The 144,179-nt window shown below is 43.2% G+C and overlaps 1 protein-coding gene across 1 annotated transcript; it reads right to left on the bottom strand.

Moving 5' to 3' along the window:
• Window positions 1-41,696: 41,696 nt before the first annotated feature.
• GPR20 (G protein-coupled receptor 20) lies at window positions 41,697-138,449 on the bottom strand. The gene is made up of 3 exons (XM_089689533.1): window positions 138,351-138,449; window positions 48,621-48,775; window positions 41,697-43,208 (listed from the first exon to the last, which is right to left on the bottom strand). The coding sequence occupies exon 3, from the start codon at window positions 43,186-43,188 to the stop codon at window positions 42,121-42,123; it is 1,068 nt and encodes a 355-aa protein (XP_089545659.1). The 5' UTR covers window positions 43,189-43,208; window positions 48,621-48,775; window positions 138,351-138,449; the 3' UTR covers window positions 41,697-42,120.
• Window positions 138,450-144,179: the final 5,730 nt, after the last annotated feature.

Raw genomic sequence — 144,179 nt, 5'->3', positions numbered from 1 at the left:
GGAGGAAATATTATGAGCTTATCTTTATTATCACCCCCTCGTCTCTGCCTGAATCACACACCTACTGAGCGACATATCAGATTGGATGTCGCTCCACTTCCTTAAACTGAACCTCTCCAAAACCGAGTTTCTTGTCTTCCCCCAGCCCGGACACCACCCCCCATTGACTTCTCCATCACATCCAACAACGCTACCATCAAACCCGCCCCGCAGGCCAGAGTACTTGGTGTCATTCTGGACTCCAACCTATCCTTCCAGCCCCAAGTCCAATCTTTAACAAACTCGTGCAGACTCCACCTCCGCAACATCACCAAAATCCGCACGTTCCTAACCCCAGAAACCACTAAACAGCTCATCCACTCCCTCATCATATCACGACTCGACTACTGCAACTCCCTCCTCACTGGCCTGCCTCGCCGCTGGCTATCCCCGCTTCAGTCGATCCTGAATATGGCTGCCAGACTCATTCACCTTTCCAACAGCTCCATCTCCGCCACCCCCTCTGCCAATCCCTCCACTGGCTTCCGATTGCGCAACGGATCAAATTCAAAATCCTAACATTGACGTACAAAGCCGTCCACCATACTGCCCCGAACTACATCACTGACCTAATATCCAAGTACCACCCAACACGCACACTCCGCTCCTCACAAGACCTCCTTCTCTCTAGTTCCCTGGTCTCCTCCCATGCCCGCCTCCAGGACTTCTCCAGGGTGTCACCCATCCTCTGGAACTCCCTGCCCCAACCCATCAGATTATCACCTACTCTCCTCTCCTTTAGGCGCACCCTGAAAACCCATCTCTTCAGGGAAGCCTACCCCACCCCCTGCTAACTTGACCGACCTCCTCCACTCTGCCTACCACTCCATCCCCCACAGCTATCTCCTCCTGTACCACTATCCCCTCCCTCCTAGATTGTAAGCTCCAAAGAGCAGGGCCCTCAATCCCCTCATGTTTTGCATTGTATTGGTATTGTTCTGTCACATGTTCTGTCCCCCTTTGTAATGTACAACGCTGAGCGAACTATTGGCGCTTTATAAATACTATATAATAATAATAATGAGCTCAGTTTTGAATTGGTTGAATTTGAGGAAGTGATGGGACATCCAGTCTGATATGTCTGTTAGTAAATTAGTGATGTGTGCAGAAACTGATGGACTGAGCTGGGGGGTAAAGAAACAGATTTGGTTGTCATCAGCATAGAAATGGTATTGGAAGCCATAGGGGCTATTAATTGACCCAGGGAGGCAGTGTAGATCAAGAATAGGAGACATCCAAAAACTGAACCTTGGGGGACAGAGAATGGAAGAGGAGAAGACTAAGTAGAATTGTAAGTGACATTGACTGCCGATTCACACATGTGCATTCCGGATTGCAAGGTCTGGTTTACGTCCAGGTTGCAATGTTCTTGTTCAACGGTTCAGGGCCAGATTAGGACCAGTTTTTGTGACAGCTGCGGATTGAACTCTTCACAGGTTCAGGGGTGGTTTGGATGCAGTTTTGCAAGGCTTTTTGGGTTTTGCTGAGGTGGAAAAGAGGGGGTGGGGGTGGAGTAAACTGTGCTGAAATCTTGATCCTGAACTGATGACATGTGCAATTCAGAAGCGGTTCCCATAGAAGTCAATAGCCTGAAGTCAATAGCCTGTAATGTGCACCTGAACCGGACCACACTGTTAAGAAATTGGACTGGATTCTTTTTTAATCCACACTGCCAATTCACCTTACATAGGTGAACAGGTACCATAGGTAGCAATGTTATTTCATATGGATAGGATACGGTTCAAACAAAGCTTGTATGTGAACCGGCACTGAAGGTGTGGTGGGATAGGTAGGGTGAGAAGAGTACTGTCATGAAGACCAAAAGAGTAGAGTTTTCTTGAGGAGGAGGGAGTGGTCCTCTGTCAAAGGAAGCAGAGAGGTCCAGCAGTAGGAGTACAGAGTAGTGTCCTTTGGTTTTAGCTGTTAGTAGATCGTTTGTGAGTTTCAGGAGAGCAGTTGACATGGAGTGTTGAGGATGAAATCCAGTCTGAAAGGGATTAAGAAGGTTGTTCTCAGTAAGATGGTCGCACAGTCATAGAAGTATTTCAAAAGCCATAGTATAAACCACCTTCTGAGATTCATCTGGCTGGGTTGTCTCCTACCTCACAGTAGCTGCGGAGTCCTTCAGCCTCGCAAGAGCTCCAGCAACAACTCATATCCATCCCTGCAGTCCCCATCAGGACTACCCTTCCCTTCACCATCATCTACCCACAGGATCCGTTTGAAGAGCACCATATCATGAATCCCCTCCAGGGATACCAATCTCCATTAATATTCACTGCTGTCCTATACATACTTTTTGTCCACCAGAGTAAGGGACATTCTTCCCTCTGGCCACTAATGTAAAGAGCATTCTCCCCACTGACCACCAATGTAAGGAACATTCTTCCTACTGACCACCAATGTAAGGAGCATTCTTCCCACTGACCACCAATGTAAGGAGCATTCGTCCCACTGATCACCAATGTAAGGAGCATTCTTCCCACTGACCACCAATGTAAGGGACATTCTTCCCACTGATCACCAATGTAAGGGACATTCTTCCCACTGACCACCAATGTTAGGAGCATTCTTCCCACTGACCACCAATGTAAGGAGCATTCTTCCCACTGATCACCAATGTAAGGAGCATTCTTCCCACTGGCCACCAATGTAAGGAGCATTCTTCCCACTGACCACCAATGTACGGAGCATTCTTCCCACTGGCCACCAATGTAAGGAGCATTCTTCCCACTGATCACCAATGTAAGGGACATTCTTCCCACTGACCACCAATGTAAGGGGCATTCTTCCCACTGACCACCAATGTAAGGGGCATTCTTCCCACTGACCACCAATGTAAGGAGCATTCATCTCACTGATCACCAATGTAAGGGACATTCTTCCCACTGACCACCAATGTAAGGGACATTCTTCCCACTGACCACCAATGTAAGGAGCATTCATCTCACTGATCACCAATGTAAGGAGCATTCTTCCCACTGACCACCAATGTAAGGGGCATTCTTCCCACTGACCACCAATGTAAGGGGCATTCTTCCCACTGACCACCAATGTAAGGGACATTCTTCCCACTGACCACCAATGTAAGGGACATTCTTCCCACTGACCACCAATGTAAGGAGCATTCATCTCACTGATCACCAATGTAAGGGACATTCTTCCCACTGACCTCCAATGTAAGGGACATTCTTCCCACTGACCTCCAATGTAAGGGACATTCTTCCCACTGATCACCAATGTAAGGGACATTCTTCCCACTGATCACCATTGCAAGCAGCATTCTTGCAACTGACCACCAGTGTAAGTGTCATTCTTTCCTCTGGCCACCAGTGTAAAGCCAACCATTCATAGATCAAATTTCAGGTTCAGCAGGGACTGGCTGAGTTTCAATTTATTCATGGGCACTGTGGTTGTACAGAAGCTGATCTACTGATTGACTTCTGTTCAACCGCCCTGTCAATTTTCCCTGCTCGAAAATTGACAGGGTGGTCAAGTTTACAGCTAGAGGACTACAGCCTGCAACTCTGATCAGTGTATTCTGGTGGCAGGGTAATCTCCAATGTCAAAATACAGTAGCTTAGCGGGAGGATTCCCCAATCCACATCAAGTGTGTGGATGGATGAACGAGTCAGTATTTTCATTCAACCTGCTGGTTGGATGAAAAACAACTGACTCATCTATGGGCTGCCTAAGGAGCATTCATCCCACTGACCTCTGATTAATTGGTTTAGGCAGAAGTTCCTTGATACCTGAAAATACTTTAGGGGTTCCTCTGGGGGAAATAGGTTGAGAAAGGCTGGTCTACAAAGTAATATGCAATACTGGGTGATCACAGCAGGAATGCATAGCAGAATAACTGATCTACTACAAGAAGTATTACAACAGTAGATATACTGTAAGTGTCAGCACATTTGCAACCCTCAATAAACCCAAAACTTGAAAACCACAAAACAATAACTACTAGTCATCTATTATACATACGTGAGAGGATAGGATGGAGACCAAAGCAGTGATGGAGATAACACCAACAGATCATGTAATATGTAAGAACGACTAGGAAATGTTGAAGGTTTTAGTCAACCAGGAGTTTCAATTCCTTTTATAGCAAGCAGGAGATCCTGTGTGTGTATACTAGCCTAGAACATTGCTCAAGACCCATTAGGTTGCCTAGGGGCGCTTGGAGGACCACTACTTTTCAAGCTTGAAACAGAAGTTCATGCATGGGTGCGAGTGAAACTGGGGGTAATGTTATATTTTGTAGGAGTCCCAGTTGGCAAATCTGCGGGGTGAGCGGAACCAGGCACCCCATCAGGTCATATATTTGAGGATTTGAACCCCAAATGTGTTTAGAGTAGCGCAACCTCATATCAGATGGACGAAAGAGGTTCATGGTGCATGACATTTGGGGCAGTTTGAAGAAAATCTGTCTTGTCTACTAAGTAATAAATACTGCTGGTGAATAACAAAAACGCTCTGATCTGGTGCTTCCTTTTGCATAGGAATACCTTGAATCCTACACTCACCGGCCACTTTATTAGGTACACCTGTTCAATTGCTTGGTAACACATATTGCTAATCAGCCAATCACATGGCAGCAACTGAATGCATTTAGATATCTAGACGGGGTGAAGACGACTTGCTGAAGTTCAAACCGAGCATCAGAATGGGGATTCAGGGGCTTTGAACGTGACATGGTTGTTGGTGCCAGACGGGCTGGTCTGAGTATTTCAAAAACTGCTGATCTACTGGGATTTTGACGCACAGCCATCTCCTAGGGTTTACAGAGAATGGTCCGAAAAAGAGAAAATATTCAGTGAGCAGCAGTTGTGTGGAGGAAAATGCCTTGTTGATGTCAGAGGTCAGAGGAGAATGGGCAGACTGGTTGCTGCAGCATTCAGATGGTGGGGTCAGAATTTGGTGTAAACAACACGAAAGCATGGATCCATCCTGCCTTGTATCAATGGTTCAGACTGGTGGTGTAATGGTGTGGGGGGAGATTTTCTTGCCACTAGCAAGGTGTACCTAATAAAGTGGCCAGTAAGTGTAAGTCCAGGTTTGTTTCTCTGTGAATAGTTTGCTTGGGCCAAGCTGTCCCCAACAATTTCAATTACTAATACATGCTCCCGCTGCCAGTAGAATCAGCTACATACAGTATACAGTGCTGTGGTATAGGGACTTCCAGTCCCATTTCCAGAACAATATTGAATCAGGTTGAGTACTACTCAGCCATTCACATTTTATGACTAATTACAAAGCCTTCCTCTGTCTAAGCTGGAGATCGTGGCGACCTCTTGACCTCAGCCTATCGGGGGAAGCCTTGTCTTCATTCCTAAAATCCAAAACTTGCTGTGAATGACTGAGCAGCACTCAACTCAGCTCAATTTTGCTCCAGGAACGGGATGGAATATTGTTCATATTTTTCCCAGAACTCAGCACTAGTCAGGTCCATAAATATTGGGACATCGACACAATTCTAACATTTTTGGCTCTATACACCACCACAATGGATTTGAAATGAAACAAACAAGATGTACTTTAACTGCAGACTGTCAGCTTTAATTTGAGAGTATTTACATCCAAATCAGGTGAACGGTGTAGGAATTACAACAGTTTGCATATGTGCCTCCCACTTGTTAAGAGACCAAAAGTAATGGGACAATTGGCTTCTCAGCTGTTCCATGGCCAGGTGTGTGTTATTCCCTCATTATCCCAATTACAATGAGCAGATAAAAGGTCCAGAGTTCATTTCAAGTGTGCTATTTGCATTTGGAATCTGTTGCTGTCAACTCTCAAGATGAGATCCAAAGAGCTGTCACTATCAGTGAAGCAAGCCATCATTAGGCTGAAAAAACAAAACAAACCCATCAGAGAGATAGCAAAAACATTAGGCGTGGCCAAAACAACTGTTTGGAACATTCTTAAAAAGAAGGAACGCACCGGTGAGCTCAGCAACACCAAAAGACCACAGAAAACAACTGTGGTGGATGACCGAAGAATTCTTTCCCTGGTGAAGAAAACACCCTTCACAACAGTTGGCCAGATCAAGAACACTCTCCAGGAGGTAGGTGTGTGTGTGTCAAAGTCACCAATCAAGAGAAGACTTCACCAGAGTGAATACAGAGGGTTCACCACAAGATGTAAACCATTGGTGAGCCTCAAAAACAGGAAGGCCAGATTAGAGTTTGCCAAACGACATGTAAAAAAGCCTTCACAGTTCTGGAACAACATCCTATGGACAGATGAGACCGAGATCAACTTGTACCAGAGTGATGGGAAGAGAAGAGTATGGAGAAGGAAAGGAACTGCTCATGATCCTAAGCATACCACCTCATCAGTGAAGCATGGTGGTGGTAGTGTCATGGCGTGGGCATGTATGGCTGCCGATGGAACTGCTTCTCTTGTATTTATTGATGATGTGACTGCTGACAAAAGCAGCCGGATGAATTGTGAAGTGTTTCGGGAATATTATCTGCTCATATTCAGCCAAATGCTTCACAACTCATTGGACGCCGCTTCACAGTGCAGATGGACAATGACCCAAAGCAGACTGCAAAAGCAACCAAAGAGTTTTTTAAGGGAAAGAAGTGGAATGTTATGCAATGGCCAAGTCAATCACCTGACCTGAATCCGATTGAGCATTTCACTTGCTGAAGACAAAACTGAAGGGAAAATGCCCAAGAACAAGCAGGAACTGAAGACAGTTGCAGTAGAGGCCTGGCAGAGCATCACCAGGGATGAAACCCAGCGTCTGGTGATGTCTATGCGTTCCAGACTTCAGGCTGTAATTGACTGCAAAGGATTTGCAACCAAGTATTAAAAAGTGAAAGTTTGATTTATGATTTTTATTCTGTCCCATTACTTTTGGTCCCTTAACAAGTGGGAGGCACATATGCAAACTGTTGTAATTCCTACACCGTTCACCTGATTTGGATGTAAATACCCTCAAATTAAAGCTGACAATCTGTAGTTAAAGCACATCTTGTTTGTTTCATTTCAAATCCATTGTGGTGGTGTATAGAGCCAAAAAGGTTAGAATTGTATCCATGTCCCAATATTTATGGACCTGACTGTACAGTGGGGATCGAAAGTTTGGGCACCCCAGCTAAAAATTTGTATTAATGTGCATAAAGAAGCCAAGGAAAGATGGAGAAATCTCCAAAAGGCATCAAATTACAGATTAGACATTCTTATAATATGTCAACAAAAGTTAGATTTTATTTCCATCATTTACACTTTCAAAATAACAGAAAACAAAAAAATGGCGTCTGCAAAAGTTTGGGCACCCTGAAGAATTTATAGCATGCACTGCCCCCTTTGCCAAGCTGAGACCTGCCAATGTCATGGATTGTTCTCAATCATTGTCTGGGAAGACCAGGTGATGTCACTCTCAAAGGTTTTAAATGCCCAGACTCATCTGACCTTGCCCCAACAATCAGCACCATGGGTTCTTCTATGCAGTTGTCTAGAAAACTGAAACTGAAAATAGTTGACGCTCACAAAGCTGGAGAAGGCTATAAGAAGATAGCAAAGCGTTTTCAGATGTTAATATCCTCTGTTCGGAATGTAATTAAGAAATGGCAGTCATCAGGAACAGTGGAAGTTAAAGCAAGATCTGGAAGAGCAAGAAAAATATCAGACAGAACAGCTCGCAGGATTGTGAGAAAAACAATTCAAAACCCACGTTTGACTGCACGATCCCTCCAGAAAGATCTGGCAGACACTGGAGTTGTGGTACACTATTCCACTATAAAGAGATACTTGTACAAATATGGTCTTCATGGAAGAGTCATCAGAAGAAAACCTCTTCTACGTCCTCACCACAAAAATCATCGTTTGAACTTTGCAAATGAACATATAGACAAGCCTGATGCATTTTGGAAACAAGTTCTGTGGACCGATGAGGTTAAAATTGAACTTTTTGGCCGGAATGAGCAAAGGTATGTTTGGAGAAGAAGGGGCACAGAATTTAATGAAAAGAACCTCTGTCCAACTGTTAAGCATGGGGTTGGATCAATCATGCTTTGGGGTTGTGTTGCAGCCAGTGGCACAGGGAACATCTCACGAGTAGAAGGAAAAATGGATTCAATAAAATTTCAGCAAATTTTGGATGGTAACTTGATGCCATCTGTGAAAAAGCTGAAGTTAAAGAGAGGATGGCTTCTACAAATGGATAATGATCCTAAACACACCTCGAAATCCACGGGGGGATTACATCAAGAGGCGTAAACTGAAGGTTTTGCCATGGCCTTCACAATCTCCTGACCTCAACATAATTGAAAATCTATGGATAGACTTTAAAAGAGCAGTGCGTGACAGACAGCCCAGAAATCTCAAAGAACTGGAAGACTTTTGTAAGGAAGAATGGGCAAAGATACCTCAAACAAGAATTGAAAGACTCTTGGCTGGCTACAAAAAGCGTTTACAAGCTGTGACACTTGCCAAAGGGGGCAGTACAAGATATAAATTCTGCAGGGTGCCCAAAATTTTGCAGACGCCATTTTTTTGTTTTCTGTTATTTTGAAAGTGTAAATGATGGAAATAAAATCTAACTTTTGTTGACATATTATAAGAATGTCTAATCTGTAATTTGATGCCTTTTGGAGATTTCTCCATCTTTCCTTGGCTTCTTTATGCACATTAATACAAATTTTTAGCTGAGGTGCCCAAACTTTCGATCCCCACTGTATATACTCTGTGTAGCTGATCCTACATACAGTTTGCACAGTACTGACAGCGGGTGCATGAATCAAAAATTAAATAGCTCATTTGGGCCAAGCTGGCCAAAACAAACTATTTCAAAGTGAAATAAAAACCTGGAGTTAGGCTTTAACATGGGTCTCCAAGCAGTCTTCCAATTCGCATGTATGCGTCTTTACTTACCACTTCTAGGTCAGCAGTTCCTTTTCCCAATGGGATTCAGTGTACCTGCCAGAAATAGCAGAACAGTAACGCTACCCTGCAAGTTTTTATTTCCTTATGGTTACTTGCAGGTCAATTACTTTCATCAAAATACTTGACCATTCTAAACCTGGAGACATACAATGAAATGTAACTTGATAACCATCTAAAGCAGAACTCCAGTTTTAGAGAGAAAATGAAAAATAAAAGGCCCATGATGCCCAGGCTCTGGCACCAGCACTGTCCCCCCTCCCCTGTAGACTCCCTACTTGTCAAACCAAAATTCAGTGAGCCCAGACTGCCATGGAAACACCCCCCTGGGCTGCATCCTCATGCCGGTTTCGGATCATGGGAGAAAGATGCAAAAGACAGCAGCCACATCAACCAACGAGCCTATTCTCTGCAGCATTCAGGACCACCAGCCACCAGAAATGAGCAGGAGATGGAAGAGGGAACGGACTGGTCAGAAGACAGATAGATAAAGGTGTGGATCCTATTATAAAATGATAAAACAAAAAAAGGTAGCGCTAACAAATTAAATGTTCAAATTAATTAGTGGTAAAATTAAACAGTGAAAATGATATTGTGACAAAAAATAGTCTTTGAAAATGTATTTTTCTCTTTTTCCATCAACAGTGAACAGTGTCCATCACCACAAAAACAGATTTGTGCAAATCCACCACCAACAGAAATGAATAAACTCACCAGAGCAAATTGCCAGTTAAATTATGAACCAGCAATGGCACTTTTTTGCTCTGGGAGCAATACTCTGCAGGCAGACTCAGCGGTGACCAGCTTTTCAAAATATTCCTCTCTCAGTTGTAGATGTAATATTCTATAGGTCAGGGAGACCCAAATATCCAGACAATTTATCTTCCTTGTGAGCAATACTCTGCAGATCTGTAACTCAGCAGTGAGAACTTCCAAAACGAATTCCAAGAACTTCGTTCACAGGCTCAGAAAAGAAAGAAAAACAAAACAAACGATCGTGTGATACCGTACGACACGTTTATTCGTAAAAACTCATCATAATCCACTCACATGGGACAGTGTCATGGCCGACACTAGCAACAAACACATTTCGTTAAAATCACAGAAAGCTGAGACACCAGCCTCTTACGGAACGTAGTGACGTTAGTCCGAAGCTCCACCCTACGCGTTTCGTCTTTCGAAGTCTTCACGGAGCGGGAGGATGAATGTCACTACATACACAACACAGCAATTTATACCCGCTTACCAGCGCGTGAACGCATTTTCGGATCAATACTTAAAAAATTATTATTTAACGAAAACCATAAATACATAACCTACATAAAACAACGAAAGTAACCTCGTAGTTGGGAATCATAATATCACCCCAAAAAACAAGTGGTGTACCATACACTCTATCTTCCCAACTATGACGAAATGCATAGGGTGGAGCTTCAGACTAACATCACTACGTTCTGTAAGAGGCTGGCGTCTCGGCTTTCTATGATTTTAACTAAATGTGTTTGTTGCTAGTGTCGGCCATGACACTGTCCCATGTGAGTGGATTATGATGAGTTTTTACGAATAAACGTGTTGTACGGTATCACACTATCGTTTGTTTTTCTTTCTTTTCTGAGCCTGTGCACGAAGTTCTTGGAATTCGTTTTGGAAGTTCTCGCTGCTGAGTTACAGATCTGCAGAGTGTTTCTCCCAAGGAAGATAAATTAAGTGTCAGGATATTTGGGTCTCCCTGACCTGTAGAATATTACATCTACAAGCTGAGAAAGGAATATTTTGAAAAGCTGGTCACCGCTGAGTCTGCCTGCAGAGTATTACTCCCAGAGCAAAAAAATGCAATTGCTGGTTTATAATTTAACTGGCAATTTGCTCTGGTGAGTTTATTCATTTCCGTTGGTGGTGGATTTGCACAAATCTGTTTTTGTGGTGATGGACACTGTTCACTGTTGATGGAAAAAGAGAAAAAGAAAATTTCAAAGACTATTTTTTGTCACAATATAATTTTTCACTGTTTAATTTTACCACTAATTTGAACATTTAATTTGTTAGCGCTACCTTTTTTTGTTTTATGATTGTAACCTTTATTTTAAAGGTAAGGTTTAGCAGCTTACAGTGGGGATCGAAAGTTTGGGCACCCCAGCTAAAAATTTGTATTAATGTGCATAAAGAAGCCAAGGAAAGATGGAAAAATCTCCAAAAGGCATCAAATTACAGATTAGACATTCTTATAATATGTCAACAAAAGTTAGATTTTATTTCCATCATTTACACTTTCAAAATAACAGAAAACAAAAAAATGGCGTCTGCAAAAGTTTGGGCACCCTGCAGAATTTATAGCATGCACTGCCCCCTTTGCCAAGCTGAGACCTGCCAGTGTCATGGATTGTTCCAATCATCGTCTGGGAAGACCAGGTGATGTCAGTCTCAAAGGTTTTAAATGCCCAGACTCATCTGACCTTGCCCCAACAATCAGCACCATGGGTTCTTCTAAGCAGTTGTCTAGAAAACTGAAACTGAAAATAGTTGACGCTCACAAAGCTGGAGAAGGCAATAAGAAGAAAGCAAAGCGTTTTCAGATGTCAATTTCCTCTGTTCGGAATGTAATTAAGAAATGGCAGTCATCAGGAACAGTGGAAGTTAAAGCAAGATCTGGAAGACCAAGAAAAATATCAGACAGAACAGCTCGCAGGATTGTGAGAAAAACAATTCAAAACCCACGTTTGACTGCATGATCCCTCCAGAAAGATCTGGCAGACACTGGAGTTGTGGTACACTATTCCACTATAAAGAGATACTTGTACAAATATGGTCTTCATGGAAGAGTCATCAGAAGAAAACCTCTTCTACGTCCTCACCACAAAAATCATCGTTTGAACTTTGCAAATGAACATATAGACAAGCCTGATGCATTTTGGAAACAAGTTCTGTGGACCGATGAGGTTAAAATTGAACTTTTTGGCCGGAATGAGCAAAGGTACGTTTGGAGAAGAAGGGGCACAGAATTTAATGAAAAGGACCTCTGTCCAACTGTTAAGCATGGGGTTGGATCAATCATGCTTTGGGGTTGTGTTGCAGCCAGTGGCACAGGGAACATCTCCCGAGTAGAAGGAAAAATGGATTCAATAAAATTTCAGCAAATTTTGGATGGTAACTTGATGCCATCTGTGAAAAAGCTGAAGTTAAAGAGAGGATGGCTTCTACAAATGGATAATGATCCTAAACACACCTCGAAATCCACGGGGGATTACATCAAGAGGCGTAAACTGAAGGTTTTGCCATGGCCTTCACAATCTCCTGACCTCAACATAATTGAAAATCTATGGATAGACCTTAAAAGAGCAGTGCGTGACAGACAGCCCAGAAATCTCAAAGAACTGGAAGACTTTTGTAAGGAAGAATGGGCAAAGATACCTCAAACAAGAATTGAAAGACTCTTGGCTGGCTACAAACAGCGTTTACAAGCCGTGATACTTGGCAAAGGGGGCAGTACAAGATATTAACTCTGCAGGGTGCCCAAACTTTTGCAGACGCCATTTTTTTGTTTTCTGTTATTTTGAAAGTGTAAATGATGGAAATAAAATCTAACTTTTGTTGACATATTATAAGAATGTCTAATCTGTAATTTGATGCCTTTTGGAGATTTTTCCATCTTTCCTTGGCTTCTTTATGCACATTAATACAAATTTTTAGCTGGGGTGCCCAAACTTTCGATTCCCACTGTATGTTAATTGATTATATGAGAACACTTTTTTGGCGCTATTTCCACTTATAATTTTTTTCACTATTATAAAATGAGTAAATGTTTTTTTGGTTGTGGGAAGGTGGATAGAGCACCGGACGTGGTTGTGAATTAATATGTATCTACCCAACGTTATTTATTTCAGTTTTGGAAAGGGTAGGGAAATGTAAAATATCTGTCAGTTTTTTTTGGGGGGGTCCCCACCTTGGCAAGATCTCTCCAAAGTGAGGGGAAATCCCCCTCCTAGACGATTGTCACAAGAACAACTGTCCCCTATGGAGGATTTCCCTGAATCTCCTCTTCTAGTGAGAACCATAAAAGTTAGGATACACTACCATTTTCTGTCCCAATTACAATGGTCACCAGGACAAATGGAGAGGGCAAATCTCCAAAGCGGGGACATAGCACTGAAAACCTCTGAATACATAGCCAGCACACCATGGGTTGTACCTCAATCCTTTTTCATACTCAAAATTTTGTACTTATGGCTATGCCCAAGATTGAAGTGCAAAAAAATCATGATTTCACTGTTTCAGGGACATGTAGGATCCCTTTCTCAAGGTGACAGCCTCCATTGGGAACATAAAAACACTTCTTTGAATTAATGATGGTCACCAAAAATCAGATCCATAATCAATCCATTCCTCATCATATCTTTCACACCTTGTACGAGGGTGCCCGGCTTACTGTGATGCCAAATAATATAAGTGGAAAACATTTTGAGGACACAGAGGACCCTTTCCAAGGTGTCACCTTCACGTCCCTAAGATGTTGATGGCATTGTGCTTTTTTTTTTTTTTTGAGCTTTTGTACCTGTGACCTTAGTAATATATTGAGGTTTGATCTATGGTGTGCCGCTTATTTTTCCACACAAATTGTATTACACTCACCAGCCACTTTATTAGGGACACCTTGCTAGAGCCAAGAAAATCTCCCCCACACCACTATACCACCACCACCAGCCTGAACCATTGATACAAGGCAGGATGGATCCATGCTTTCATGTTTTGTATGCCAAATTCAGACTCTACCATCTGAATGTTGCATCTGAACCAGTCTGCCCATTCTTCTCTGACATCAACAAGGCATTTTTGTCTACACAACTGTCGCTCTCCGGATATTTTCTCATTATCTGTAAACCCTACAGATGGCTGTGCGTGACAATCCCAGTAGATCAGCAGTTTTTTAAATACTCAGACCAGCCCGTCTGGCACCAACAACCATGCCACATTCAAAGTCACTTAAATCCCTTTTCTTCCCTATTCTGATGCTCGGTTTGAATTGCAGCAAGTCGTCTTCACCACGTCTAGATGCCTAAATGCATTCAGTTGCTGCCATGTGATTGGCTGATTAGCAATTTGTGTTACCAAGCAATTGAACAGGTGGACCTAATAAAGTGGCCTGTGAGTGTATGCCCTTATAGCAAGACGGGCATCTTCCTGCAAGGCAAGAAGGGTATGTTGCAGGATGTATTTTTTATTGAACAATAAAAACCTGACAGGCATTTTACTCATTCCTAATCTAAAAAAATAGAGACACTTTGCAGGGAGTGTCCAACACACCCCTTATCAAAGGAGCCATGGAGAGAACCTTACTTCCAATAGGCACCCCTTGATAGAGGAGCCATGGAGAGAACCTTACTTCCAATAGGCACCCCTTGATAGAGGAGCCATGGAGGGGTCCCTACTTGAAATAGACACCCCTTGTTACAGGAGCCATGGAGAGTTCCCTACATGCAATAGGCACCCCTTGATAGAGGAGCCATGGAAGGTCCCTACTTGCAATAGACACCTCTTGTTACAGGAGCCATGGAGGGATCCCTACTTCCAATAGACACCCCTTGTTGTAGGAGCAGTGGAGAGATCCCTACTTCTAATAGACACCTCTTGATAGAGGAACCATTAGGGAGATCCCTATTTCCTATAGACATCGCTTGATAGAGGAGTCATGGAGAGATCCCTACTTCCAATATTCACCCCTTCATAGAGGAGCCATGGAGAAATCACTGCTTCCAATAGGCACCCCTTGATTGAGGAGCCATGGAGAGATTTGTACTTCTAATAGATACCCCTTGTTAGAGGAGCCATGGGGAGATCCCTTCTTCCAAGAGACACTCCTTGGTAGAGAAGCCATGGAGAGATCACTACTTCCAACAGACGCCACACCATGGGCAGATCCCTACTTCCAATAATCACCCTTTGGTAGAGGAGCCATAGGGTTCCAACAGAAACCACTTGATAGGGATGTGGCCTCCTTGCAGCTGACTTTTTCCCCATTACTGACTTCCATGCCTTGTTCTGCGCTGTCTGTGTAGAGGCGGCCATCTTGGTAGAGTCAGAATTTTAATTCCTCATGTAGCACCTCCCCCCAGCGACTGCTGATCTGACGAATGGTAGGGGGAAATTGAAGAAAAAATAAACACAGATTCAATGCATGTAATCGACGCAGGAAGATCCTTGGACTGCTGGGCTTCAGGTACAGCTTCCCCTTCAGCAAGGAGAACAGTGAGCAATGCTGTAGTGACCTCACCAAGTCTAACTCCAAATCTGAGTTTTGTGACATCACCAAATATAATTCCAGTAGAGTGACTTTGCCTAGGGCTAGACTAAGATGGAGTCATCACTGCAAGCAGGAAGAAGCATTTCTGCAGTCCAATATTCAGACTGCAAACTGTAACTTTGTAGCAAGTCACAAGAAGCTGCAGCAGGGGGCTGATCTGTGTGAGATATTTGTGAACACAGGCCAGTACCAGGGGCGGAGTGACCATTTGGAAACTCTGGCACTGCCCGAGGGCCCGGGGTCAGTAGGGGGCCCCATGAGATGCTCCTGGTACCTTTTCCATAGGCTTTTTTGAGTTTGGGCAAGGACACAGAGGCCCCATGATCCCCTATTGCCCAGGGGCCCCATGAGTTGTCAGTCCGCCCCTGGCCAGTACTGAACCAGGATTCACATGCTTGTGTCGGCATCTCAGTCCAGGATGTAGAAGGTGCCCCAAGATGATGCCAGAACAAAGATGGCTCCATTCTTCTGGAGAGGAGAGCAGATGAAGGTATTGTCAAGGGGAGTACTGTGATCTCTGTGAGAGGTAATCATGTACTGAACATAATCTATGTGACAAAAGGTCCACTTTAAATGCACTGCTCTGTTTGCACAAATACACCCAAATATTTCCTCCCTGGCCATCTGCTGCGGACAATCCAGAAGTGTTATGTACATGCACCCTGGTAGCCAGCCCGACCTTCACTCCCACTAATCTGTTTTTGTTCTTGAGCTGCGAATTAGGAAGCAAACACTTCAATGTGTTATTCAGACTTACAATGAGCTCAGCCTATAAGAAACCATAAGGGATGGCGGCTGGCCAGGACCTTCCCGTAACACTGAATGGATGTTTACCTAATAAAGAGAACCTGTCACCCATCGGAGTCCTTTTACAGTTGAAGTTTAATCCGTGTATATTTCCCCCTCCCTTACTTCTTCCCTTATGAACACATTGATAACGTTTTGTTTTTTTTGCAAACAAAACCTTTCCACTTTCATTACCTACCTTATTTTAGATCCAGAGATGTCATCACTGGGTCTCTGTGTTGCTCTATGCAATGTAGTCAAATCATGGCTGGTGGAAGGAGCTGGCAGAGGGCTGTACATAGCTTCCTGAAGCCATCGCAGCCTCAGTACTCCTCACAGGTGCCCTTAGTCCTGATGCAAGCAGTGGGAGGAGGTATGCAAATATCAGATTGCCTTAATGGGTGGATGAGTGGGTGTTCCTGGGCAGGCTGTATGTGCTGAGACGCCATGACTGAAAGAACTGAAATCCAATGAATGAAAGGGGCGGGGCCTGGGATGTTCAGGCTGGGGAGGAAAGACTGCATGATGCTGGATGTCCTCCAGCCAGGAAATGATAGTATCTATCTATACTCCAAAGACATTCTGGTAGGTGAATTGGCTCCTGTCTAAATTGGCCCTTGTATGTGTGTGTATGAATGTGAGTTAGGGACAGGCCCAGACTGGCCATAGGGCACACCAGGCATTTGCCCGGTGGGCCGGGGCTGCCTGCATAGGAGGGGTGGGCGGGCGGCACAAAGAGGACTATGCATTTCTTGGTTCTGCTCGGCCGCCCCTGCTATCCATCTCCTGCATACCGTGGCCTCCTGCATGCTCCTCCCATGGCCACCCCCCCCTCATCTCCTGCACCACTGCAGGGGATCTGTCAGCATATTCTGTCCCCAGTGCTGACAGTTCCCCGCCCACCACAGATGGGGGAGGGGAGAGAGAAAGCTGCCCCTCCTCCTCCCACCCTCTCCGCCTGTGTCTGCCCCACCCACACTCCCCTCCAGGCTTGTGTCTTCTTTCTTTCCTTCTTTCTTTCTCTCTCCCTCCTGTTTCTCTAAATTTTTTCTCTTTCTTTCTCTCCTTTATTTCTGTCGTATACTTCTATCTTTCTTTCTCTCTGTCTCTTGTTTTTCTTTCTTTCTTTCTTTCTTTCTTTTTCTTTCTTTCTTTCTTTCTTTCTTTCTTTCTTTCTTTCTTTCTTTCTTTCTTTCTTTCTTTCTTTCTTTCTTTCCTTCTTTCCTTCTTTCCTTCTTTCTTTCCTTCTTTCTTTCTTCCTTTCTTTCTTTCCCTCCTTCCTAACTTCTTTCTTTTCTTTCTTTCTTTCTTTCTTTCTTTCTTTCTTTCTTTCTTTCTTTCTTTCTTTCCCTCCTTCCTAACTTCTTTCTTTTCTTTTCTTTCTTTCTTTCTTTCTTTCTTTCCCTCCTTCCTAACTTCTTTCTTTCTTTTTTTCTTTCTTTTTTTCTTTCTTTCTTTCTTTCTTTCTTTCCCTCCTTCCTAACTTCTTTCTTTCTTTCTTTCTTTCTTTCTTTCTTTCTTTCTTTCTTTCCTTCTTTCCTTCTTTCTTTCTTTCTTTCCTTCTTTCTTTCTTTCCTTCTTTCTTTCCCTCCTTCCTAACTTCTTTATTTTCTTTCTTTCTCTTTCTTTCTTTCTTTCTTTCTTTCTTTCTTTCTTTCTTTCTTTCTTTCTTTCTTTCTTTCTTTCTTTCTTTCCTTCTTTCTTTCTTTCCCTCCTTCCTAACTTCTTTATTTTCTTTCTTTCTCTTTCTTTCTTTCTTTCTCTTTCTTTCTTTCTTTCTTTCTTTCTTTCTTTCTTTCTTTCTTTCTTTCTTTCTTTCCCTCCTTCCTAACTTCTTTCTTTTCTTTCTTTCTTTCTTTCTTTCTTTCTTTCTTTCTTTCTTTCTTTCTTTCTTTCTTTCTTTCTTTCTTTCTTTCTTTCTCTCTCTCTCTTTTCTTTCTTTCTTTCTTTCTTTCTTTCTTTCTTTCTTTCTTTCTTTCTCTCTCTCTCTCTTTTCTTTCTTTCTTTCTTTCTTTCTTTCCTTCTGACACTAATGGCGGAACTACCAGGGTCACAAAGGTCACTCCTGCGACCGGGCCCTGGCGTTCCACCACCGGGCTCCAAGGAAAGGGCACCCAGGCTTTGGGCTGCTCAGTACAAAATGCCTGGGCCTATTTTTTGTCCCAGTCCGGGCCTGGTTAGGGACCTTAGATTGTACGCCCCTTGAGGGACTGATGTGAATGTACAATATATATGTAAAGCGCTGCATAAATTGACGGCGCTATATAAGTACCTGTAATAAATATAGTCAGACATTCATCAATATTTCATAAAAAAACTGGGCTTTATATAAACGGCAAGGTCTAATTTACACTTGGCAGTTGGGCCATGTTTCTAACACCCCCCCCCCTCCCAAGCTGCTAAAGGTAGTCATGTGGGGGAAAAATGATCCACCATCCCTTTCAGTGGGCATCCTGTGTGTGATCTATTCATGTTAATGGGGCCACGCTACGACCATCTTACAACTGCGTGGTTGCAATTCAGTGGCATGAGCTATTAGAGGCTAAAACAGGTGGTGAGGGGGGGTGACATAAAGGTGGTGAGGGGGGATGCCCTCTACAAAGTGATCCACTGCATAATGCTCTTTAGAGGGTTAACACAAGTTTAAATGAGCCCTAAAAGTCCTGTGTGACTACATCACCATCTAGTGGTCAATTTAATAATAGTCCTCCAATGTTGCCCAGTGGGGATTAATTTGCTCTGTTTTTTCTTTAATTTGACAATTGATTTATTTCAGGTACTTATATATCGCCGTCAATTTATGCCGCACTTTACATATATATTGTACATTCACATCAGTCCCTAACCCTCAAGGGGTGTACAATCTAAGGTCCCTAACTCACATTCATACACACACATACTAGGGACAATTTAGACAGGAGCCAATTCACCTACCAGCATGTCTTTGGAGTGTGGGAGGAAACTGGAGTACCTGGAGGAAGCCCACGCAGGCATAGGGAGAACATGCAAACTCCAGGCAGGTGGTGCCATGGTTGGGATTCGAACCAACGACCCGAGTACTGCCAGACGGAAGTGCTAACCACTTAGCCACAGTGCTGCCCACATCAGACTCCTATTTGTTCATCCAGGTTTGTTAGCAGCCCCCCCTGAAATTGTTGTCTGTGGACAGGTCCCAGGTTTTCAGATCTGACCGGTCATCTTCTATACACCCTCCTGTTGTGTCTGAATTGTTTTCTTGTTGCTTCATTCTCTTCGGGCTTTTAAAGCTGAACTCCAGGACAAGTAAATAGTGTATGGATACATCCCTCATCTGTATTCTTCCAGAATCTTGGCGTGCTTTAGGTATTTCTTCCAGATCTGGGCAGTCATCCAGTGGGAGACTTTAACTTCCTGTAATAAAGACCGCTCACTGCTGTTCTCTCTCCTTGTGCAGGGTGACTGGTCTTGTCTCCGCCCCCTCCTGTAGATCTCCACATCTCTGCTCTCTGCACAGGCCATGTACAGTCCAGTGATGTCACATCCACTTTGACAAGGTAACATCTGGATTTGCAATGGCACAAAGTAGATTCATATCCACTGCGGAATATATTTAAATTGAAGTTGTGTTTTGCCTGGAGTTCAGTTTTAGGTTAATTGCCCGGTCACGTCGGTGAGATTTGCAAATTGAAATCGCATCTAATGATTGTGAATGTCGGTGTCTTAACATTTGCGATTTGCTGCATTTCTAAAGTAGTTCTTGCGTGACTTTTTCAGCAGTTTTGTTGGGATTTCAAATACGTAGAATATAATGGAAATCGCACTGCAAATCGCAAGAAATCCTTGAAAATCTTTACAATAAAGTCTTCAGAAATCACGCTGAAATTGCACACAAATTGCGCAATTTTAAATCGCAGCGGTGTGACCGGTGACTAAAATTCATTAACCCCCCGGTTCACATCTGTGCGGGTGGTGCCGCTGCGGATCCGCACAAAAATCCGTGCAGCTGCACCACCTGCACAGAAGAATGCGGACCTGCGGCTGGGTGCCATTAGTTCTAATGGCACGCCGCCCGCACTGGAAATTGTACTGGGAACCTTGGCTGCGTTTTCCAAAGAAGTGCAGGGACTTCTTCCCTGCGTGTCCCGGGGCACGGGAGTCCATTCAAATGAATGGACTCGCAAAACGCGGACCGCCGGAACGCAGAGATGTTAACCTAGCCTAATTGACAATCAGTGCTTGAATGGGAAATTGATTTTTTCAAGCAGCTGAAGACACAAGATACAATAGAAGATACAGGATCCCCTGAGACTCCATCACATACAGAGTGCTGAAACGCAGCCGCCCATCCTGGAGTCGCTGGAAAAACATCTTACAGGGAAACCTGCATACAGGCTGTCATTGCTGATGTCCTTCTGAAAATACACGTGGCCTCCGAATCATCCTGATAGTCACCGGTCACACCCAGGGGCGGACTGACCGTTTGGGATCTTGGGCAGTGCCCGAGGGCTCGGGGTCAGTAGGGGGCCCCATGAGATGCCCCTGGTACCTTTCATAGGCTTTTTTGGGTGTGGTTTGAGTGTGGACGAGGACACAGGGGCCCCATGATCCCCTATTGCCCAGGGCCCCATGAGTTGTCAGTCTGCCCCTGGTCACACTGCTGCGATTTGAAATCGACCGATTTGTGTGCAATTTCAGCACGATGTCTGAAAACTTTATTGTTACTTGTGAAGATTTTCAACGATTTCTTGCGATTTTCAGTGCTATTTCCATTCTATTCTATGTATGTGAAATCGCAACAAAACTGCAGAAAAGGTCATGCAAGAACTACTTTAGAAATTGCGCTGCAGCAAATCGCACGTGTTAAGACGCTGACATTTACATTCATTAGATGCGATTTCAATATGCAAATCGCACCTGAACTTGCACAGGTGTTACTGGGCACGTAGTCACCGGGCACACCGCTACGGTTTAAAAACACGCAATTTGTGTGCAATTTCTGAAGACTTTATTGCTACTTGTGAAGATTTTCAAGGATTTCTTGCGATTTTCAGTGCTATTTCCATTCAAATTTATGTATGTGAAATCGCAACAAAACTGCAGAAAAAGTCATGCAAGAACTACTTTAGAAATCGCACCGCAGCAAATTGTACGTGTTAAGACACTGACCTTCATATTCATTAGATGCGATTTCAGGTGTCATTTCAATTTGCAAATCGCACCTGAAATTACATCAGTGTGACCGGCCACTTAGAGAAAAACTCCAGACAATAAATAGCATAAGGATAATAGCGCGCTGAAAGATTAATTGCTTCCCCGCCACTGTATAGTAGAAACACTGCTACACGGCGGTACGGGTGCGCAAAATCACGTACATGTGTGTGATTTTGCATTTCCGGGTAGGAGGCGCGTACCCTACCCACGCCGCCGTTCGCAGCTTCGGATGTCAATCAGCGGGTCCCGGCCGGTGATTACCCGCTGGCGCCCGGTGATTGCCGACAATCATCGGTGGAGAGGAACACTGTTTCGTTTACATAGTCTTCCTCCCTGTCAGCTCAGGCACACTGCACAGTACAGCCATCCAGATCAGTGTGCTTACACAGTGTGCACCCCCCCCAACGCCCCCTAGTAAAACACTCCCAGCACACAGTTAACCCTTTGATCACACCAGATGTTAACCCCTTCCTGCCCAGTGCCATTAGTACAGTGCCAGTGCTGTTTTTTAGCATTGATCACTGTATTGGTGTCACTGGGGATGTCAGTGACACCAAGTTAGTTCCCCCCCCAGTGTCCGAATGCCCGCCGCAGTCCCACTAAAAGTTGCTGATCCCCACCATTACTAGTAGGGAAAAAAAATCCCAGTATCTATACCGCCATTTGTAAACGCTAGAACTTTCAAGTAAACCAATTAATTTACACATATTGGGATTTTGTTTTAGCAAAGACATGGAGCAGAATACATTTTGGCCTATATTTATGATGAAATTTGATTTTTTTTTAAATTTTTTTTACTGGACATGTTTAATAGCAAAAAGTCCAAAATATTGGGTTTTTTTCTCAAAATTGTGGGTCTTTTTTTGTTTATAGCGCAAAAAATAAAAAACCGCAGAGGGGATCAAATACCACCAAAAGAAAGCTCAATTTGTGGGAAATAAAGGACGTAAATTTAATCTGGGTGTGGCGTTGAATGACAGCGCAATTGTCAGTTAAAGTAACGCAGAGCTTTAATGCAAAAAATGGCCTGGTCAGGAAGGGGGGGGGGGGGGATCCTCAGGAGGGCGAGGGGTTAAATTAATAAAAGTCGTTTTTGTTTGCAGTATTCAGTTTCTAGCCCCCACAGTACTTGCATTCTGCCACTAGATGTCCTCAGTCTGAAGGCCATCAGCTGGAGATGCTTTCTGCTGGGGGATCCAATGACCTGTTTCTGGCCAGCCTGGACCTGGACCTCATACAGGTCAGACTTTTATTTTTGTTTTTGGTAGACTGAAGTGGGATTACAACAACTCTCAGGTTTTTTTGTGCATGCCTGTGCCCCCCCCTCCCCCCCCCCGTTAGGCTGCATTCACACGTTTGAGCAATTTTGGAGTAGGATTGCCACCTGAACACATATTAATGACACCGGTTCTGTGATGGTAATTAAACTCACATAGCGCCTTATCTGTAATAAATTAGCCCCAGAACTGGTGTCATTAATATGTGTTCGGGTTTAAAGGGATAAGGTGGCAACCCTACTCCAAAAACGCTCAAGCCTAAAAAATCAATTGTTCTCTATGGTGCCTGTTCGTGCGATCAGGAGTGAACAGGCACCATAGAGAACAATTTATTTTTTAACTTTGAGGTTTTTTGGAGCTTCGACCTGCAAAATGCTCCAGTGTGAATGCAGCTTTAGGGAGACACAAACTATTTGTCCTGTTTACTGTTATCACTGAAAGAAAACCTTGAATTTCAGGTTATCTAGTGGGGAAATCTGCCATTGGGGGACACTCATTCTGGTGACAACTAGGGATTCTGTCAATTGGAAGGATTCCCTCTTCTTTCCTGCTTTGGTTGGTCTGTGTCGACAGTTGGCTTTGGTAGGCAGATGCAGCTGGAGTTTAGCATCCGGTTTGTGATGCTTCTGAGATCATTGAAAATTCACTGAGAGGTGCAGCTGACCTCCAGATTTGCATCTGGCCTGCTTCCAGCTGCTTTTGCGTTCCCATAGATTTGTATGGGATTAAATACAGATCTGGTGTGATAACATCCACAGATTCCCCCCTACACAGGTCCTAATACTGCCATTGAGTGCAGTCCTGTGATTTGCTACTCTACATAGGTCTTATTACTGCATAGGGTGCGGTCCTGTGGTTGGTTCCTCTACACAGGTCCTAATATTGCCATAGAGTGAGGTTCATTGGTTGGCCCCTCTACACAGGTCCTAATATTGCCATAGCATGAGGTTTTGTGGTTGGTCCCTCTACACAGGTCCTCATACTGCCATAGGGGGCAGGTCCTGTGGTTGGTCCATCTACATAGGTCCTAATACTGGCATATAGTGCAGTCCTGTTATTGGTTCCTCTACATAGGTCCTAATACTGCCATAGTGTGCAGTCCTGTGATTGGCCCAACTGCACAGGTCCTAATATTTCCATAGAGTGAGATCCTGTAGTTGATCCCTCTACATAGGTCCTAATACTGCTATAGGGTGTGGTCCTGTGGTTGGTGATTCTCCACAGGTCTTAATAACTGCCATTGAGTGCAGTGCTGTGATTAACTTCTCTACATAGGTCCTAATATTGCCATAGAGTGAGGTTCTGTGGTTGGTCCCTCTAAACAGGTCCTCATACTGCCATACAGTGCAGTCCTGTGGTTGATCCTGTTACACAGATCCTCATACTGCCATAGAATGTGTTCCTATGGTTGGTCCCTCTACACAGGTCCTCATACTGCCACAGAGTGTGGTCTCATGGTTGACCCCTCTACACAGATCCTAATGCTGCCATATGGTTCAGTCCTGTGATTGGCTCCTCTGCACAGGCCCTCATATTGCCATAGGGTGCAGTCCTGTGGTTGGTCCTTCTAAACAAATCTTAATATTGCCATAGAGCGAGGTTCTGTGGTTGGACCCTCTACACAGGTCCTCATACTGCCATAGAGTGTGGTCTTATGGTTGGCCCCTCTACACAGCTCCTAATACTGCCATATGGTGCAGTCCTGTGGTTGGCTCCTCTACACAGGCCCTCAAATTGCCTTAGAGTGCGGTCCTGTGGTTAGCCCCTCCACATAGGTCCTAGTACTGCCATAGAATGCATTCCGATCGTTGGCCCCTCCACACAGGTCCTCCTTTTGTCATAGAGTACAGTCCTGTGGTTGGCTCCTCTACATAGGTCCTAATACTGCCATAGAATGTGTTCCTATGGTTGGCCTCTCCAGACAGGTCCTCATATTGACATACAGTACAGTCCTGTGGTTGGCCCCTCCACAGAGGTTCTATACTGACAGAGAGCGTGTTCCTGTGTTTGGCCCCTCCACATAGGTACAAACCTTGGTTCTCCAGTATATCACCCCCACACCAGGCACCCTCCTTCCTCCAGGAATAGCCGCAATCCACTCAATTTAATCTCTATCCCCATGGTCCTAAAAACCACCCTCCCTTTTTCATGTGCTCTCTAGAATGCCCGCTCTGTCTGTAATAAGCTCACCTCCGTCCATTACCTTTTTGTCTCCACTCCTAACCTACTAGCAATTACATAAACCTGGCTTCAAGCATCAGATTCTGCTTCTCCCGCAGCACTTTCCTATGGAGGCCTCATCTGGACCCACTCACCCAGACCCAGTGGTTGGAAAGGAGGTGGAGTTGGTTTGCTTCTATCCCCACTGAGCACCTTTGAAATCCTCCCTACACCTCCCTCTCTATCCTTCTCTTCTTTCGAGACTCACTGCATTCGGTTGTTTTCTCCCATTTCTCGGAGGATTACAGTGATCTATTGACCTCCTGGACCGGTGTCGTGCTTTCTTGATGACTTCTCCACCTGGCTACCCTACTTTCTCTCCTCAGAAATTCCCACTATCATTCTCGGAGACTTTAACATCCCCATTAATGTGAACAACCCGGCTACATCCCAACTCTTCCACATAACCTCATCATTTGCCCTAACACAATGGACACAGTCCTCCATTCATTCTGATGGGAATACCCTAGACCTTGTTTTTTCCCATCTTTGCACTCCCCACAACCTCACAAACACCCCCTTTCCTCTCTCTGATCACAATCTCATCACCTTCACAGTGTCCTCGTCTTCAAACACTTATCCCTCCAAGCAGCAAACAATTACCCGCAGAAACCTTCACAACTTGAACCCTTCTCTTCTCTACTCTGCAACTGAACGCCTCTATGACAGAATCTCTCCCCTGTCCTGCCCTGACCTGGCCACTGCTGTCTATAACAGTTCACTTTCATCCACATTAGACTCACTTTCTCCTCTAACTACACGAAGTATCAGGCCCCGACCATTACAATCGTGGCAGACTGACGACACCAGAAGTCTTAAGAGATATAGCCGTGCACTGGAGGGTCTGTGGCGTAAAACCAAATCTCAGCAAGCATTCACTCGATATAAATCTGTTTTCTTAACACACAATTCCTCCCTCCATGCTGCCAAACAAGCCTACTTTGTCACTCTTATTAATACCTTTTCATCCTGTCCTCGTCATCTCTTCTCTACTTTTAACTCTCTACTTCCTCCACTTCCACCCAGTAACCAGTAACTCACTCACTGCTTACGAGATTGCCAATCATTTCAAAAACCAGATTGATGCAATTCGTGGGGACATCACCACTGCACAGACATCCATCCCACTTAGCATACCTTGCACTAAACCTCCCTCAACACTTTCCTCTTTTGACCTTGCTACTACCGAAGAGGTCACTAAGGTTTTCTCAGAAGCCCATCTCACCACCTGCCCCCTGGATCCTGTCCCCTCTCAACTACTACGGTCACCCTCTTCTTCTGTCCTATGCTCACTCACATCTTCAATCTCTCCCTCTCTAATGGTGCCTTCCCCACCCTTCTAGAGCTTGCACAAATCACTCTCATACTTAAAAAGCCCTCCCTGGACCCCACCAACCTGAACAACTTAAGACCCATCTCCCTGTTCCCGTTTATCTCGAAACTTTTAGAACGCTTAGTTTACAATCGCCTGACCTCCCACCTCACTGACAACAACCTTCTTGACCCTTTACAGTCTGGCTTTCGCTCATTCTGCTCTACTGAAACTGGCCTACTAAAACTCACTAATGATTTACTAACTGCTAAAACCAATGGCCACTACTCCGTACTCTTACTACTTGACCTGTCTGTGGCTTTTGATACTGTTTACCATCCCCTTCTTCTCAAAAAAACTCCACTCTCTTGGCCTCCGAGACTGCTCTCTCCTGGTTCTCCTCCTACCTATCACAGTGCTCCTTCAGTGTTACCTATAACTCTGTCTCCTCCTCTCCATTTCCTCTTTCTGTAGGGGTACCTCAAGGTTCTGTCCTTGGACTCCTTCTCTTCTCCATCTACACCTCCTCCCTTGGTCATTTGATAAACTACCATGACTTCAAGCACCATCTCTATGCTGATGACACACAAATCTATCTGTCTACTCCTCACCTCACCCCTTCAGTCTCCTCCAAAACGGAACTCTTAGTATTCCCCCCAGCCTGTGCCCCCTCCCCTGACTTCTTCATCAAGATCAATACTACAACTATCAGTCCCTCTCCTCATGCCAGGGTGCTAGGTGTAATCCTAGACTCCCATCTGTCCTTTTAGCCCCAAATCCAATCTCTTTCCAAATCTTGTAGACTTCACCTCCTCAACGTCTCCAAGATACACCCGTTCCTAACCTCGGAAACCACTAAGCAACTTATTCACTCCCTTGTTATATCTCGCCTTGACTATTGTAACTCCCTCCTCATTGGCCGACCTCATCGCAGGCTATCCCCTCTTCAGTCTATCATGAATGCTGCTGCCAGACTCATCTACCTTGCCAACCGTTCTGTGTCCTCCAGCCCTCTCTGCCAATCCCTCCACTGGCCTCCATTCAGTGTCCTCCACCCCTCTCTGCCAATCCCTTCACTGGCCTCCACTCAGTGTCCTCCACCCCTCTCTGCCAATCCCTTCACTGGCCTCCACTCAGTGTCCTCCACCCCTCTCTGCCAATCCCTTCACTGGCCTCCACTCAGTGTCCTCCACCCCTCTCTGCCAATCCCTCCACTGGCATCCCATTGCCCAACAAATAAAATTCAAAACATTAACAATAACATATAAAGCCATGTATAACTCCACCCCATATTACATCACCAATCGTGTCCCCAAATATCACCAAAACCTCCTGCTCTCTAGCTCCCTTGTCTCCTCCTCCCATGCTCGTCTCCAGGACTTCTCCAGAGCTTCCCCTATCCTCTGGAACTCTATACCCCAATCTATCCATCTATCACCTACTCTGCCCACTTTTAGGCGATCTCTGAAAACCTATCTCTTCAGGAAAGCCTATCCTCCCTTCAGCTAATAAGTGAATCTTCTATTCCCCATCCCCCACAGTTATTACCTTTTGTACCACTAGCCCCTCCCTCTTAGATTGTAAGCTCCCAGGATCAGTCCCTCCTATCCCTCTTGTATTGAACTGTATTGTTGCTGTATTGTCTCCCGTTATATTGTTAAGCGCTGAGCAAGTTGTTGGCTCCATATAAATCCTGTATAATACTAATAATAATACTGCCATAGAATGCGTTCTTATGGTTGGCCCTTCCACACAGGTCCTCATATTGCCATACAGTACAGTCCTGTGGTTGGCCTCTTTACATAGGCTAGAGGGGCAAAAAAATAGAATTTAACCTCCTCGGCGGTATGATTCTTTCCGATTTTTTGTGCTGAAAGAGGTACCATTTTTTTGCATGGAAATATGTAGTTTTTTTATTGTAGGCTGTAATTTTTAGGAATAACTCACTGAAATCTGTCTGAACAAGAGTCTAGTAAACATCCCGGGTAGGATAAAATTTTAAACACGAAATCATAAATTATAATTTAATAAATAATCATAAAAAATAATAATATAATAATAATAAATTTAATTCAATAATGTAATCAAACCAAAAACACTGAAATGTGAAATATAGCGCCAAGTTCGCACATCGCTGAGCAAAGTCGCAGAATCGTTTTCAGTGTCTGATGAGGAATTTCCCCACAAATCATTATCACTCAATTCTGCAAGTGGTTCTGATTTACTATCGCTGTTCTCTAGCCGGTCTAAAACCGCTTTTGACGTAAAGGGGCGCTTTTTGGACGTCATGGACGTTTCTCAGTTTCCAGGCAGAAAGAACAGTAAAAATGCAGGCAGGGCGCCGGACAAAGCACTCGGGACAAAATGTATGTGAAATGCATTGAAACAGCAATGTTTTACTATGTGATAATCATTTTTTTAAAAAATTACATTTTTTAAAAATTTCAAATTTGCCGCCAGTTCCAGCGCCCGTACGTCCCGACGTCACAGGGACCGGAACACGGAAGCCAGATGCCGGCATCGGCCGGAGGAGATGGCCGGGGACGCTGCAGGGGACACATCGCGGGAGCGAAGGACAAGGTAAGTGCTGCAGGGACTCCCTGAGCAACGCCGCATGGTAAGCCCAAGTGTAGCTCGGGGTTACCGCTTTTGGTACTCAAATTTTACCCCGAACTACACTCGGGAATACCGTTAGGAAGGTTAAGAAAGCACTTGTGTGGTTTAGCCAGTCATTTTCTGCATATTAGATCTTTGTGGTCAGTGTTACCAGGTCTGTGTTTTTTGCCTGCAAACTGTGTGCTAAAAAGTGTCCCTCTTTATCATTTCAAAAAAATGGGAGGTATGTTACTGCTCTCACGCCGACATTCACGATGACACCTCACATGTGTGGCACAATTTCCATTTGCATGCATGTGCGCACCCTACATGCGCATTTGCATTCGGGTATGTCTGCGGAGCAGTGCTTTTACATTTTTTTAAATGATCTTAATTAGTTTAATTATTTTCATCATTTTGAATTACTTTTTATCATTTTTTTTTTAATTAAACTTTATTGCTATTACAAGGGGACTAACAAGCCACCTCTGTGATAGAATTGGGCAGGTGATGATTCTCTTTTCGGAAACATCAAGGGCTGTCCACTGCAGCTAATAAAGCACACATTGGGTTGATTAGCTGCTTCCCCAGCTACAGTAGCTGGAGGGGGGGGTGACAGCTCTGAGCCCATAAGTGACAAAATCCTAGATCTCACATTGAGTGATCTACAACATCTGTAACCAAAATATTATTTTTTTGGAAGGCTGATCTGATTGAACATAATTTTTAATTTTCACCAGTAATGATGGGACCAGGGGCGGATTGACCATTTGGAAACTCGGGCACTGCCCGAGGGCCCGGGGTCAGTAGGGGGCCCCATGAGATGCCAATGGTACCTTTTTCATAGGCTTTTTTGAGTTTGGGCAAGGATACAGGGGCCCCATGATCCCCTATTGCCCGTGGGCCCCATGAGCTGTCAGTCCACCCCTGGATGGGACTGTGTAAATCCCCCTCCCTTCCCAATAAAAGGTTGGGAGACCCTCAGACACATGGACTGTACAAGGTGAAGGTGATAATTGATTAATTTCCTCCTTGCTCATTCTGTCAGTAATCTCTGAGCTCCTCCTACCCTGTCCTCCCAGTAATCTCTAAGCTCCTCCTACCCTGTCCTCCCAGTAATCTCTAAGCTCCTCCTACCCTGTCCTCCCAGTAATCTCTGAGCTCCTCCTACCCTGTCCTCCCAGTAATCTCTGAGCTCCTCCTACCCTGTCCTCGCAGTAATCTCTGAGCTCCTCCTACCCTGTCCTCCCAGTAATCTCTGAGCTCCTCCTACCCTGTCCTCCCAGTAATCTCTGAGCTCCTCCTACCCTGTCCTCCCAGTAATCTCTGAGCTCCTCCTACCCTGTCCTACCAGTAATCTCTGAGCTCCTCCTACCCTGTCCTCCCAGTAATCTCTGAGCTCCTCCTACCCTGTCCTCCCAGTAATCTCTGAGCTCCTCCTACCCTGTCCTCCCAGTAATCTCTGAGCTCCTCCTACCCTGTCCTCCCAGTAATCTCTGAGCTCCTCCTACCCTGTCCTCCCAGTAATCTCTGAGCTCCTCCTACCCTGTCCTCCCATTTCACTGGGTGTTTGACATCCGGGGCCATATGACATCTGTGGCAAATATTAGCCATTTATCTAAAACTCCACTTAAACTCGTGGAGAAAAAAGGAAAAACTTTTCCTCCCGCAAGGCAATGTTATAATGTGCAGGTGTGCATCGCATGCTAGCAGATTGTGTGAAACTTGCCATTTATGAAGCCCTCCATCGGCACGCTGTCACCGCTGACAGGGCTTCCATCCTCACCTGGTCTTCCATCAGGGTTCTTGGGCTCCCGTCCTTTGAATGGATGAGCTGCGATGACGTCATTCCCGTGCATGCACGGGGACGTCACTGTTTTTCAGCACTGGTATGCCATTCCTTCAGAGTGCATGCACTGGTGACGTCACTGGTGGCTTCACAAGTAAATGTCTCCTAAACGATGTACCTACAAGCAAGCCTTGTGATAGGTTTACCTGTAGGTAAAAGATAAACAGAAGCATTTGCAAAAAAAAATGTATATATACAGTACTATGTTATAGCTACACAAGTTACTTTCTATTTCTAATTAATTAAAATCACAACATTTCAATCTGTGGCTGTTATGCTTTTAAAAGGCTGCCATGGAATGTAAAAGTTGTTTCTTTGTAATTTGGACGACTGTGCATCGCTTGGATACAGGACATCCTCAGATATTCTTGTTTCTTGTTTGTGTGATTGGCTCTGTGCTTTCTCCAGATCCTGCAACCAGCTGGAAATCAAATTAGAAGCATCCCCCGCAACAAGTGCTCCATTTTTAGGGTCCTCACACACGGGCATTCCGTTTTTTTCATCAGTTCAGTCACGTTTTTTTCAAAGAAATAATGATCAGTTTACATCTGTTTTTCATCAGTTTACATTATTTTCTTCATCAGTTTACATTTGTTTTTCATCAGTTTACATCCGTTTTTCATCAGTTTACATTATTTTCTTCATCAGTTTACATTTGTTTTTCATCAGTTTACATCCGTTTTTCATCAGTTTACATTAGATCATCATCAGTTTACAAACAGATGATCATCCGTTTACATCCGCTAGTCCATAGAAATACATTTACTACATCAGTTTACATCCGTTTTTCATCAGTTTACATCCGTTTTTCATCAGTTTTCATCAGTTTTTCATCAGTTTACATTCGTTTTTTCATCAGTTTACATCTGTTTTTAATCAGTTTACATTCATTTTTTTCATCAGTTTACATTAGTTTTTTCATCAGTTTATATCTCTTTTTCAGCAGTTTACATTAGTTTTTTTCATCAATTTACATCCGTTTTTTAGCAGTTTACATTAGTTTTTTTCATCAGGTTGCATTCATTTTTTTCATCAGTTTACATCCGTTTTTCAGCAGTTTACATTCGTTTTTTCATCAGTTTACATCCGTTTTTTAGCAGTTTACATGAGTTTTTTCATCAGTTTACATTAATTTTTTTTCATCAGTTTACATCTGTTTTCCATCAGTTTCCATCCGTTTTTAATCAGTTTACATTCGTCTATTTCATTCGTTTACATTAGTTTTTTTCATCAGTTTACATTATTTTCTTCATCAGTTTACATTTGTTTTTCATCAGTTTACATCTGTTTTTCATCAGTTTACATTATTTTCTTCATCAGTTTACATCCGATTTTTATCAGTTTACATCCGTTTTTCATCAGTTTACATTAGATCATCATCAGTTTACAAACAGATGATCATCCGTTTACATCCGCTAGTCCATAGAAATACATTTACTACATCAGTTTACATCCGTTTTTCATCAGTTTACATCCGTTTTTCATCAGTTTACATCCGTTTTTCATCAGTTTTCATCCGTTTTTCATCAGTTTACATTCGTTTTTTCATCAGTTTACATCTGTTTTTAATCAGTTTACATTCGTTTTTTTCATCAGTTTACATTAGTTTTTTCATCAGTTTATATCTTTTTTTCAGCAGTTTACATTAGTTTTTTCATCAATTTACATCCGTTTTTTAGCAGTTTACATTAGTTTTTTTCATCAGGTTGCATTCATTTTTTTCATCAGTTTACATCCGTTTTTCAGCAGTTTACATTCGTTTTTTCATCAGTTTACATCCGTTTTTTAGCAGTTTACATGAGTTTTTTCATCAGTTTACATTCATTTTTTTCATCAGTTTACATCTGTTTTCCATCAGTTTACATCCGTTTTTAATCAGTTTACATTAGTTTTTTTCATTAGTTTACATTAGTCTTTTTCATCAGTTTACATCCGTTTTTCAGCAGTTTACTTTATTTTTTCATCAGTTTACATCCGTTTTTCAGCAGTTTACAATCGTTTTTTTATCAGTTTACATTCATTTTTTCATCAGTTTACATCCGTTTTTCATCAGTTTACATCTATTTTTCATCAGTTTACATTAGTTTTTTCATCAGTTGTGTTTTCGTCCATTTTTTTTTTACAGAAGAAAAATAGGGGTTTCTTTCGTTCAAAAAAACAGGAAGTTAATGGATGCGGACATTAACTGCTTATATACCGCCCTATAGCAGATATACTGCTACAGGGCAGCACCTGTGCACAGAATCACGTATATATACACGTCATTTTGCATTTCCGGGTAGGGGGCGTTTGCGGCCACGGATGTCAATCACCGGGTCCCGCTCGGTAATTACCCGCCAGTGCCTGGTGATTACCGACAATCACCAACGGGCAGGAAGATTGTTTTGTTTACAAACAATCTTCCTCCCTGTCAGCTCGAGCACACTGCACAGTACAGCCATCCCGATCAGTGTGATTACAGTGAAGCACACACCCCCTGCCCCCTAGTAAAACACTCCCAGCACACAGTTAACCCTTTGATCGCCCCTCATGTTAACCCCTTCCTACCCAGTGCCATTAGTACAGTGTCAGTACTTTTTTTTGTAGCACTGATCACTGTATTGGTGTCACTGGGGTGTCCTTGAAACCAAGTTAGTTCCCCCCCAGTGTCAGAATGCTGCAGTCCCGCTATAAGTTGCTGATCGCCACCATTACTAGTAGAGAAAAAAAATCCCATTATCTATACCGCCATTTGTAAACGCTATAACTTTCACGTAAACCAGTTCATTTACACTATTGGGATTTTTATTTTAGCAAAGACATGGAGCAGAATACATTTTGGTGTAAATTTATGACAAAATTAGATTTTTTAAATTTTTTTTATCAGATATGTTTAATAGCAAAAATTCCAAAATATTGTTTTTTTCTCAAAATTGTTGGTCTTTTTTTGCTTATAGCGCAAAAAATAAAAAACGCACAGGCGATCAAAAACCACTGAAAGAAGCTCTATTCATGGAGAAAAAAAGGACGTAAATTTCATTTGGGTGCAGCGCTGCATGACCGCGCAATTGTCAGTTAAAGTAACGCAGTGCCGTAATGCAAAAAATGGCCTGGTCAGGAAGGGAGGTAAATCCTCCGGAGAGCAAGTGGTTAATGGATCTAAACAGATGATCATCCGTTTACATCCGCTAGTCCATAGAAATACATTTACTACCAGTGACAATGAGTTCAGTTTCTTTAGGGTTGGGTTAAACAGGCGTAACTGACCACCAATGACTGTGCAATTGTTTTTATTTTTTTCAATAATAAAAAAGCAAACAATCCACAAAATTATAATTTATTGTCCAACAACAAATGATGGTGACTAACCCAGTAGGCAGTATTACTGTTCTGTACAGGTAAGGTCACTATGGATTTCAAACAGCCACAAAAGCTGTTCCCAAACTTTTTGAGTTCTTGTGTAGACTTGAGATATCCATACTGGTTGGCTCTGGCCAACGTTTCCTGAAGATACTTTTTATGATGGACATTGTTGGTGACAGAATGGTAGACATTGCATTCTAAAGTTCAAATGACCTCCTTCGAGGCCTGGGAACAACATGAAATTCCCATGAAGAGTTTTGTTCCTTTGGGTGTCATTTTTTTAAGTTTTTTTTTTTTTTTGGATGAACTTGCAGAAAGAAAGTAAATATAATACCCAAAACAGGTTCTAGGACTTAGCACAGACTAAAAAGAGAAAAAAAAAGATTTTTGTTGGCATGTGGATATCAAACACTAACACATAAATTATTATTATTATTATACAGTATTTATAAAGCGCCAATAGTTCGCTCAGCGCTGTACATTACAAAGGGGGACAGAACATGTGACAGAACAATACCAATACAATGCAAAACATGAGGGGATTGAGGGCCCTGCTCTTTCGAGCTTACAATCTAGGAGGGAGGGGATGGTGGCACAGGAGGAGATAGCTGTGGGGGATGGAGTGGTAGGAAGAGTGGAGGAGGTCGGCAGGTTAGCAGGGGGTGGGGTAGGCTTCCCTGAAGAGGTGGGTTTTCAGGGTGCGCCTAAAGGAGAGGAGAGTAGGTGATAGTCTGATGGGTTGGGGCAGGGAGTTCCAGAGGATGGGTGACGCCCTGGAGAAGTCCTGGAGGCGGGCATGGGAGGAGGAGACCAGGGAACTAGAGAGAAGGAGGTCTTGTGAGGAGCGGAGTGTGTGTGTTGGGTGGTACTTTGATATTAGGTCAGTGATGTAGTTCGGGGCAGTATGGTGGACGGCTTTGTACGTCAGCGTTAGGATTTTGAATTTGATCCGTTGTGCAATCAGAAGCCAGTGGAGGGATTGGCAGAGGGGGGTGGCGGAGATGGAGCGGTTGGAAAGGTGAATGAGTCTGGCAGCCGTATTCAGGATGGACTGAAGCGGGGATAGCCAGCGGCGAGGCAGGCCAGTGAGGAGGGAGTTGCAGTAGTCGAGTCGTGATATGATGAGGGAGTGGATGAGCTGTTTAGTGGTTTCTGGGGTTAGGAACGTGCGGATTTTGGCGATGTTGCGGAGGTGGAGTCTGCATGAGTTAGTTAAAGATTGGACTTGGGGCTGGAAGGATAGGCTGGAGTCCAGAATGACACCAAGTACTCTGGCCTGCGGGGCGGGTTTGATGGCGGCGTTGTTGGACATGATGGAGAAGTCAATGGGGGGTGGTGTCCGGGCTGGGGGGGAAGACAAGAAACTCGGTTTTGGAGAGGTTCAGTTTAAGGAAGTGGAGCGACATCCAGTCTGATATGTCGCTCAACAGGTGTGTGATTCGGGCGGAGACCGAGGGGGTGAGGTGGGGGGTTGAGAGATAGATTTGTGTTACAAATTTTTATTTTTCACATATTCTCTTGACATGGAGTCTTCATGCTCACGGGACCTTTTGATAGCTCTCGTAACGTTAGCTGTGTATAGTCACGTTAAAAACGCGAGTTTTTCAGATTTTTTTTCGCATTTTTGCATTAGCGTTTAGTGGCGATTTCCCACGTTTAGCGGCTTTTTTCACGTTTGCATTTTTTAGCATTTTTTTTCACCCCAAAAATATTTTTTTTAGTCAAACAAATCTCCAAAAATGCCGGTTTTACCATGTTTTGCCACGTTTTTCTGCATTTTTCAGCGTTAGAGCGTTTTTACAGCTAAAAAACTTCTCTAGACACCCACTGGGTTTTTTTTCCAGCCAAAAAAGCGTTGATTCCAGTCTATGTGTGCATGGATACATAGGATAACATGATGGAGGGGGTTACTGGCCATAGAAAAAAAGTCAAAAGCCAAAAACAGCCGCTATAAAAACATCAAGTGTGCATGAAGACTCAAAAGGCATTGGGGAGATTTACTAAAACTGGAGCACTCAGAATCCGGTGCAGATGTGCATGGTAGCCAATCAGGTTCTAATGCCAGCTTGTTCAATGAAACTTTGGCAATAACCCCTGGTTCACACCGCCGCAATTTCAGGTGCGATTTGAAATCGTACCTGAAAATCGGATCTAATGAATGTGAATGTGAGTGACTTAACATAAGCGATTTGCTGCAGCGCAATTTCAAAAGTAGTTCTTGTACAGTTGCAAGAAAAAGTATGTGAACCCCTTGGGATTACGTGGAGTTTTGCATGAATTGGGCATAAAATGTGCTCTGAACGTCATCTAAGTCACAACAATAGAAGAACACAGTCTGCTGAACATAATACTACACAAACATTAGATGTTGCCATGGTTTAATTGCACATAACATGTAAACATTCACAGTGCAGGGAGGAAAAAGTATGTGAACCTTTGGACTTAATAACTGGTTGACCCTCCTTTGGCAGCAATAACCTCAACCAAACGTTTCCTGTAGTTGCAGATCAGACCTGCACAACGATCTGGAGTCATTTTGGACCACTCCTCTTCACAAAACTGTTTCAGTGTAGCAATATTCTTGGGATGTCTGGTGTGAATCGCTCTCTTAAGGTCATGCCACAGCATTTCAATCGGGTTGAGGTCAGGACTCTGACTGGGCCACTCCAGAAGGCGTATTCTGTGCTGTTGCAGCCATTGTTTTGTTGAATTACTTGTATGCTTTGGGTCATTGTCCTGTTGCATCACCCATCCTCTGCGGAGCTTCAGTTGGCGGACAGATGGTCGTACGTTTTCCTGCAAAATGTCTTGATAAACTCTGGAATTCATTTTCCCATCAATGACAACAATCCGTCCAGGCCCTGAGGCAGCAAAGCAGCCCCAAACCATGATGCTCCCTCCGCCATGTTTTACAGTGGGGATGAGGTTTTGATGTTGGTGTGCTGTGCCTTTTTTTCTCCACACATAGTGTTGTGTGTTCTTCCCAAACAACTCAATCTTGGTTTCATCTGTCCACAGTATATTTTGCCAGTAGTGCTGTGGAACATCCAGGTGCTCATTTGCAAACTTCAAATGTGCTGCAATATTCTTTTTGGACAGCAATGGCTTCCTCCGTGGTGTCCTCCCATGTACTCCATTCTTGTTTAATGTTTTCCTTATTGTAGATGTGTCAACAAAAATGTTAGCATGTGCCAGAGATTTCTGTAGGTCTTTAGCTGACACTCTGGGATTCTTCTTTACCTCATGCAGCATTCTGCGCTGTGCTCTTGCAGTCATTTTTACAGGACGACCACGCCTAGGGAGAGTAGCAACAGTGCTAAACTTTCTCCATTTGTAGACAGTCTGTCTTACCGTGGACACATGAACATCAAGGCTTTTGGAGATACTTTTGTAACCCTTTCCAGCTTCATGCAAGTCAACAATTCTTGATCGTAGGTCTTCTGAGAGCTCTTTTCTGCGAGGCATGGTTCACATCAGACAGTGCTTCTTAAAAACAAGTAAACCCAAAACAGGTGTGTGTTTTTTAAGGGCAGGACAGCTGTCAGCAACACATCCAATATCATCACACTGATTGGAGTCAAGGTTGGCTCACTCCTGGCTCCAATTAGCTCTGGGAGAAGTCATTAAGCTAGGGCCTCACATACTTTTTCCTCCCTGCACTGTGAATGTTATGTGCAATTAAACCATGGCAACATCTAATATTTGTGTAGTATTATGTTCAGCAGACTGTGTTCTTCTATTGTTGTGACGTAGATGACGTTCAGAGCACATTTTATGCCCAATTCATGCAAAACTCCACGTAATTCCAAGGGGTTCACATACTTTTTCTTGCAACTGTATTTCTATTTCTTCAGTTTGTTGCGATTTCACATATAGACTACAATTCAAATCGCACTGCAAAATGCAATGGAAAACGCAAGAAATAGTTGAAAATGAGGTGAAATCGCAAACAAAATGCGCGGTTTTAAATCTCATCCAGTGTGAACCAAGCCTTAAACCTGGAAGCTGATTGGCTCCCATGCGCAGCTGCACCAGATTTTGCGCTCTCCAGTTTTAGTAAATAACCCCCACAGAGTCCCAAATTTACATACCTGGACGATACATTCCATCTAAATACTAAATCCCAACCAGGGCCGGACTGACCATTTGGGAACTCGGGCACTGCCCGAGGGCCCGGGGTCAGTAGGGGGCCCCATGAGATGCCCCTGGTACCTTTCATAGGTTTTTTTGGGTGTGGTTTGAGTGTGGGCAAGGACACAGGGGCCCCATGATCCCCTATTGCCCGGGAGCCCCATGAGTTGTCAGTCCGCCCCTGATCCCAACCATTGCCTGTATTTATTTCTTGGGTTTAGCATTTCCTTGACAATCACAGCTTCCTTGGTTTCAGACCATAAAAGGGCACATTATAACCTGTTAAAGAAACAAACATCTTGTAAGCACTGGAACTGATATGATATGCTTTTTTTTATATTATATTATTCTTATCACTTAAATGCATGTGCATCCTTGAAAAAATGTTGAATGAAAAGTGGCATATGAAAGAAAACCTGTGATACACAGTTGTATTGTGATGGGTCTTTTCATGGACTTAACCTGAACTTTCTGAATGACAAAAAAATCTGTAACAAAAAACAGATATCTCCCTGTTTATCCTTTGAATGTTGGTTTTTACAATATTAGCTAAGGGGATATTGGCATTAAGAAAGTGAAACATTTACTTTGACACCTGTTATGATACCCTGTGGCAGATGATGTGAGCTCCCCCGGGCACAGAATCTAAGTACCAGTTGTTCTTCACCAGAGCTCCTGACGATGGAAATTGGCCAGAAACTCTAGTGGTCCTCTTCACTGCAATTGGTACCAGGTTGCAGCCCTTGGAATTGTCCTACCGAGGGTACAGGAGGGTTAGAGAGTGGAGACAGGAGACCAGAGCATAGTTGGTATCAAGCAGGGGTCTTGGCAGGCATACAGAAGTCAGACAGTTTGTGTCAGCAACAAGTAGACGGTAAACTAGACTGGGGATGAAGGAGTAGGCAAGTTTAGGTACGGGTCTTTGCAAGAGACAAGTAGTGAGAAGTCAGACAGTCTGGGTCGGCAAAGAAGAAGGTGAAGGACAAAGCAGAAGATGAGAGAATAGTCAAAAAACCTAGATCAACAACAATAGGAAACAGGCTTCAACACTGTAGCTCTTGCTCATGGGTAGCTGGTTTGAAGACACAGCACCAACTTATTTAAAAGGTAGTGCCTAAATACCCTCCAGGCCATTCCTGAAGAAAGTCAAACATTTACCTTGACACCTGTTATGATGCCCTCTGGCAGATGATGTGAGCTCTCCCGGACACAGAATCTAAGTACCAGTTGGTCTTCACCAGAGTTCCTGATGATGGAAATTGGCCAGAAACCCTAGTGGTCCTCTTCACTGTAATTGGTACCACGTTGCAGCCCTTGGAATTGTCCTACCAGGAGGTACAGGAGGGCTAGGGAGTGGAGACAGGAGACCAGAGCATAGTTGGGATCATAGCTCTTGCTCATGGGTAGCTGGTTTGAAGACACAGCACCAACTTCTTCAAAAGGTAGTGCCTAAATACCATCCAGGCCATTCCTGGCACTTTTATGACTGAACCAGGACTGAACTGGACTGGGGACAGAGAGAGCTGGAACAAGGTTGGAAGTGAGCAATGTCTGGACCGCGCTGGACCACCTCCTGTTACGCTCTGTTAACGTTTTCTTGTTATAGGACTTTGGTATTTCACAACTAACAGTCCCTGGATGGAGGCTCAAACGTCCCCCAAGTTGGTCTTCACTCACAGCAAGCTTAAGTAGCTTCTGACAATGCAAAGGCTCCTGTGTTTTGTCTACTCAGGGATGTCACTGTAGCAATGGGTCAGTGAAGGTTCTAATGTTACTCAATGTTCTCAGCGCAATGGACTATAGGCAGCTAGTGGGTGGGTGCAGCATGGTGTGGTGGCAGTGAACACACCGAGTCCAGTTGCAATTAACAAAACTTGTATTGAAGGAATGGCTCAAAGATACATACAGTCAAGGTAGGAAGGTACCCAGCTGGGAACACTCACAGTTCTGTGCAATGATGTAGAGTTCAGCTGGTTCTCTGTCTCTGAGGGTGGAATGTGGCCTGGCCAGTCTGAGCCCAATGGGGAGTATTCCTAGGAAGGATAGTGTCCCTGTCCTGTCCATACTAATCTGCAACCTTTTCCTACCACTATTCACTTTCCTTGGCAGACAGCTAAGCTGTCCCTGTGCTGTCCAAATGCATGCCAAGCCCCGGGGGCAGAGTTTTAAACAGACTCTGCATGACCCATGATGGCCACCAGATGACAACGCTTTCCCAGTGACCCAGGAAACCATAGAAGACTAAGTTCCCCGACTTCCTCTCCCTCTGCAATGCCGCAATGGTTTGAGCACCACCTGCAGTGGAGAAAAGAGATTTCACCTGCCTACAAGCTGGGTTAGTCATTAGCAACAGCAACATTTTCCATAACTTCTCACATCTCATGAGGGAAGAACCCCCAAAAATCAGACCCTTCCAGGAGCCAGGACCCATTCTAGAAGGTTGCTCCAGGTATTAAAAAGTTTTTCTTTCCCAACCCATGGTCCTAACTCCTTGGTAATTGGTCATTTGCCAAAAACATAAGCATCACCACTATACGTTTTAACTTTTTACATAGCTCCCTTGAATACCGTAACCATGGCTGGCAGACATTATAAGAGGATCCCCCCCTCCCATAGCACAAAGATCAGCAAAAACAGCAAACCATCCTTACAGACAGACTAGACCATGGGACAAACAAACTGTTAGCATGACGTTTGGAAACGAATTACTATACAAACACCTGTCAACAGATTTATTTTTTCTTGCTAAAGTAACATATGTAAACCCATTGACACTTCAATTTCCCCTGCATAATATTATGACCCCTCACCTACAACACTGTATAATATGCCCCATGACTATGTTATATAACAAGGTATCCTAGTGCATTATTGGTCCACCAGAATGTGCATATATAGCCAAAACTTTTCTTTTTAGGATTACAACACCTGTCAGTTTATTTTTTAAGGTCCATTGGAGAAAATACCAGTCACTTCCTTTCCTGGAAATGCAACAAAGTCAAGGGAACTCCCCTCTTAGACAGTTATCATCAGAGCAGTGGACAGGAGCAGGAAGATTTACTTTCATCTCTTGTTCTAATGATGACTAGAACATTTTGGGTTTATTATTACTGATTATGTTGGTGGCAATGGTCACCAAGACAAATAGAGACGGTGTATCTACCCAGCAGAGTCACAGACTGGAAGAAAAACAGAGGGGGGCCCAACACTTCCACGCTCATTTTTATCCACATTCATTTTAATGGTGTTCCCTGTAGTCTAACTCCCACAGGTAAGTGCAGAAATTTGCATTTTTATGCCTTCTTTTGGCCGTGCCTCCTCCTCAGGTGACTAAGCAGGTGTCCATTAGGAAAAAAAAAATGTAGCTTCCGCACTACAAACCAGTATTTCCCAATGTACAACAGTATATCAGCTAGAATGGATTTTCTTAACCTTTTTACCACAAAGGAACCCTTGAAATAATTTTCAGGTCTCAGAAAAAAGAGAAAACAATTGCCCCCTTCCATTGGTGGCAAGTTTGAAGAATGTTCCCCCTGCAGTGGTGGTCAGAATGCCCCCCTTACATACAGCTTTAGGTTCATGCAGCTGGCTCTACCAAGTAGCATTGACCCCCAGAATTATGCAGATACCATCAAATGAGAGGTTGATCAGCTACAGTTCAAGGAACCCCTAGCAACATCTGGAGGAACCTTGGTTGGGAATGGCTGATCTAAAATATATTATTTTTCCTAAATCCAGACAATGATTCATAAAATGCATCACTAGATCTTTCAGTAAGGACAAATAATTTATTGCAGTTTTGTTTTAAATGTTTAGGGGTGCATATATCATAATTAATCACCAATATGAAAAAAAAAAAAGAAGACAAAAAATCTTGAAAGAACTACATTTCACCTTTTACACCTGTATGTACAAACAGAATATTCATAGGAATGCATCTTTTGAACTTTTTTGGAACTGAAAATTCTTTTTTAAAACTGAAAACTCAGCCATTTCTACAGTGCGCCTTCTGTCTAACCTTTCATAGACTACAGTTTTAAATGTTAGAGTTCAAATTACCTCCTACTAGGCCTGGGAACACTTTGGATTCCCTACAACCAGTTTTGTGGCCAAAGCTAAGGAACATCTGTTCTAGCCTGGTCAGTGCTCAGGCCACCACTATGTCCAACAATGAATGAAGGTGACCATCCCACTAGATAATATTACTGTTTTGTAAAGGTAAGGTCACTATGGCATTTGAAATAGCCGAGAAAGCTGTTCCCGAACTTTTGGAGTTCTTGTGTAGACTGAAGATATCCGTACTGATTGGCTCTGGCCGTTGTTTCCTGAAGATACTTCTCATGGTGGATTGGAAGTTGTTGGTGACAAAACAATAGACGATGGGGTCCATACAACTATTAAGGCTACTCAAGGTTACTGTGATGTGGTACACAATGAGGATGACATCCTGAGACACCTCACCGCCGGCACAGAAGGCCACTTGACTAACATGGATGGGGGTGAAACAAACTGTGAAGATGATCAGCACCGTTATGAGGAGCTGTACCGCCTTCATCCGTCTCTCTCGGCTTTGGTTCATTAGCGTTGACCTGGACAAAGCCCACATGATCCGCAGGGTGTAGAAAGTGATAATTATCAGAGGAACAAAGTACTCAAAGGCGGTCAGCGTGAAAAGCTGAAAAAGACAACAGTGTTTGTGTTTTATCGTTGTGGTCAGTATGGTGAAAGTAACAACCACAGCAAATATCCAAATAATAATGCAGATGCATTTGGCATAGTTGGGGTTTCTCCACCTGCGTGAGGCTTCGACTTGCACAATGGCCATGTAGCGATCAACGCAGATGCAAGTCAGGAAAAGAATACTACAGTACATGTTTACAAAGTACGTGAAGCTGTGAACAAAGTAGCAGGTTTCACAGGCCTCTACATTACTGTAGTACATGACGATTCGTGTTGGTAGAGAGAGGCCCACCAAGAGGTCTGTCACCACCAGGTTGATGGTGTAAATAACAGAGGTGGTCTTCGCTTTGGTTCGAAAACAGAATACATAGATGGCCAAACTGTTCAATGTTATGCCCGCCAGGAAGATAAATGTGTTGATAATTAGCAACGCCACCCAAAGGCTATAGAACCTTTGATGCAAGGCTTCATCTGGGTTTGCTTGTTGAGGAGTTTGGGATTGTTTGTCGATTGCTCCAGATTCATTCAGCCCAACTTCATTGGTTGAGTTGGAGCTTCGAAGTCTGATGAAGCACTCCATGTTTTCTTCCCTGAACCAACCTACAAGAAGTGACAGAAAAAGTGTTACAAACAGATTGTATAATATGAAGGTCTGAGGTTGTATGGAGGGTGTTGTACTGTCTCTAGGGATTTAGGTTTACCAGGAATAAATAAAGTTCCCCTCCGTCGGTCAAGATTTTAGGTCTTGCATATAATATTCCTGGTTGCATATGGGTTGATTTACTAAAGGCAAATAGTCTGTGCACTGCAAGTGCAGTTGCTTTAGATCTGAAGGGAAGCTGTGAAATGAGGGGAAGCTCTGCTGATTTCTATCATCCAATCAATTGCAACCAGAAATGCTATTTGTTTTATTTTCCTTGCATGCGATTGGGTATTCTTTGCAAAGTGAAGCTTTACGTCATTTACTAAGCTCTAGAGCAACTGCAGTTGAAGTGCACAGTAGATTTGCCTTTAGCAAATCAACCCCACTGCTCTTCTCTAATGCTTAACCCATATGGAAGAAAAATATATTTGAAATGCTACAATTTTGGCCATATGCAATATATTTGAAAATATATTTTTATATATATATATATATATATATATATATATATATATATATATATATATATACATATACTGCATGTTGAAATGAGTTTTTTATATATTACAAAATATATGAAAAATATTTAAAAAATATATTTTTTAAAAATATATTCTTCAGATTTTTTTAACATATAAAAAAGTAATTTTAACATATATTTTTACATATATTTGTAAATGCATTCCAAAAATGTAGTTTTGTATTTTTAAAGACATGCAGTATGTTTTAAATGTATTTTTGTAATATATTTTTCATATATTTTGTAATAAAAACATATTTCAACATGCAGTATATATATGTATATATATATATATATATATATATATATACAGTCATGGCCGAAATTGTTGGCACCCTTGATATTTTTCCTGAAAATCAAGTATTTCACACAAAAAAGGTATTGCATTAACACATGTTTTGCTATACACATGTTTATTCCCTTTGTATGTATTGGAACAAATATAAAACAGAGGCAGAAAAGCAAATATGACATAATGTCACACAAAACCCCAAAAATGGGCTGGACAAAAGTATTGGCACCCTTAACTTAATATTTGGTTGCACACCCTTTGGAAAACATAACTGAAATCAGTCGCTTCCTATAACCATCAATAAGCTTCTGACACCTCTCACCCGGAATTTTGGACCACTCTTCCTTTGCAAACAGCTCCAGGTCTCTCTTATTGGAAGGACACCTTTTCCCAACAGCAATTTTAAGATCTCTCCACAGGTGTTCAATGGGATTTAGATCTGGGCTCATTGCTGGCCACTTCAGAACTCTCCAGCGCTTCTTTGCCATCCATTTCTGAGTGCTTTTTGACGTATGTTTGGGGTCATTGTCCTGCTGGAAGACCCAGGATCTTGGACGCAAACCCAGCTTTCTGACACTGGGCCCTACAGTGCGACCCAAAATCCTTTGGTAATCCTCAGATTTCATGATGCCTTGCACACAGTCAAGGCACCCAGTGCCAGAGGCAGCAAAACAACCCCAAAACATCATTGAACCTCCACCATATTTTACCGTAGGTACTGTGTTTTGTTCTTTGTAGGCCTCATTCCGTTTTCGGTAAACAGTAGAATGATGTGCTTTACCGAAAAGCTCTATCTTGGTCTCATCTGTCCACAAGACGTTTTCCCAGAAGGCTTTTGGCTTACTCAAGTACATTTTGGCAAACTGTAGTCTTGCTTTTTTATGTCTCTGTGTCAGCAGTGGGGTCCTCCTGGGTCTCCTGCCATAGCGTTTCATTTCATTTAAATGTCGACGGATAGTTCGCGCTGACACTGATGCTCCCTGAGCCTGCAGGACAGCTTGAATGTCTTTGGAACATGTTTGGGGCTGCTTATCCACCATCCGGACTATTCTGCGTTGCAATCTTTCATCAATTTTCCTCATCCGTCCACGACCAGGGAGATTAGCTACAGTGCCATGGGTTGCAAACTTCTTGATAATGTTGCGCACTGTGGACAAAGGCAAATCTAGTTCTCTGGAGATGGACTTGTAACCTTGAGATTGTTGATATTTTGCCACAATTTTGGTTCTCAGGTCCTCAGACAGTTCTCGTCTCCTCTTTCTGTTGTCCATGCTTAGTGTGGCACAGACAGACACACAATGCAAAGGTTAAGTGAACGTCTCTCCTTTTTATCTGCTTTCAGGTGTGATTTCTATATTGCCCACACCTGTTACTTGCCCCAGGTGAGTTTACAGGAGCATCACATGCTTGTAACATTCTTATTTATCCGCAGTTGTGAAAGGGTGCCAATACTTTTGTCCAGCCCATTTTTGGAGGTTTGTGTGACATTATGTCGAATTTGCTTTCTTTCCTCCCTTTTTTTGTTTTGTCCCAATACACACAAAGGGAATAAACATGTGTATAGCAAAACATGTGTTAATGCAATACGTTTCGTGAGAAATACATGATTTCCTGGAGAAATATCAAGGGTGCCAACAATTTCGGCCATGACTGTATATATATACTGTATATATATATATATACAGTTGTGTTCAAAATAATCGCAGTCAGACATCACTAACCGGATCAATCACTGTTTTTGGTAGAGATGATATGTCAAATAATTTACTAGCAGGTGTAGTAGAGTAATAGAAATCCAACAGACCCAACAGTCATGACATGCATGCTGCTGATTCTGTGTCATTGAATCACTCATTGAAAGGGACATGTTCAAAATAATAGCAGTGTGGAGTTCTATTAGTGAGGTCATTCATTCTTTGAAAAACAGGTGGCAATTATTGCCCTTATTTAAGGAAGGAAGGCAGCAAATGTTGTACATGCTGGTTACAGTACATTTCTCTCTGAAATTCTGAGGAAAATGGGTCGTTCCAGACATTGTTCAGAAGAACAGCGTACCTTGATTGAAAAGTTGATTGGAGAGGGGAAAACATAAAGAAGTGCAGAAAATGATCGGCTGCTCAGCTAAAATGATCATAAATGCTTTAAAATGGCAACCGAAACCTGAAAGACGTGGAAGAAAGCGAAAAACTACCATTGGAATGGATAGAAGAATAGCCAAAATGGCGCGGACTCAGCCAACAATCAGCTCCAGGAAGATGAAAGAAGGTGTGACGTTCCCTGTGAGGACTGTTACAATTAGAAGACGCCTATGTGAAGCCAAGTTGTCTGCAAGAAGTCCCCGCAAAGTCCCACTGTTGGAAAAAAGACATGTGCTGAAGAGGTTACAATTTCCCAAAGAGCACATTGACTGGCCTAAAGAGAAATGGCCCAACATTTTGTGGACTGATGAAAGTAAGATTGTTCTTTTTGGGTCTAGTGGGCGGAGACAGTTTGTCAGACGACCCCCAAACACTGAATTCAGCCACAGTACACTGTGAAGACAGTGAAGCATGGTGGTGCAAGCATCATGATATGGGGATGTTTCTCATACTACGGTGTTGGGCCTATTTATCGCATACCAGGGATCATGGATCAGATTGAATACATCAGAATACTTGAAGAGGTCATGCTGCCTTATGCTGAAGAGGAAATGCCCTTGAAATGGGTGTTCCAACAAGACAACGACCCCAAACACACCAGTAAACGTGCACCATCTTGGTTCCAGACCAACAAGAGTGACGTTATGGAGTGGCCAGCCCAATCCCCGGATCTTATCCAATAGAAAACTTGTGGGGTGACATCAAAAATGCCGTTTCTGAGGCAAAACCAAGAAATAGAGAAGAACTGTGGAATGTGGTCCAATCATCCTGGGCTGGAATACCTGATCACAGGGGCCAGAAGTTGGGTGACTCCATGCAACACAGATGTACAGCAGTTCTCAGAAACAGTGCGACTACAACCAAATATTCATGAAGTCATTCAAAGGAAAGCAAAATCTTCCAACATTTCTCAGTTTATATAGTGAATGTTTGAGTTTGTAAAGAAGAATACAAACACTGCGATTTTTTTGAACCGTCTAATATTCACTTTTCTTCAATTTTTTTAGAGGAACAACACAAATTTGATGTATTTTTCTTCATGTTGTGATTTGGAATAGAATGTGTCGTGTTCCCAATGCATTTGTGTGGATGGATATAAAAGCTATTAGAAGGATTTTCAGCTTTATTCACTTTTTTCAACACACTGCTATTATTTTGAACACAACTGTATATATATGTGTGTAAGCGCTGAGCAAACTGTTGGCGCGCTATAAATCCTGTATAATAATAATATATAATTATATATATATATATATATATATATATATATATATATATATATAAAAATATATTGAATACGGCCAAAATTGTAGCATTTCAAATATATGTCAATATATTTGAGAAGAATATTTTAAAAATATATTTCAAATATAGTTTTCTTCCATGTGGGAAGACAGTCAGGATACAGGAGACATATTTGCAGCATCAAATTCTATATTTGAGGTAGACCTCATTGGGTAGCCCCTGGCCCCAACATTCTAAAAATGCAAGTTTAAAAATAAGTAGAAATTGGAAAAAAAGGTGGAAAAAAATCCTACCTTACACTTATATGTCCAGCCACTACCGGTCAGCAAGGGTGATATCACTGGGCACCCTCCCAGGATCCCAGGAAAGCTGAGGATCCCAAATCCCACAAAACTGTTTTTTTAAGTTTTAGTGGGATCTGGACTAAAACAAAAAGGCATAATACTAAAATATTGGAAGCGGCTAGAAACTGGGGGTGTAAAGTAAGTTTTATTTTTCTTTATTTGCTCTGATTTTCTAATATTGTTTTCCCTCTAACCTACGGTTTTTTCATCTCTACAGTAGGTGGGGTCCATCTAAGAAGAAGACCTTTCACAAGGGAAATAATAGCTTGGGGTCAGTTCAGTTCTGGGTCAATTGTATTCTTTTTTAATGTGTTTTTAAGTGATCTTTAAATCTCTGCTATTTTCTATCATTTCTTTGTTTTAAAAATATATAAATATAGGTTGTACCCATGACACCGGTGCTACGGAGCCTTTTCCAAAGAAAAGGCACAGCAGAAGCTCTTTACTTTCAGGCTTTCTCTATTATTGAAACTCCCTCTCCCTCTCTCTGAACAAGGGATGGAGGGAGAGGAGTCAATGTTCTGGCTCATTCTATAAATTGCAGCTTAAGCTATTGAGCTCTGTAAACAGTTTTTTTTTTTCAGCCAAGCTGATAAGCATAGACATTTAAAAAGGTCATAGAGGTCTACCAGCTACCGGTAGTTGGAAATACAAAAAAAAAAAATGCAGTAATTCATATACAATATTCCATAATAACTTTACTAAAGAAAACAGGGAAAATATTAAATTTAATTAAACCCTTTACAAAATCACGATATGTTCTCTGTAAATAGAAAAATAAATACATAATCAGAAAAGCTAATTTTGAAATAGTCTCCTTACAAACATACCTTTCAGGAGGAAGACAGCTGACACCGTCAGAGACAGTGGATCACGGAACCATTGACCAGTAGCTATGGTTGGGACTGAACATTGGTAATGGCCACCATGGAACCTTCATGAGGTCAGCTGATCAGTCGGTGACCCAAACATCCGTTGCCTCAACCTGGAGACAGAAAAGAACCTCTAGTTATCTCTGACTATACACACTGCAGTGAAATTGACTTTCCTAAAGCTCAGATTTAGTTTTGCGGTTTATGAGTGTCCAGCCTGTGTATCTGAACCCTAGGTGGGGGGTCTTGAAATTTAATTTTTGAAATTCCAAAACCAAAGCAAAGGGTTCCAGGAGTGCTGGATCCCCTGGTGTGATCTGATGTCCTAATTAGGAAGCCTGGCTGTTCTCGGGTATTCCAAAGTTCTTAAAGCAGAACTCTAGTCAAAATTAATACAAATAAATAAATAACCTTTTTAAAAATAAGTAGCAAAAGTAGCATTTTTTGCAATACTCAGCTTAAGTCTGGAGCTGTTCACTACACTTTTTCAAGATGTCTTCACTCTTTTGGGCCGAGTGACAGTTGATATCCTTCAACCCACTTCCTCTGAGAACAGGTCATCATGGACCTGATTCTAGTCTGTTACTGGACAGTGAAAGAACAAGCAGCGCAGTGATGAACTCATCTCTCTGTCACTATGATTTCTCCTCCTGTCAGCATGCCCCTTATCAGCACATGAACTGATTGGCTCCTTTGGCTTCCTAGAAGGGCATTGACTACCTAGACGTTATTTGGATAGGGTTGGCAGAGCGTGTGCACAGGTTCCTGCAAAGCTATGGGGCGTGTCTAACATCCAGTGTATCCTGCCACCTTTACACAGTGGGGGGCAATTGCCTACCTAAGGGTTTTTTGGTTAGGCTTGGGAGAGACCATGCATGGCCTACGGCTTCTTGGAAAAAGAATGAGCCGTGTTTTAGAATGCATGGGCAATTTTATTGCAGAAGGTGGAATAAACCTTTAAAAAAATGAATCCAGCCATCAGATCCTCAAACCTCTGAGCTGCAATGTATTACACTTTTGTTTTTTTAAAGTGTTACTAAACCCTGCACCATGCATTCACTATATCCGCTCTCCCCAGACCCTGCATTCACTATATCCGCTCTCCCCGGACCCTGCATTCACTATATCCGCTCTCCCCAGACCCTGCATTCACTATATCCGGTCTCCCCGGACCCTGCATTCACTATATCCGCTCTCCCCGGACCCTGCATTCACTATATCCGCTCTCCCCAGACCCTGCATTCACTATATCCGGTCTCCCCGGACCCTGCATTCACTATATCCGCTCTCCCCGGACCCCGCATTCACTATATCCGCTCTCCCCGGACCCCGCATTCACTATATCCGGTCTCCCCAGACCCTGCATTCACTATATCCGCTCTCCCCGGACCCTGCATTCACTATATCCGGTCTCCCCGGACCCTGCATTCACTATATCCGCTCTCCCCGGACCCCGCATTCACTATATCCGCTCTCCTCGGACCCTGCATTCACTATATCCGGTCTCCCCGGACCCTGCATTCACTATATCCGGTCTCCCCGGACCCCGCATTCACTATATCTGGTCTCCCCAGACTCGGCATTCACTATATCCGCTCTCCCCGGAACCCGCATTCACTATATCCGGTCTCCCCAGGCTCTGCATTCACTATATCCGGTCTCCCCAGGCCCTGCATTCACCATATCCGCTCTCCCCGGACCCTGCATTCACTATATCTGGTCTCCCCGGACCCTGCATTCACTATATCCGGTCTCCCCGGACCCTGCATTCACTATATCTACTCTCCCCAGACCCTGCATTCACTATATCCGGTCTCCCCGGACCCCGCATTCACTATATCTGGTCTCCCCGGACCCCGCATTCACTATATCTGATCTCCCTGGACCCCGCATTCACTATATCCGGTCTCCCCGGACCCCGCATTCACTATATCCAGTCTCCCCGGACCCCGCATTCACTATATCCGCTCTCCCCGGACCCCGCATTCACTATATCTGCTCTCCCCGGACCCTGCATTCACTATATCCGCTCTCCCTGGACCCTGCATTCACTATATCTGCTCTCCTTGGACCCCACATTCACTATATCCACTCCCCCGGACCCTGCATTCACTATATCCGGTCTCCCTGGACCCTGCATTCACTATATCTGGTCTCTCCGGACCCTGCATTCACTATATCTGGTCTCCCCGGACCCTGCATTCACTATATCCGGTCCCCCACAGTATTATTATTTATTTCAGGTACTTATATATCGCTGTCAATTTACGCAGCACTTTACATATATATTGTACATTCACATCAGTCCCTAACCCTCAAGGGGCGTACAATCTAAGGTCCCTAACTCACATTCATACATACACATACTAGGGACAATTTAGACAGGAGCCAATTAGCCTACCAGTATGTCTTTGGAGTGTGGGAGGAAACCTGAGTTCCTCGAGGAAACCCACGCAAGCACAAGGAGAACATGCAAACTGCAGGCAGGTGGTGCCGTGGTTGGGGGTTTGAACCAACGACCCTAATACTGCCAGGTGGAAGTGCTAACCATTTAGCCGCTGTGCTGCCCCACAGTACACAGATTATTTTAGTAAATATAAACTGCTAAATAACTTTTCTCATCAGCAGTTATATCAGTCTTGTGACTTTGATCAGTGTCTGGGCAAGCACCCGTTAAGGCTTGTAGGAGGAGTTTTCATTCTCCTCTCACTGCCCTATGAGATTGCATAACCCCTGACCCTCTGATTGGCTCTGTGCTGATCATATGCACCCTCCCAAGTAAAAAAAAGAAAAAAAAACCCTCTCTAGCAATATACACCAAACTGAGCATGTGCAGAGTGACTCCACATGTTATGTCTTATCAGGAGATAAGAAGGGGGCACTGGAAGAAGGGGAGGATCAGAGAAGACAGGACCAAACAGCATTTTTACACAATGCGGAGGATTAACCCCTTAGGTTCCACAGTGAGTATAACAAGCATGCTTTACTGCGTCTACAGACTGATTGTACTGTTGTGGGTTTGGAATCACTCTAAACCAGTGGTTCTCAACCTTCCTAATGCCGTGACCCTTTAATACAGTTCCTCATGTTGTGGTGACCCCCAACCATAAAATTATTTACCCAGTAATTATAATTTATTTATTTATTTATCGAGTTTATATAGCGCCAAAGGGTTTGCTCAGCGCTGTACAATAGAGGGGGGGACAATACATGAAACAGTACAGTAACATCAAACAGTACACAAGGGGTAAGAGGGCCCTACTCTTTCGAGCTTACAATCTAGGAGGGAGGGGATAATTCACGAATACTGCTGCTTTCAACACTGTAGCTGCTTTCTACACAGTAGCTGCTTTCAACACAGTAGCTGCTTTCAACACTGTAGCTGCTTTCTACACAGTAGCTGCTTTCAACACAGTAGCTGCTTTCAACACTGTAGCTGCTTTCAACACTGTAGCTGCTTTCTACACAGTAGCTGCTCTTTACACATCGGAAATATGTGTTTTCCGATGGTCTTAGGCGACCCCTGTGAAAGGGTCTTTCGACCCCCAAAGGGGTCGCGACCCACAGGTTGCGAACCACTGCTCTAAGCCTCTTTGAGGTGTCATAGAAAGTGTTAATAATCCCTGAACTCCTGAAGGTCTTTTTCTCAAATTTTCAGCATGTTTCCAGGAGATGGTTAAACAATCTGAGTTTCCTCATGCAGATCTTTCGCCGTTCACCTAATAAGGACGCACAAAGGAGGGAGAAGCTGCAGAGCCCTTGAGTCTGCTAGGAGGAGATTCTCAGGGTCTTAGACGATTACACGGACTGTAAATTAAAAGACAAGTGTCGCTGATTCCGGGAAGACCCTGTACGAATCATACACTGCGAAATGAAGAGCGGTAAACCTTCTGGGGACACAAAACAGAACCGTTCAGACTTATTACCACTAAAGTCCAACTCTACACAGAATGTTCTTGTTTTTAGTTATCAAAAGAGAAAGCAGTCACAACCTCTGTCAAGTTTTTATTCCTGGAACATATATGATTGGGGTGCTGGATTTGACTCATCAATATTTCATCATTGAAGAAGGTCCCTCACATTCATATGCGGTGCAGTGGTTCTGGTGGCACTGCTCTCAGCACAAGCAGAGTACCCCTTAACCAGGAAACCTAGAGTGTGGAATCCAAATATACACTATATTGCCAAAAGTATTGGCCAGCCCTCCAGATCACTGGATTCAGGTGTTCCAATCCCATCCATACAATCAAGCCCCTAGGCATGCAGACTGCTTCTACAAACATTTGTGAAAGAATGGGTCGCTCTCAGGAGCTCAGTGACTCCAAGCGTGGTCCCGTGATAGGTTGTCACCTGTGCAATAAGTCCATCCGTGACATTTCCTGGCTACTAAATATTCCACGCTCAACTGTTAGTGGGATTATAACAAAGTGGAAGCAACTGGGAACAACAGCAACTCAGCCACCAAATGGTAGGCCACGTCACATGACAGAGCGGGGTCAGCGCATGCTGAAGCGCACAGTGCACAGATGTCGCCAACTGTCTGCAGAGTCAATAGCTAAAGACCTCCAAACTTCATGTGGCCTTCAGATTAGCACAACATTGTGTAGAGAGCTTCATGGAATGGGTTTCCATGGCAATGTTTGGAGGTCTTTAGCTATTGACTCTGCAGACAGTTGGCGACATCAGAGTCCAAAAATTATTTGTATACTGGTGTTATTTCATGCAAGAAGATATAAAACAGCCAACACATTTCAGGGCTTCTCTCCCCCTCTTCAAGGCTCAAATATTGTTGAATATTATTTATTGTTTCTGTAGTTGAACTGGATGGACTTTTGTATGTAGTTAGGAGAAGTCAAAAACTGCATGCTCGTTCAAAGGGCACTTTCCACGTTTTTACTCTTCAAATGATTAATTCTGGTGACTGTGTGGTCTTTGAATCCTCCTAACTACATACAATATTTGAGCCCTGAAGAAGCGGGCAGAGCCCCTGAAACGTGTTGGTTGTTTTATTTCTTCTTGTATGAATTGACCACCAATGATAAAAAATTTTATGGAGTTCTTTGTCTGGTGATCCTATTAGACTTTAGATACCTCGAATTCCACACTTAGCAGATTTCCCCTCACTTCCTAGTGACACATGGAAAGAAATGTAAGGGTATGGGTGTCACTGGAACAGGAAGACACAAAGAGCAATATAAACCAGACAGACGTTCCAAACTGCCCCCGCCACTACTCAATAAAGGGGCTTTTGTCGCAGTCTGTGACATATTTTTGCTTTTTGCTTCCTCTCCTTGTATCCTTTGCGCAAGACACATGTAGAAGGCTCTGGAAGCAGACAGAATGCACCCAGGGCCAATCATCTGTCCCTAATTATACGCAACAACCTGATGAGCAGATACATGCTTACAGCTGTGGCGTCTGTCAGCCTGTCATTGACTCATCCAGGCTTCCTAGCTGCAGTTGGTCTTCTGGGTGCAGATATCCACAATATACTGGCCACACCACGGCCAGTTTGCCTAGGTGAGTGAGGCTTTGCAGTTCATTTTCTTTAGAGAGGGGACAAAGAATAGAAAAGCCAGTTATTGCCAGTACATTATAGAGGCACACCCTTGCTCTCTGTGTGGAAGCAGTGGTCTCTCTGCAGAGGTCCTACACACCCCCTGTTGAATCAGACCTATAGCTGTAAGGGACCACCTGGCGGTACCTCTAGCACTCCACTGGTCAGGTGCTTCCAGAGCGCGGAGCCTAAGTCCCGGAGCACTTGTTCACCAGGGCCCCTGATTGTGGGGATGGACTTGGAGCACCCCGAGACCAGGTCGCGACTACTGGGTACACTCACCAGTGGTAGAGGCGTCCGCCAGGGGTTCCCGCAGGGTAAGAGCCTGATATGAGGGGGTCGGGTGATCCCGACGGGATGGATGGATGGAGGGATGGATGGCTGAGCAGGTGCGGGGTCAAACGAGCCGAGTCGGGAGCCGTGGGGTCTGCGAGGTACAAAGCAGCGGGCAGAGAATAGTCGGGTCACACGCCAGGTCAGTAACAGTAGATCAGATCAACAGGGGGCATCCAGGAGAGAGGTCAGGCAAGCCAAGGGTCAGGGCAGGAGAGTACAGCACAGTCAGGAGCAATCCGGGTCAGCAACTATCAGAATACAGGTATACACAGATCAGGAACAAGAAGATATCGTATGTACTCTCCAGCGCCTCAGGATATGCACAGCCAAAAGGGAAGCCAAGGGTACCAGGACAGCGACAACCAAAGGAAATGCTTCAGGGGTGCAGCCCTCCTCAGACGGGGAAATCAGCCATTGGATAGAGAGAAAACAGGTGGCGCACACACCTAGTGCATTATCCAAGGTTTATTGTAGGAATTAAATCATAAAAACATACTCACAGACGAAGCATGTATCTAAAAAGCATAGAAAAATGACAATGGCCACAACGGCGGGCAAGGTGTTCTCACTGTCAGTGCGGTCAAATGGCTGACACGTTTCGGGGACGAATCCCTTTCCTCAGAGCTGATGACCAACCTTGAGGCATCAACAGCGAGGCTCTTACTTCACTTTCCATTCATCATATATCAGCATCAGAGGTTGGTCATCAGCTCTGCGCGCCCGTGGACCCTGGTGCGCATGCGCGAGTTCGTCGCCGTGGCCGGCCTGGACCTAGTGCCCGTATCCCCGTGCAGGGCGGCGCACTGCGCCTGCGCCGGGACCAGCGCCGCGGCGATCCCTGACAATAGCTCTGCACTCACAAACCTCATGCTCCCTGCTGATTGGAGAGTTCTAGCTCTGACTCAGCAGGAGGTGTTTCAGACTTCTGCAGAGAGACCACTGCTTCCACACAGAGAGCAAGGTTTCTTCTCGACACCTCGTCCCGTAGTAATGTAGGAGCCAACGGGAGACACCACAGCAGCTGGCAGGTGGAGCAAATATTAAATCCATTCAGCGGTTGGAGAGTAGAAATGTGGCAGCTTTTTAACCTCCCTGGCGGTCTGATTATTTCAGATTTTTGGTGCTGAAAGCGGTACCATTATTTTGCATGGAAATATGTAGTTTTTTGATTGTAGGCTGTAATATTTAGGAATAACTCACTGAAATCTGTCTGAACAAGAGTCTAGTAAACATCCCGGGTATGATAAAATTTGAAACACGAAATCATAAATTATAATTTAATAAATAATCATAAAAATAATAATATAATAATAATACATTTAATTCAATAATATAATCAAACCAAAAACACTGAAATGTGAAATATAGCGCCAAGTTCACACATCGCTGAGTTCAGTCGCAGAACCGTTTTCAGTGTCTGATGAGGAATTTCCCCCACTAATCATTATCACTCAATTCTGCAAGTGGTTCTGATTTACTATCGCTGTTCTCTAGCCGGTCTAAAACCGCTTTTGACCTAAAGGGACGCTTTTTGGACGCCATCTACTTTTCTAAGTTTCCAGGCAGAAAGAACAGTAAAAATGCAGGCAGGGAGCCGGACAAAGCACTCGGGACAAAATGTATGTGAAATGGTTTGAAACAGCAATGTTTTACTATGTAAAACTTGTTTTGAAAAAAATGAAATTTTTTAAAAATTTTCAAATTTCCCACCGCTGGCGGCGCCCGTACATCCCGACGTCACGGGGACCGGAACACAGAAGCCGAATGCCAGCATCGACCGGAGAAGATGGCCGGGGACGCTGCAGGGGACACATCGCGGGAGCGAAGGACAAGGTAAGTGCTGCAGGGACTCCTTATGCAGCGCCGCATGGTAAGCCCGAGTGTAGCTCTTGGTTACCGCTTTTGGTACTGAAACTTTACCCCGAGCTACACTCGGGAATACCGCCAGGGAGGTTAATACATGGGCTACCGGAAAGATGAGGTGACTGATACAGGTGGGCTAGTCTGTAAAAGTGATCCTGCAATGATAGAGTCACATAAAACAGAAGAACTCTCTGATTTTTGCAGTTTATTTGTTTGCTTGATAGTTTTTGCATCTCACAATCATGAATTTAATTCACTTGTCGCTCCTTTAAAACAGCTTCAAGATGAACCTCAGAAGAGGAATGATCCTTTAAGTCTGCAGAATCTTTTCTGAGAAACTTGGCGAGTTTCGTTATTAGAAGAGTTGATGAAGATTCTATTTATGATTCGGTGAAGCGGCATGGACGTCACTCAGTGCCGAAAGTGTTTGCAAAGTTAAATCTCACCCAAAATGGTATGATGAACAGTTTTCTTACAGTGATGAGGCTCTCTGATTACGGGTGAGTCACACATGAAGGTCAGAGAGTGAGTCATCAAGGACTACTGTCACCTATTCTACAAAAGACATTCTGTATCATTATGGAAAGGTGCCAACTGACAAAAGATGTTCCTTGTCCAATCTGGTTCATTCAAGATCTTACTGTATGTCTGTTGGCTACAACTGACCTGTACAGACACTCCCAGGCCGGCTATACTGGACGAATGCTATTGGTCAAGGCCAGCATCTGTACAGTCCATAGGAGAAGTCCATATACAGTGCCTTGAAAATTTATTCACACCCCTTGAAATGTTTCTCTTGTTACAGATAAAAACGTCAATGTATTTTATTGGGATTTGATGTGAAAGACCAAAACAAAGTGGCACATAATTGTGGAAGGAATGTAATCAATGGTTTCCCACAATTTTTACAAATAAATCTGTGAAAAGTGTGGCGGCATTTGTATTCAGCCCCCCGGAGTCAGTACTTTGTAGGACCCCCTTTGGCTGCAATTCCAGCTGCAAGTCTTTTTTGGGATATCTCTCCCAGCTTTGCACATCTAGAGAGGGACATTTCTGCCCATTCTTCTTTGCAGAATCGCTCAAGCTCTGTCAGATTGGATGGAGAGCGTCTGGGAACAGCAATTTTCAAGTCTTGCCACAGATTCTCCATTGGATTTAGGTCTGGACTGTGACTGGGCCATTCTAACACATGAATATGCTTTGATGTAAACCATTCCATTGTAGCTCTGGCTGGATGTTTCGGGTCGTTGTCCTGCTGGAAGGGGAACCTCCGCCCCAGTCACAAGTCTTTTGCAGACTAACAGGTTTTCTTCTAAGATTGTCCTGTATTTGGCTCCATCCATCTTCCCATCAACTCTGACCAGCTTCCCTGTCCCTGATGACGAAAAGCATCCCCCATAACATGATGCTGCCACCACCATGTTTCACGGTGGGGATGGTGTGTTCAGGGTGATGTGCAGTGTTACTTTTCCACCATACATAGCATTTTGCTTTTAGAACAGAAAGTTGAATTTTGGTCTGTTCTGACCAGAGCCTCTTCTTCCACATGTTTGCTGTGTCCCCCACATGGCTTCTCACAAACTGCAAACAGGACTTCTTCTGGCTTTACTTCAACAATGGCTTTCTTCTTGCCACTCTTCCATAAAGGCCAGATTTGTGGAGTGCACGACTAATAGTTGTCCTGTGGACAGATTCTCCCGCCTGAGCTGTGGATTTCTGCAGCTCCTCCAGAGTTCCCATGGACCTCTTGGCTGCTTCTCTGATGCCCGGCCTGTCGGTTTAGGTGGACGCCATGTCTTGGTAGGTTTGCAGTTGTGCCATACTCTTTCCATTTTCGGATGATGGATTGAACAGTGCTCCGTGAGATATTCAAAGCTTGGGATTTTTTTTCATAAGCTAACCCTGCTTTAAACTTTTCCACAACTTTATCCCTGACCTGTCTGGTGTGTTCCTTGGCCTTCATGATGCTGTTTGTTCACTAATGTTCTCTAACAAACCTCTGAGGGCTTCACAGAACAGCTGTATTTATACTGAGATTAAATTACATGCAGGTGGAATCTATTTACTAATGAGGTGACTTCTGAAGGCAATTGGTTCCACTAGATTTTAGTTAGGGGTATCAGAGTAAAGGGGGCTGAATACAAATGCACGCCACACTTTTCAGATATTTATTTGTAAAACATTTTGAAAACCATTTATTTTTTTCCTTCCACTTCACATTTATGTGCCACTTTGTGTTGGTCTATCACATCGAATCCCAATAAAATACATTTACGTTTTTGGTTGTAACATGACAAAATGTGGAAAATTTCAAGGGGTATGAATACTTATTCAAGGCACTGTATGCATAGGAAGGTGTTTGCATTTATAGTTAAAAACTGTTTATAAAATTAAAAATAAAATAACTAAAATAAAATGTAATCAGAACTGACAGCTTAATAAAGTAAACAAAATCAGTAATGACCACAACTCCCCCCCCCCCTCCCAATTCAAATACTGGGATATTGCTGGACACTTGTACCCGTTAATTCCCAGTAGTGATAACCTATATATCAATCCATAAGGACCCACCATGGGGTTATAATTACTGTCTACTTCTAGGTATGTTTTATCCCTAAGACCTTTCCTGAGATTTTTCCATTTTTGTTGCCACTCTCTGGACTCATTTTATTTTATGAATATCTCAATGAAAGTCTCCTAAAGTGGACACAGTATTCTAAATGAGATCTAATTAAATCAGGACCTCCTTCCTCCTGCTGATGACCCCTCTAGTGATAATAAAGATCTTTATTGAAGAACTAGGACCTCAGTCCTCATTCAGGTTCCTTCTAATGATACTAAAGATCTATATAGAGAAATCAGGACCTCCTTCCTCCTGCTGATGACCCCTCTAGTGATAATAAAGATCTTTATTGAAGAACCAGGACCTCAGTCCTCCTTCAGGTTCCTTCTAATGATACTAAAGATCTATATAGAGAAATCAGGATCTCCTTCTTCCTGCTGGTGACCCCCCTAGTGATATAAAGCTCTATATAGAGGAATCAGGACCTCCTTCCTCCTGCTGGAGATCCCTCTAGTGATATAAAGATCTATATAGAGGAATCAGGACCTCCTTCCTCCTGCCGGTGACCCCTCTAGTGATATAAAGATCTATATAGAGGAATCAGGACCTCCTACCTCCTGCCGGTGACCCCTCTAGTGATATAAAGATCTATATAGAGGAATCAGGACCTCCTTCCTCCTGCCGGTGATCCCTCTAGTGAGATAAAGATCTATATAGAGGAATCAGGACCTCCTTCCTCCTGCCGGTGACCCCTCTAGTGATATAAAGATCTATATAGAGGAATCAGGACCTCCTTCCTCCTGAGGGTGACCCCTCTAGTGATATAAAGATCTATATAGAGGAATCAGGACCTCCTTCCTCCTGAGGGTGACCCCTCTAGTGATATAAAGATCTATATAGAGGAATCAGGACCTCCTTCCTCCTGCCGGTGACCCCTCTAGTGATATAAAGATCTATATAGAGGAATCAGGACCTCCCTCCTCCTGCCGGTGACCCCTCTAGTAATATAAAGATCTATATAGAGAAATTATTTATTTATTACAGGTACTTATATAGCACTGTCAATTTACAGCTTTACATATATATTGTACATTCATATCAGTCCCTAACCCTCAAGGGGTGTACAATCTAAGGTCCCTAACTCACATTCATACATACACATACTAGGGACAATTTAGAGAGAAGCCAATTAACCTACCAGCATGTCTTTGGCATGTGGGAGGAAACCGGAGTACCCAGAGGAAACCCACACAGGCACAAGGAGAACATGCAAACTCCAGGCAGGTGGTGCCATGGTTGGGATTTGAAACAAACGACCCAAGTACTGCCAGGTAGAAGTGCTAACCATTTAGCCACTGTGCTGCCCAATAGGACCTCCTTCCTCCTGCCAGTGATCCCTCTAGTGATATAAAGATCTATATAGAGGAATCGGGACCTCCTTCCTCCTGCCGGTGACCCCTCTAGTGATATAAAGATCTATATAGAGGAATCGGGACCTCCTTCCTCCTGCCGGTGACCCCTCTAGTGATATAAAGATCTATATAGAGGAATCGGGACCTCCTTCCTCCTGCCGGTGACCCCTCTAGTGATATAAAGATCTATATACAGGAATCGGGACCTCCTTCCTCCTGCTGGTGACCCCTGTAGTGATATAAAGATCTATATAGAGGAATCGGGTCCTCCTTCCTCCTGCTGGTGACCCCTCTAGTGATATAAAGATCTATATAGAGGAATCGGGACCTCCTTCCTCCTGCTGGTGACCCCTCTAGTGATATAAAGATCTATATAGAGGAATCGGGACCTCCTTCCTCCTGCTGGTGACCCCTCTAGTGATATAAAGATCTATATAGAGGAATCGGGACCTCCTTCCTCCTGCTGGTGACCCCTCTAGTGATATAAAGATCTATATAGAGGAATCAGAACCTCCTTTCTCCTGCTGGTGACCCCTCTAGTGATCCTGTTGCGAAGGTACTTGTTTAGGCATTTTCTGTTGTAAAATGACAACGCTCTGTTCCTGTCTCCCAGTTGTACTCCTGTGTTGTCATCCTTTCACACGGGCTTCTGATGGAGTCAACAAGTGACCATTTCACCGTTCATTACACAAGCATGGGTCACTTTTGTCACCATCAGGAAATGAGCACCCCTGAGAAATGCTGTGCCGCCATCATTGGAATGCATGCTGCAAGGAGGCTATAGGAGATCAGCAGCACTGATGTAACAAAGGATGAATAAAAAGATCTAGTATATTATGAGAACTTTTTATTGCAGGTTTAGTGGTCATCTGATACTATTTCCACAAATAAATCTTCCTTTATAAAGAGAAATTCCTGCAAAACTGCCCTGGAACATCCTCTCTGCATATTATAGTCTTGCATGCGGCAGTCAGTGTATATGAATCAATACAGTCACACACAATACATTGTATATACTCGGGGATTTGCTTACACAATGATAGGAGTTCGGTTTACGTAGATCTGAGAAGCAGAATCAGCGTGATTAGAAACAAATGACAGTTAAGTGTAATCCTTTGTCATCCGCCAAGTAAACACGAGCATACGGGAGGCACGCGGAATGTAAATTCTGGGACGAAGACGAGAAAAACTCAGGTGGAAAATTCTAATTTACGATGTCTTTTTAATTATTTCGAGAGAAGCAACTGCAAGAGAAGACGGTAACAAGAACGTACAAATTATACTACGCCATGGCAACGGCCACCAAGAGGTCTGAGATAAGTTTCAGCACAACTGACTTTTTCTCTCCTGTTTTTTTTTTACTGAATATTTAAACCTGAACTCCAGTCTTCCCTTCAGTCTTGCCCAGTTGTACCGGCTCCTCTTCTAGGCTGAAATGGCTTCCTCTGATGTCACTGCACACTGTGAGCTTCACACAATGTTCATTAGAAGCTGCAGAAAGTCACATAGAGCTCCGCCTCACTTCATGACTGTTTCTGAGAGGTCCACTTGGCTCCTGGCATCTGAATTCCTCTGAGAATGTGAATGTCCTTTATAGAGGGAATATTATCCCGTGTCCCACAACAGGTCTGGGTCTGTACAATGGTGGATTCTGATTACATTCTCTATGAAAATATTGGAGTGAAGTCTCCAAATCATTAAAATTCACCTCAGCTGAGATGAAATAATATAATCTTCATGCCTCTGATCCCTGTTGGCCTTATCAGCAATAAAAATCTGGATTACTCTCATGGCCACAGTCATTTCACAGCAGGATCTGTCATTTCCTATTTAGTATGAAGCGTCCAAGTGAATTTCTATGGGAGGCTTAGATTGAGGGTTATCTCATGTTACATTGTGTGTCCCCCATTTAATGTCCCTCAGGAGGACTCTTGGCAAAGTGCAGCCTCCAGAGAACACACAGGCAGTGAGCCTCAGATTTAAAATTGATACTGCAGACAGTTTTCTCTGTTGCTGATTATGACCACATAGTATCTTTCCTTTCAAGATAGATGGGGAGTAATTGGTTGCAACACAAATATGGCAACACAAATATGGCAATATGTTTTCCACTGAGAAAATAAAGCAAAGGGCACACAAAAGCAGGTTCACCTAAAGCCCAACTCAAGCCAAGACTTTTATAAAGCCGTGGACCAGTGTTTTTTAACCAGGATTCTGTAGAAACCTAAGGTTCCTCCTGAGGTTGCATAGGTTCCCCCTGAGGTTGAGGTAGAATCTTAGGGTTCCTCTTGAGGTTGCATAGAATTCTAGAATTCCTCCTGAGGTTGAGGTAGAATGCTAGGGTTCCTCCTATGGTTGTGTAGAATCCTAGTATTCTTCCTGAGGTTGAGGTAGAATCTAAGGGTTCTTCCTGAGGTTGTAGAATCCTTAGGTACCACCTGAGGTTGTGTAGAATCCTAGTATTACTCCTGAGGTTCAGGTAGAATCCTAGGGTTCCTCCTGAGGTTCAGTAGAATCCTAAAGTTCCCCCTGAGGTTGAGGTAGAATCCTAGGGTTTCTCCTGAGGTTGTGTAGAATCCTAGGGTTCCTCCTGAGGTTGTGTAGAATCCTAGTATTCCTCCTGAGGTTGACGTAAAATCCTAGGGTTCCTCTTGAGGTGCGTAGAATTCTAGGGTTCCTCTTGAGGTTGCATAGAATCCTAGTGTTCTTCCTGAGATTGAGGTAGACTCCTAGGGTTTCTCCTGAGGTTGTGTAGAATCCTACGGTTCTTCCTGAGGTTATGTAGAATCCTAGTATTCCTCCTGAGGTTGAGGTAGAATCCTAGGGTCCTCTTTAGGTTGCGTAGAATCCTAGGGTTCCTCTTGAGGTTGCATAGAATCCTAGTGTTCCTCCTGAGATTGAGGTAGAATTCTAGGGTTTCCCCTGAGGTTGTGTAGAATCCTAGTATTCCTCCTGAGGTTGAGGTAAAATCCTAGGGTTCCTCTTGAGGTGCGTAGAATCCTAGGGTTCCTCTTGAAGTTGTGTAGAATTCTAGTGTTCCTCCTGAGATTGAGGTAGAATCCTAGGGTTTCTCCTGAGGTTGTGTAGAATCCTACGGTTCTTCCTGAGGTTGTGTAAAATCCTACGGTTCTTCCTGAGGTTGTGTAGAATCCTAGTATTCCTCCTGAGGTTGAGGTAGAATTCTAGGGTTCCTCTTTTAGGTTGCGTAGAATCCTAGGGTTTCTCTTGAGGTTGCGTAGAATCCTAGTGTTCCTCCTGAGATTGAGGTAGAATCCTAGGGTTTCTCCTGAGGTTGTGTAGAATCCTATGGCTCTTCCTGAGGTTGTGTAGAATCCTAGTATTCCTCCTGAGGTTGAGGTAGAATCCTAGGGTTCCTCCTAAGGTTGAGATAGAATCCTAGGGTTCCTCCTAAGGTTGAGGTAGGGGTTCATTGAGCAATGAGCAATTGCGGATTAATCTCCCATGCAGGAGGGCTTAGGCAGGTCCTTGCCAACTCCACCTGCCCACAGCCTCCTAGAGCACATCGCATGTCCCAGGAGGCTGCAGGACCAGCCCCACAGTACCACACAATCTCACACATGTGTTGTAGAAGGCCACCTGTGTTTCCACAGGTAGTCACATATCCAAAATGAATAACTGCAACGATAATAAGAACCGGTTGCAGGAAGACAATGCTGGACTCCAGACACTGGTAAGTACCTGATTTTTAATAGTCAGCAGCTACAGTAATTATTAATGCAAAAAGGAAAAAAAAATAAATTCATCTATAAAGTTTTCTTTAAATTATTGGTCATACTAATGTACCACGAGCTTTAGGTGTAGTCCTTTTTAGCAGGCGTACCTGAAAACTTAATTTTTTTTTCTCAAATAGTTTTTATTCAAAGTTTGGCAGTTCTACAAAAGATGCAACAAGAAAAAAACAAAGCATAATAAACATTCCCATAGTAGTTTGAAAAAAGCAGCATCCACATCACTTATAAACACTTAGGCTCGGGTCACATTCGGCTATACACAGTGCTACCCAAACTCCTCTACAGCCATAGGAGAGAAGGGGCGGCAAAAAGTTTTATTACCTGCTAATCAAAGATTTCTTGCAAGGGAATAGTATCACTACTACAGCTACTACAGGTACTGGAAACAGCTCACATAAAACACTCCTACATCCATTGTTTTCTATGGCCATGGATCTCGGTCAGTATTGCATTCCAGTTTACATATAACCTACATCTTCATCTGTAATGTTAGCACTGTAAAATCTGCATGGACACCAGTGATCGGGGAGCTAAGCCAGTGATCGGGGAGCTAAGCCAGTAATCGGGGAGCTAAGCCAGTGATCGGTGAGCTAAGCCAGTGATCGGTGAGCTAAGCCAGTGATTGGGAAGCTAAGCCAGGACCAAAGCCAAGGTCCCAAAGCCTGTTAAATTTGTAGGGGGAGCCCCTTTGCATCAAAATCTGTCGTTCTCCAAGCAAAGTAGAGTTGACCTGTGTCCACCAGTCCTCAAGCAAAGGTGAAAGTCATTTTAATGTAACGAGCCAAAAATAATAATCTACTGATGGAGGTCGGAACTGGCGGAGTGTAATCTTCATCTAAAAATCCTAAAGCTTAAGGGTCATAGTGCGGATCTGTTTGGAATGCCCGATTAACGGTATCAATAACAAAGTGCCAGTAGCGTACCAATTTGGGGCATTTCCACAGCATGTGAAGAAGATCTGCTGGGGATCCTTCACATGTAGGGCAATCTGGGCTCTCCCTTTGATGCCACTGGTACAGCTTTTGAGGTGTTCTATAGACCCTGCGTAGGGCAAAGAGTCAGGACAAACGTTGTGTAGGGGACAGGGGCGGACTGACCATTTGGAAACTCGGGCACTGCCGAGGGCCGGGGTCAGTAGGGGGCCCCATGAGATTCCCCTGGTACCTTTTTCATAGGCTTTTTTTGAGTTTGGGCAAGGACACGGGGACCCATGATCCCCTATTGACCGAGGGCCCCATGAGTTGTCAGTCCGCCCCTGGTAGGGGACATATATATTATTAAGACCTGCTCTAATACAGTTGAAGGTTACAAAAGGAGCCATCCATTAGTACTCTTTAACCCCTTCCGTACTGTGCTATAGCCAAATGATGGATCCAGTTCTGGGAGGCATCATATGACATCCTCCCAGAATGCGCACCCCCAGCGGTGCACATCTGGTGCTGTTTGTGATCGCTGTGTCCTTTGGACACAGTTGATCACATGACATGCTAAAAGACCAATCACAGCAGCCTTTTACCACGTGATCAGCTGTGTCCAATCACAGCTGACCACCATGTACATACACTTGCCGGCTATCGGCAGTACTTTCCTCACGCTGTCACAGCGTGAGGAAAGTACTGCTGATAACAGGTAACTGTCAAAGGAGACATCTGCTCTGATAATAAGCAGTGCCCAACAGTGCTGCCCAGCAGTGCCCAAATGTGCTGCCAGTCTGTGCCTGTCAGTGCCACCAGTCAGTGCTGCCAGTCAGTGCCCTTCAGTGCTTCCTATTAGTGCCCATCAGTGCCACCTATCAGTGCCCATCAGTGCCGCCTCATCAATGTCCACCAGTGCCCCCTTATCAGTGGCACCTCATCAGTGCAGCCTATCAGTGCATTTCAGTGCTGCCTATGAGTGCCGCCTCATCAGTGCTCATCAGTGCTGCCTATCAGTGCAGCCTCATCAACGCACATCACTGAAGGAGAACTGTCAACCGAGACATCTGCACTGATAATCAGCAGTGCCCAGAAGTGCTGCCCATTAGTGCCCAACAGTGCTGCCCAGCAGCGCCCAACAGTGCTGTCCAGTGGTGCCCAACAGTGCTGCCAGTCTGTGCCTCTCAGTGCTGCCAGTCAGTGCCCTACAGTACTACCTATTAGTGCTCATCAGTGCCACCTATCAGTGCCCATCAGTGCCACATATCAGTGCAGAATCATCAGTGCCTCCTCATCAATGTCCACCAGTGCCCCCTCATCAGTGCAGCCTATCAGTGCTGTTCAGTGCTGCCTATCAGTGCCACCTCATCAGTGCCCATCAGTGCTACCTATCAGTGCAGCCTCATCAACGCACATCACTGAATGAGAAAAATTGCCTATTTTTCGTTTATAGTGCAAACAATAAAATGCCCAGTGGTAATTAAATACAACCAATAGAAAGCTCTATTTATGTGAACAAAAGATACAAATTTCACATGGGTGCAGTGTTGCATGACGGCGCAATTGTCACTCAAAGTGCAACAGTACTGAAAGCTGAAAATTGGCCTGGGCAGGAAGGGGGTAAAAGCGCCCGGTAAGCAAGTGGTTAAAGGGAGGAGTTGAGGCCTTTCCTGTCTATAGTAGTAGCTTTCTGGCCTTTAATAGGGTAGTAATCAGTGAAAAGAGTGGGTTGCTTAGCTTGCGCTGACAGGGCTTGCCAAAGCTGGAGGTACTGGAAAAACCTGTGGGAAGGGATACCAAATTCCCACTGTGTCTCTTGGAAGGATTTCAACTGAAAATTGATTCCTTGGGGGTTGGGAAAAGCTGCCTTGTAGAGTGGGGTAGGGATAGAACCCCTGTTAGGTTTTTACTGTGATCCCATGATCTAGATTGACCCTCATTTCCTTTTGGGACAGGAAGGAAGAAGCAATCTCTACAGTGGGGACACAATCCCTTTCTTCAGTAAAATCCTTTGGATTGGAAGCTCTTATAAGCAGAACCCTCCTAACTTTACAATACTACATAGTTACATAGTTAGTCTGGCTGAAAAAAGACAAAAGTCCATCCAGTTCAACCATAATATTGAATTGGATTGTATCTGTACTGTCTCCCTTTATATGTTACATTCTGTAAAATAATAATAATAATAATAATAACATGGGGAAGAGTTACAACCTCTATCTGCTCTTATTCTTTATCCGGCAATCTCAGAATCGGGAGGTGAGGTGTAATCTGCCCAACAGGGTCACTAACAGCAATAAAAACTTGATAAAAAGTATTCTTATCAAGTCAATTCAAAATAAAACAAAAAAAAAGTTTTTATCCAGAGATGGTCATAACATATCCCCCTTTTCCCCTTCAAAAGCAGCTTCCATTTGCTCTCTGGAACCACACTGGTAATTTTACAGTAGCTCAAATATGCTACTAAAATAAGGGAATCAATGGATCACTAAAGAGATGGAACAGTTTGCTCCCTATGGTGTAAGCTACACAAGTAGCATGTAGTGACTGATCCCAGACTAACCCCCAACTCTGTGCACATTGCACTTATATAGTATATGCCAGTGGTCTCCAAACTGCAGCCTGGGGCCGGAAACGTCCCTTTGCTCACTTTCATCCGGTCCTTGGGGCACTATTTAATTTACCGACACCAATAATGAGGCACAGTTCCTCTCAATGACACCAATGATGGGCCACAGTTCCAACCAATTACACCAATGGTGGGGCACAATTCCTCCCAATGATACCAATGATCAAGCGCAGTTCCTCCCAATGAAACCAACAATGGGGCCCAATGACGCCAATGATGGGGCACAATTACTCCCAATGAAGCCAGTGATGGGGCACAATTCCTCTCAATTACATCAATGATGGGGCACTATTCCTCCCAATGAAACCAATGATGGGACACTATTCCTACCAATGACACCAATGATGGGGCACTATTCCTCCCATTGACACCAACAATGGGGCCCAATTACACCAGTGATGGGGCACAATTCCTCCCATTTACATCAACGATGGGGTACAATTCATCCCAATTACATCAATGATGGGGCACTATTCCTCCCAATGACACCAATGATGGGACACTATTCCTACCAATGACACCAATGATGGGGCACTATTCCTCCCAATGATACCAACAATGGGGCCCAATTACACCAGTGATGGGGCACAATTCCTCCCAATTCCATCAATGATGGGGCACAATTCCTCCCAATTACATCAATGATGGGGCACAATTCCTCCCAATTACATCAATGATGGGGCGCTATTCTTCCCAATGACACCAATGATGGGACACTATTCCTACCAATGACACCAATGATGGGGCACAATTCCTCCCAATGACACCAACAATGGGGCCCAATTACACCAGCAATGGGGCACAATTCCTCCCAATTACATCAACGATGGGGCACAATTCCTCCCAATTACATCAATGATGGGATACTATTCTTCCCAATGACGGGACACTATTCTTACCAATGACACCAATGATGGGGCACAATTCCTCCCAATTACCTCAACGATGGGGCACAATTTCTCCCAATTACATAAATGATGGGAAACTATTCTTCCCAATGACGGGACACTATGTTTACCAATGACACCAATGATGGGGCACTATTCCTTCCAATGACACCAACAATGGGGCCCAATTGCATCAATGATGGGCACAATTCCTCCCAATGACACCAAGGATGGGGCATTGTTTACTCCAACTGATGCTGGGACATTTTCTACTCCCGATGGTCACAGTGCAGCCCCTTTAAAGTCTTAAGAACAATAAACTACCCCTTTGTTTAAAAAGTTGGGAGACCCCTGGTTTATGCCAATGGAAGCCATGAAGTGCACAGAGCTGGAGGTTTGTCCGGGATCAGTCACTGCTGCATGGTACTTGTGTAGTTTGCCTTAGTCGCTTCCAAGGGGAGATTACTGTTCCATCTGTTCAGTGTTTCATGGCTACTCTTAGTCAGGGGCAGACTGACAACTCAAGGGGCCCCTGGGCAATAGGGGATCATGGGGCCCCTGGGCAATAGGGGATCATGGGGCCCCTGTGTCCTTGCCCAAACTCAAAAAATCCTATGAAAAAGGTACCAGGGGCTTCTCATGGGGCCCCCTACTGACCCCGGGCCCTCGGGCAGTGCCCGAGTTTCTAAATGGTCAGTCCGCCCCTGCTCTTAGTAGATTTTAGTAGTACAATTGAGCTACTAAACATGGCCGGTGCAGCTTGAGCCTCAAGCAGCCAGCAGAGGGAATGGTTTGGAAGGCAGCACACTAGTCACCATAGCGGAGCAGTTGCTGTATTCTCTGACAGTCATTCCCTAATAAAATCTTTAGTAGAGAAAGCCCGCACTTAGATAAACAAGACTTCTGCTGGAAGTGGGGACTGGAGGACCTGCCGCAGCGGTAAATCACATTTGATTTGTACCAGGCTGTCCCTGCCAAAAATAAATGGTTATTTTTATTGGATGAGGCCAGATGGAAAGCTTTAAATTGTTTCTCATGTCGGGAAGCAAAAATATAGCACAGCAAGCGTCCGCAAAGGAAATCAGAGAAAATATGAAGAGGGAAATAATCGTATGAGATGTATGGATCAGCTGAGCACGTTCTCCTGGAGAAAAAGTGGTTTTCAGGGTGACAGACGTCTGGCAGAAATGTAAAGGATGTTGTCACCTTAATATGGACAAAGTTTATATTTTATTAAAATTGTATTTTCAGTCCCGTCATGAGACTCGGGTGCCATCACTCAGGGCTTCTTCCCTGTGTTGTTCCTTCTTAAGGGGAAACTGGAACCAATGTCAGATCTTTTTTTTTAGATATGGATGGAAACTTCCCAAGTGTATTGTAAATAAAGTATAGTTAAAGAGCACGTCAAATCAAAACCTTTTCTTTTAGTTTTCGATGGAGTAGGGAAGGGTTAGATCCCTTGACGGGCTTTTACTGCTAGACAGGGCTCTAATAGAGAGATTTCTCTGCACTTCCTGTCCCGCTCTTTTAACTGTATGTATGTATTTTCTATCTCATATCTATATTTCTTTTTCTTCTCTACTCTATCTATCTATCTATCTATCTATCTATCTATAATCTATCTATCTATCTATCTCATATCTATCTATCTATCTATCTATCTATCTATCTATCTATCTATAATCTATCTATCTATCCATCTATAATCTATCTATTTATCTATCTATCTATCTATCTATCTATCTATCTATCTATCCATCTATAATCTATTTATCTATCTATCTATCTATAATCTATCTATCTATCTATCTATCTATCTATCCATTTATCTATCTATCTATCTATCTATCTATCTATCTATAATCTATCTATCTATAATTTATCTATCTATCTATCTATCTATCTATCTATCTATCCATCTATAATCTATCTATCTATCTATCTATCTATCTATAATCTATCTATCTATAATTTATCTATCTATCTATCTATCTATCTATCTATCCATCTATAATCTATTTATCTATCTATCTATCCATCTATAATCTATCTATTTATCTATCTATTTATCTATCTATCTATCTATCTATCCATCTATAATCTATTTATCTATCTATCTATCTATCTATCTATAATCTATCTATCTATCTATCTATCTATAATCTATCTATCTATCTATCCATTTATCTATCTATCTATCTATCTATCTATCTATCTATAATCTATCTATCTATAATCTATCTATCTATCTATCTATCTATCTATCTATCTATCTATCTATAATCTATCTATCTATCTATCTATCTATCTATCTATCTATCTATCTATCCATCTATTATCTATCTATCTATCTATCTATCTATCTATCTATCTATCTATCTATCTATCTATCTATCTATCTATCTATCTATCTATCTATCTATCCATCTATCCATCTATCCATCTATACATCTATCTATCTATCTATCTATCTATCTATCTATCTATCTATCTATCTATCTATCTATCTCATGTGTTTCAGTTGCTTTTTTTCTGCATCCAAAATGCACAGAAAGTAGGTGATATGGTTGTCAATGTCATAGTTCGCATCAGTGCTCGCAGTTCCATTGCGTTCCGGATGCAGGAAAAAAAGCAGAACAGGCTGCATTTTTCCTGCGCAGAACTGTATTGGAAAGCATCAAAAATGCACATGTCCCTATTTAAGCTAAAGAAAGGTAGAGGGGAAAGAATGAACTGGAAAACATAAAAAATGCACCGAAACCAGGAGCGGACTGACAACTCATGGGGCCCCCGGGCAATAGGGGATCATGGGGCCCCTGTGTCCTTGCCCAAACTCAAAAAACCTATGAAAAAGGTACCCGGGGCATCTCATGGGGCCCCCTACTTACCCCGGGCCCCCGGGCAATGCACGAGTTTCCAAATGGTCAGTCCGCCCTTGCTATCTATCTATCTATCTATCTATCTATCTATCCCATATCTATCTATCTATCTATCTATCTATCTATCTATCTATCTATCTATCTATCTATCTATCGTAAAGTGGTTGTAACCCTCAGAAATATGAACAAAGCTCATACATCTAAAGTGTGTACTTGTCTCAATTAAGAGCACTAAGTGTAATTTCTGTCCACTGCCCTGTTCCTCTGCTATCAGCATGAATCACTTGTTTTCCTGACAAGAGCAAATGGTGACAGGGGAGGGACCTCCAGCTGATTGACAGCTTCAGCTCTATTCCTGTGTGCTGTGTGAAGGGTGTTCTGCCCCTTCCATCCAATCAGCTCCCAGAGCTCTCCTCACTGAGCTCTGCAGTGTGTAATTTCAGTTCCCAGCCCAGTCCCAAAATGTTGGGACTTTTGGGTACACATAGACTGCGGAAACAACTTATGGCCTTGTTCCCAAGGAGTGATTACATGTATGGCACAGGGTTGCACAGGTGTTGCATGCAGCCTGGTACTAGCGTCCCATTTGTTGTCTGGGATGCTATGTCTCAATATGACATGCAGGTGCGTGCGGGTGCAAATCGCTGAACTCTGCCTGTGTGTGTTCAGGAACCCGCAACCACACGGTTGTCACAGTGGCTGTGTCCATACAACCACAGATCCCAATCAGGGGCGGACTGACCATTTGGAAACTCGGGCACTGCCCGAGGGCCCGGGGTCAGTAGGGGCTCCCTGAGATGCCCCTGGTACCTTCTTCATAGGCTTTTATTAGTTTGGGCAAGGACACAGGGGCCCCACGAACCCCTATTGCCCTGAGTTGTCAGTCCGCCCCTGATCCCAATAGACAACAAATGGGATACCGGCTCTGGGAAGCATGCAACACCTGTGCAGGGGAGGACTGACCAGTCATGGGGCCCCTGGGCAATAGGGGATCATGGAGCCCCTGTGTCCTCGCCCACACCCAAACCACACCCAAGAAAGCCTATGAAAGGTATCAGGGGCATCTCATGGGGCCCCCTACTGACCCCGGGCCCTCGGGCAGTGCCCGAGTTCCCAAATGGTCAGTCAGCCCCTGCACCTGTGGTATCCCCATGCCGGCAAAACATGGGCCCGTGTGAACGCAGCGTATATGTAAAAGGATGAGCTTTTTTATACATAAGCATCAATCGTCATAAACACAATGACTGATATAAACCATGCGGTCATAATGTATCCTAGTTCACAACACATGTATACATATGGCCAATGACATTATTATAATACAGTATATAGTACCAACAGTTTGCTCAGCGCTTTACAACATTTTAGATTGTAAGCTCTAAGGCTCAGGGCCCTCTGATCTCTCCTGTATTCATTTGTATTGTAATTGTACTGTCTGCCCTCACGTTGTAAAGCACTGCGCAAACTGTTGGCGCAATAAAAATCCTGAATAATAATAATAAATGAGGGCAGACAGTACATTTACAATACAATTCAATGCAGGAGAAATCAAAGGGCCCCGCTTCTTAGAGCTTACAATATAAAAGGAAGGGTCGAATGATAATTGTAAGGCATGAGCTGATGGAGAAAGTGGAAATACAGTTGTTAGGTGGGGGCAGGGTGGGCTTCTCTGAAGAGAAGGGTTTTCAGGGATCGCCCTTAAGTGGACAGAGTAGGAGAGAGATTGGGGAAGGGAGTTCCATAAGATGGGAGATGCTTGGGAGAAGTCCTGGAGGCAAAATATATCCAGTGGTAAGGAGAAGGGTCAGGGAGGTAATATGTGAGTGTAATTTTTATGACGGGACATGCACCAGTGCTCTGGAGGTTTTTTTGGCAAGTACAGTTTTCTTTTGACCTAAAATAATCCACCAGGCGGGACAAGATTTTGTGTCAGTAATAGATACCCCCCCCCCCCCAGGGGTGGACTGACAACTCATGGGGCCCCCGGGCAATAGGGGATCATGGGGCCCCTGTGTCCTTGCCCATACTCAAAAAAGCCTATGAAAAATGTACCAGGGGCATCTCATGGGGCCCCCTACTGACCCCGGGCCCTCGGGCAGTGCCCGAGTTTCCAAATGGTCAGTCCGCCCCTGCCCCCCCTGCAACAATAGATTCCACCCAGCAAAAATAGATCCACCAAGCAATAATAGACCCCCCGCAACAATAGATTCCACCCAGAACCAATAGATCACCCAAGCAATAATAGACCCTAGCAACAATAGACCCTACCAGCAATAATAGATCACCCTGCAAATATAGATCCCCCAAGCAATAATAGACCCCCCAGCAACAATAGACCCCTCAGCAGCAAAGACCCCCGCAACAATAGATTCCCCAAGCAATAATAGACCCCCATATCAACAATAGATTCCTCCCAGCAACAATAAGCCCACTGCAACAAAATGTCGCCCAGCAACAATAGATCCACCTCAACAACAAGAGCCCCCTGCCAGAAATAACAGATCTCTTAGCAGACAACATCAATAGGCCTTCCAGCAGCCAACATTAAAAGACCCCCTACTCAACAGTAGATCCCTCCTAGCATTATAATATCCACAGCAAGAATAGATCCCCCTGCAACAATAAGCCCGCCACAATAAAATGTCGCCCAGCATCAATAGATCCACCTCAGCAACAACAGTCCCCTGCCTGCAACAACAGATCTCCTGTTCTTCATATCTCCAGACCAAGCTGTGCCAGGGAATAACGTCCTTACAGGATGTCTCCAACTTACAAGCCGACCTCAATGCTCTGTGTAATTGGGGGACTATGGGGCCAATGAGGTTTAATGCTGATAAATGTAAGGTTCTGCACTTGGGGGCTAAGAATATGCATCATACATACTGGGGGGGTACACCTGGGGGGGTCAATGGTGGAGAAGGATCTGGGGGGATCAATGGTGGAGAAGGATCTGGGGGTTCTGGTAGATCATAAGCTTAATAATGCCAAGCTGGGGGTTCTAAAGCGAAAAAAATCCTCTCTTGTATTAGGAGAGGTATAGACTCCAGAGAGAGAGATATCATATTACCCCTGATAAGAGACATGGAGGAGCTCAGCTATGAGGAAAGATTAGAGGAACTGAATGTATTCTCTCTTGAGAAGAGGAGATTAAGGGGGATATGATCACCATGTATAATACATAAGGGGGGATATGATGTCCATGTATAATACATAAGGGGGGATATGATGTCCATGTATAATACATAAGGGGGATGTGATCTCCATGTATAATACATAAGGGGGGGATATGATGTCCATGTATAATACATAAGGGGGGATATGATCACCATGTATAATACATAAGGGGGATATGATCACCATGTATAATACATAAGGGGGGATATGATCTCCATGTATAATACATAAGGGGGGATATGATCTCCATGTATAATACATAAGGGGGATATGACCCTCATGTATAATACATAAGGGGGGATATGATCTCCATGTATAATACATAAGGGGGGATATGATCTCCATGTATAATACATAAGGGGGATATGACCTCCATGTATAATACATAAGGGGGGATATGATCTCCATGTATAATACATAAGGGGGGATATGATCTCCATGTATAATACATAAGGGGGATATGACCTCCATGTATAATACATAAGGGGGGATATGATCACCATGTATAATACATAAGGGGGATATGACCTCCATGTATAATACATAAGGGGGGATATGATCTCCATGTATAATACATAAGGGGGGGATATGATCTCCATGTATAATACATAAGGGGGGATATGATCTCCATGTATAATACATAAGGGGGGATATGATCTCCATGTATAATACATAAGGGGGGATATGATCACCATGTATAATACATAAGGGGGGATATGATCTCCATGTATAATACATAGGGGGGGATATGATCACCATGTATAATACATAAGGGGGGATATGATCTCCATGTATAATACATAAGGGGGGGATATGATCTCCATGTATAATACATAAGGGGGATATGATCTCCATGTATAATACATAAGGGGGGATATGATCTCCATGTATAATACATAAGGGGGGATATGATCTCCATGTATAATACATAAGGGGGATATGACCTCCATGTATAATACATAAGGGGGGATATAATCTCCATGTATAATACATAAGGGGGATATGATCTCCACATATAATACATAAGGGGGATATGATCACCATGTATAATACATAAGGGGGGATATGATCTCCATGTATAATACATAAGGGGGGATATGATCTCCATGTATAATACATAAGGGGGATATGATCTCCATGTATAATACATAAGGGGGGATATGATCACCATGTATAATACATAAGGGGGATATGATCACCATGTATAATACATAAGGGGGGATATGATCTCCATGTATAATACATAAGGGGGATATGATCTCCATGTATAATACATAAGGGGGATATGATCTCCACGTATAATACATAAGGGGGATATGATCCCCATGTATAATACATAAGGGGGATATGATCTCCACGTATAATACATAAGGGGGGATATGATCTCCATGTATAATACATAAGGGGGGATATGATCTCCATGTATAATACATAAGGGGGGATATGATCTCCATGTATAATACATAAGGGGGGATATGATCTCCATGTATAATACATAAGGGGGGATATGATCTCCATGTATAATACATAAGGGGGGATATGATCTCCATGTATAATACATAAGGGGGGATATGATCACCATGTATAATACATAAGGGGGGATATGATCTCCATGTATAATACATAAGGGGGGATATGATCTCCATGTATAATACATAAGGGGGGATATGATCACCATGTATAATACATAAGGGGGGGGGATATGATCTCCATGTATAATACATAAGGGGGATATGATCTCCATGTATAATACATAAGGGGGGATATGATCTCCATGTATAATACATAAGGGGGGGATATGATCTCCATGTATAATACATAAGGGGGGATATGATCTCCATGTATAATACATAAGGGGGGATATGATCTCCATGTATAATACATAAGCGGGGATATGATCTCCATGTATAATACATAAGGGGGATATGATCTCCATGTATAATACATAAGGGGGGATATGATCTCCATGTATAATACATAAGGGGGGATATGATCACCATGTATAATACATAAGGGGGGGTATGATCTCCATGTATATATATATATGTATATTCCTTCCAGAGCAATTACGCTCCACATCTTGCTCCCTATCCTGCAGTCTGTGAATGGACAGGGAAAGAGCAGCAGAAGACTGCCAGGGTCATCTCTCTCTCCTTCTGTCAACAACTTCCTAATGAGCACATGTTCATGCAGTAGAAGCTGATTGGCTCAGAGTACTGACCTGCCCCGTCCCCCTGCTATTTTCTAGGAATTGCTGGAAGCTTTATAACTGCAGGTTCACACCTATGCGTTTTCTGCGGCATTCTGCATTTTATAGAAACGCACTACAGTCCATTTAACATGATTTCCTATGGGACAGGTACACATCTCCGCGTTTTCACCCCAGTGCGTTTTTAGAAATGTTCAGGGACTTTTTTAAACACAAAACATTGCGTTTTTGGTTCTATAGACTTCAATGGAGATGCTGCAGAAAAGCATGTAGTGCGTTTTTGATGCGTTTTAAATCTGTCTAGCAACAAGAAAAATAAGAAAAAATAAAGAAACTCCCCTCCGCAAAATGCATAAAAAACGCAGGTGCAAAAATGGAAAATGCAATGCAGGAACGGGTCAAACGCAACCTGCATAGGTGTGAACCTAGCCTAATACTAGTTGCATTCTGAAAGGCTTTTAGGGACAGTTCACACCATAGAAATGCAGTCCAGATGCGTTCCGGAATGCGTTTATGCATGCTCTTTTTTGGCGCGTTCCGGTGCGTTTATGCATACGCTTTTGACACGTGTTCCAGTGTGTTTCAGTTGCAGGAAAAAAAGTAGAAAATTCTGCATTTTTTTCTGCACAGAACTGCACTGGAACATGGTAAAACGCAGCAAAACCGCACAGAAACGCACCAATAACGCACTGGAATGCACATGTCCCAATTTAAATTGAAGAAAAAGAGAGGGGGGAAATGCACCAAAAATGCACCAGGACGCACCAAAAACACATCAAAAAGTGCATGCAAAAATGCATCTGGAACACATCTGGACTGCGTTGCTATAGTGTGAACCGGCCTATAAACGCATGTCAGTTCACACTATAAAAACGCAGTTCAGATGTGTTCCAAATGCGTTTCTGCATGCACATTTTTTACCATTAATTAATTAATGGTAAATTGGTTAATTTTTTTTTCCCCTCTCTTTTTCTTCAATTCAAATAGGGACATGTGCGTTCCAGTGCATTCCGGTGCGTTCCAGTGCGGTTTTACCGCGTTCCAGTCCAGTTCTGTGCACGAAAAATGCAGCCTGTTCTACTTTTTTTTCTGCACCCGGAACGCACTGGAACTGCAAGCACTGATGTGAACTATGACATTGACCACCATATCACCTACTTTCTGTGTGCTTTGAATGCAGAAAAAAAGCAACTGAAACGCATGTCAGTTCACACTACAGAAACGCAGTCCAGATGCATTCTGGATGCGTTTCTGCATGTGCATTTTTGACACATTTTTGCCGCATTCCGGATACGTTTTCACAACGTTCTGGTCAGGGGCGGACTGACCATTTGGTAACTCGGGCACTGCCCGAGGACCCGGGGTCAGTAGGGGGCCCCATGAGATGCCCCTGGTACCTTTTTCATAGGCTTTTTTGAGTTTGGGCAAGGACACAGGGGCCCCATGATCCCCTATTGCCCGGGGGCCCCATGAGTTGCCGTCTGCCCCTATTTCCGGTGCATTTTTTATGTTTTCCAGTTCATTCTTTCCCCTCTACTTTTCTTTAACTTAAATAGGGACATGTGCGTTTTTGATGCGTTTTGATGCTTTCCAATACAGTTCTGCTCAGGAAACATGCAGCCTGTTCTACTTTTTTTTCCTGCATCCGGAACGCACTGGAACTGCAATACCATTGACAACCAGATCACCGACTTTCTGTGTGTTTTGCATGCAGAAAAAAGCAACTGAAACGCATGGAGTGTGAACTGGCCCTTAATATTTTTTTGGAATTAATTCATAGCTGCACTTCCTTTTTTTTTTTCTTTTTTTTTTTTTTTTTTTAAACTAAAGTACAAAGTTCTGCGGATATAAAAAACCAACAAGCCAGTACTATTCCTTACAAATCATTTTTAAAAATGGCGCATTGCGTGGGAAATCGCAAAAAAAATGACAGAAGCATAACAGATAAAAAAGAAGATGGAAAAAAAAAAAGTTCAATGTAAACGGATGCAGAAAAATAATAGAATGACCTGTTTTTATGTTTGTAGCAGACGGCCGTACAAGCCGGGCTGCTGTCTGGGAACATGTATCATCGCAGAGAAAACGCTCTTCTAATATTTGATCCTGGTGTCATTAATTAAATGTTGGCAGAGCCCCCTTATTCCTTATTCCATGGGACGGGGAGAACGAAACGTAACTACATTCCGAGGAATTTCCTTGCTACCCACTCCATGCTCAATTCTCACCGATCGGTTCTCAGGGGCTTGGCTGGTAAGGGGGGGCAGTACGTTCCAACCACTGCCTAATAAAAGGCCACAGCGGGGGTCGTCTTCCTATTCAAAGTGAATTAGTCGTCCCAATTATTTTTTGTTATTATGTGTAGAAGATATTATTATCAAGGAATCTTTTAAAATCCTTGTTCCTATGTATAATTTTAATTATAAATATACATGGCGGCATCCATATTACATAGTCAGGATCGACTTCCTTCTCTGTTTTATATGTAGAGGAGATCAGAATAATACACGGCTCAAATAATGAAAGGAAGACTTTGAAAACACATCGGATCTCAATGGGGAAGAATCTCCTGCTGGATCTCTATACTGACATGGACGGGGTGATGTGTTAGGAATGTAAGGACGCCCCATCTTTTGATGGAAATGAAAATGATCGACCTACAGAGGACTGAATTCAAAGACAGCCTTAAAATCAAAGTGAAAACATGATGCAGCAGACTAGTCCATTTTGCTGAAATATCATTGCAGCAACTCAGAATGGTCCTCAGTAGTCTGTATGGCCCCCACGTGCTTGTATGCATGCCTGACAACATCGGGGGAGGGTCCTAATGAGACCACGGATGGTGTCCTGGGGGATTTCCTCCCAGATCTGGACCAAGGCATCACTGAGCTCCTGGACAGTCTGAGGTGCAACCTGGCGGCGTTGGATGGACCGAAACATGACATCCCAGAGGGGTTCTATTGGATTTAGGTCAGGCGAGCGTGTGGGCCATTCAATGGTATCAATTCTTTCATCCTCCAGGAACTGCCTGCATACTCTCCACATATAAGGCCGGGCATTGTCTGCACCAGGAGGAACCCAGGACCCACTGCACCAGGAGGAACCCAGGACCCACTGCACCAGGAGGAACCCAGGACCCACTACACCAGGAGGAACCCAGGACCCACTGCACCAGGAGGAACCCAGGACCCACTACACCAGGAGGAACCCAGGACCCACTGCACCAGGAGGAACCCAGGACCCACTGCACCAGGAGGAACCCAGGACCCACTACACCAGGAGGAACCCAGGACCCGCTGCACCGGGAGGAACCCAGGACCCACTGCACCAGGAGGAACCCAGGACCTACCGCACCAGCGTAGGGTCTGACAATGGGTCCAAGGGTTTCATTCTGATACCTAATGGCAGTCAGGGGGCCATTGTCCAGCCTGTAGAGGTCTGTGTGTCCCTCCATGGATATGCCTCCCCAGACCATCACTGACCCCCCACCAAAACGGTCATGCTGAACCATGTTACAGGCAACAGAACATTCTCCACGGCTTCTCCAGACCCTTTCATGTCTGTCACATGTGCTCAGGGTGAACCTGCTCTCATCTGTGAAAAGCACAGGGGGCCAGTGGTGGACCTGCCAATTCTGGTGTTCAATGGCAAATGCCAATCGCTCTATGGTGCCGGGCAGTGAGCACAGGGCCCACTAGAGGACGTCGGGCCCTCGGGCCACCCTCATAAAGTCTGTTTCTGTTTGTTTGGTCAGAGACATTCACACCAGTGGCCTGCTGGAGGTCATTTTGTAGGGCTCTGGCAGGGCTCATCCTGTTCCTCCTTGCACAAAGGAGCAGATACCAGTCCTGCTGATGGGTTAAGGACCTTCTATGGCCCTGTCCAGCTCTCCTAGAGTAACTGCCTGCCTCCGGGAATCTCCTCCATGCTCTTGAGACTGTGCTGGGAGACACAGCATACCTTCTGGCAATGGCACGTATTGATGTGCCATCCTGGAGGAGTTGGACTGCCTGTGCAACCTCTGCAGGGTCCAGGTATGGCCTCATGCTACCAGTAGTGACACTGACCCTAGCCAAATGCAAAACTAGTGAAAAACAGAGAAGATGAAGAGGGGGAAAAATGTCACCTGTAAAACCATTCCTGTTTTGGGGGTCATCTCATTGCTGCCCATCTGGTGCACCTGTTGTTAGTTTCATTAACACCAAAGCAGCTGAAACTGAAAAACAACCCCCTCTGGTACTTACCTGACCAGATCCATATCCCAGGAGTGTCATTCACTTGATGCTAGACTCTAATTAAAAAGTCTTCCGTTCATTTTTTTTGAGCCGTGTTCTATCAGTATGAGCAAATATTAGTTTATCAAATCCCTGTTGGTGCGCATAATTTTAATTATAGATGTACATGGGGGGAGCCACATTTACCCATTACATACTCGGGATCTACTTCCTTTTCTATTACACATGTAGACGAGATCAGAATATTAATGTTTAGTAATCTCTGTTGCTGTGTATAGTTTTGTTTTTTACATGTGTACATATTTGTTTATTGCATGCTCAGGATCTACTTCCTACTTTGTTAAATGTGTTGAAGATTTCAGAATAATATGATCAGTGTGAGCTAATAATCTTTGAACATCCCTGTTTCTGTGTATAGTTTTATTCATATATGCTCATAAGGGCAGGCCTATTTATTCATTACATGCTCAGAATCTACTTCCTTCTCTGCTAATCATTGGTTGTGATCAAGGGCGGACTGACAACTCATGGGGCTCCCGGGCAATAGGGGATCATGGAGCCCCATGTTTGTTTCTTTAACAGGTTATAATGTGCACTTTTATGGTCTTAAACCAAAAAAGCTGTGATTGTCAAGGGAATGCTAAACCCAACAAAATAAATACAGGCAATGGTTGGGATCAGGGGCGGACTGACAACTCATGGGGCCCTCGGGTAATAGGGGATCATGGGGCCCCTGTGTACTTGCCCACACTCAAATCACACCCAAAAAAGCCTATGAAACGTACCAGGGACATCTCATGGGGCCCCCTACTGACCCCGGGCCATCGGGCAGTGCCCGAGTTCCCCAATAGTCAGTCCGCCCCTGGTTGTGATTTTCTGCTCCTCCTAACAATGCAAGTCTCATAACAGTAATATCTTACTCAGGGGCGGACTGACCATTTGGAAACTCAGGCAGTGCCCGAGGGCCCGGAGTCAGTAGGGGGCCCCATGAGATGCCCCTGGTACCTTTTTCATAGGCTTTTTTGAGTTTGGGCAAGGACCCAGGGGCCCCATGATCCCCTATTGCCCGGTGGCCCCATGAGTTGTCAGACCGCCCCTGATCTTACCTAACAGTTAAAGCCCAACTTCACTTTCTTTTAATAAAGAGGAACTAAACTGTATCTGAGCACCAAAAACTGAAAACACTTTTCAATTCATTTTTTAATATTCAAAGCAAACTCCCCCTCATCCATCCATGTTTATTTTGTTGAGAAATCACTTAGAAAAGCAACCCCCAAGAATTTCTATCCATGGCCATTTTAGTAAGGGCATATGATTCATGTAGGAGTTACTTTCTGGAATCCATCTGCCCTTAGCTCAGGCAGGTGGGTGTGTTTTACTGGGAAAGCCCCTCCTCCCCTCCTCCCATGATGACTCCTGGGACATATGACATCATTTGCCTAGGCCAGAAACAAGGAAGCAACAGGAGAAATACAAAAAAAAAGAATTTAAAAGCAAGTCAATATAATATACCTTTCTATTTATTTACTAATGCTAGGACTATAAGGATTGGAAATAGTTATTGTTGATTGGGAGAGTTTAGGTCCGCTTTAACCCCTCGCCCTACAGAGGATTTACCCCCCTTCCTGACCAGGCCATTTTTTTGCAATACGGCACAGCGTTACTTTGACAATTGAGCAGTCATGCAACGCTGCACCCAAACAAAAATTTATGTCCTTTTTTCCCCAAAAAAATTGAGCTTTCTTTAGGTGGTATTTGGTCGCCTGTGCGGTTTTTATTCTATAAAAAAAAGACTGACAATTGTGAAAAAAAACCCAATATTTTTGACTTTTTGCTATAAAACATATCCAGTAAAAAAAATTTAAAAAATCAAATTTCGTCATAAATTAAGGCCAAAACGTGTTCTGTGACATGTCTTTGCTAAAAAAATCCCAATACTGTAAATTAATTGGTTTACGAGAAAGTTATAGCATCTAAAAATGGTGGTATAGATACTGGAAATTTTTATTTTTTGATACTACTAATGGCGGCGATCAGCGACTTATAGCGGGACTGCGGCGGACATTCTGACACATTTTCCTTGAATCGCTTTTTTACGAGGGTGTCAGGGCAGGACCTTCCAGGCATTCAGGTCTTCCTAATGTGTGTATGGTTTTTTTTGGTAGGGTTTTTTTCTTCTCAGCCACGTGGGGATTTATACAAAAACATTGCGGTGCAACCAAACCTCAAACCCATTGGCTTCAATAGGTGAATTTGACAAGACAAGCTAAACATAACTCAACACACCGCCATTAATGTCTAAACCGCTGGCAACAAAAGTGAGTCCACCCCTAAGTGACAATGTCCACATGGGGCCCAATTTGCCATTTTTCCTCCCCGGTGTCATGTGACTTGTTAGTGTTACAAGGTCTCCTGTGAATGGGGAGCGGGTGTGTTAACTTTGGTGTTATCATTCTCACTCTGTCATACTGGTCACTGGAGGTTCAACATGACACCTCATGGCAAAGATCTCTTTGAGGAGCTGAAAAAAAGAATTGTTGCTCTACATAAAGATGGCCTAGGCCAGTGATGGCGAACCCGTGGCACGCGTGCCACAGCCGGCACGCCGAGCCTTATCTGTGGGCACGCCAGGAGAATCCAGCGGCGCGCTGTCTTCCCGGCTGTAGTGTGCGTAACAGCCGGGTCCCAAGTGCGCATGCACAAGAAGCAGTGCTCTTTGTGAATGGTAAGGCGGTACCTGGGACACATGACAGATCCCAGAAGCCGCCGGACCAATCACAAAGCGCAGCGCTTCTCGCGCATGCGCACTGGGCATCCGGCTGTCCGACGAGCGCCCACACTACAGAAGCCGGGAAGACAGCGCGCGGCTGGATAAAGGAACAGGTAAGATAAAAAAAAACTCTGCGGAAGTAAGAGCGGGTAGCTGTCAAATTCAGGTACCCGCTCCCCCTCCCTCCCCAAAGGTCAGCAGTCATCTCTGTACTGTCCGCAGTCTCTGGTCATCCCTGTGCTGTCCGCAGTCTCTGGTCATCCCTGTGCTGTCCGCAGTCTCTGGTCATCCCTGTGCTGTCCGCAGTCTCTGGTCATCCCTGTGCTGTCCGCAGTCTCTGGTCATCCCTGTGCTGTCCGCAGTCTCTGGTCATCCCCTGTACTGTCCGCAGTCTCTGGTCATCCCTGTACTGTCCGCAGTCACTGGTCATCCCTGTACTGTGTCCGCAGTCTCTGGTCATCTCCTGTACTGTGTCCGCAGTCTCTGGTCATCCCTGTACTGTCCGCAGTCTCTGGTCATCCCTGTACTGTGTCCGCAGTCACTGGTCATCCCTGTACTGTGTCCGCAGTCTCTGGTCATCTCCTGTACTGTGTCCGCAGTCTCTGGTCATCCCTGTACTGTCCGCAGTCTCTGGTCATCCCTGTACTGTGTCCGCAGTCTCTGGTCATCCCTGTACTGTCCGCAGTCTCTGGTCATCTCCTGTACTGTCCGCAGTCTCTGGTCATCTCCTGTACTGTTCGCAGTCTCTGGTCATCTCCTGTACTGTTCGCAGTCTCTGGTCATCTCCTGTACTGTCCGCAGTCTCTGGTCATCTCCTGTACTGTCCGCAGTCTCTGGTCATCTCCTGTACTGTCCGCAGTCTCTGGTCATCCCTGTACTGTGTCCGCAGTCTCTGGTCATCCCTGTACTGTGTCCGCAGTCTCTGGTCATCTCCTGTACTGTGTCCGCAGTCTCTGGTCATCTCCTGTACTATGTCCGCAGTCTCTGGTCATCCCTGTAAAGTCCGCAGTCTCTGGTCATCTCCTGTACTGTGTCCGCAGTCTCTGGTCATCCCTGTACTGTGTCCGCAGTCTCTGGTCATCTCCTGTACTGTGTTCGCAGTCTCTGGTCATCTCCTGTACTGTGTCCGCAGTCTCTGGTCATCTCCTGTACTGTGTCCGCAGTCTCTGGTCATCTCCTGTACTGTCCGCAGTCTCTGGTCATCTCCTGTACTGTTAATTAGTTTGCACTACTGTACGAGTTGTTTTTTCTAAACCAAAAGCTCGATATTCAGGTTTCATTGCAGTGTTGGCACTTTGAAAGAAATAAGTTGGTTTTGGGTTGCAGTTTGGGCACTCGGGCTCAAAAAGGTTCGCCATCACTGACCTAGGCTATAAGAAGACCCTGAAACTGAGCTGCAGCCTGGTGGCCAAGACCATACAGCGGTGTAACAGGACAGGTTCCACTCAGAACAGGCCTCGCCATGGATGACCAAAGAAGTTGAGTGCACGTGCTCAGCGTCATATCCAGAGGTTGTCTTTGGGAAATAGACGTATGAGTGCTGCCAGCATTACTGCAGAGGTTGAAGGGGTGGGGGGGTCAGCCTGTCAGTGCTCAGACCATACGCCACACACTGCATCAAATTGGTCTGCATGGCTGTCATCCCAGAGGGAAGCCTCTTCTAAAGATGATGACCAAGAAAGCCTGCAAACAGTTTGCTGAAGACAAGCAGACTAAGGACATGGATTACTGGAACCATGTCCTGTGGTCTGATGACACCAAGATAAACTGATTTGGTTCAGATGGTGTCAAGTGTGTGTGGCAGCAACCAGGTGAGGAGTACAAAGACAAGTGTGTCAAGCATGGTGGTGGGAGTGTCATGGTCTGGGGCCCCATGGTGGTGGGGGTGTCATGGTCTGGGGCCCCATGGTGGTGGGAGTGTCATGGTCAGGGGCTGCATGAGTGCTGCCGGCACTGGGGAGCTACAGTTCATTGAGGGAACCATGAATACCAACATGTACTGTGACATACTGAAGCATAGCATGATCCCCTCCCTTCAGAGACTGGGCCGCAGGGCAGTATTCCAACATAACGACCACAAACACACCTCCAAGACCACCACTGCCTTGCTAAAGAAGGTGAGGGTAAAGGTAATGGACTGGCCAAGCATGTCTCCAGACCTATACCCTACTGAGCATCTGTGGGGTGTCCTCAAACGGAAGGTGGAGGAGCGGCAAGGTCTCTAACATCCACCAGCTCTGTGATGTCATCATGGAGGAGTGCAAGAGGACTCCAATGGCAACCTGTGAAGCTCTGGTGAACTCCACGCCCAAGAGGGTTAAGGCAGTGCTGGAAAATAATGGCGGCCACACAAAATATTGACACTTTGGGCCCAATTTGTACATTTTCATTTAGGGGTGGACTCACTTTTGTTGCGAGCGGTTTAGACATTAATGGCGGTGTGTTGAGTTGTTTTGAGGGGACAACAAATTTACATGTCATACAAGTTGTACACTGACTACATCACATTGTAGCAAAGTGTCATTTCTTCAGTGTTGTCATATGAAAAGATAGAATCAAATATTTACAATAATGTGAGGGGTGGACTCACTTCTGTGAGATACTGTATATATATATAAAACATCTATCAGCCAAAACTTCATAACCACCCTCCTATTATTGGGTATGTCCCCTTTTTGCTACCAAAACAGCCCCTTCTGCCAATGAAACAGCCCTGACCAGTCAAGGCTTGGACTCCACTAGACCTCTGAAGGTGGTATCTGGCACCAAGCTGTCAATAGCAGATCCTTTAAGTCCTGTAAGTTGTGAGGTGGGGCCTCCATGGATCGGACTTGTTTTTCTAGCACATCCCACAGATGCTCAATGGATTCAGATCAGGAGAATTTGTAGGCCAAGTCAACACATCAAACTCTTTGTTCTGTTCCTTAAAACATTCTTAACAATTTTTGCAGTGTGGAAGGGCACATTATCCAGCTGAAAAAGGTCACTGCCATCAGGGAATGCTTTCCATGAAGGGGTGTGCTTGGTCAGCAGCTATGTTTAGGTAGGTGGTACGTGTCATGTAACATCCACATGAATGGCGGGACCAGCAGCACATTCCTCAAAGCATCACAATGCCTCCACCTGCTTGCCTTCTTCCCATAGTGCATCTTGGTGTTATATCTTCGCCAGGTAAGTGACCCACACACCCCCCAGCCAGCCACATGATGTAAAAGAAAATGTGATTCATCAGATAAGGCCACTTTCATCCATTGATCCATGGTCCAGTTCTTTTGTCCAGGTGTCCATAGTCTTTGGCTATGGAGATGGGTCAGCATGGACACCCTGACCAGTCTGCAGCTACACAGCCCTATATACAACAAACTGTGATGACCATTTTTTCCGGCTTTCAACACATCAACTTCAGGGACAATATTTTGTCTTGCTGCCTAATAAATCCCACCACCTTTCATATGCCATTTTAACAAAATAATTGATGTTATTCCGTCATAATGTGATGACTGACCGGTGTATATATGTTTTAGCAGCTTGCCTGGACATCAGTACTGACCCTCCATCCCATGGCCAGATCTAGGGGTGTGCTGGGGGGAGCTATGCCCCCCCCCAGGGTTTTAGTTGTGTACCCCCAAAGCCAACCACCCTTTGTCCATCCTAAACACTCTGCCTGCCCCCTGCCCACTGAACCATACTGCAGACAGCTGCCCTCTCCTTGCAGCTTTGTAAAGTAAATGTACTGCACAGATAAATTGATTATCTGGTCAGCAGGGGACCCAGCAGGGTGGGGAAGGCTACCTGCACCACTACCCTCTCCTCCCCTGGAGGAGGAGCTCTGCTGCCTGTGTCCAGGCTGTGTGTAGTGTAGGGATTGGAGAAGGAGCTCTGCTGAGTGCCCTGCCAGTATTGACCCCTGTCCTCTGTCCTGCCAGCAGTGACCCCTGTCCTCAGCTCTGTTGTCTCCTGCACACTCCCCTACAAACTAATGGTCTCTCTACACTGCTCTACATAATGCCAACCCTATCTTTTGCCCTGCTGACCCCTCGTACACTGCCCTACATGATGCCGACCCTATCTTTTGCCCTGCTGACCCCTTAAACACTGCCCTACATGATTTCGACCCTATCTTTTGCCCTGCTGACACCTTGTACACTGCTCTACATGATGCCGACCCTATCTTTTGCCCTGATGACACCTTGTACACTGCCCTACATGATGCTGACCCTATCTTTTGCCTTGCTGACCCCTTAAATACTGCCCTACATGATGCCGACCCTATATTTTGCCCTGCTGACCCCTTAAACACTGCCCTTCATGATGCCGACCCTATCTTTTGCCCTGCTGACCCCTTGTACACTGCCCTACATGATGTCAAACCTATCTTTTGCCCTGCTGACCCCTTGTACACCACTGCCCTACATGATGCCGATCCTATCTTTTGCCCTGCTGACCCCTTAAACACTGCCCTACATGATTTCGACCCTATCTTTTGCCTTGCTGACCCCTTAAACACTGCCCTACATGATGTCAAACCTATCTTTTGCCCTGCTGACCCCTTGTACACTGCCCTACATGATGCCGATCCTATCTTTTGCCCTGCTGACCCCTTAAACACTGCCCTACATGATTTTGACCCTATCTTTTGCCTTGCTGACCCCTTAAACACTGCCCTACAAGATGTCAAACCTATCTTTTGCCCTGCTGACACCTTGTAAACTGCCCTGCTGATCTCCCATCATCTGCCCCCCCCCTTCCTGACATTTTACTGCACCCTCACATAGAACAGGCTAGATCTGCTCCAACCACTGCTGCCCCATAAAACTTAACTGGCCAGAAACTGAGGCTGCCACCTGCTTCCTAAATGGACTATGAAGAGAAGGAAATCTGTTGACAAGCTTGATCAAAAAGTGAAGTAAGATTTTACAAGCAGTGGTCATTATAAGTTCTATTGACTGGGGTCCAGGGGCGGACTGACAACTCATGGGGCCCCCGGGCAATAGGAAATCATGGGGCCCGTGTCTTTGCCCACACTCAAACCACACCCAAAAAAGCCTATGAAAGGTACCAGGGGCATCTCATGGGGCCCCCTACTGACCCTCGGGCAGTGCCCGAGTGCCTAAATGGTCAGTCCGCCCCTGCTGGGGTCTTAACTAATGTCCATTGGCAAATGTCTGGTTTTAGACTATGAAGATAGGTGGAGGGGTGTCTACATGGGTTCACAAAGTGCGACTGTGTCAGGGAGTCAGAATCAATTGTACTGTATACAATATAATTTAGCCTAAGAAAACTGTAGTCTCATTCTTTAACCCCTTGCTGCCGGAGCCACCCTTTAAGGGGTTTCTGATGCCGAAAGGTGGAGTGGGGTTTAGGGTCTTGTGACCACTGTAATTTGCTGTCACAGGAGTCACGTGATGGGAAAGATCCCGACCGCAAGTAGTGATGGAGACCTTTCTGTAAGTCGCAGGGCGCTTGCTCTCGGCACATTTCTTTACCTTTAGTACACGAATATGCAACCACTCGGCGTCAAGGCCCAGCCTCCAAGAGGCCACATATTTGCAAACTGTTACCTGAAAGAGTTCTACAACTTAGAATATTTATTTCTAATACATATGTGCATCGTGGAATGAAAACTGACCCAAACTCATTCAAATAATGAAGCCCCCCCTCCCCCCATGTCAGATCCATATTAAGCTCTATTCTCCCCTGGCGGTACTCCCAGGACGGTGAATTCATTTCTTTGCCAAACGAAACATCATGAAAATAATTGCAATATTTATCAGGCTTGCCAGATAGTTGTTGACATTTCAAGCAGAGAATCGCTTGTTTATTTTGACCTTTGATGTGATCGAGTTTATTTGGATGCAGTATACCGCGTATTTGGATTGCACCCGCGTGGCCACAGCTGCGGTTAATTGCGGGATGATCATTTTACTGATAATTGTCGGGCACATTTCATTCAGAGTGTTGTGTAAGTGAAACAAATGAGAGGACTCTAATCGCTGAGAACATTGTGCTCTGTTTTGATTTCCTGTACATTTAATTATTGGCTATTTAATTCGTGGCCAACAATGTCTAAGCTCCTTAAATATCCATGGCTGGGCATTTTTCTCATTTGCCAGTCTGAACCGCACTGAGCCTTATGTCAAAGAAAACTCTCAAAAAAAGTGACATTGTTTATTTAAATCAGAGGCGTCAAACTCAATTTCATCATCATTATGTTTGCCCTCAAAGGGCCAGTTGTCTAAACTTGAAACTACTAAACTACTCGTTCACTCCCTTATTATCTCACGACTCGACTACTGCAACTCCCTCCTCACTGGCCTACCTCATCACAGACTATCCCCGCTTCAGTCTATCCTGAACTCAGCAGCCAGACTCATCCACCTTACCAACCGCTCTGCTTCTGCCACCCCCCTCTGTCATTCCCTCCACTGGCTCCCGATTGCCCAACGCATAAAATTCAAATTACTAACACAGACATACAAAGCCATTCATAACGCTGCCCCAAACTACCTCACCGACCTGATACCCAAATACCACCCAACCCGTAATCTTCACTCCTCACAAGACCTCCTACTTTCTAGCTTCCTGGTCTCCACCTCCCACACCCGACTGCAGGACTTCTCCAGGACTTCCCCCATCCTCTGGAACTCACTACCCCAATCCATCAGACTCTCCTCACCTTTAGGCACACCCTGAAAACCCATCTCTTCAGGGAAGCCTACCCCTCCCTCACCTAACTGCCGATCTCCACTCCTCCTACCACTCCATCACCCACAGCCACTTCCTCCTGTACCACTATCCCCTCCCTCCTAGATTGTAAGCTTGAAAGAGCAGGGCCCTTGAACCCCTCATGTATTGTATTGTTACTGTATTGTCTCATGTACTGTCCCCCACTATAATGTACAGCGCTGAGCAAACCTTTTGGCGCTATAAAAATACTGTATAATAATAATACTAGGGATGAGTTTGCATGTTCTCCCTGTGCCTGCATGGGTTTCCTCCCACACTCTAAAGACAACCTTAACAAGTGGGAGGCACATATGCAAACTGTTGTAATTCCTACACCGTTCACCTGATTTGGATGTAAATACCCTCAAATTAAAGCTGACAGTCTGCAGTTAAAGCGCATCTTGTTCGTTTCATTTCAAATCCATTGTGGTGGTGTATAGAGCCAAAAATGTTAGAATTGTGTCCATGTCCCAATATTTATGGACCTGACTGTATATATATATATATATATATATATATATATATAAAAATATATATATATATATGTCCTAAAAATGTAAGTGTGCATCTTAGTCTAGATTTGGCAAAAATGTTTCACCTATGGTTATTTATGTAGCTTAGTCATTGTTGGGAAATTTCCTTTAACTTCCTGCTGTATCGTTCAGTGACAGTAAAAAAAATAGTTTTTTTTACATATATAATAATGAAAAATGAGTCCTATAAATATATGGGTCCTATAAACTATAAGTGTGTGTGTCTTAGTCTAGCTTTGGCAAGAATGTTTCACCTATGGTTCTTTAGGAAGCTTAGTCATTATTGGGAGATTTCTTCTAACTTCCTGTTGTGTCTCTAAATAACTTTAGAAAACAAAAGCATTGGATGAATTAGAATACTGACAAATGAGTCCTGTAAAATACATTATATTACACTGCGCTCTGATTGGTCCATCAAACATTTCATCCAATACAAAGTCTTGGCTCAGCTAATTAGAAAACTTGAGAGGAGGCCAACATTGACTTCCTGTTCCAGTGACACACGATCTGGAAATTAGGAGCAGGTGTGTCACCAACACAGGAGGACTCAGATAGCAGTAAAAACAAAGTTTTGCCCACTCCAGCAGTAGCAGTATCATCCACTCAAGTGTAAGAGGCATCCAGAATTGGATGTACAGAATAAGGACAAAATACTAGCAGACAGGGGTTATTGAAACTATTTGAAAATGACATAGTTACATAGTTAGTCTGGCTGAAAAAAGACAAAAATCCATCCAGTTCAATAAAAAAAAAAGTTATAATCCTACACCCATAGTTGATTCAGAGGAAGGCAAAAAACCCAGCAAAGCATGAACCAATTTGCTCCTGCAGGGAAAAAAATCCCTTCCTGATCCCCCGAGAGGCAATCGGATATTCCCTGGATCAACTTTACCTATAAATGTTATATCCAGTTATATTCTGTGTATCCAAGAAAGAATCCAGGACTTTCCTACAGCAATCCACTGAGCTGGCCAGAACCAACTCTTGAGGGAGTCTATTCCACATTTTCACAGCTCTCACTGTGAAGAAACCTTTCCGTGTTTGGAGATTACATTTCTTTTCCTCCAGATGTAAAGAGCGCCCCCTTGTCCTCTGTGATGACCTCAGGGGGAATGACTACACCGAGTTCACTATATGAACCACTGATGTATTTATACATGGAGATCATATCCCCCTTATGTATTATACATGGAGATCATATCCCCCCTTATGTATTATACATGGAGATCATACCCCCCCTTATGTATTATACATGGAGATCATATCCCCCCTTATGTATTATACATGGAGATCATATCCCCCCTTATGTATTATACATGGTGATCATATCCCCCCTTATGTATTATACATGGTGATCATATCCCCCTTATGTATTATACATGGAGATCATATCCCCCCTTATGTATTATACATGGTGATCATATCCCCCCTTATGTATTATACATGGAGATCATATCCCCCTCTTATGTATTATACATGGAGATCATATCCCCCTTATGTATTATACATGGAGATCATATCCCCCCTTATGTACTATACATGGAGATCAGATCCCCCCTTATGTATTATACATGGAGATCATATCCCCCCTTATGTATTATACATGGAGATCATATCCCCCTTATGTATTATACATGGAGATCATATCCCCCCTTATGTATTATACATGGAGATCATATCCCCCTTATGTATTATACATGGAGATCATATCCCCCTTATGTATTATACATGGTGATCATATCCCCCCTTATGTATTATACATGGAGATCATATCCCCCTTATGTATTATACATGGAGATCATATCCCCCCTTATGTACTATACATGGAGATCATATCCCCCCTTATGTATTATACATGGAGATCATATCCCCCTTATGTATTATACATGGAGATCATATCCCCCCTTATGTATTATACATGGAGATCATATCCCCCCTTATGTATTATACATGGAGATCATATTCCCCTTATGTATTATACATGGAGATCATATCCCCCCTTATGTATTATACATGGAGATCATATCCCCCCTTATGTATTATACATGGAGATCATATCCCCCCTTATGTATTATACATGGTGATCATATCCCCCCTTGTGTATTATACATGGAGATCACATCCCCCTTATGTATTATACATGGACATCATATCCCCCCTTATGTATTATACATGGAGATCATATCCCCCTTATGTATTATACATGGTGATCATATCCCCCCCTTATGTATTATACATGGAGATAATATCCCCCCTTATTTATTATACATGCTGATCATATCCCCACTTATGTATTATACATGGAGATCATATCCCCCTTATGTATTATACATGGAGATCATATCCCCCCCTTATGTATTATACATGGTGATCATATCCCCCCTTATGTATTATACATGGTGATCATATCCCCCTTATGTATTATACATGGAGATCATATCCCCCTTATGTATTATACATGGAGATCATATCCCCCTTATGTATTATACATGGTGATCATATCCCCCCTTATGTATTATACATGGAGATCATATCCCCCTTATGTATTATACATGGAGATCATATCCCCCCTTATGTACTATACATGGAGATCATATCCCCCCTTATGTATTATACATGGAGATCATATCCCCCCTTATGTATTATACATGGAGATCATATTCCCCCTTATGTATTATACATGGAGATCATATCCCCCCTTATGTATTATACATGGAGATCATATCCCCCCTTATGTATTATACATGGTGATCATATCCCCCCTTGTGTATTATACATGGAGATCATATCCCCCCTTATGTATTATACATGGAGATCATATCCCCCCCTTATGTATTATACATGGAGATCACATCCCCCTTATGTATTATACATGGACATCATATCCCCCCTTATGTATTATACATGGAGATCATATCCCCCCTTATGTATTATACATGGAGATCATATTCCCCCTTATGTATTATAGATGGAGATCATATCCCCCCTTATGTATTATACATGGAGATCATATCCCCCCTTATGTATTATACATGGAGATCATATCCCCCCTTATGTATTATACATGGTGATCATATCCCCCCTTGTGTATTATACATGGAGATCATATCCCCCCTTATGTATTATACATGGAGATCATATCCCCCCCTTATGTATTATACATGGAGATCACATCCCCCTTATGTATTATACATGGACATCATATCCCCCCTTATGTATTATACATGGAGATCATATCCCCCCTTATGTATTATACATGGAGATCATATCCCCCTTATGTATTATACATGGTGATCATATCCCCCCCTTATGTATTATACATGGAGATAATATCCCCCCTTATTTATTATACATGCTGATCATATCCCCGCTTATGTATTATACATGGAGATCATATCCCCCTTATGTATTATACATGGAGATCATATCCCCCCCTTATGTATTATACATGGTGATCATATCCCCCCTTATGTATTATACATGGTGATCATATCCCCCCTTATGTATTATACATGGTGATCATATCCCCCCTTATGTATTATACATGGAGATCATATCCCCCCTTATGTATTATACATGGTGATCATATCCCCCCCTTATGTATTATACATGGAGATCATATCCCCCCTTATGTATTATACATGGAGATCATATCCCCCCTTATGTATTATACATGGAGATCATATCCCCCCTTATGTATTATACATGGTGATCATATCCCCCCCTTATGTATTATACATGGAGATCATATCCCCCCTTATGTATTATACATGGAGATCATATCCCCCCTTATGTATTATACATGGAGATCATATCCCCCCCTTATGTATTATACATGGAGATCATATCCCCCTTATGTATTATACATGGAGATCATATCCCCCCCTTATGTATTATACATGGAGATCATATCCCCCTTAATCTCCTCTTCTCAAGAGAGAATAAATTCAGTTCCTCTAATCTTTCCTCATAGCTGATCTCCTCCATGCCTCTTATCAGTTTGGTTGCCCTTCTCTGTACTTTCTCCAGTCCCCAATGTTCTTTTTGTGAATTGGTGCCCAAAACTGAACTGCTTATTCCAGATGAGGTCTTACTAATGATTTGTATCGGGTGAGAAATGATATCTCTCTCTGGAGTCTATACCTCTCCTAATACAAGAGAGGATTTTTCTCTCTTTAGAACCCGCAGCTTGGCATTGCATGCCATTATTAAGCTTCTGATCTACCAGAACTCCCAGATCCTTCTCCACCATTGACCCCCCCAGATCCTTCTCCTTCATTGACCCCCCCCAGATCCTTCTCCACCATTGACCCCTCAGATCCTTCTCCACCATTGACCCCCCCCAGATCCTTCTCCTTCATTGACCCCCCCCCAGATCCTTCTCCACCATTGACCCCTCAGATCCTTCTCCACCATTGACCCCCCCAGATCCTTCTCCACCATTGACCCCCCCAGATCCTTCTCCACCATTGAAAAATTCTTTTCTTTTCTTTTTTTTTTAAACAGGGATTCCCCTTTAAGGCTGAGAAGCACTGGGCTATGTATATTTTTTCCAGTCAGTGTCACGGGAAACTAGAGACTTCTCAAACCAATTCAGACTTTTTTATTTTTACAGAGAAGCCAGCCCTTGTGAAGTTGTTTTGGACAAAAGCCATTAGATAAGTTTCTCATCCGCCCCAAACATTGCCCGAGGAACACAGCTGCCCACAGGAAGGGTCGGGCACATCTGTCCTATATGGCTCCCCGAAGTAACAATCCAGCCATGGCCAATAACAAAGCATTGGGCTTTCTCTGTCCTTTGTGAACGATAGTAAACATAATCATCATGGTCCCCCTGTTTGTGTTCTGGCTTCCTGAGTGGGAGTGGGCACAGCTATCATAACATCTATTTTTAACTGTCCCCTAGATTCCTCTTAAAGGAATGTTCCGCGGCTCGGTGGCACTTTGTGGGGAGGTCAGATCGCTATGGATCCAGAGAATGATGGAGGAAAGTGCAGATCTCCTTTGTAGATGTTTAGGATTTCTTGCAATGGTCGGCTATTGAATAGAGAGTGCAGTCAGCAAATCAAGTGTATTTGCAAATGTTACCTTTCATTTATTTTCTTTTTTTACCTTTCTCCTGCTGTCCACAGAGAGCTCCAGCTATTCAGCAATTCAGCTTTATCAGACAGACATCTTCAGGTGTAGTTATTACAGATGGTGTGCCAAGAATCCCTCTAGAACAGCTATTCTCAGCTAGGGTTTCTCCAGGGGTTGCTAGGGGTTCCTTGAGCTGTGGCTGATTGACCACCGGTTGAGGGTGCCTGCATAGTTCCTGGGCCAACACCACTTGACAAAGCCACATGGCCAGATCTAGCCTGTCTAATGTGGGGGTGCCGTAAAAAATGGAAGAGGAGTAGAGGAAGTAAGGTTGTGTACAGTGTGATGTAAGAGTGATCCTGTATCATCTACTGCAATGGTCTCAAAACTGTGGCCTGGAAGCCAGATATGGCCAGGGACGGACTGACCATTCGAGCACTCGGGAACTGCCTGAGGGCCTGGGGTCAGAAGGGGGCCCCATGAAATGCCCCTGGTACCTTTTTTATAGGCTTTTTTTTGAGGTTGGGCAAGGACACAGGGGCACCATGATCCCCTATGCCCGGGGGCCCCATGAGTTGTCAGTCCGCCCCTGGATGTGGCCCTTTGTTTGCTTTTATCTGGCCCTTGGAGCACTATTTCATCCACTGACACCAACAACGGGGCATAATTCCCTCCAATGACACCAATGATGGGACACAATTCCTCCCAAATGACTCCAATGATGGGGCACAGTTCCGCCCAATGACACCAACAATTGGGCGCAATAACACCGATGATGGGGCACAATTCCTCCCAATGACACCAACAATGGGGCATTGTTTGCTCCCATTGATGCTGGGACATTTTCTACTCCCAATGTCCACAGTCTGGCCCCACTAAAGGACAGTAAACTGGCCCTTTCTATAAAAAGTTTGAAGACCCCTGATCTACTGTATGGAGCAGCGCTGTTATGAATGGGGAGAGCACAGCACAGCCTGCACCTCCTCTCCTTTCTGTCGCTGTCACTTCTCTGGTCTGGACTACTACTATTGTTTACATTAGTTCACTACATTGGGCTGCCCCCCTTGTCCCAACCTTGAGTGTGGGAATTGCGTGAGCAGCTGAGCGGGCGGGGCATAATGTCCATGTGGGGAACCAGTCTGGTGGGGGCACAACTGGAATCTGTGGGGGAACAGCCCACCCCAACACCCCCCTAGATCCGGCCATACAAAGCCAGCAGATTCAAACCAATTATCTTTTTATCTGTCTTTAAGGGTGGCATTCTGACCACCATTATGAGGGTTGCATTCTTCTTGCTGACCACCAATGTAAGGGGCATTTTTTCTATTGGCCCCCAATAAATTGGTTTCATCAGGGGTTCCCCAAGACCTGAACATTATTTTAGGGGTTCTTCAGGAGTACAAAGGTTGAGAAAGGCTGCTCTATATCTCAGCCATCCCAATGCATATCTCTAGAAGGAATGAGTAAGGAGTATGAACAGCTAAAGGGTTGCCAAGCATGCGCCCTATTGCACTTTGCCACGGCAATCTACCTTCTCATAGGGTTTCCATGTTTTTTAAAGCTGAGCATCATGCAGATACCTACTATTGAACAACATCTTTAATAAGTAGCTGAATTCTGTTTTATATTTGGGCAGCACAGTGGCTAAATGGTTAGCATTTCCATCTAGCAGTACTGGGGTCATTGGTTCAAATCCTAATCATGGCACCACCTGCCTGGAGTTTGCATGTTTCCCCTGTGTCTGTGTGGGTTTACTCTGGGTACTCCAGTTTCCTCCCACACTCCAAAGACATGCTGGTAGATGAATTGGCTCCTGTCTAAATTGGCCCTAGTATGTGTATGTATGAATGTGAGTTAGGGACCTTAGATTGTACGCCCCTTGAGGGTTAGGGACTGATGTGAATGTACAATATATATGTAAAGCGCTGTGTAAATGAGTACCTAATATAATCTGCTAATTGTCCATTCAAACTATCTCATAGAACTAGAACTGCCTGAAAAAGCAAGGGGGCTGCAGTCAGCACCCCAGTGCTATCACACCAGTTATGAATTCTGTGGTCAACCCTTTGTCAAAGTACTTGATCCATTCAGAGGCAAAAAGTGTTTTTAGCTACTACCTGGAGGACTTCCACCCCAAAAATGATAAGCTAACAATTTTTATGAGGCAGGAGGGTTTCCAGATGTTGAACTCGAGAAATGCTATGAATAAAGTTTTTTTTTTTAATCAGGTTGTAAAAAGATATACAGTCATGTGAAAAGGAGCCTAAAGCCCCACCTGTTGGCTTAAAAGGAGAATGCAAAGTAATAATACTGCATGCCATATTTCATAGAATGTACATAAATATTCCTACAGTCAGGGGCTGCTGTTAGAAACCACGGGGCCCCATACAGCCAACATGAAAGGGCCCTCCCAAATAAACACAGTTAACAGTGCTTCAGTTATGAATGAACACTGTGAGTGATCTGTACTGATCATTCATTGTGTTCATTCCAGAAAGGAAGTAGCTTGTAAATGTGACATATTTACCGGACCCTTCCCCCACTCTCCATCCTGAAGGATCATATTGTGTACTTGCGGTTTTCGGTGGGAAGCAGAGGAGGGAAGCCAGCAGCACTGCGGGGGGTAGGGGGGACACAGGGAGGCCTGGGCAGAAGGAGGAAACATATGGTGCACAGGGAAGGTGATCAGTGTAGCGGGAGGGAGAGGAGAAGAAGCCAGCTTTCAGTTTCTTCAGAGAGAGCCATACAGGGGATCAGTTCCAGTAATTGTCCCAGCTCCACCATGGTGATCACCCTCCCTGCCAACATCCGATTCACCCACCTGCTAGCCTGGGCCCCCTACAGGAGGACAGGTGGCACACCCTTATCCACAGCCCTGCCTGAAGTCACACCTGACTCTCAGTGATGCCATGGAGTTGATTTGCTAAAGGCAAATTGGTTGGTAATTTTTCAAGGGAAGTTGCCCCAGAGCTTAGTGAATGCGGTAAATCTTCACTTTACAAAGAATACCCAATCATGTGAAAGGAAATTTTAAAAAAAAAGTGTTGTGGCATGCTCATGATTGAACGATGGAAGTCAACAGAGCTTCACTTCATTCACTGAAGCTCTGGAGAAAAATCCCTTTGCAAAGTGAAGATTTTTTTTTCTTTAGTAAATCAGTCCCATTGGGTCACCTCTCTGACACCATGTCTGATATGCTTGAAAGCCTTTCCATAAAAATTTCTTAGCAAATGTTTTTGAAAGTTTGGTCACCAGGTCTTTGCTCAACCCTTCCCAATTGGGACTGGGAAGGCAGAACGAAATAACATATAGTCAAGTCCATAAATATTGGGACATCGACACAATTCTAACATTTTTGGCTCTATACACCACCACAATGGATTTGAAATGAAACAAACAAGATGTGCTTTAACTGCAGACTGTCAGCTTTAATTTGAGGGTATTTACATCCAAATCAGGTGAACGGTGTAGGAATTACAACAGTTTGCATATGTGCCTCCCACTTGTTAAGGGACCAAAAGTAATGGGACAATTGGCTTCTCAGCTGTTTCATGGCCAGGTGTGTGTTATTCCCTCATTATCCCAATTACAATGAGCAGATAAAAGGTCCAGAGGTCATTTCAAGTGTGCTATTTGCATTTGGAATCTGTTGCTGTCAACTCTCAAGATGAGATCCAAAGAGCTGTCACTATCAGTGAAGCCATCATTAGGCTGAAAAAACAAAACAAACCCATCAGAGAGATAGCAAAAACATTAGGCGTGGCCAAAACAACTGTTTGGAACATTCTTAAAAAGAAGAAACGCACCGGAGAGCTCAGCAACACCAAAAGACCCGGAAGACCACGGAAAACAACTGCAGACTCTGGAACTTTTATCTGCTCATTGTAATTGGGATAATGAGGGAAAAACACACACCTGGCCATGGAACAGCTGAGAAGCCAATTGTCCCATTACTTTTGGTCCCTTAACAAGTGGGAGGCACATATGCAAACTGTTGTAATTCCTACACCGTTCACCTGATTTGGATGTAAATACCCTCAAATTAAAGCTGACAGTCTGCAGTTAAAGCACATCATGTTTGTTTCATTTCAAATCCATTGTGGCTGCGTATAGAGCCAAAAATTTTAGAATTGTGTCGATGTCCCAATATTTATGGACCTGACTGTATGTGTATAGCCAATTTGTACATGCAAACTAGGGCCAATCTAGACAGGAGCTGATTTTCCTACCAGTATGGCTTTGGAATATGGCCAAGATTCAGACAAAGGACCCCGGCGCTGCCAGGCAGAAGTGCTAACCGCTAAACCCCTGTGCTGTCCATTTCACAGTCTACAGGCTAAAAAATTTTACTAAAAAAGTGTTCTTCATTATGCCCATAATATACCTGTAGCACTATGACCATAGGGGCCACTGGTTTTAACTGGTGCTTTCCCAAGCATAGAGGCAGCCAGGCACATTGCAACAGTCCAATCACGTAGGCTCATTGTACAGTCTAGGGAATGACTTTTATTTTCTTGTAGAACTGAAAACAGGAGGGGATTTGGGGTGGGATGGGATACTCCAAATTAGGGATACCAGTATCGGTGCCGATCTGTCACTATGAAAATGGCCAGGAAAAAGACACAGAGTTTGCATGTCTGCTTAGCTTAGCTATCCAAATCTATGCTACAGAGCATAGATTTGGAGTGGAGAAAACTGCTTGTGCAGCTTTCTCTGGATCTGGGTATTGCCAGATGGGGCAATGTAGTTTGAGTAAGAGTCTTGGGCGGGATGGAGTCTCCAACCCTGTGTCCGGGTGTTGTGGACAACCAGCAGGGTGTGTGGCCAGGTGCACACACAGCCCTTATAATGACGGGCTTGCTAGAGCAGTTGGTGGTGGAGGTGGAATAGTGGTTGCTATTGCTGCAAGCCTGAAGACAGAGCCCTGTCAGGAGAGCTGGAAGCTCCTGGTGGAGGCTACAACCCTTGTGTGGGGGATTCTGGGCCCAAGGACTGGGAAACAGCTACGAGAGGCTGGGAGACCAAGAGACGGTCTGGGAGGCTGAGGTAGCTTCAGAGGCCAGTGAGTCCATGGGGCTGGAAGGATTCCATGAGTCTCTGGAGGAAGCAAGCTGAGGTACAGGGAAAACTCTGTCAAGAGGCCATGTGGGGTCTGAACAGCAAGGAATTGTCACCGAGGCTGAGAGAGCCTGAATAGCCAGTGGTCTGGGAGACCAAGACAAGCAGAGGTACTGCTAAACAGAGAGGCAGGTGGCTTGGCATTTCCACTGTGTATTATTTTGAGTGAAGTTGAAACCCCACGCGTGGGAAACCTTGTGTTGAAAGGACTTTTCAGTTACTGTTTAATAAAAGTGGGCTAACAGGCCCCTAATTTTAGTTCCTGTCTGGCATAAACTCACTTAACCTCCTCGGCGGTATGATTCTTTCCGATTTTTGGTGCTGAAAGCGGTACCATTTTTTTGCATGGAAATATGTAGTTTTTTTATTGTAGGCTGTAATTTTTAGGAATAACTCACTGAAATCTGTCCGAACAAGAGTCTAGTAAACATCCCGGGTATGATAAAATTTGAAACACGAAATCATAAATTATAATTTAATAAATACTCATAAAAAATAATAATACATTTAATTCAATAATATAATCAAACCAAAAACACTGAAATGTGAAATAGAGCGCCAAGTTCGCACATCGCTGAGCTCAGTCGCAAAATCGTTTTCAGTGTCTGATGACGAATTTCCCCCACGAATCATTATCACTCAATTCTGCAAGTGGTTCTGATTTACTATCGCTGTTCTCTAGCTGATCTAAAACCGCTTTTGACCTAAAGGGACGCTTTTGGACGCCATGGACGTTTCTCAGTTTCCAGGCAGAAAGAACAGATAAAATGCAGGCAGGGCGCCGGACAAAACACTCGGGACAAAGTGTATGTGAAATTGGTTGAGACAGCAATGTTTTACTATGTAAAATGTAAAAAAAAAAAAATGACATTTTTTAAAATTTTTAAATTTCCCGCCGGCGGCGCCCCTACGTCTCGACGTCACAGGGACAGGACACAGAAGCCGGATGCCGGCATCGGCCGGAGGAGATGGCCGGGGACGCTGCAGGGGACACATCGCGGGAGCGCAGGGTAAGGTAAGTGAAGAACAAATGCCGGAGCAGTGCCGCATGGTAAGCCCGAGTGTAGCTCGGGGTTACCGCTCTTGGTACTGAAATGTTACCCCGAGCTACACTCGGGAATACCGCCAGGGAGGTTAAAAAGGCATCTACCGCTGAGCTAAGCATCCCTCATATCACAGTACTCATAAAAATTCTACCTATGCCTTAACCAATGCTTTACGGAGTGATTTGCGCTAATGGACGCAAATGGCACAGCAAAGTTTAGCATGGGATTTGAACAGGAATGTGATTCCTGTCCAAATCGCATGCAGTTTCCCCACTGCTTTTGTGTGAACCTAGGATTGTCAGTCAGATGCTGTCTAGCCCGAACTATCATAGCTGCAAGTAGAGTGTCCTCTCCTACCATTGACACTCAGCATGGGATGCCTGCAGGGAGGTTTCCCGCACCTCTCCTGTGTGAACTCAGGCTGTGACAAGCCCGGGTTCACACAGGAGCAAAGGGGAAACTGCATGGGATTTGGACAGGAATCACATTCCTTTTCAAATCGCATGCTATTCTTTGCATATCAAATTGCATCCATTAGCGCAAATCGCACTGCAAAGTATCGGTATTCGGTATCGGTGAGTGCCTGACCGGACTCATACTCCCCGATAAAAAACGGTATCGGTGCATCCCTACTCCAAAACGCTAGGTATTGTTAGCAGAGGACGCTTCTCGCTCAGAAACAGCAGCACAAGTAACCGGTAGACTGGAACAGCCTGTAGGTTCATGGCTGGGGACCGTGAACTGAAGAGAGGCTCTACTCAATCATTAGTAAGACCTCATTTGGAATATGCAGTTCAGTTTTGGGCTCCAATTCACAAAAAGAACATTGGGGAACTGGAGAAAGTACAGAGAAGGGCAACAAAACTGAAAAGAAGCATGGAGGAGATCAGCTATGAGGAAAGATTAGAGGAACTGAATTTATTCTCTATTGAGAAAAGGAGATTGAACAGGATCAATCCATAGGTACAGAGTAGTCCAGCATCCAGTCCAAAGGGGCACCAGGGGGCAAGCAGACCCCCACCCCCACCCCAATACATTCCCTCAGCAGGGAAAAAGACCATCTCCCCCATTGACTTCTCCATCACATCCAACAACGCCACCATCAAACCCGCCCCGCAGGCCAGAGTACTTGGTGTCATTCTGGACTCCAACCTATCCTTCCAGCCCCAAGTCCAATCTTTAACAAACTCGTGCAGACTCCACCTCCGCAACATCGCCAAAATCCGCACGTTCCTAACCCCAGAAACCACTAAACAGCTCATCCACTCCCTCATCATATCACGACTCGACTACTGCAACTCCCTCCTCACTGGCCTGCCTCGCCGCTGGCTATCCCCGCTTCAGTCCATCCTGAATACGGCTGCCAGACTCATTCACCTTTCCAACCGCTCCATCTCCGCCACCCCCCTCTGCCAATCCCTCCACTGGCTTCCGATTGCGCAACGGATCAAATTCAAAATCCTAACACTGACGTACAAAGCCGTCCACCATACTGCCCCGAACTACATCACCGACCTAATATCCAAGTACCGCCCAACACGCACACTCCGCTCCTCACAAGACCTCCTTCTCTCTAGTTCCCTGGTCTCCTCCTCCCATGCCCGCCTCCAGGACTTTTCCAGGGTGTCACCCATCCTCTGGAACTCCCTACCCAAACCCATCAGATTATCACCTACTCTCCTCTCCTTTAGGTGCAACCTGAAAACCCACCTCTTCAGGGAAGCCTACCCCACCCCCTGCTAACTTGCCGACCTCCTCCACTCTTCCTACCACCCCAACCCCCACAGCTATCTCCTCCTGTGCCACCATCCCCTCCGTCCTAGATTGTAAGCTCCAAAGAGCATGGCCCTCAATCCCCTCATGTTTTGCATTGTACTGGTATTGTTCTGTCACATGTTCTGTCCCCCTTTGTAATGTACAGCGCTGAGCGAACTATTGGCGCTTTATAAATACTGTATAATAATAACAGCATCCTTTTTTTTTTTTATTTCGCTGATGATGCACAACGGACCCGGGTGCCGGCTGCCACTTGGGCAGAAAATGACTAAAAAGGACTCTAGAAAATAGGCAAAATGGTAGCCAGTAATAGAAGGATCAATATAATGTTTTCCACACGCAGTTAGTCGTACCGTACATATCACCACCATCTGGGCACATAAAAGTGCTTTGAATCAACTATTCCACAACTCCTGTGTAAGTGGGTTGACTTTTATGGATTGTTTACTGGCTGCTTTGTGTCAACTTTCCTGCCAGCTGAAAAGCAGCTTTAAAAAAAAAAAAAAAAAAAAAATCTTATCAACGCTTTGTATCTGTCTGCTAATATAAATAGTGTGCCTGGTAAAGGAGCATGTTACTTTCAGTGAGGTTGTCCTTTAATTAAGACGCTCACCCCCCTTAGTGTGGCCGACCTGGTAAAATACTCACCTTCCTCTCCGCTCCTTAGTTACATACCGTATTTTTCGCCGTATAAGATGCACTTTTTCTTCCCCAAAACAGGGGGGGAAATGTCAGTGCGTCTTATAAGGCGAATATGGAGCGGCCGGTCCGGTATTTCCACCGCGGCCGTGTCAGAATACCGGGCCGGCCGCTCAGCTCTGCAGCGGGACCTTACCTGTTCCTCTATCCAGCGGCGTACTGTCTTCCCGGCTTCTGTAGTGTGGGCACTGGGCATGACAGCCGGGAGCCAAGTGCGCATGCGCAAGAAGCGGTGCTTTTTGTGAATGGTAAGGCGGTACCTGGGACATATGACAGATCCCAGAAGCCGCCGGACCAATCACAAAGCGCAAGTGCTTCTCGCTCATGCGCACTGGGCATCCGGCTGTCATGCCGAGCGCCATTACAGAAGCCGGGAAGACAGCGCGCCGCTGGATCGAGGAACAGGTAAGATCAAACAAAAACTCTGCGGAAGTAAGAGCGGGTACCTGTCAAATTCAGGTACCCGCTCCCCCCTTCCCCAAAGGTCAGCAGTCATCTGTACTGTCCGCAGTCTCTGGTCATCCCTGCGCTGTCCGCAGTCTCTGGTCATCCCTGCGCTGTCCGCAGTCTCTGGTCATCCCTGCGCTGTCCGCAGTCTCTGGTCATCCCTGCGCTGTCCGCAGTCTCTGGTCATCCCTGCGCTGTCCGCAGTCTCTGGTCATCCCTGCGCTGTCCGCAGTCTCTGGTCATCCCTGCGCTGTCCGCAGTCTCTGGTCACCTCCTGTACTGTGTCCGCAGTCTCTGGTCATTTCCTGTACTGTGTCCGCAGTCTCTGGTCATCTCCTGTACTGTGTCCGCAGTCTCTGGTCATCTCCTGTACTGTGTCTGCAGTCTCTGGTCACCTCCTGTACTGTGTCCGCAGTCTCTGGTCATTTCCTGTACTGTGTCCACAGTCTCTGGTCATCTCCTGTACTGTGTCCGCAGTCTCTGGTCATCTCCTGTACTGTGTCTGCAGTCTCTGGTCATCCCTGTACTGTCTGCAGTCTCTGGTCATCTCCTGTACTGTGTCTGCAGTCCATTAGTTCAGAATTTTTTTTTCCTGTTTTCTGCCTCTAAAACCTAGGTGCGTCTTATGGTCAGGTGCGTCTTATACGGCGAAAAATACGGTAGTTAGTCTGGCTGCAAAAAGACAAAAATCCATCCAGTTCAACCATTAAAAAAAAAAAGTTATAATCCTACACCCACAGTTGATCCAGAGGAAGGCAAAAAAACCAGCAAAGCATGATCCAATTTGCTCCTGTAGGAGAAAAAATTCCTTCCTGATCCCCCGAGAGGCAATTGGATATTCCCTGGATCAACTTTCCCTATAAATGTTATATCCAGTTATATTCTGTGTATCCAAGAAAGAATCCAGGACTTTCCTACAGCAATTCACTGAGCTGGCCACAACCAACTCTTGAGGGAGTCTATTCCACATTTTCACAGCTCTCACTGTGAAGAAACCTTTCTGTAAACATCCACGATGCAATGCTGGGGTACAAAAATTATACAAGTACAAAAGTGATTAGAATTGGAAACTGTACAAAGGTTACAATATCAGGTATCACCGAGTCAGTGAAATGGCTATATACCCCATAATGCTCCTTCAACTTATGAGAATCCTGCCCAGAACCAAGTCTAGCAGGCTATGGCCCGGAGTACCGAGCCATGGGCCCCAAATAGTCAATTTTCCAACAGTTAGTGTTTTTTTTCTCTTGTGACAGTAATGATAAGAAAGTTTGAAGGAGAAAAAGGATGGAAGACTGTGAATGTAGTTTTGCTTGGGAAAAATCATATATATTGTAATGCGCATGTTGTGGGCAGACAAGAAAATCTGATTTACGCAGCCCATAGATTGTGCAATTTTTTTTTACTTCCACCATGTGTGGAAGAAATGGAAGGTGCTTGATTTTCTCATCAGTACTGTCAGTGTTGATGGGGGAATCCCTCCCACAGCTCTATTGTGTTCTGACAGCTGAAAGCCTTCCCTGCCCGCAGAACACGATTACTGCTAGCGGCTATAGCTGTAGGCAGTGATCACATGTAAAAAGTCAACAGGCTAGTTGGATTGAAGTCGATCTATGGATCGACTTCAGTCCAACCACCCTGCCCATTGATGTATCGAATCTCGACTGGTCCCTGCCAGGGGCGGACTGACCATTTGGAAACTCAGGCAATGCCTGAGGGCCTGGGGTCAGTAAGGGGCCCCATGAGATGCCCCTGGTACCTTTTCCATAGGCTTTTTTGAGTTTGGGCAAGGACACAGGGGCCCCATGATCCCCTATTGCCCGGGGGCCCCATAAGTTTTCAGTCCACCCCTGGTCCCTGCTGAACCAGCCAAGATTCAATCCATCTATGGCTGGTTGATTTGATTCTTGTAGCTGATGTTTATTGCACATGTGAGAGGAAGCTCTGGAATAACTGTATTATTGTCTTGTCTGTTATTCAACAAAACGTTCTTTTGGTTTAAAAAAAAAAAAAGAAAAAAAGAAAAAAAAAGAAAATTGAACAACTATTCCAAAGATGATTGTAATGCATCAAGCCACGCTATAAATTATTCTAAAAGTGATAGAAAACCGAAATATCATGGTGTGTGAACAACATATATAATAATATTGGTGGTGTATCAAACCATACTGTGAAATATTCACATTATTACACCGTGTTCCAAATTATTATGCAAATTCTATTTAAGTGTCACAAAGATTAAATATTTTGTTTTTCAGTGTAACTCATGGATGGCATTGTGTGTCAGGGCTCTTTTGATCACTGAAAACAATCTGGGACACCTGTGATAATTAGATTGGCCGGAGAGCCCAATTTAAGGAAAAACTACTAAAGGAGGGAGTTCCACATTATTAAGCAGAGCACCATTTTCAAGCAATATGGGGAAGAAAAAGGATCTCTCTGCTCCCAAAAAGAGTGAAATAGTTCGATGCCTTGGGCGAGGTATGAAAACATTCGATATTTCACGAAAACGTAAGCGTGATCATCGCACTATGAAGAGATGTGTGGCTGATTCAGAGCACAGACTGGTTGGTGCAGATAAAGGCACATTGAGGAAGATTTCTGCCAGATCCATGCATCGGATCGAGAGAGCAGCTGCTAAAATCCCATTACATAGCAGCAAACAGATATTTGAAGCTGCTGGTGCCTCTGGAGTCTCACGGACATCAAGGTGTAGAGTCCTCCAGAGTATTGCAACTGTGCATAAACCTTCTATTCGGCCACCACTAACCAATGCTCACAAGCAGAAACGGCTGCATTGGGGAGAAAAATACCTGAAGACTAATTTTCAAACAGTCCTGTTCACTGATGAGTGCCGTGCAACCCTGGATGGTCCAGATGGATGGAGTAGTGGATGGTTGGTGGACGGCCACCCTGTCCCAACAAGGCTGCGACATCAGCAAGGCGGTGGTGTAGTCATGTTTTGGGCCGGAATCATGGGAACAGAGCTGGTCGGCCCCTTTAGGGGCCCCGAAGGTGTAAAGATGACCTCTGCAAAGTATGTGGAGTTTATGACTGACCATTTGGAAACTCGGGCACTGCCTGAGGGCCCGGGGTCAGTAGGGGGCCCCATGTGATGCTCCTGGTACCTTTTTTCATAGGCTTTTTTGAGTTTGGGCAAGGACACAGGGGCCCCATGATCCCCTATTGCCCGGGGGGCCCCATGAGTTGTCAGTCCGCCCTTGGATATACCGCCAATATTATTATATAGGTTGTTCACACACTAATATTTAGGTTTTCTATGACTTTTGGAATAATTTATAGCGCGGCTCGATGCATTACAATGAACGATTTACACCGCCGGGGATGTATACCTGGGTAAACCAGTATCTTTAAGATGACATTTCATATATCTCCATCTCTTGCATGCTCATATAAAAACCATAGAGATAGAACACTTCCATGGTGCAAAATCTGTTATCAGCATTTATTAACCTCCCTAGCGGTCTGATTATGTCCATATTTCTGTGCTCAAAGCAGTACTTTTTTTGCATGTAAATATGTTGTTTTTTTTTTTTTGTAGGCCTGTAATTTTTAGGAATAACTCACTGAAATCTGTCCGAACAAGAGTCTAGTGAACATCCCAGGTAGGATAAAACTTTAAACACGAAATCATAAATTATAATTTAATAAATAATCATAAAAAATAATAATATAATAATCAATTTAATTCAATAATATAATCAAACCAAAAACACTGAAATGTGAAATAGAGCGCCAAGTTCGCACATCGCTGAGCAAAATCGTTTTCAGTGTCTGATGAGGAATTTCCCCCACGAATCATTATCACTCAATTCTGCAAGTGGTTCTGATTTACTATCGCTGTTCTCTAGCTGATCTAAAACCGCTTTTGACATAAAGGGACGCTTTTTGGACGCCATGGACGTTTCTCAGTTTCCAGGCAGAAAGAACAGTAAAAATGCAGGCAGGGCGCCGGACAAAGCACTCGGGATACAATGTATGTGAAATGGTTTGATACAGGAATGTTTTACTATGTGATTTTAGTGAATGTCCCTTTTTGTCATTTCCAAATTTCCCACCAGTTCCGTCCCCCGTACGTCCTGACGTCGCAGGGAACGGAACCTGGAAGACAGATGTCGGCATTGGCTGGAGGACATTGCCGGGGACACTGCAGGGGGGACATCGCGGGAGCGCAGGACAAGGTAAGTGAAGAAGAGATCCTGGAACAACGCTGCAGTGTATTCCCGAGTGTAGCTCGGGGGGGATACCGCTTGTGGTGCTGAAACTTTACCCCGAGCTACACTCAGGAATACCGCCAGGGAGGTTAAAATATAGAATCACTCAGTGTCACCAGACCCAACCATAGTCCAGTTAAACCTCTGCCCCCATCCATTTCTAAATCCCTCTTCAAGTCTCTCCTGCAGATCACCACGACAGCTAAACAAATTATGGCCAAATCATGGAAGTCACCTTCTCTATGTATTCTAGCTGTCAGAAACAAAGTAATGCAAGCAACGATTCACGCCAAAGTGGAAGCAACCATTATGGACTCTCCAGCTTGCCCAATGAGAGAACACTTAGCGTTCTTTGAGAAAATTTAAAGCATTCTCTGAATGATGCCCATGCCCGGCATCTGACCTGTGTTCAGAATGCAGCGGGGCAGCAGCTTGGCATGGAAGGCAGAAGCTAATGGAGATCGCTGGAGCAGTGGCGGACTGACCATTTGGGAACTCGGGCACTGCCCGAGGGCCCGGGGTCAGTAGGGGGCCCTGTGAGATGCCCCTGCTACCTTTTCATAGGCTTTTTTGGGTGTGGTTTGAGTGTGGGCAAGGACAAAGGGGCCCCATGATCCCCTACTGCCCGGGGGCCCCATCAGTTGTCAGTTTGCCCCTGCACTGGAGTAGTGGTGTAGTGGTAGTGTCTACTAGTGGTGCACCGAAATGAAAATTCTGGTACCGAAAACGAAAATTCAAAATGCACTTGGCCGAAAACCGAAACTGAAATGCGCAGTTTTTAAAAATGAATGTATATTTTTTGGAAAACATTTTGATTAAAAAACTAAAAAAAACGTAATATATACCCCAATATTTTTATAAAATAAGAAAGAGGATGTTACGGCGAGTAAATAGATACCCAACATGTCACGCGTTAAAATTGCCAAGCTCATGGAATGGCGTGAAACTGAGGTACTTAAAAATCTACATGGGTGGTGCTTTAAACATTTCTACAGGTTAGCGGTGTAAAGTTACAGAGGAGGTCTAGTGTGAGAATTATTGCTGTTGCTCGGACGTTTGCGGCGATACCTCACGTGTGTGGTTTGAGCACCATTTACATATGTGGGCGTGGCCTACATATGCGTTCACCACTACGTGTGAGCATGGGGGAACGGGGGCACTTTAAACTTTTTTTCCATGTAATTATGGAAAACTATACCATATAGAAACGAACTCTCTTGCACTCTAAGACCCAAAGGAGGTGGATAGATGGAACCAGAATTTGAAACAATTCGACCACCTTTGCATATGGGGTTGTATAGCTCCAAACAAGGCTGGGGAAGCCCGACCAATACTGTGAAGCAAAGACAAAAAAAGAAGCGCACCAACCTTGCGCATTAGTCCCATCGTGCAAGCTCTGATGAAGAAGGAACATCCTTCGAAACGCGTCAGAGGATCCCTGAGTGCCCACCCCTATGATGGCACTCGTGCAGGTCTTACCATTCCATAATTCCTTTGACAACTGACATGCTTGAAATACTTCTTTGTTTGTGAGTATATTTTTGTATTCAATAAAATGGGTTTACTGAGGTAATGCGCAAGGTTGGTGCGCTTCTTTTTTGTCTTTGCTTCACAGGAAAACTATAACATACCTGGAATTTTTATTTAAAGCTGAAGTCTAGGCGGATATAAAAGAATTAATGAATAAACAACACAAACTGAGTCTTGTTGGAGACAGACGTATGGCCAGTTTGGAACGCTGACTGAGAAGCTCTGCATTGTCTTCTCCACCATGAAAAACTCTCCCCACAAGGAAACGGCGTTGACAAATATTCAAGACCAAAAACAGACAGGAATCTAAAATTCACTAAAATCCTTCCCCGCGGACCAAAGTTGGAGTTTCGCTCTGATCTAGCAAGCGTAGGACTTTTGTGTATTTTTTTTTCCATTTCATCAACAATCAACTTCAAATGTAATATATACAAGTTTAGCATGACTTGTGTTCACTATAACACATACAGGGATACAATCTGGGACACCAAAGCAGATAAGGCCCTTCAACAAACCATGAAACACAGTGGACATAATTACGACAAAATTAGAAGCTGGTCAGAAACTTCAAGGAGATTTAGTATCCAGACAGGCATCACTGTCATATCCCCGAAGGAGACTTCCACAGGGAGCAAACTGGGACAGCCCACCACGTTACTTATAAAAGGATGATCTTTAACCCCTTCCATACCGGGCACTTTTACCCCCTTCCGGCCCAGGGCAATTTTCAGGTTTCAGCGCTCTCGCACTTTGAATGACAATTGCGCGGTCATACAACATTGTACCCAAACTAAAATTTTATCATTTTGTTCACACAACTAGAGCTTTCTTTTGGTGGTATTTAATCACCACTGGGGTTTTTTTTTTTTGCTAAATTAATAAAAAAAGACCAAAAATTGTGAAAAAAACATGTTTTTCTTTGTTTCTGTTATAAAAGTTTGCAAATAAATAATTGTACTTCATAAATTTAGGCCGAGATGTATTCTGCTACATGTCTTTGGTGAAAATAACCTAAATCAGTGTTTATTATTTAGTCTGTAGGAAAGTTATAGAGTTCACAAACTATGGGATAGATCTGAAAATTGATCAATCCTGAAGTACTGACAGCCAATCTAATTTCTTGAGGTCCCAGAATGTCAGAATAGTATAGATATCCCCCAAATGTCAGGAAAGTACAGATATCCCCCAAATGTCAGGAAAGTACAGATATCCCCCAAATGTCAGGACAGTACAGATATCCCCCAAATGTCAGAACAGCACAGATATCCCCCAAATGTCAGAACAGTACAGATATCCCCCAAATGTCAGGACAGTACAGATATCCCCCAAATGTCAAACAGCACAGATATCCCCCAAATGTCAAACAGCACAGATATCCCCCAAATGTCAGGACAGTACAGATATCCCCCAAATGTCAGAACAGGACAGATATCCCCCAAATGTCAGGACAGATATCCCCCAAATGTCAGGACAGATATCCCCCAAATGTCAGAACAGTACAGATATCCCCCAAATGTCAGGACAGTACAGATATCCCCCAAATGACCCCTTTTTGCAAAATAGACAGTCCGACGTATTTCATAAGAGGCATGGCGAGTTTTTTGAAGTTGTAATTTTTTGTCAGAATTTTTTGGAAATGAAGAAATAAAAAAAATGATTTTCACTATTTTTTTTTTACATACTGTCACCGGTGCAGTACAGAGTCATCATATAACTGGCATGGTGGTGATCAGGGACACTGACTGGCGACAGTACTAAAAAAAAAAAAGATCATTTTTTTAAAATTTTTTTATTTTTTAATAAATTTTTTTTTTTTTTTTTTCAGATTTTTTTTTTCATATTTCACTATGACCAAAGTAGTACAATGTTACCATAGTAACATTGTACTACTTTGGGGAAGTGATCTATATATATATTTTTTTTTACACAATTTGCTTATAGCAAAGAATTACTCAGGTCACATGGTACCAACAACGGAGCAGATACACAGATACACAGATCTATCGGACACGGCTGGTGACAGATTGCGGCGCTGTGCGGCTCTGCAGGTATGCAAACTGCACATGCCTGAAAGGACGCCATATAGTGTCCACCCTGAGGGGCGAGGTGTTTTGCCGGCCGCCATCTGGCCATAGGCCGGGCGGGAAGCGGTTAAGAAGCAACTGTAAAAGATGATTAATTTTTATTTTATAAGCCAAAAGTTGTAGGTCTGGATGTTTTTACAAAGTTACATTCAGTTTGGACCAATGCAACAATGCATATACCATAACTGTGAGATCCTTCTAGAAGCTGCATATCACCGTAACAAGCACCACTATTACAGTGATCTCCTCTAGCTTTGGGTCCCGTGCTGAGCAACTCCTGCAGAGTCTTCACTTTTAGGAGCTTCTGGCCTTGGTAGCACTCCTGCCTCTTCTATGTTCAATACAGTTAGCATAGCCCTGCTTTGCATGGGATGACACTGGCACACAGACAGAAGGTAAAAAGGAGAGGACTGGGGGCAACTGGAATGTGGGCAAAGTAAGTGATGCAGCCTACTCATTCCCCCCCAGAACAGACTTTCTCAGCCTTTCACCCCAGAGGACCCCTTTGAAATAATTTTCAGTTCTCAGGGAACTCCTAGTAAGATTAGTCTATTGAGGGTCACTGGGAAATGCCCCTTACATTGGTGGTGGTGGTATGCGGCAAGAATACCCCTCCTACAGGGGTTGCCAGAATGACACCCGTGCAGGCATTTCGCTGGCTCTGCCAAGTGGTGCTGGACCAGGGGCGGACTGACAACTCATGGGGCCCCCGGGCAATAGGGGATCATGGGGCCCCTGTGTCCTCATCCACACTTAAACCACACCCAAAAAAGCCTATGAAAGATACCAGGAGCATCTGATGGGGCCCCCTACTGACCCTGGGCCCTAGGGCAGTGCCCGAGTTCCCCAATGGTCAGTCCGCCCCTGTGCTGGACCTAGAACTATGCAGGCACCATTGGATGGAAGGTCAGTTAGCCACAGCTCAAGGAACCCCTAGCCATCCTTGGAGGAACCTTAGAGTTCCATGGAACCCTGGTTGAGAATGGCTGCCCTAGAACTATCAAGCACGAATAACAGCGCCTGCGGGGAGGGAGTGACCCCACTGCAAGGACTGATTTTGCCTAATTCCCGGAGTTGGAGTAAATGTTATGTAACATTGTCCTGAAGAACCTTCAGTAGTTATCACTAAATATTGATCTTCGGTGAATCAATATGAATGGGCAAGCTCTCTTATTTGGTAATATGGCCCCAGTCACATACATCGTAGAGAGGAATTCTTGTCTTCAGACATACAGAGTGATGGGCTTCAGTCACTTTAGTTGAGGTGTAGTTGAGCTGGCCATGTGCATCGAGAAAAGAAGGGTGGAGGAAGCACTGGATATCTGAAGGCTTCTGCCTGGGACACATTCCCTGGTCTTCTGCACATCTCCTGAGTTCCTCTCTCGAAGGGTTATAGTGACTGGACACCTCAACTTGACAATTGGGGCCTAAGGGGCCTCACAATTTGCACACATTTTGATTTGGTTGTTATGTATATATAAATGGTGGTCGCACCACACGCTGAGTTATCGCTGTGAACGTTATAGCGAGGGCAATAATTCTAGCACTAGACCTCTGCAACCCTAAACTGGTAACCTGTAAAAAATTTTAAAGCGTCACCTATGGAGATTTTTAAGTAACTTAGTTTGTTGCTGTTCCACGAGTGTGCAAAGTTTTAAAGCATGACATGTTAGGTATCTATTTACTCAACATAACATCTTTTATATTTTAGCAAAACAATTGGGTTATATGTTGGCTTTTCTGCATTAAAATTTATTAAAATGTATATTTTTCAAAAAAATTGCTGCACAAATACCATGTGACGTAAAAAATTGCAACGACCACCATTTGATTATCTAGGGCTAAAAAAAAAAAAATAATAATGTCCAGGGGTTCTAAGTAGTTTTCTAGCAAAAAAAAAAGAACACTGATTTTTATTTGTAAAGAAAGTGTCAGAATAGGGCGGGTCTTCAAGTGGATATCTATTGTTGGGTTCTATTTACATGTAGTACCTGCCTATGTCCGGCAGATGGCAGGCTAGCTGTGATCAGAATACTTGCATTTTGTTTAATTGGAAAGCATTGTAGGTCCCTACAGCCTGCAGGACCATCCTGGTGGAAGGTGATGATTGCAGCTACAGGCAGAGCCGGTGCTTAAACTAGGCAAACTAGAGTGCACTGCCACCTAGGGGCACCTGGGCGCAGTGCAGGCCAGCACACTCTCTGTGTGGGACGCTACCATGTCAGGAATGATCCTCCAGCTGAGGGGAGGGGCGGCAGAGGGGAGGAGAAGGGACAGAGTTAGATGCCGGTGTCTGGGGCCAGTGTAGCAGCTGAGCTCCTTCCAGCGTTCCTCTCAGACTCAGTCTCTTACTGAAAGCTGGCTGGTGGCTGCTGATGATCACTGCGGAGTTCCAGTCCTTCTCTTCCCATTCATCAGCAGAGTTGGAGCTGTGCCTGCGGAGGAAGGTAATGTCTGACTGATGTCTCGTGTCTGTGTGAGTGTAACCCGGCCAGCCGGACATCCATCACATGTGCAATGTGTCAGTGAATGATGACATCACCGTGATCCCACAGCCTGCTCTTCTAGTGCCTGCTGATCTGTGTTAGTGCTGGTGGGGGTGTGTTGTGTCAGATCTGTCACTGTGTATGGTCGCTCAGTTCAGCTGCCTGCTGTCACAGTGTTTTACCTCCCCCCATTGCCTGGGGAATTGCAGCCTGGGATCTGAGTATGGATCTATCATCCTCCACTCACTGCAACTGTCACCCTGCCACTGCCAGCCACAGATACAGTCCTTCCTTGACACTGAATATTGTTGCTGGTGGCATCTTATGGCACTTATTTTTGCAAATTAAAAGAAATTTAGCAGTTTCATGTTTTGCTGATTTAATATAATAATATTTTTATTTTTTTTTTGGGGGGGGGGTCTTTCCTAGGGTGCAAAATAGTCCCGCACAGGCCCTGGCTACAGGGGATGGGGAGAGACTGAGGACTTACTACAGGAGAAGGTGAGAGATCACAGCTATTATTACACCAACTGCAAACCATCTTCATTTCCACCACTGGAGTCTTAAAGGGCCACCCAGAAGGTACTAAAGGGGCCACATGTGGCCCGCAAGCAGCACATTGGGCACTGGGGACATAGAAGCACACATTTTAAATGTAGTATACAATGAAACCCCCCCCTCCTCCTCTCTGCCTGCTTGGGTGCTGCTGTTTAGGGGACAGAAGCTGCATTTGAAAATGCATTTGTTTCATTCTAAAGAAATAGAAAACTGCAATAATTTTTTTTAAAATATCCACTTCATATTTGAGTTCTGTGTCCCCATTTGGGAAATTTGCCACTACAACAGGACATGATGGTAAATCTCTGCAGTGAACACACATGCACGCACGCACGTACACACACACACAGAGCACACACACACGTGTATTTAGGTTTCATGCTGCCCTAGGCAACACAAAAATTGACCCCCCCCCTCCATACCCCACAGAGAGACTCTGACACAGACCGACACCCCCTCCCCCACAACACCCTCCCCGCACCCGAGAGGGCCTTTCACTATTACCGCCCCCCATTCACTGGCAAACCCCCCCCAGGTGAGAGAGCTGACCTTCACAGCTCTGGACATCCCCAAGAACAAGTGTCAGGCTCTGCATACACCATCAAGCAACCCACAGCCTCTCTCAGATCCCATCTGGTCCCCACACTACGTGTGTCCCTTCTTCCATCCCTTCTTTCGGGGGACGGCTCTGCCCCCCTGAAAAATGCCCCCCTAGGCAAATGCCTTGTTTGCCTTGTGGTAAATATGCCCCTGTGTGTGTGTGTGTGTATGTGTATGTATATATATATATATATATATATATATATATAAATGTATTAATTTTTAATAAAGAAATAGGGAGGAGTTAGTCTAGGTTCACAGCTTTCCGTTGCGTTTTGCAGAAACACACATCAGTCCACTTAACATGATTTCCTATGGGACAGGTTCACATCTCCGTGTTTTTACCCGGTGCAACTTTTTTAAATGCAAAACATTGTGTTTTTGGTTCTATAGACTTTAACGGAGTCATTGCAGAAAAGCGCATAGTGCATTTTTTTTACCTGTTTTTGATGCGTTTTAAATCTGCCCAAATTGAAAAAAAAAGTAAAGCATCAAAAACGCATTTGCAAAAATTCAAAACGCACTGTAGAAACGGATCAAACGCAAACTGCATAGTTGTGAACTGAGCCTTAGAACATCGGCCATTGGGAGAGATTTACTAAAACTTGAGAGTGCAGAATCTGGTGCAGCTGTGCATGGGAGCCAATCAGACTTCAGATTTTATTATCAAAGCGTAACTAAACAAACTAAAGTTAGAAGCTGATTGGCTCCCATGCACAGCTGCACCAGATTCTGAGTGCTCCAGTGTTAGTAAATCTCCCCCCATGGTGTATCTTCATATCCCAGTGACAACTTTTTCCATTTTTTCTCATGCAGTTGTCATGGACAGCAGAAAAGTATTTTTCTCTTGTATTTCATGGCTGGAGACACACGGGACTGCTTTGTTTCTGAGAGCCGTACATGGAGAACCACTGAGGGGCCCCCGGCACTAAGTCTCCATTCACACCAATGCATTTTTTTTTTGCGCTTTTTGCAATAATGCACCACAGTCCATTTAACATGCTTTCTTATGGGACAAGTTCACATCTTATGCTTTTTTGAGCCGCTGAGTTTTTGGAAAGGGTCAGGGACGTTTTTTAAAAGCAAAAAGCAGCGTTTTTGCTACATTATTATTATTATTATTATACAGTATTTATAAAGCGCCAATAGTTCGCTCAGCGCTGTACATTACAAAGGGGGACAGAACATGTGACAGAACAATACCAATACAATCCAAAACATGAGGGGATCGAGGGCCCTGCTCTTTCCAGCTTACAATCTAGGAGACCATACTGTAAGAGTTCAATAGAGAAGCTGCTAAAATGCATGGTAGTGCGTTTTTGCTGCAATTTGCATTTTTATTCTGCCCAGCAACAAAAAAAAATTCCACTTTAACAAAAAAAAGAACTGAACAAAGACGCAAAATGCATCAATAATGCGTCAAAAATGCATGTTGAAAAACACAAAACAAACTGCAAAAAGCACTGGAGAAAGCATCAAACGCAAAATGCATTTATGTGAACCAAGCCTAACATCTAATACATGGGTATGTGATGACATCCCTATACTAAAATTGGGGACTCCAGGGGTTGGATGAACATCAGGATATGTGGCTCCATTGGACAAATACAAGACGGGTATTGTCAGCTTATATGGCTTTATAAATACACAGAATATTCTGATGACAAAACAATCATTAAACACCTTATAAATACACCCATAGAAGTCTACTGCGTAGCTTCGACGTTTAATCTGCTCATATTTAACCTCCCTAGCGGTCTGATTATGTCCATATTTCTGTGCTCAAAGCGGTACATTTTTATGCACGGAAAAATGTATTTTTTTTATTGTAGGCCTGTAATTCTTAGGAATAACTCACTGAAATCTGTCCGAACAAGAGTCTAAACATCCCGGGTATGTTACAATTTGAAACACAAAATCATAAATTATAATATCATAAATAATCATAAAAAATAATAGTGTAATAATAAATTTAATTCAATAATATAATGAAACTAAAAACACTGAAATGTGAAATAGAGCGCCAAGTTCGCACATCGCTGAGCAAAGTCGCAGAATCGTTTTCAGTGTCTGATGATGATTTTCCCCCACGAATCATTATCACTCAATTCTGCAAGTGGTTCTGATTTACTATCACTGTTCTCTAGCCGGTCTAAAACCGCTTTTGACCTAAAGGGACGCTTTTTGGACGCCATGGACGTTTCTCAGTTTCCAGGCAGAAAGAACAGTCAAAACGCAGGCAGGGCGCCGGACAAAGCACTCGGGACACAATGTATGTGAAATGGTTTGATACAGGAATGTTATACTATGTGATTTTAGTGTATTTAGTGAATGTCACTTTTTGACATTTTTAAATTTCCCGCCTTTCCGTCCCCCGTACGTCCCGACGTCGCAGGGAACGGAACCCAGAAGACAGATGCTGGAGGACATTACAGGGGACACTACAGGAGGGACATCGCGGGAGCGCAGGACAAGGTAAGTGAAGAAGAGATCCCGGAGCAACGTTGCAGTGTATTCCCGAGTGTAGCTCGGGGTTACCGCTTGTGGTGCTGAAACTTTACCCCGAACTACACTCGGGAATACCGCCATGGGGGTTAACCTTCCCTGCCCTCCTCCCCATCAGCATTTGAATGCTATTTTTAAGTAAAACATTTCCATTTTCAATGCATACCTTATTTTTAACCTAGTGATATCACCATGGGGTCTCTGTGCTTCTCTATGCAATGCAGGCAGATCATGGCTGGTGGGAGGGGCCAGCAGGGTGCTGTGCATAGCCCAGCCTCAGTACTCCTCTCAAGAGAACTCAGCTGTGATGCAAGCAGTGGTGGTGGGGTTATGCCAATATTAAAATGCCTTGATGGGTGAGAGATTGTCTGGAGGAGTGGGCGTTCCTAGGCAGGCTGTATTTGCATGAGGTGATGCCCACATGTGATGAGCCTCCATGATTGGAACCCTATGAATTAAAGGGGCGGGCCCCAGTCCGGTTGGGGAGTAAAGCGCTAGATGATGCTGGGTATCCTCCAGCCAGGGAAACAAGGCTGTGTCTGATTTGTTGCAGCTTCTAATGTACATTGTGTGAAGCTCACAGTGTTCAGGGAAATCGCAGCAAGATGAAATACTAGAAAAATATTTATCTTCAATCTTTCCGGACTTGGATATCTGAACACATGTCATGATGGAAGCAGAATCCTCCAATATGGCGGCATGACGCTGTGTGTACACATGAAGGAGATGGAGCGATCTGGGACGCTTTTCTGTTATTTGTTCACATAAATATTTGGTTCTGTATTTCTAACATCTAAAGTCTGTATACAGATCACAGCTTGTGACTTCCTTCATCGGCTTCACAACGCGACACAACTTTGTTTTCCTTGTCACAATCTTACAACGCTTTCATCTCACAGCTATTCGGTAACGTGGTGATGGATGCAACTGTATCACTTATGGTACAAAATATATACAATGTATCACTTATGGTACAAAATGTATACAATGTATCACTTATGGTACAAAATATATACAATGTATCACTTATGGTACAAAATATATACAATGTATCACTTATGGTACAAAATATATACAATGTATCACTTATGGTACAAAATGTATACAATGTATCACTTATGGTACAAAATGTATACAATGTATCACTTATGGTACAAAATATATACAATGTATCACTTATGGTACAAAATATATACAATGTATCACTTATGGTACAAAATGTATACAACGTATCACTTATGGTACAAAATGTATACAATGTATCACTTATGGTACAAAATATATACAATGTATCACTTAAGGCACAAAATATATATAATGTATCACTTATGGTGCAAAAATATATACAATGTATCACGTATTGTACAAAATATATACAATGTATCACTTATTGTTTAAAAAAAAAAAAAAAAAAAACCCACAAAAAAACAAAAAAAAAACTATATACAATGTATCACTTATTGTATATATATATATATATATATATATATATATATATATATATATGTGTGTATCACTTATGGTACAAAAATATATACAATGTATCACTTATGGTACAAAAATATATACAATGTATCACTTATGGTACAAAAATATATACAATGTATCACATATACTAAATGTATATGATTTATCACGGTGCAAAATGTATACAATGTATCAATTATGGTACAAACTATATATAATGCATTACTTATTGTACAAAATGTATACAATGTATCACTTATGGTACAAAATATATATATATAATGTATAATTTATGTACAAAATATATATAATGCATCACTTATTATACAAAATGGTTACATTGTATCATGGGGAGTGTCGGGGACACCTTCTGTGAATGCTATCTATCTATCTATCTATCTATCTATCTATCTATCTATCTATCCACACTATATTGTCAAAGTATTGGCCCCGCCCTCCAAATCATGTGATTCAGGTGTTCCAATCCCCTCCATGGACACAGGTGTATACAATCCATCCCCTAGGCATGCAGACTGCTTCTACAAACATTGGTGAAAGAATGGGTCGCTCTCAGGAGCTCAGTGACTCCAAGCGTGGTCCCGTGATAGGTGGTCACCTGTGCAATAAGTCCATCCGTGACATTTCCTGGATACTAAATATTCCACGCTCAACTGTTAGTGGTATTATAACAAAGTGGAAGCAACTGGGAACAACAGCAACTCAGCCACCAAGTGGTAGGCCACGTCACATGACAGGGCGGGGTCAGTGCATGCTGAAGCGCACAGTGTGCAGAAGTCGCCAACTGTCTGCAGAGTCAATAGCTAAAGACCTCCAAACTTGGTGTGGCCTTCAGATGAGCCCAACAACAGTGCGTAGAGAGCTTCATGGAATGGGTTTCCATGGCCGAGCAGCTGCATCCAAGCCTTACATCACCGAGTGCAATGCAAAGTGTCGGATGCCGTGGTGTAAAGCATGCCGCCACTGGACTCTAGAGCAGTGGAGACGTGTTCTGAGGAGTGACCAATCACACTTCTCTGCCTGGCAATCTGATGGACGTGTCTGGGTTTGGCGGTTGCCAGGAGAACAGTACTTGCCTGACTGCATTGTGCCAAGTGTAAAGTTTGATGGAGGGGGATTATGGTGTGGGGTTGTTTTCAGGGGCTGGGCTTGGCCATGCCATTAAAGTTCATGTGCATGTAAAGGCAGGTTTCCCAATACTTTTGGCAATATAGTAATATATATAAATATATACACAGCACTTAAAATAAGTATTGAACACATCACCATTTTTCTCAGTAAATATATTTTTAAAGGTGCTATGACATGAAATTTTCCCCACATGTCGGTAACAACCCATGCAATCCATACATACAAAGAAACCAAAACAAATACGTTCACAAATTAGGCTATGTGTAATAAAAAGGAATGACACAGGGAAAAAGTATTAAACACATGAAGGAAGGGAGGTACAAAAAGGCATTAAAAGCCAAGACACCAGCTGAAATCTATTCTTTAATTAAAAAGCAATAATGCCCCTTGTCAGTGCAAATAATATCAGCTGGTTCAGTCTCAACAGATGGCCTATAAAAAGGCATCTCATTACCAAAGAGCTCTCTCAAGAGCTTCACAACCTTATTGTTACAAAACATACTGATGGCATTGGTTACAGAAGAATTTCTAAACTTCTGAATGTTCCAGTGAGCACTGTTGGGGCCATAATCTGGAAGTGTAAAGAACATCATTTCACCATGAACCGGCCACAACCAGCTGCTCCTCACAAGATTTCTGACAGAGGAGTGAAAAGAATTATCAGAAGAGTTGTCCAGGAGCCAAGGACCACTTGTGGAGAGCTTCAGAAGGACCTGGAATTAGCAGATACAATTGTTTCAAAGAAAACAATATGTAATGCACTCACCCCCATGGCCTGTATGCACGTCACCACACAAGACTCCGTTGCTGAAGAAAAAGCATGTTGAAGCTCATTTAAAGTTTGCTGCACAACATCTATACAAGCCTGTGAAATACTGGGAGGATATAGTCTGGTCAGATGAGACCAAAATGGAACTCTTTGGATGCCATAATACACCCCATGTTTGGAGGTCACATGGCTCTGCACATCCACCCAAAAATACCATCCCAACAGTGAAGCATGGCGGTGGGAACATCATGGTGTGGGGCTGTTTTTCAGCATACTGTACTGGCAAACTTCATGTCCTTGAAGGAAAAATAAATGGGAAAATGTACCAAGTCATTCTTGATAAAAATCTGCTGCCATCTACCAGGATGATAAAGATGAAACGAGGGCGGACATTCCAGCAAGACAATGATCCCAAACACAAAGCCAAGGAAACTCTCAATTGGTTTCAAAGAAAGAGAAAATAGAGCTGCTAGAATGGCCCAGCCAGTCACCTGACTATAGAAAATAGAAAATCTATGGAAAGAACTAAAGATCAGAGTTCATAGAGAAGGCCCACAGAACCTTCAAGATTTGAAGACTGTGTGGAAGAATGGGACAAAATCACACCTGAGCCATGCACGCCACTCATTTCTCCATACAGGAGGCATCTTGGAGCTGTCATTACCAACAAAGGATTTTGTACCAAGTATTAAATAAATTTCAGTTAGCATGTTCAATACTTTTTCCCTGAATCATTCCATTTTATTACACATAACTTAATTTCTGAACGTATTTGTTTTGCTTTCTTTGTATATTTGGATTGCATGAGTTGTTACCGACATGTGGGGAACATTTCATGTCAATAGCACCATTAGAAATATATTTACTGAGAAAAATGGTGGCGTGTTCAATACTTATTTTACCCGCTGTATATGATCTATCCTTTAGATTGTAAGCTCCATGAGCAGGGCCGTCCTATTTCTTCTGTATTGAACTGTATTATTGCTGTATTGTCTCCCGTCATATTGTAAAGCGCTGAGCAAACTGTTGGCGCTATATAAATCCTGTATAATAATAATATATAAATCCTGTATAATAATAATAATATATAAATCCTGTATAATAATAATAATATATAAATCCTGTATAATAATAATATAAATCCTGTATAATAATAATAATAATATATAAATCCTGTATAATAATAATAATATATAAATCCTGTATAATAATAATATAAATCCTGTATAATAATAATAATGATATATAAATCCTGTATAATAATAATAATAATAATATATAAATCCTGTATTATAATAATAATAATATATAAATCCTGAATAATAATAATATATAAATCCTGTATAATAATAATATATAAATCCTGTATAATAATAATATAAATCCTGTATAATAATAATAATAATATATAAATCCTGTATAATATTAATAATATATAAATCCTGTATAATAATAATATAAATCCTGTATAATAATAATAATGATATATAAATCCTGTATAATAATAATAATAATAATATATAAATCCTGTATTATAATAATAATAATATATAAATCCTGAATAATAATAATATATAAATCCTGAATAATAATAATATATAAATCCTGTATAATAATAATAATATATAAATCCTGTATAATAATAATAATATAAATCCTGTATAATAATAATAATAATATATAAATCCTGTATAATAATAATAATATATAAATCCTGTATAATAATAATATAAATCCTGTATAATAATAATAATAATATATAAATCCTGTATAATAATAATATAAATCCTGTATAATAATAATAATAATATATAAATCCTGTATAATAATAATATAAATCCTGTATAATAATAATAATAATATATAAATCCTGTATAATAATAATAATAATATATAAATCCTGTATTATAATAATAATAATAATATATAAATCCTGTATAATAATAATAATGTATACATTGTGAAAGCTGTAGCCTTGGGTTCCCCTGGTTGGATTACACTCTACTCTCCTTTGTGGCAAGCCATGACCACTAGTACTAGACTGGAGGAAATGGTCAGAGACTAGTTTACAGGTGTGAATGGAGACTGAAGTCGTGTTGTAGGAGACAGTCAGAGACTGGGGACATGTTACACAGGACATGCTAGAGATTAGTGTTATTAAAGGCCCCTTTTCAAATTAAGGCCCCCTCTGTTGACTGCAGGGCCCGAGGGCCACACTTCAAGAGGGCTGTAGGTTAGGCACCAGGGTGTTAGAGGCTTTCAGGGTAGTGAGTGGAGTGTGCCATATATAGCAAGGAAGTGCCAGCCCTGCCAGGGCCAGATCTAGGGTGCTGCTGAGGTGTCCCCCCAGGTCTCGGAGGGTGCATCCATTGATGCATGAGCCAGTTGATGTAAGGGAGCACTCTGATGGGGACAATCAATGTAAGGGGGCACTCTGATGGGGACACTCTGATGGGGACACCTGATGTAAGGGGACACTCTGATGGGGACACCTGATGTAAGGGGGACTCTGATGGGGACAATCAATGTAAGGGGGCACTCTGATGGGGACACCTGATGTAAGGGGGACTCTGATGAGGACAATCAATGTAAGGGGGCACTCTGATGGAGACACCTGATGTAAGGGGGACTCTGATGGGGCCAATTAATGTAAGGGGGCACTCTAATGGGAGCACCTGATGTAAGCAGACTCTCTTATGGGGACAATTGATGTAAAGGGGGACTCTACTAGGGACACTAGATTTTAGGAGACACTCTGATGGGGACCCTGATGTAAGGAGACACTGTGATGGGCACAATTAATTAAGTGGGCACTCTATTAGGGATACCTGATGTGATGTAAGGGAGACTCTGATGGGAACCTGATTTAAGGAGACACTCTGATGGGAACCTGATTTAAGGAGACACTCTGATGGGACACCTGATGTAAGGAGACTCTCTGATGGGGAAAATTGATGTAAAGGGGGACTCTACTAGGGACACCAGATTTCAGGGGACACTCTGATGGGGACCCTGATGTAAGGAGACACTGTGATAGGGACAATTAATTAAGGGGACACTCTATTAGGGATATCTGATGTGATGTAAGGGAGACTCTGATGGGAACCTGATTTAAGGAGACACTCTGATGGGGACACCTGATGTAAGGGAGACTCTGACGGGGACAGATGATGTAAGGAGGGACTCTATTAGGGACACCTGATGTAAGGGGGCACTCTGATGAGGACTCCTGATGTAAAGGGAGACTCTGATAGGGACATCTGATATAAGGGGGCACAGATTCTGTTCAATCACCCTAATCTAATGACAACCTAATGTCCCTTACATTGGTGATCAGTGGGAAGAATGTCCCTTACATTGGTGATCAGTGGGAAGAATGTCCCTTACATTGGTGATCAGTGGGAAGAATGTCCCTTACATTGGTGATCAGTGGGAAGAATGTCCCTTACATTGGTGATCAGTGGGAAGAATGTCCCTTACATTGGTGATCAGTGGGAAGAATGTCCCTTACATTGGTGATCAGTGGGAAGAATGCCCCTTACATTGGTGATCAGTGGGAAGAATGCTCCTTACATTGGTGATCAGTGGGAAGAATGTCCCTTACATTGGTGATCAGTGGGAAGAATGCCCCTTACATTGGTGATCAGTGGGAAGAATGTCCCTTACATTGGTGATCAGTGGGAAGAATGTCCCTTACATTGGTGATCAGTGGGAAGAATGTCCTTTACATTGGTGATCAGTAGGAAGAATGTCCTTTACATTGGTGATCAGTGGGAAGAATGTCCCTTACATTGGAGATCAGTGGGAAGAATGTCCCTTACATTGGTGGTCAGTGGGAAGAATGTCCCTTACATTGGTGATCAGTGGGAAGAATGTCCCTGACATTGGTGATCAGTGGGAAGAATGCTCCTTACATTGGAGGTCAGTGAGAAGAATGTCCCTTACATTGGTGATCAGTGGGAAGAATGTCCCTTACATTGGAGATCAGTGGGAAGAATGTCCCTTACATTGGTGGTCAGTGGGAAGAATGTCCCTGACATTGGTGATCAGTGGGAAGAATGTCCCTGACATTGGTGATCAGTGGGAAGAATGCTCCTTACATTGGAGGTCAGTGAGAAGAATGTCCCTTACATTGGTGATCAGTGGGAAGAATGTCCCTTACATTGGTGATCAGTGGGAAGAATGTCCCTTACATTGGTGATCAGTGGGAAGAATGTCCCTTACATTGGTGATCAGTGGGAAGAATGTCCCTTACATTGGTGATCAGTGGGAAGAATGTCCCTTACATTGGTGATCAGTGGGAAGAATGTCCCTTACATTGGTGATCAGTGGGAAGAATGCCCCTTACATTGGTGATCAGTGGGAAGAATGCTCCTTACATTGGTGATCAGTGGGAAGAATGTCCCTTACATTGGTGATCAGTGGGAAGAATGCCCCTTACATTGGTGATCAGTGGGAAGAATGTCCCTTACATTGGTGATCAGTGGGAAGAATGTCCCTTACATTGGTGATCAGTGGGAAGAATGTCCTTTACATTGGTGATCAGTAGGAAGAATGTCCTTTACATTGGTGATCAGTGGGAAGAATGTCCCTTACATTGGAGATCAGTGGGAAGAATGTCCCTTACATTGGTGGTCAGTGGGAAGAATGTCCCTTACATTGGTGATCAGTGGGAAGAATGTCCCTGACATTGGTGATCAGTGGGAAGAATGCTCCTTACATTGGAGGTCAGTGAGAAGAATGTCCCTTACATTGGTGATCAGTGGGAAGAATGTCCCTTACATTGGAGATCAGTGGGAAGAATGTCCCTTACATTGGTGGTCAGTGGGAAGAATGTCCCTGACATTGGTGATCAGTGGGAAGAATGTCCCTGACATTGGTGATCAGTGGGAAGAATGCTCCTTACATTGGAGGTCAGTGAGAAGAATGTCCCTTACATTGGTGATCAGTGGGAAGAATGTCCCTTACATTGGTGATCAGTGGGAAGAATGTCCCTTACATTGGTGATCAGTGGGAAGAATGTCCTTTACATTGGTGATCAGTAGGAAGAATGTCCTTTACATTGGTGATCAGTGGGAAGAATGTCCCTTACATTGGTGATCAGTGGGAAGAATGTCCCTTACATTGGAGATCAGTGGGAAGAATGTCCCTTACATTGGTGGTCAGTGGGAAGAATGTCCCTGACATTGGTGATCAGTGGGAAGAATGCTCCTTACATTGGAGGTCAGTGAGAAGAATGTCCCTTACATTGGTGATCAGTGAGAAGAATGTCCCTTACATTGGTGATCAGTGGGAAGAATGTCCCTTACATTGGGGATCAGTGAGAAGAATGTCCCTTACATTGGAGGTCAGTGGGAAGAATGTCCCTTACATTGGTGAATAGTGGGAAGAATGCCCCTTTACATTGGTGGTCAGTGGGAAGAATGTCCCTTACATTGGTGGTCAGTGGGAAAAATGTCCCTTACATTGGTGATCAGTGGGAAGAATGCCCCTTTACATTGGTGGTCAGTGGGAAAAATGTCCCTTACAATGGGGATCAGTGGGAAGAATGCTCCTTACATTGGTGGTCAGTGGGAAGAATGCTCCTTACATTGGTGATCAGTGGGAACAATGTCCCTTACATTGGAGGTCAGTGGGAAGAATGCTCCTTACATTGGGGGTCAGTGGGAAGAATGCTCCTTACATTGGGGGTCAGTGGGAAGAATGTCCCTTACATTGGTGATCAGTGGGAAGAATGCCCCTTACATTGGTGGTCAGTGGGAAGAATGTCCCTTTCATTGGTGATCAGTGGGAAGAATGCCCCTTACATTGGTGATCAGTGGGAAAAATGCTCCTTACATTGGTGATCAGTGGGAAGAATGCTCCTTACATTGGGGGTCAGTGGGAAGAATGTCCCTTACATTGGTGATCAGTGGAAAGAATGCCCCTTACATTGGTGGTCAGTGGGAAGAATGTCCCTTTCATTGGTGATCAGTGGGAAGAATGCCCCTTACATTGGTGGTCAGTGGGAAGAATGTCCCTTACATTGGTGATCAGTGGGAAGAATGCTCCTTACATTGGTGGTCAGTGGGAAGAATGTTCCTTACATTGGTGATCAGTGGGAAGAATGGTCCTTACATTGGTGATCAGTGGGAAGAATGTTCCTTACATTGGTGATCAGTGGGAAGAATGGTCCTTACATTGGTGATCAGTGGGAAGAATGTCCCTCATGTTGGTGGTTAGAATGCTCCTTCCATTAGTGATTATTGGATAGAATCCTTACATTTGTGGTCAGATTACCACCCTTACAGACAGCTAAAAAAATCATTGGTATCATCCAGCTTGCTCTGCCAAATTGTACTGAGGGAGGTCAATAAGTCACAGCCCAAGGATTCCCTAACAACCTCTGGAAAACTCCTGGTTGATAATAGATGCTCTATCCAGAAAATTTGAAAACAAGTTTTGGCTTTTGTTTCAATTGAAAGCTCAACCTAACCTGTAGCAAAAATCCAGAAAGCACCGCACAGGGTCATAGGGAGTGTACTGCCCAAACTCCGTGTGAAACTTTCTCTTTTTCTGGTTCCAGCATCACCAGTCATTTGCACCTGATGGCTGTGAGAAACATCCTCATAATTTAAAAAAGTAACTTTTTTATACTTTTTTGTTTTTACAGAAACTACTGTGAATTCTGTATGTCAGTGAGTCTCCAGTTGGCATCTACAGGGTTCTTCTACTGCATTACAACCAGATGTTTTCAGTCCACCAACAGAGAGAAGTGGAGAAAACTGGTGCACCAAACCAATGTCTAGATGAAAAACTACACTACAGATTGGGTAGGTTGTGTTCCCTGTATACATCACATGGCTTTATCTGCACAGTTTGTTGGAGTGGTCCTTTAGCAAGTGAACTACAAAGCTGAGGTCATTCAGGCAAGATCTGATGGTCGTGCATGGTGCGTGAGCACTCCACCAGCTAAGATGTTCCAATGGAGACAATAATCTCAGTGAAGAGGGTTGAGAGGAGGATTCAGGCTTAGTTCACACTAGCTTTAAAAGCGGGAATTTGAGGGGCATTTTTAACGCTTCTCAAACGCCTATGGAAATGATACTATGGGCAGCACACATTTGTAAAACATGCAGCGTTAGCATCGCTTCAAAATTTAAGGCTCATGTCGAGTCAGGAGGGGTAGAAGCCTTTCAACGCCTCCCATTCAAGTCTATAGTGACACTCTTCAAACGCCTGGCAGGCATTTGCTGGACGTTTGAGGGGCCTTAATACCATTAGAGTTTATTATAGACATTTATAGTGCAGCTTGTAAAACACCTATAAAACTTCTCAAAACCGCGCATAGGGCATTTGGGGAGCGTTTTTAACACGTGTAGAACTCCCATACCAAAGCTCATTATAATTGCCCAACGGATAAAATTCAAAACATTAACATTAACAATAAAGCCATTTATAACTCCGCCCCAAATTATATCACCGATTTTGTCTCCAAATATCACCCAAACCGTACTCTCCGCTCCTTGCAAGATCTCCTACTCTCTAGCTCCCTTGTCTGCTCCTCCCATGCTCATCTCCAGGACTTCTCCAGAGCTTCCCCCATCCTCTGGAACTCTCTACCCCCAATTTATCAGACTAACGCCTACTCTGCTCACTTTTAGGCGATCTCTGAAAACCCATCTCTTAAGGGAAGCCTATCCTGCCCTCAGCTAATAATGGAATCTTCTACTCTTCCTACCAGTCCATCCCCCTCCCTCCTAGATTGTAAGCTCCAAGGATCAGGGCCCTCCTAACCCTCTTGTATTGAACTGTATTGTTGCTGAATTGTCTCCCGTTATATTGTAAAGTGCTGAGCAAACTGTTGGCGCCATAAATCCTGTATAATAATAATAATAATCATAATAATAATAATAATATATAAATCCTGTATAATAATATATAAATCCTGTATGATAATAATAATGAACTCCTGTCTAATGGTATAGGGTCATTTTTGAAGAGTTAGAAATGTAGTCAAGTGAGAAGAAGCCCTCAGACAAACAACGTTGGTGCTGCTTATCCTGGGGGACCCTAGCAGGTTACTAATCTACCAAATCAATGGCAGTAGACTCAGAAGAGATCACCGTCAGATCTGTCTAGTCATCTCATTTCCATGATTTCCTTAAACCAGGCATGTCCAAAGTCTGGCCCGCGGGCCATTTACGGCCCGGGGGTCGGTTTAATACGGCCCTCCAACAGCCCTCCCTGCTCTGTGTAATGTGGCCCTCCCACGGCCCTCCCTTCTATGGCAGACAGTCTTCTGCTTGAGAGCAGAGGGCAGCGCGCATGCCTGACTGCGGTGCTTTCTCCCTGGTCTGTGTAAATGCGGCTGTCGCACGGCCCTCCCTTCTGTGGCAGACAGTCTTCTGCTTGAGAGCAGTGCGCATGCGTGACTGCGCCGCGCTGGGAGTGACAGAGGGCGGTGACGTCAGGGCCGGGCTTCCAGCGTGAAGAGTGTTTCTCTTCCCCTCCCGAGCAGAGACTTCAGCTCCAGCTACCTTTTTCACCCTTCACATTAGTGCAGGTAAGTTTTTTTAAAATTTATTTGCAATACATTGTGAAAACTCAGCTGCCAGTTGATCTTAATGTTATGAAATGAAAAGTATGTCGTTTGCAATTAACTTAAAATTGCATAAAATAATTTATTTGCATTTAATTGTAATGGTTCAAAGAATGTTCGGAAAAATGTTCGGCCCTCCACCATGTTCACTTCATCCAATCTGGCCCTCTTTGAAAAAAGTTTGGACACCCCTGCCTTAAACCATCTGGGTCCTTTATGGTTGTTGACAGATTTTATATTTCAATATGTTTATTTAAAAAACTGCAAAAAGTAAATACAGAGAAATAGGAAACACAGGCCACCTACATGGTAAGTTGTGGTGAACAAACAGAATCATAGAATATATAGGCACATAAGAATACATCAACCAATGATATTGTAAACAAGCGACCACTGCCCCAGTAGGGTAGCACATATTCCATCAGTCAATAAACCTGGGCAGATTCAGATAGTCATCTGACAAAATAGGGAGACCGAAGAAATTGAACAGAGAAGTCAAAAAAGAGAGTAAAGAATACAATGGGAGAGAAAAAAAAACAAAAAAAAGAGGAAAAAAAAAAGGAGGAAGGAAAGAGGAGAAGAAGAGAAGAGGGCCAGCCGTAAGTCCATTAGGTAATAGAAATATACTCAGTCCATGGTTCCCATGTAACCTCAAATTTAGAAGTATTATTATTAACGATACTTGTGAGTTTATCATTTCTCATAATCCAGTTAAGTTTCTGCTTGACCGAGTCTAGCGGAAGTGATGACTGTCTCCAATATCTAGCTATAGTAATTTGTGCTGCCAGCAGAAGATAAAGGATTTGTTTAATTGATTTCTTGGGAATATCAGTGGGCAACAAAAGAAATAAGGCTACTTCTGGTGATTTACGGATATTAATTCCCGTTACCGAATAAATGAAGTTAAAAATTTGGATCCAAAATCTATGGACCACCGGATATTTCCACCATATATGGAGCATAGTGCCTTCTTGTCCGCAGTGTCGAAAGCAATTGGGGGACACAGAGGGGTACATTTTAGCCAGACGTGTAGGAACTAGGTACCAGTGCAGAAGTGTTTTATAATTGGTTTCAATAAGATTAGTAGTAGCCTCCCTAGCGGTCTGATTATGTCAGTATTTCTGTGCTCAAAGTGGTACATATTTTTGCATGGAAATATGTTGTTTTTTTTATTGTAGGCCTGTAATTTTTAGGAATAACTCACTGAAATCTGTCTGAACAAGAGTCTAGTAAACATCCCGGGTATGTTAAAATTTGAAACACGAAATCATAAATTATAATTTAATAAATAATCATAAAAAATAATAATATAATAATAAATGTAATTCAATAATATAATCAAACCAAAAACACAGAAATTTTAAATAGAGCGCCAAGTTCGCACATCGCTGAGCAAAGTCGCAAAATCGTTTTCAGTGTCTGATGATGAATTTCCCCCACGAATCATTATCACTCAATTCTGCAAGTGGTTCTGATTTACTATCGCTGTTCTCTAGACGGTCTAAAACCGCTTTTGACCTAAAGGGACGCTTTTTGGACGCCACGGACGTTTCTCAGTTTCCAGGCAGAAAGAACAGCAAAAATGCAGGCAGGGCGCTGGACAAAGCACTCGGGACAAAATGTATGTGAAATGGTTTGATACAGGAATGTTATACTATGTGATTTTAGTGTATTTAGTGAATGTCACTTTTAAAATTTTAAAATTTCCCATCGCAGGGAACGGAACCCAGAAGATGGATGCCGTCATCGGCCGGAGGACATTGCCGGGGACGCTGCAGGAGGGACATCGCAGGAGCGCAGGACAAGGTAAGTGAAGATCTCGGAGCAACACTGCATGGTGGTGCAACTTTACCCCGAGCTACACTCGGGAATACCGCCAGGGGGGTTAATCGAAATCTTAGATAAAGCATTGGTCGTAGTCTGCCTTGTGTCCAGATCCAAAGAGCTGTTCAAATCCGTTTCCCACTGAATCATATAGGATAACTTAGTAAGTGGATCGCTAAGGGAAGCATAAATAATGGATAATCGACCTTTCATCATCCCAGTAGCCCCACAGGAGATCTCTAGAGGTGTAAGTGTACAGGGTCCTACAAATAATTTGAGTTTACTGGTGATAAAAGATATAATTTGATGGCAACCAAACAGTTCATTGGTGGGCATCTGACACTTTGTCAAAAAGTATTGGAGAGAACGAGGACAAAGTCCATCTAAGTAGTCTCCAATACGCAAAAAACCCTTATTGATCCACCACTGAAACACAGATGGTGATAGTCCAGGAGGAGAATAGAGAGTTTTGCGGGCCCGCCATCTATCCCAGACTGTTAAAGAATAGGACAACGTAGGACAAAGGATAGGAGGATGTTGACAGATTTTAAAAGACCTTCACTTTTAAAATGAATAAAAAGAATAAAAAAAAAAAGACTTTCACTGAGACAGTGGACACCGGACCTTCACAACTTTCTATATGGCCAAAGGTAATGTATGTTGATACCCTTTCAAACTGAGTTGAGTTTAGGAGTTTCCAGTAAAGGGTACTTTTAATACTACATAATACAAAGATAATACAAGGACATTTTAGATAATTGTACACTTCCAACCTTCTAGTAACAATTTGGTGAAGACCCTTTTTTGTTCCACCATGACTGTGCCAGCTCCATAAAGACATGGTGTGACCAGTTCGGTGTGGAGAACTGCACAGAAGCCTGACCTCAACCCTAGTGAACACCTTGGGGATGAATTGTTTCACCGATTGTGAACCAGGTCTTCTCATCCAACATCAGTACCTGACTACACAAATGCTCACAAATTCCCACAGACACCCCAAAATCTTATGAAAAGCTGCCCCAGAAGAGCGGAGAAAGTTGTAGCTGAGAGGCGGAGGGCCAACTCCATATTAGGCTAGGTTCACACCTGTGCAGGTTGTGTTTGAGCCATTTCTGCATTGCGTTTTGCATTGCGTTTTTGCCACATTTTTGATGCGCTCTGCGGGGCTTTTCTTCTTTTTTTTTTCTTGTTGCTAGGCAGATTTATACTTCGATATTTTTATTGAGAATTGGTTTACAGTGGTATGCATAGGAACAATAACATTTCCGCCCACATGGCGAAATGGTGAGAATAAACAAAGTCATAGAACATATAAGCATATATATAAAAACCAGCATTCTCACCAGGTAGCAAATGTTCCAACAGACGATGGACAAGGGCATTGCCAGAGAAATTAACCACCAATATAAAACCCCAATTCAAAAGAAAAAAAGTTAAGAATAGGGAGATCGAAAGAAAAGATCTAGGATAAGACAAGGAGGAGAGAAGAAAAGAAAAAGACAAAAAAAAAAGGGGGGGGGGGTTGGGGGAGAAAATGAGAGAGTCAGCTGCGGCGTTGTTAAGCAATGGAGATATATCTGATCCATGCTAGGCAGATTTAAAATTCAAAATGCATCAAAAATGCAATGCGTGCTTTACTGCAACATTTCCATTGAAGTCAAAAATGCAACTTTTTGCGTTAAAAAAGTCCCTGACCCTTTCCAAAAAACGCAGCGGGTGAAAACGCGCAGATGTGAACATGTCCCATAGGCAATCATGTTAAATGGACTGCACTACGTTTCTGCAAAACGCTGCAGAAAACGCTTAGATGTGAACCTGGGGTTAATATCCATGGATTTGGAATGCCATGTCCAACAAACTCATATGATTGTCAGGATTACCATACAATGTATATAAGCAATGAACAAATATCAGCAATTGATATATAATCCATAATCCATGTTCATGTTAGAATTACAAACGACAGAAGGTAGTTCACTAAAATGCTTTAAATATCAGTTGTAGAAAAATATTTGAAGCTCATGACATGAACATAAATACCTAAGAAAATGAAAGTGCAATACTCCAAATCCTTAATATTCCCATCCCCAACCTTTGTTCCCTGGTTATTGCTGGTACAATACATTTCTTGGGGGAGCTCCTGATTTCGGGGCTCTTCGCATGCTAGATTGTAAATTGGAACATTAAATACTATTTATATAGAAACGACAACAAAATTATCAATTAATTGTACATAGCAGGAATAAAAAAGATATGTATAAGGAGAGAGGAAGGCGTGTTGCAGCCCTGATTTCCAGCATTCCCTGCCAATGTGTGGTGGCTGTCATATATATATATATATATATATATATATATATATATATATATATATATATATATATATATATATATATGGATGACAGGGCTGTCACCTGTTCTGTATATTTTCAAAATGACCACTAAAATAACTGGGTAGGGTACCAGATTTGTTAAATAGAAAATCACCAGCAATTTGAAGGACATAATTTCTAAAAACAAAAACCACAAAAAACAAAAAAATTCAGAAAAAAAAATTTAAATTTTTTTTATTTTGAAATTAAAAATAATGTACTTCAAATTGTTGATGATTTTCTATTTAACAAATCTGGTACCCTACCCAGTTATTTTAGTGGTCATTTTGGAAATATTCAGAACAGGTGACAGCCCCAATTAATGACAGAGAATGCTGGGATTTGTAGTTCCTTAGCAGCTATATGGCTGCACCTTGTTTATGGATAATGAAAGCCTTCGAATTCCTTAAATCCAATTATCACCAATATCAAGTATTCTGATTACTGGTTCCTGGAGTTCCCAGACAAAATTCTCCAGTATTAGGAAATTTAGTACAAAATAAAAAACTAAAATGATAAAAGATATATTTTTAAATTATTTTATAATATCGCTGTTGGCATGAAAGAAGAACTGCCTTGATGACTTTATTTTTTGGAGAGGCAAAGAAAGGTGACACTTGCTCTAGAGATTGCCAGACAGATAAACTCACTTCATACAAAGATTGTCTCTGCAGACAGTGCAAACCTGAGTGGAAGGATGGACAGACAGAAGACATATTATCGGATGGGTGGATGGATGAATGGATGGACTGATAGATAAATAGGAGACACATTGGTACATAGATAGATGCAAGCATTGCTGGATGGATAGATAGATAGATAGGTAGATAGATAGATATGGGATAGATAGATAGATATGAGATAGATAGATATGAGATAGATAGATATGAGATAGATAGATATGAGATAGATAGATATGAGATAGATAGATATGAGATAGATAGATATGAGATAGATAGATAGATAGATAGATAGATAGATAGATAGATAGATAGATATGAGATTGATAGATAGATAGATAGATAGATAGATATGGGATAGATAGATATGAGATAGATATGAGATAGATATGAGATAGATATGAGATAGATATGAGATAGATATGAGATAGATAGATAGATAGATAGATAGATAGATAGATAGATAGATAGATAGATGATAGATAGATAGATAGATATGAGATTGATAGATAGATAGATATGAGATAGATAGATAGATAGATATGAGATAGATAGATAGATATGAGATAGATAGATAGATAGATAGATAGATAGATAGATAGATAGATAGATAGATATGAGATAGATAGATAGATAGATATGGGATAGATAGATAGATATGAGATAGATAGATAGATAGATAGATAGATAGATAGATAGATAGATATGAGATAGATTGATAGATAGATAGATAGATAGATAGATAGATAGATATGAGATTGATAGATAGATAGATAGATAGATAGATAGATATAGATATGAGATTGATAGATAGATAAATAGATAGATAGATAGATAGATAGATAGATAGATAGATATGAGATAGATAGATAGATAGATAGATAGATAGATATGAGATAGATAGATAGATAGATAGATAGATAGATAGATAGATAGATATGAGATAGATATGAGATAGATAGATAGATATTAGATAGATAGATAGATAGATAGATAGATAGATATGAGATAGATAGATAGATAGATAGATAGATAGATAGATAGATAGATATGAGATAGATAGATAGATAGATAGATAGATAGATAGATAGATAGATATGAGATAGATATGAGATAGATATGAGAGATAGATAGATAGATAGATAGATAGATATGAGATAGATAGATAGATAGATAGATAGATAGATAGATAGATAGATAGATATGAGATAGATAGATAGATATGAGATTGATAGATAGATAGATAGATAGATAGATAGATAGATAGATAGATAGATATGAGATAGATAGATAGATATGAGATAGATATGAGATAGATAGATAGATAGATATGAGATAGATAGATAGATATGAGATAGATAGATAGATATGAGATAGATAGATATGAGATAGATATGAGATAGATATGGGATAGATAGATAGATAGATAGATAGATAGATAGATAGATAGATAGATAGATAGATATGAGATAGATAGATAGATATGAGATAGATATGAGATAGATATGAGATAGATATGAGATAGATATGAGATAGATATGAGATAGATATGAGATAGATATGAGATAGATATGAGATAGATATGAGATAGATAGATATGAGATAGATAGATATGAGATAGATAGATAGATAGATAGATATGAGATAGATAGATAGATATGAGATAGATAGATAGATAGATAGATAGATAGATAGATAGATATGAGATAGATAGATAGATAGATAGATATGAGATAGATAGATAGACACATTGTTGGTTGAATTGATTGATGGATGGAAGAATTGATAAATAAATAGGAGACTCATTTTACATACATAGATAGAAACAAAGAGAGACAGACAGACACATTGGATGGATAGACAGACAGACAGACACATTGGATAGACGGACGGACGGACGGATAGATAATAGACATATCATTGGATGGTGGGATGGATTGATGATGAATGTATGGATTGATTGTTGATTGATATATAAATAGAAAGCATATTGTTGCATAGATAGATGAAACATTGTTGGATGGATAGATGGATGGGTGGATAAATTGATGGGTCATAGATAGATAGATAATAAATATCTCCCCTTACAGCTCTCTATAGAAATCAATCATCTCATATAAAACAAAATATTCTAATTGTAAAATGAATGTGGTTTCCTTTTGGGACATTGTTTTGCTCAGTTTAACCCTCCTATCCCCAGATTGCCAGCATGCCATGTAGAGCAGAGCCCAGGGTCGGCGTGGTACTTACAGAGGGTGAGGATGGGGTCTCAGCCACAGAAGTCGCAGTATGCGGAGTGACGGGACGCTCTCCAGGCTGGGAGAATCTCTGGGATGCAGGAACCGGCCCTCAGTTTACTTTGACTTTGACGTCAGCCGTTCCTCTCGCATCCTCTGCTAACTTTGGCTAAAGGAGGTCCTAAAAAAAAATAGCTGTGTCTGGATTTAACCACATCAGCCTGACTGGTGCTGTCCCCAGCCTAGACTACAGGAGTTTGGGTTCAATGTGAGGAACAGCAGGGCAGTAATGTAAACCACCACTCCATAATATGTTATACATTCTCTAAAACTCATTACCTGTGTCATCGACTCCCACATTATACACACTACCCTCCTGTAACACTGTGCTGACAAGGTGCTCTTCTCCTTCCTCTATACCTCTCCTCTCCTGAAATACTCTGCACTGCTGGAGGACTCCACTCCTTCCTCTATAACTCTCCTCTCCTGAAATACTCTGCACTGCTGGAGGACTCCGCTCCTTCCTCTATAACTCTCCTCTCCTGAAATACTCTGCACTGCTGGAGGACTCCGCTCCTTCCTCTATAACTCTCCTCTCCTGAAATACTCTGCTCTGCTGGAGGACTCCGCTCCTTTCTCTATAACTCCTCTCCTGAAATACTCTGCTCTGCTGGAGGACTCCGCTCCTTCCTCTATACCTCTCCTCTCCTGATATACTCTGCACTGCTGGAGGACTCCGCTCCTTCCTCTATAACTCCTCTCCTGAAATACTCTGCACTGCTGGAGGACTCCGCTCCTTCCTCTATACCTCTCCTCTCCTGATATACTCTGCACTGCTGGAGGACCCCCCTCCTTCCTCTATAACTCTCCTCTCCTGAAATACTCTGCTCTGCTGGAGGACTCCGCTCCTTCCTCTATACCTCTCCTCTCCTGAAATACTCTGCACTGCTGGAGGACTCCACTCCTTCCTCTATAACTCTCCTCTCCTGAAATACTCTGCACTGCTGGAGGACTCCACTCCTTCCTCTATAACTCTCCTCTCCTGATATACTCTGCTTATTCTTCTTTAGGATTAGTTGTCCACCCCAAATTCTTTACTAGGCCCTTTAAGTCTTGTATGTATTTTAATGGGAACCAACCCTCAAGAAAAGTAGGAAAAAAGTGTGGGGCCCCCTCCAAAATCCATACCAGACCCTAATCCAAGCAGTGTGCCCCCCCCCCCGAATAATGCCAGACCACATGCTCTTAACATGGTAGCCCCACTGGCAAAGCACAGTCTTGCTGAGGACAAGGACAAAATTCTGGCCCTGTGGTTTCGGGCGGGTCTGCAGGGAGGGGGCTAATCAGAAACTGGAAGCCTCCTTTCAAAATAAGGGGTTCCCCAAATACTGCACTCTCCCACATGAATGAGTAAGGGGCTCATAGTGGGGGGGAAGGGCTAAGCAGTAAATAAACACAACACATATTTTGAAATATACTTTATTAATTAAAAAAAAAAAGAAAAAGTCCCTCAGTGTAAATCTATCTTCAATCACACAAGCGTGTTGCTCTGCTCCTGCACCTTCCGGTCTCCTCCTTCATTTATAGAACTCGTATTATTCTTTCCCAGAATGCAAAGTGTTCTGTGACTGGAGGAGGCAGATCCTGTCATTTATCTGCCCGTCCTTCATTCACAGAGTGCTTTGTATTCTGGGTTTTATGAATGGAGGAGGCGACTGGAAGGGGCAGGCAGGCAGTCAGGGGCGGACTGACAACTCATGGAGCCCCCGGGCAATAGGGGATCATGGGGCCCCTGTGTCCTCACCCACACTCAAACCACACCCAAAAAAGCCTATGAAAGGTACAAAGGGGCATCTAATGGGGCCCCCTACTGATCCAGGGCCCTCGGACAGTGCCCGAGTTCCCAAATGGTCAGTCCGCCCCTGCAGGCAGTGCAACGCTTTCACACACACAGTGGGTAATGGTAACACCACCAGCACTACAAAACAACACAAAACAGGACACACTGGCCTAGTGTATTACTGCCAAACAATTTTATTATTAACCACTTTACCGCCCCCCTATAGCAGAAATACTGCGACAGAGAGGCAGCGGTGTGCAAAATCATGTACATATGTGTGATTTTGTATTTCCCGGTAGGGGGCGCGCATGAGCCCTACCCGCGCCGCCATTCGTGGCCTTGGCTGTCAATTACCAGGTCCCAGCCAGTGATTACTCGCCGGCGCCCGGTGATTGCCGAGCATCTCCAACAGGGGGAGGAGAACTGTTTGGAAACAAAACCGTTCTCTCCCCTGTCAGCTCCTGCACACTGCTTTGCATGGTACTGCCATGCAAAGCAGTGTGCTTGCAGTGAAGCACACACACCGCCCCCTAGTAAAACATTCCCTACACACAGTTAACCCTTTGATCACCCCTCACATTAATCCCTTCCTGCCCAGTGCCATTAATACAGTGTCAGTGCAGCACACTTTGTAAAACAGGTCACAGTTAACCCTTTGATTGCCCCACATGTTAACCCCTTCCTGCCCAGTGCCATTAGTACAGTGTCAGTGCTTTTTATTAACACTGATCACTGTATTGGTGTCACTGGGTCCTGGCCGGCGATTAACAAACAGTCTTCCTCCCTCTCAGCTCGAGCACACTGCACAGCACAGCCATCCCGATCAGTGTGCTTACAGTAAAGCACACACCCCGCCCCCTAGTAAAACACTCCCTACACACAGTTAACCCTTTGATTGTCCCTCACATTAATCCCTTCCTGCCCAGTGCCATTAATACAGTGTCAGTGCTGTTTTTTTTAGGACTGATCACTGTATTGGTGTCACTGTGGATGCCAGTGACACCATGTCAGTTCCCCCCCCCCCAGTGTCAGAATAACCGCCGCAGTCCTGCTATAAGTCGCTGATCGCCGCCATTACTAGTAAAAATAAAAAAGTTAAATAAAAAAGCCCAGTTTATATACCGCTATAACTTTCACGTAAACCAATTCATTTACACGCATTGAGACTTTTTTTTAGCAAAGATATGTTGCAGAATACATTTTGGCCTAAATTTAAGCCGAAATTTGATTTTTAAATTTTTTTACTGGATATGTTTAATAGCAAAAGTCAAAAATATAGTTTTTTTCTCAAAATTGCCGGGTTTTTTTTTTATAGCGCAATAAATAAAAAACGAACATGCGATCAAATACCACCAAAAGAAAGCTCTATTCGTGGGAAAAGGACATAAATTTCATTTGAGTGACGGGTTGCATGACTGCGCAATTGTCAATTAACCTCTCTAGCGGTCTGATTATGTCAGTATTTCTGTGCTCAAAGCGGTACATTTTTTTGCATTGAAATATGTCGTTTTTTATTGTAGGCCTGTAATTCTTAGGAATAACTCACTGAAATCTGTCCGAACAAGAGTCTAGTAAACATCCCGGGTATGTTACAATTTGAAATACGAAATCATAAATTATAATATAATAAATACTCATAAAAATAATAATAATAAATTTAATTCAATAATATAATCAAACCATAAACACTGAAATTTGAAATAGAGCGCCAAGTTCGCACATCGCTGAGCTCAGTGGCAGAATCGTTTTCAGTGTCTGATGAGGAATTTCCCCCACGAATCATTATCACTCAATTCTGCAAGTGGTTCTGATTTACTATCGCTGTTCTCTAGCCGGTCTAAAACCGCGTTTGACCTAAAGGGACGCTTTTTGGACGCCATGGACGTTTCTCAGTTTCCAGGCAGAAAGAACAGTAAAAATGCAGGCAGGGCGCCAGACAGAGCACTCGGGACAAAATGTATGTGAAATGGTTTGATACAGGAATGTTATACTATGTGATTTTAGTGTATTTAGTGAATGTCACTTTTTAAATTTTTCAAATTTCCCGCCAGTTCCGCCCCCCGTACGTCCCGACGTCGCAGGGAACGGAACCCGGAAGAACGATGCCGGCATCGGCCGGAGGACATTGCCGGGGACACTGCAAGGGGGCATCACGGGAGCAACGAGGGATCCCGGAGCAACGCTGCAAGCTCGGGGCTCGGGGTTACCGCTTGTGATGCTGAAACTTTACCCCGAGCTACACTCAGGATTACCTCCAGGGGGGTTAAAGCAATGCAGCGCCGTAATACAAAAATGGCCTGATCAGGAGGGGGGGGGGGGAAATCCTCTGGAGGACAAGTGGTTTTTAAATAAAGAAAGTGATATACTCACAAATGCATGGAAATAGAAAACGTATCATAAAATGCAGATGAGACCTCCAGATCCACACCGCTCAACTGGGAAGTCCTTTCAGCGTCCTATGCGGCTTATGCTTTTCAAGGGATGAACCCTATTCTTTAAAGCAGAGATTGTAAGCTCCCAGGATCAGGGCCCTCCTATCCCTCTTGTATTGAACTGTATTGTTGCTGTATTGTCTCCCATTATATTGTAAAGCGCTGAGCAAACTGTTGGCGCCATATAAATCCTGTATAATAATAATAATAATAATATATAAATCCTGAATAATAATAATAATATATAAATCCTGTATAATAATATATAAATCCTGTATAATAATAATAATAATATATAAATCCTGTATAATAATAATAATAATAATATAAATCCTGTATAATAATAATAATAATAATAATAATAATATATAAATCCTGTATAATAATAATAATATATAAATCCTGTATAATAATATATAAATCCTGTATAATAATAATAATAATATATAAATCCTGTATAATAATAATAATAATAATATATAAATCCTGTATAATAATAATAATATATAAATCCTGTATAATAATATATAAATCCTGTATTATAATAATATTAATAATAATATATAAATCCTGTATAATAATAATAATAATACTGCCATAGAATTTGTTGGTCTCTTCACACTGGTCCTCATATTGCCATACAGTACAGTCCTGTGGTTGGCATTTATATTGTAAAGCACTGCGCAAAGTCTTGGCGCTATATAAATCCTGTATAATAATATATAAAACCTGTATAATAATAATAAATCCTGTATAATAATAATAATAATAATAATAATAATAATAATATATAAATCCTGTATAATAATAATAATATATAAATCCTATATAATAATAATAATATATAAATCCTGTATAATAATAATAATAATATATAAATCCTGTATAATAATAATAATAATAATATAAATCCTGTATAATAATAATAATAATAATAATAATATATAAATCCTGTATAATAATAATAATATATAAATCCTGTATAATAATATATAAATCCTGTATAATAATAATAATAATATATAAATCCTGTATAATAATAATAATAATAATATATAAATCCTGTATAATAATAATAATATATAAATCCTGTATAATAATATATAAATCCTGTATTATAATAATATTAATAATAATATATAAATCCTGTATAATAATAATAATAATACTGCCATAGAATTCGTTGGTCTCTTCACACTGATCCTCATATTGCCATACAGTACAGTCCTGTGGTTGGCATTTATAATGTACAGCGCTGAGCAAACTCTTGGCGCTATATAAATCCTGTATAATAATAATAATAAAAACAAGAAAAGGATGGCCACACTCCTCAAAGGGATACTTTAATAAAACGTCTTTATTCCAGCTGACAGTGACACAGGATCCCAGGAGCGTTAACGCGTTTCACACGACTTCAGTGCTTATTCAGAGCCAATAAAAAATACTACCCACAAGCCCTGAAGAGGGCAGCAAGGCATGTCAGCACTATATTCGGCAGCTGGGGAAGCAGACGATATATCTAGTCCTTAAACCGGAATTCCACCTGAAAAAAAAAAAGTAGCAAGCTGTC

Source organism: Staurois parvus, unplaced genomic scaffold, assembly GCF_062004578.1.
Source record: "Staurois parvus isolate SC_StPar_1 unplaced genomic scaffold, SC_StPar_1.0 ptg000485l, whole genome shotgun sequence".
Lineage (NCBI taxonomy): Eukaryota > Metazoa > Chordata > Amphibia > Anura > Ranidae > Staurois > Staurois parvus.
The sequence above is the reverse complement of the archived record's forward strand: the minus strand, read 5'-3'. Positions and strand labels throughout refer to the sequence as shown.

What these genes read in the sequence shown, in the direction of transcription:
- GPR20 (XM_089689533.1), bottom strand. Translation starts at nt 43,188, where the DNA reads ATGGAGTGCTTCATCAGACTTCGAAGCTCCAACTCAACCAATGAAGTT.